At 44.0% G+C, this 134,746-nt stretch overlaps 2 protein-coding genes across 3 annotated transcripts; both read right to left on the bottom strand.

The window, feature by feature from the left end:
* Positions 1-59,087: 59,087 nt before the first annotated feature.
* Positions 59,088-106,573, bottom strand: LOC147444349 (uncharacterized). Of its 2 annotated transcripts, none has more exons than XM_086526989.1 (3): positions 106,377-106,570; positions 104,843-105,010; positions 59,088-59,656 (listed from the first exon to the last, which is right to left on the bottom strand). In XM_086526989.1, exons 1-3 carry the CDS (start codon positions 106,512-106,514, stop codon positions 59,564-59,566), a joined length of 399 nt encoding a protein of 132 aa, XP_086383115.1. In that variant the 5' UTR covers positions 106,515-106,570; the 3' UTR covers positions 59,088-59,563. The 2 variants fall into 2 exon arrangements, with proteins under 2 accessions (XP_086383115.1, XP_086383116.1); XM_086526990.1 differs by lacking the exon at positions 59,088-59,656 and adding an exon at positions 65,628-65,942 and having other exon boundaries at positions 106,377-106,573.
* A 36-nt stretch (positions 106,574-106,609) lies between these two features.
* Positions 106,610-108,277, bottom strand: LOC147444350 (uncharacterized). Its single transcript, XM_086528099.1, has 3 exons — positions 108,070-108,277; positions 107,226-107,940; positions 106,610-106,970 (listed from the first exon to the last, which is right to left on the bottom strand). The coding sequence occupies exons 1-3, from the start codon at positions 108,275-108,277 to the stop codon at positions 106,610-106,612; spliced, it is 1,284 nt and encodes a 427-aa protein (XP_086384225.1).
* Positions 108,278-134,746: the final 26,469 nt, after the last annotated feature.

Genomic DNA, 134,746 nt, shown 5'->3' on the forward strand with positions numbered 1-134,746 from the left:
ATTGGTCAAGCGCCACTCTCTCTCTCTAGAACTGAAAGGCCCAAAAGTGACTCCAAATTTCTCCTAATGCTCTCTATGCCCCGCATAAGAAGGAGCATAAGATTCATACATTACTTTCTCACGTAGTGAGCTAGTAACGCATAGTCTATTGCCATAGAGAAGATAACCATCTTGTAAAGTAAATGGTTCCTCTTTCTTCCCTAGTGCAAGAGCTGAAATCATATCTCTAAAATCGGGATCAATAGCATACTCATCTATCATAGAAGATAGATCATTGTGAGTTGCTATGGAAACCGCATTCACTCTCGGCCATCTTGAGAGTGCATCGGTTACTTGATTATGCTTTCCAGCAATGTGAGCAATATGAAAATGAAATTGCAAGAGGAAATTTTCCCACCTCATTTGTTTGTCGGAGAGCTTGTTCTGTGTCATGAAGTACTTAAGACTTTGGTGATCCATTCGTAAAATGAAAGGAGTCCCCAATAAATAGTGCTTCCATGAGTCTAAGGTTGTAGAACTGTATGGAGTTCCTTTTCATATCTTCCTAGAGCTTTCTCAATAGGGTTGAGCCTTTGACTTTCATAGGCTATGGCATGCCCTTCTTGGAGAAAAAAAGCTCCAAGGCAATCACCACAAGCGTCACATTGGACCTCAAATGTCTTTGAGAGATCCGGCAGTGTAAGCACAGGTTGAGAGATAAGATTTTCTTTAAGCTTGTCGAAAGCATTGTTCTCCTTGGTAGATCATGTATACCTAACATTTTTCTTTGTTAGGTCATGTCATGGTCTCGTGATTTGTGAGAACTTTTCTATGAAGCGTCTATAGTATGCACACATACCTATGAGAAAGAGGCTAACGTTACGTTGTTCATGAAGATTCTTAGTTCATGAAGATTCCTTGGTTAGAATAGATTAGAATAGATGATGATCTCGGGGGGTCCATCAAGTCGTTAGCTAATTCTTAGTTCATGAAGATTCCTTGGTTTAGGCCATCTGTTCATTACCTCTAACTGTGATGGATCCATTTGGATGCCATCTTGAAAGATAATGTGGCCTAATACTAAATCTCTTGTAAGAAAAATTCACTTTTCTTTCGATTAACATAAAGTTTATTCTCTCTTAGAACTTGAAATATTACCTGAAGATGTCTCTTGTGTTCGTCTAATGAATTAGAATAGATGATGACCTCGGGGGGTCCACCTCTATGTATGTAAGTATACCATGAGAGTTCAACAAGAGGGGTTTCTTAATTCAAAAATTTTGGGTAAATTTACATAAATAAATTTAAATAAGGGGTTTTTTTATTGCACTTTGGAAAAAAACCCGTAAGTTCATAAAGAAGGAGGGTTTGTTTTTATTAGTTCAAGATTCAGAGATAAGGGGTTTTTTAAATACCCTTTGAACGCACATTGTATAGATTGTTTACATATAGTGAACCCTTCGAGATGATGATATCATCAAAGAACACTCCAGTAAAGGTTCAATGAGACCTGAATAGCTTCTCCGTCAAGTGGTTGAATGTGGCTGGTGCATTGGTCAAGCCAAAATGCATGACAATATATTCATAAAGACCAAACGTAGTGCGAAATGCGGTCTTTACAATGTCTTGGTCAACTATCCTTATTTGATGATCGCCACTTTTTAGGTCAATCCTACTGAAGTAGGTGGACCCTTGTAGCTTATCAAATAGGTCTTCTACCCGTGGAACGGGAAACCTATTCTTAATAGTGATCCTATTTAGTGCTCTATAGTCGACACACATACGATATGTGCATTCTTTCTTTTGCACTAATAACTCAGTTGAGCAAAATGGCGATGAGCTAGGCCTAACCATGCCCTTCTCAACTAACTCATGCACTTGCTGCATAATCTCCTCTTGTTGAGATTGAGAAACTCTATAACGAGGTTTATTAGGCGGTGAACTTCCTGGAAGAAGTTCAATTGCATGGTCATCATTGCCTTTTTTAGGAGGTTGTTCACAAGGGATATCGTCAATTTGAAACCCCTTGAGAAAAATTGGATAACTCTAATTCCTTGTGACTGTGTATAGTTTCTTTTGCTAAAACATTAGGTTCATTTTGAGAATCTTTAACAAAAATCATGTACACGGAAATAGAGCTCTTTATTGACTTATTGAAAGCTTGCGTATGTACAATGGGTATGGTGTTACCCATTTCCTTAGCATATATGTACATATCTTTTTCCCTGAACCTAAAGTAGATTCGCCTTTCAGGGAATTTAACATTGGCAACCATGTGATCAAACCATGGTGCCCCTAGGATTACATCCTCATGCTTGAGAGGAGAGATAAAGAATTCCTCTTTGTCCACATAGCTTTGGACATGAAGCCTCAATTTATCGATTAAGGGAGTGACTGAAGCTTCTTGCCCCTTGAAAGCATTGTCTACGGCAGGTAGGACATCTCCCATCTCGTAAGCTTGTATGCCTAGCTTGGTGGCCAACTCTGGGGATATGAAATTGTGAGTATACAAGGGTCAAAGAGAATAAAATCATAATGTTCTCTTACCTTTCCCCAAGCATGGCATAGAGGAGATTCTTTGTGGTGAGTTTCCTCCTCTTGGATTTTGACCAAGGTAGCTCTAGGAGGTTTATGGCAGGTGTTCTTTTGGGGACAAGCGCGGTACACATGCCCTTGCTCGCCGCACTTGAAACAGCGGTTATCCTTGCGATAACACCACTCAATCTCTTCAGGAGAGATTTTATTTTTTCCTTTGTAAACTCCCTTCTCTTTAGCTTTGTTGCAATTTCCCTTAACATACTTTTGGACATTGTTCTTCCCCTTTGGCTCATTGGAACCTTGTTTTTCGTGGGCTTAGAATTCCTCTGAGCCTCTGTTTGGAAATTGATTCAAGAAGCCACCATAGTATGGTGTATAACTGCCGATATGGTGCATGGCCTTTGGGAGTTGACATACTCCGCCATTTCTTCAGTTAAGCCCGCACAAAATTGTTGCTTTTGCTCTCAAAAATCCACCTTTTGAAGACAGTGGCTTTGAGATGTGGGCTCAGAAACTTGTCTACATATTTGTGAATGGATTCGTAGGGAGAGAGCTTCAAGCTTTGCCATTTGGTGAGTACTTTGTCTTTGGCATCGGTGGCCAAAAACTGCTTCATAATGGAATCTCTTAAAGCTTTCCATGTTCGTGGAGCTTCATCGTTGGCCCGTAGGCTAGACCACCATTTCCTGGCAGACTTTTGAAAGTGCAGTCCTCTAAGCTACATGGAGTAGCTTAGAGGACTCCGTGAAGCCCTCATCTCCAAACGCCGCATCGAATTGTTCGATAAAGGCCAAGACTTTGTCTGTAGCACCAAAGGTGCTATTGTAGGTAAGGAAAGAGATGCTCTTCCCTCCCTCTTTGAACTTCTTGAGCTTGGACGAGCTCTTCCACATGGCATAGGATTTCCTATGGCCTCTTCTTTTTTATGGTTCAAAGGTTGCACCATCACTTTCTTCAGAAGATGAAGAATTTGAGGAAGATGGAGAAGAGGGTGACCTCTTTCTTGCCTTTTTCATGACTTGATCTTCTTTGTCTGCACCATCACTTCCATAAGAGGAAGAGGATGAAGAATATGGAGAAGAGGGTGTCCTCTTTCTCGCATTTTTCTTCTCTTGATATTTGTCATCCCTCTTTGAATTATGGTGTGGAGAAGTTTGCGATGGTCTTCTCCGCTTAGGAGGTGATGGAGAGCATTTAGCCTGCCGTCTTAGTGGAGCCACCTCCACCGAGGTGGCAGGAGACTCACTTCTTTCTCGTTCCTTTGGTGGAGGCTCATGAGTTCTCCTTTGGAAAGGAGATGCATCATCAATAAGAAAATTTTGGAGCCCTTCGTATGGATCCTCTTCTTCTTTCTGAATCGGAGAGAGGCCTCTTTTGGGAGTCTCACAAGGAGGCTTCCTAGGTACTCTTTCGTCATGGTGGGGAGCTTGGAGAATCCCATGAGCACGAAGCTGCCGTTGCACTTCACTTTGTAGGGATGGATTGCCCATGGCTTGTTGAAGCCTAGAAACAAGGTAGTTAACAAGCATAGGGTCATCATTAGTAGCCTTCTCATTAGAAAAATCAAAGTTATCAACATTAATTTAACTCTCTTTACTATTGTCAGCCATTCTAACAACTTTTAGGTGTACTTTGGCACTTCAAGCCCTAGTTGCTACTTATCTTTACCCCTTTCGAAAAAGCACTCAAGCTACTGTACCCGTGGCTCGAATACCATTAATTGCAAGGAATAGAAGAGAGGGTCAGTCAACACCAAAACAGCACCGGCTCCTGTCAAGATTTTAATAGCTCAATAGTGGTTAAGCCGTAGGCAAGCCCCGTAGGACTCCACTATTACAACCATAGCTCTCGATGGTGATGCCCCATTATATGCACGAAGGCAGGCACACTGCAAGGCTGAAAAATCCCTATTCTACTTACTCAAATGCAATTAATAGTACCAACCATTTATAGTTAGCTTGAGGACCTCCCTTCTTGAGCAAGAAAAGAGAAACCTTGTGCTCTGATACCAATGTAACATTTAATGTCCTAGTAACTTGTGTGTAGCAGAAAATAGCATTAACATAGTGAGCATTTCATTAGAATAGAGTCCTAATGAGAATAACAAGAGTGCTTGAGTGGAGAGAGCAACAAAAATCATAACGCCTACTTAGATAGCATGATCAATACTTCAAAAGAGAGAGAAATTACTCCATTGACAATAGTTGAGGACCGGATTTACATGGAGCCGGTCCCCACTCCAAAAGGCTTTGTAATATGGTTTCTCCCATCAAGAGAGATATTTTACAATACAATTCTTTGTGTTCCTTCAATACTAGCTAGTGCAATGAAGATGGAAGCTTCAAGCACTAAGCAAAACACTTATAAAACACAACATCAATTCCCTCACGGTCTCAGACCCAAGACCTCACACACCTTCGAAGATGGTGAGAGGTAGCGGGGTATGAGAGAAGACTGATCAGAGGAAGAAGGAGTAATCTTACGAGAAAGATGTACATATCCTCACATAATCACTCATATTAGCATAGCTTAGCTTAGTAATTAGCATGATAGAGGACATGAGTATGCATTGAAGCTTGGCTCTTGGTTGGATTTGCATCACAAAGCCAAGAGTTGTTGGTGTAGGCCTCCCTTCTCACAAGCTTGGAGTAGGTGATAAGCTTTCCATTAAAGCTTGAGAAGGAAAGAGAGAGTCTTCTTGCTTCACACATGGGCCAGTGTGAGTGTGTGTGCAATAATGCCTTGAGAAAATCAGCCCCCTCTCTCTCTTGGTCGACCCCTCTTGCTATTTGCTCTTCCTGACACACCATTAGTCCATGCCAGGCTTAGCCAATGAATTTTAAGAAGCATAAGCGATAGCCTTCTGGCATGTGTCCCCCTTTCCCCTTTTGTGAGTGCTTTAGGTAATTAATCAATGTAACTAAACCCTCAATGGACCCCTTTGTCTCTTGGCCAATAGGAATCACGCAAGCCATTGGGCTGCTAAATGCTCATTGGACCCCTTGGGAGACTGTCCAATAGTCTTCTAGAGAGATTAAGTCCTATTGGTTCTTTTATTAAGTGTTTTTAAATTAGTTAAATTATATTTAGTCTAGCGTAAATCTCATTGGTCCACCTCCCAGTCCATCCAATAGGATTTGAGTACACCTTGTGGGCATCTGGGTTAGGGAGTTCATATGTATCCCTCTTTCCCCTTGTGTAAAGGAAGCTTGTGAGTGTGTGAGTGTGTGTTTCTGTCTCATCCCCTGCTTCCAGGGCTCGCCCCCTCCTATGTAGGAGTTGTGAAGACTTTTTGTACACACACAAAGAATCCATTTTTAATAAGCTTTGACCCTTGGACACAACCTTTGAATTTTGGAACCTTAGCATTTTGGAAGTCTTAATGGGCTTAAACCTTAGGGTCTTTTAAGCCCATTGTTGCACATTTCTCTTTTGCAGATGGACCCCCCTTTGGATCCCTATTTTCCATCCTTTGGATCTCTACTGTGGCCAGTCTGCTAGCTTAACCAATATTCTAGCTTTTTCTCCCCTGGCACTTCCCCATATTAAATTATCAGTTTAACATGAGAAAATCATTTAGGAGAATTAGATATTAGTTATTATGAAACTTACGAGAAAGAAATATATCTCCTCACATAATCACTCATAAAAGCTTAGCATAGCTTAGTAATTAGCATGGTAGAGGAGATGAGCATGCATTGAAGCTTGGCTCTTGGTTGGATTTGCACGACAAAGCCAAGAGTTGTTGGTGTAGGCCTCCCTTCTCACAAGCTTGAAGTAGGTGATGAACTTTCTATTAAAGCTTGAGAAGGAGATAGAGAGTCTTCTTGCTTCACACATCAGGTTGTGTGAGTGTGTGTGTGTGTGTGATAATGCCTTTACCAATCATCCCCCTCTCTCATCTTGGTCGACCCCTCCTGATTCCACCCGCTGGCTTCCCATTGGACCTTTCCAAGCTTAGCCAATAGGAATTAAGAGGCATAAGTGATAGCCTTGTGACATGTGTCTCCCTTTCCCCCTTTGTGAGAGCTTTAGGTAATTAATTAATGTAACTAAACTCTCATTGGACCCCTTTGTCTTCTGGCCAAGAGGAAGCAGGCAAGCCAGTGGGCTGTTGAATGCTCATTGGACCCCTTGGGAGACTGTCCAATAGTCTTCTAGAGAGCTTAATTCCTATTGGTTCTTTTATCAAGTGTTTTTAAATTAATTAAACTAAAAGTACTCTAGCCTAATTCTCATTGGTCCACCTCTATGGCCATCCAATAGGATTTGAGTGCACCTTGGGGGCAACTGGGCCAAGGAGCTGACATCTGTCCCTTATTCCCTCTGTGTAAAGGGGCTTGCATGACTATGTGTGTGTGTTTCTCTCTCATCCCCTACTAAAAGGGCTCGCCCCCATTAATCCAGGACCACTTGAAGACTTTTTGTGCACTCACAAAGCATCCAATTCCACTAAGTTTGACCATTTGGACTTACCTTTGAATTTTGGAACCTTAGCATTTTGGAAGTCTTAATGGGCTGAACCCTAAGGTCTTTGGAGCCCATTGTTGCACATTGCTCTTTTGCAGATGGACCCCCCTTTGGATCCCTATTTTCCCTCCTTTGGATCCCTATTGTGGCATGTTTGCCAGCTTAACCAATATTCTAGTTTTTTCTCCCCTAGCACTTCCCCATATTCAATGAACAGTTTAACATAAGAAAATCATTTAGGAGAATTAGATATTAGTTATTATGACATTACCTCTCTCTTGAAATCATAGTCGTCCTCGACTATGGGGTAGAGAAGATAAAGCCCATTCATTAGTCCTTTTTCTAGCAGGTAGAGGATCCCTATCTTACCCTACGACATTGTTCCAAAATGGATGACTAATCCATTTGGCACTTGAGAGCCTAAGGCTGTTGCAAGCATGTCTACACATTAGTCCTATCAATCTTCCATAGTAGAGTGACAAGATCTACTTGGTGTTTGGGAGACGTCATCTCCACAAACTTGATTCTAAGCATGCATGTGCACAATAAAGAAAAAGAGAGTCTTATAAGACAAAAACTTTGTTCATTTTAAACATTTGTACATTTTCTTACTCTAGGGAAGCATTGACAAGGTTTCGGATCTCCTTTAATTGTATGTCTTGCATGCATTTAGCATCTTCAAACTGATAATTCTTAAACTTAATAAGATATCATCAAATAATCGTACCACCTCTTAATACCTTGTCTTCGTGTTGTAGAATGGACTCGGGCTGCAGCACCTCTTCTTGGTCCTCGATCTCCTATGGGTCTTCAATAGTTGGTTCTTGAGGTGGCTCTCCTTTGTAAGGATTTAGTAGGCTCACATGAAAATCATTGTGTATGAGCCAATGGTTGGGCAACTTGAGTTGATATGCCATCTCATTGATTGGTCTAAGAATCTGGAAGGGACCATAGTACCTTTTTGCTAACTTAGCATAGTGCTTTTGGTGTCCCGTAGGATTCTTTCCCGTCGTGTGCCTTTATCGAGCCTTGAGAAATTTAAGTAAGACCCAATCATTTTCTTTAAAGGCTTGGGCTCTTTTGTGCTTATCAGCAGCAGCCTTTTGCCTTTGTTGTGAGATAGAGATAGCATCTTTAATCTTTTGGAAAGATTCTTGTAGGTATCAGCTATACTCATCTGCAGCAGCGAAGATCTTCCTGTGTACTTTGAGTAGCAAGGGACTTTTGGATCTTCCCTCAATTACCTCAAAAGGTGCTTTTCCCGTGGAAGTATGTAGGCATACTCCACTTAGGGTAAGTATTTCTCCCATTGGGACCTTTGATCTACTTCCGTTACATAGGCTTTTAGTAGATCAAGAATTGTTAGATTAGCTATTTCACTTTGGCCATCCGTTTGGGGATTGTAGGCCAAAGAGAAGTTTAGCCTTGTCCCTAAATTCTCAAAGATACCCTTCCAAAAATTACTAGTCATTCTAGGATCTCTGTCTGACACTATGGACATTGGCAAGCCATGGTACTTGAAGATTTGTGAAATGAAGAGGGTTCCCATTAGAGGGTTTTTAATAGTTTTTTTGACAGGTATAAAATGAGCTTGTTTATTGAACCTGTCTACTATCGTCCATATTCCCGTATTCCCATGGATAGACTTAGGCAATCCAAAGATAAAATCCATGGATATGCTCTCCCATGGTGAATTAGGGATTGGCAATGGTTGAATCAATCCAGGTTGCTTCCCTCTATCAAGCTTCGCCTTTTGGCATACAACACATTTAGAAACATACTCTTGTATGTTTGCTTTCATGGTAGACCAATATATAAATATGTTTCAATCCCTTTTAGGGATTGAAACTTCGTCTTTTGGCATACAACACATTTAGAAACATACTCTTGTATGTTTGCTTTCATGGTAGACCAATATAAATATGTTTCAATCCTTTTTAGGGAAGACTGAATCCCTCTATGCCCCGCATAAGGAGGAGCATAAGATTCATACATTACTCTCTCACGTACTGAGCTAGTAATGCATAGTCTATTTCCATAGAGAAGATAACCATCTTGTAAAGTAAATGGTTCCTCTTTCTTCCCTAGTGCAAGAGTTGTAATCACATATCTAAAATTGGGATCAATAGCATACTTGTCTATCATACAAGATAGATCATTGTGAGTTGCTATGGAAACCGCATTCACTCTCAGCCGTCTTGAGAGTGCATCAACTACTTGATTATGCTTGCCAGCAGTGTGAGCAATATGAAAATGAAATTGCTAAAGGAAATTTTCCCACCTCATTTGTTTGTCGAGGAGAGATGGGCGTGCATCATGAAGTACTTAAGGCTTTGGTGATCCGTCCACCACAGAATGAAAGGAGTCCCCAATAAATAGTGCTTCCATGAGTCTAAGGAATGTAGAAATGCGAGGAATTTCTTTTCATATATGCCTAGAGCTTGCTCAACGGAGTCAAGCCTTCGACTTTCATAGGCTATGGCGTGTCCTTCTTGGAGCAAAACAGCTCCAAGGCAATCACCACAAGCGTCACATTGGACCTCAAATGGCTTTGAGAGATCTGGCAGTGTAAGCACAGGTTGAAAGATAAGCTTTTTGAAAGCATTGTTCTCCTTGGCAACCATGTATACCTAACATTTTTCTTTGTTAGGTCATGTAATGGTCCTGCTACTAGTGAGAACTTTTTTATGAAGCGTCCATAGTATGCACACATACCTATAAATCTTCTTAGTTCATGAAGATTCCTTGGTTTAAGCCATCCTTTTATTACCTCTAACTTTGATGGACCCATTTGGATGCCATCTTGAGAGATAATGTGACCTAAATACTAAATCTCTTGTAAGAAAGACTCACTTTTCTTTCGATTAACATAAAGTTTATTCTCTCTTAAAATTTGAAATATTACCTGGAGATGTTGCTTGTGTTCGTCCAGTGAATTAGAGTAGATGATGATATCATCAAAGAACACTCCAAGAAAGGTTTGGTGAGGCCTGAATAGCTTCTTCATCAAGTGGTTGAATGTGGCTGGTGCATTGGTCAAACCAAAAGGCATGACAATGTATTCATAAAAGACCAAATGTAGTACAAAATGCGGTCTTTACAATGTCTTGATCAACTATCCTTATTCGATGGTAGCCACTTTTTAGGTCAATTCTATTGAAGTAGGTCGACCCTTGTAGCTTATCAAATAGGTCTTCTACCCGTGGAACGGTAAACCTATTCTTGATAGTGATCCTATTTAGTGCTCTATAGTCGACACACATAAGATATGTGCCATATTTATTTTCCACTAATAACACAGATGAGAAAAATGGAGATGAGCTAGGCCTAACCATGCCCTTCTTAATTAACTCATTCACTTGCTGCATAATATCCTCTTGTTGAGCTTGAGAAACTCTATAAGGAGGCTTATTAGGTGGTGAACTTCCTGGAAGAAGTTCAATTGCATGGTCATCATTGCCTCGTTTAGGAGGTAGTTCACAAGGGATGTCGTTAATAAAGACATCTTGAAACCCCTTGAGAAAATTGGATAACTCTAATTCCTTGTGATTATTTATATTTTCTTTTGCTAAAGCATTCGAATCTTTAACAAAAATCATGTACACGGAAATAGAGCTCTTTATTAACTTATTGAAAGCTTGTATATGTACAATGGGTATGGTGTTACCCATTTCCTTAGCATCTATGTACATATCTTTTTCCCTGTACTTAAAGTAATTTTTCCTTTCAAGGAATTTAACATTGGAAACCATGCGATCAAACCATGGTACCCCTAGGATTACATCCTCATGCTTGAGAAGAGAGATAAAGAAGTCCTCTTTGTCCACATAGCTTTGGACATGGAGCCTCAATTTCCCGATTAAGGGAGTGATTGAAGCTTCTTGCCCCTTGAAAGCACCATCTGCGGGTAGGAAATCTCCCATCTCATAGGCTTGGATGCCTAGCTTGGTGGCCAACTCTGTGGATATGAAATTGTGAGTAGAACCATGGTCAAAGAGAATAACAACATCATCTGCTCTTACCTTTTCCCAAGCATGGCATAGAGGAGATCCTTTGTGATGAGCTTCCTCTTCTTGGATTTCGACCAAGGTAGCTCTAGGAGGCTCATGGCGGGTGTTCTTTTGGGGACAAGCGCGGTACGCGTGCCCTTGCTCGCTGCACTTGAAACAATGGTTATCCTTGAGATAATGCTCAAGCTCTTCGGCAGAGAGTTTGTTTTTGACTTTGTAAACTCCCTTCTCCTTAGCTTTGTTGTTATTGGAATTGCCCTTCGCAGACTTTTGGACATTGTCCTTCCCCTTAGGCTCATTGGAACCCTTGTTTTCCGTGGGCTTAAGATTTCTCTTAGCCCTTGTTTGGAAATTGATTCGAGAAGCCACCATAGTATGGTGTATAACCGCAGATATGGTGAGTGGCCTATGGGAGTTGACATACTCCACCATTTCTTCAGTTAAGCCCGCACAAAATTGTTGTTTTTACTCTCTAAAACCCATCTTTTTTAAGACAATGGCTTTGAGATGTAAGTCCCAAAACTTGGCTACATATTTATGAATGGATTCGTAGGGAGAGAGCTTCAAGCTTCTCCATTCGGTGAGTACTTTGTCTTTGGCATCGGTGGCCAAAAACTGCTTCATGATGGAAGCTCTTAAAGCTTTCCATGTTTGTGGAGCTTTAATGTTGGCCCGTAGGCTAGAACACCATTGCCTGGCAGACTTTTGAAAGTGCATGGCTACATGGTGTAGCTCAGAGGACTTCATGAAGCCCTCATCTCCAAACGCCGCATCGAATTGTTGGATAAAGGCCAAGACTTTGTTCGTAGCACCAAAGGTGCCATCGAAGGTAGGAAAGAGATTGGATGACCTCTTTGAGCTTCTTGAGCTTGGATGACCTCTTCCATGCGGAATAGGATTTTCTATGGCCTCTTCTTTTTTATGGTTCAAAAGTTTCACCATCGCTTTCTTCAGAAAATGAAGAATTTGAGGAAGATGGAGAAGAGGGTGACCTCTTTCTTGCCTTTTTCTTGCCTCGGATCTCTTTGTCTGCACCATCACTTTTGTCGTAAGAGGAAGAGGATGAAGAAGAGGATGACGCATTTTTCTTCTCTTGATTTTTATCAACCCTCTCTAAATTACGGTGTGGAGAAGTGTGCGATGGTCTTCTCTGCTTAGAAGGTGATGGAGAGCATTTTTCCCGCCGTTTTCGTGGAGCCATCTCCACCGAGGTGGCAAGAGACTCATTTCTTTCTCGTTCCTTCGGTGGGGGCTCTTGAGTTCTCCTTTGAGAAGGAGATGCATCATCAAGAAGAAAATTTTTGAGCCCTTCATATGGATCCTCTTCTTCTTCACAAATCGGAGAGAGGCCTCTTTTGGAAGTCTCACTAGGAGGCTTCCTAGCTACTCTCTCTTCATGGTGGGGAGCTTGGAGAATCCCATGACCACGTAGCTGCCGTTGCACTTCACTTTGGAGGGATGGATTGCCCATGGCCTGTTGAAGCCTAGAAACAAGGTATTTAACAAGCATAGGGGCATCATTAGTAGCCTGCTCATTAGCAAAATCAAATCTATCAACATTAATTTCACTCTCTTTACTATTGTCAGCCATTCTAACAACTTTTAGGTATAATAACTTTAGGTGTACTTTGGCACTTCAAGCCCTAGTTGCTACTCCTCTTTACCCCATTAGAAAAGGACTCAAGCTACTATACCCGTGGCTCGAGTATCATTAATTGCAAGGAAAAGAAGAGAGTGTCTTTCAACACCAAAACAGCACCGGCTCTTGTCAGGTTTCTAATAGCTCAATAGTGGTTAAGCCGTAGGCAAGCCCCGTAGGACTCCACTGTAAAGACCGTAGCTCTTGACAGTGATGCCCCGCTATCTGCACGAAGGCAGGCGCACTGCAAGGCTAAAAAATCTTTATTCTACTTACTCAATTGCTTGAGGATCTCCCTTCTTGAGCAAGAAAAGAGAAACCTTGTGCTCTAATACCAATGGAACATTTAATGGCCTAGTAACTTGTGTGTAGCGGAAAATAACATGAACATAGTGAGGATTTCATTAGAATAGATTCCTAATGAGCATAACAAGAGTGTTTGGGTGGAGAGAACAACAAAAAGCATAACACCTAGTTAGATAGGCATGAACAATACTTCAAAAGAGAGAGAGATTAAGCTATTGACAATAATTGAGGACAAGATTTACATGGAGCTGGTCTCCCCTCCAAAAGGCTTTGTATTATAGGTTTCCCGTATCAAGGAGACATTTTACTTGTGTTCCTTCAATAAGTAGCTAGTGCAATGAAGATGGAAGCTTCAAGCACTAAGCAAAAAATTATAAAACACAACATCAATTCCCTCACGGTCTCAGACCCAAGACCTCACACACCTTCGAAGATCGTGAGAGCTAGCGGGGGTAGATTGAGAGGGAGGAGTAGTCTTACGAGAAAGAAATATATCTCCTCACATAATCACTCATAAAATCTTAGCATAGCTTAGTAATTAGCATGGTAGAGGAGATGAGCATGCATTGAATCTTGGCTCTTGGTTGGATTTGCATCACAAAGCCAAGAGTTTTTGGTGTAGGCCTCCCTTCTCACAAGCTTGAAGTAGGTGATGAGATTTCCATTAAAGCTTGAGAAGGAGCGAGAGAGTCTGATTGCTTCACACATCAGGTTGTGTGAGTGTGTGTGTGTGTGATAATGCCTTTACAAATCAACCCCCTCTCTCATCTTGGTTGACCCCTCTTGCTACTTCCACCTGTTGGCTTCCCATTGGACCTTTCCAAGCTTAGCCAATAGTAATTAAGAGGCATAAGTGATAGCCTTGTGACATGTGTCTCCCTTTCCCCCTTTGTGAGAGATTTTGGTAATTAAATAATGCAACTAAACTCTCTTTGGACACCTTTGTCTTCTGGGCCAATAGCAAGCAGGCAAGCCATTGGGCTGTTGAATGCTCATTGGACCCCTTGGGAGATTGTCCAATAGTCTTCTAGAGAGCTTATTTCTTATTGGTTCTTTTATCAAGTGTTTTTAAATTAATTAAACTAAAAGTACTCTAGCCTAATTCTCATTGGTCCACCTCTCTGGCCATCCAATAGGATTTGAGTGCACCTTGGGGGCAACTGGGCTAGGGAGCTGACATGTGTCCCTGATTCCCTTTGTGTAAATGGGCTTGCATGAGTGTGTGTGTGTGTGTGTGTGTGTGTGTGTGTGTGTGTGTGTGTGTGTGTGTGTGTGTGTGTGTGTGTGTGTGTGTGTGTGTGTGTGTGTGTGTGTGTTTTCTCTCTCATCCCCTACTAAAAGGGGTCGCCCCCATTAATCTAGGACCACTTGAAGACTTTTTTTACACTCACAAAGCATCCAATTTATAAGTTAGGGGCAGGCCCCAATAATCTAGGACCACTTGAAGACTTTTTTTTTACACTTTATAAGTTAGGGGCAGGCCCCCAATAATTTATCTCCCAAGATTAAAAATAAGGGAGGGGGGTATCATATTTATGGGCGGGGGGTGGGGGACTAACCCGGGTTGATTACTTGTAACGATTGGTCGTAGGTGTGCATTAGAACTTAGATGACTTTTGGGGAAGTTTTTTATCAGGTCACACATCAAATTTTGCATCAAGACGATCATAGATAAGGGTTGATTTGCAACAGGTCAAGGGTTGATTTACACCAGCTTTGGATGGGTCAGAATTGGGGGACGAGTAGGTAGAGTGCAAGTTGATCGGGTACATAGTTTGGAAGTCAAACTAAGACACATTGAGGGTACATGTAGTTATCAACACAAGTGGTTCCTTAGTACGTTGTTAGTCACTATGCTACACACTCTTTGATTAGTTTTACTTAGTTAGATCATGTAAGACCTAAATTTTATATATAAGATAGGGGTATGATAGTTTTCTTCATTGATTGTCGTATAAGCGATGAAAGGGAGGTCATATTTCCTAATATGAGTCGTATATAGGGGGTTTATCAAAGTTGTCCGCTCGCAGGTGGCGTCCCGTTTTGTATATACAGGGAATCCCCCAGGATTTGGACTTACCTTTGAATTTTGGAACCCTAGCATTTTGGAAGTCTTAATGGGTTGAACCCTAAGGTCGTTGGAGCCCATTGTTGCACATTGCTCTTTTGCATATGGCCCGCCCTTTGGATCCCTACTGTAGCCGGTCTGCCAGCTTAATATTCTAGCTTTTTCTCCCCTGGCACTTCCCCATATTAAATGTGATCAGTTTAGCATGAGAAAATCATTTAGGAGAATTAGATATTAGTTATATGACAACAACTAACATAACCAATATACCACACATACACACTCACTTGGACATGAGAAGATATGGTTGTTAATGTCATACGAAAGAAAGTTAGGGGTCACTCAAGATGTTGATATGGGCATCTCTCCAAATGCAATCATTTATGCTTGCATCTTGAAGGCATGTGTCACCACTCAAGATGCTAATATGGGCAAAATAATTTAGGATAAGATTGTTATTCAAGGGATGTTGAAAAAAAATGTCGCGCTTGACAATGCCTCGATCGATATGTATACCAAACGTGGTATCCTTCAAAAAGCACAAAAGTGTTTAAGGAGCTACCTATCCCAGACCATGTCTCTTGGAATTCATTGATTACAGGATATGTTGAAAGGAGGAAAGGCCAAGAAGCTCTAGGCTCTTCAGCAGATGCAAAGTGAGGCCATCTCTCCATATGCAATCACTTACACTTGCATCTTGAAGGTGTGTGCCACCACTCAAGATGTTGATACAAGTAAACAATTAATGATGAAAGAGTGAGATCAAGAACGAGCAAGATAGACAAAGAGGGAGAGAGGGATTGCAATGACTTGACTGACATGTATACCAAATATAGTCTAATTCATAAAGCAAATAAAGTACTTGAGGACCTAAATATCCAGAATGCCTCTCTTGGAGTGTTCTAATTGCGGAATATGTCCAATATGGGTAGGGGCAGCAAGCTCTAGGCTGTTTTCATAGGATGCAAAAGTGTGGGAATCTCTCCAGATGCAATTACCAAAGACACATGCATTATAGTTCAAGGTGAACCACACTTTGATCACTAAAAGGCAAGCCCATGGATAGAGAGAGATTTCAAAAAGGGTTAGATAGAGAGAAGAACATGTGTGATTGAAAGAACCTTTCTTTGCTTTCAAACCCTAGAAATTTGAAAGGCCTCTCCGACATGCTTAGTGCCACATGATGGAAAATCAAGAAAAAAAGACTCATAGATATATATATATATATATATATATATATATATATATATATATATATATATATATATATATATATATATATATATATATATATATATATATATATATATATAGATAGATAGATAGATAGATAGCTACACACACACACACACACAGAAGAAGAAGAGAATTTTAACGTCGTAGGAAACTATCCCAAGAGACCTTAAAGATCTATCCAACGAGGAGAGTTGAACTCAAGACCTGTTATTCAAGAGGGAAATGGCATAACCAATCTACCACACTTGGGTGATAGAAAGGTTATACCATTTTCCTCTTCTTATTAGCACACACACACATCCAAGAAGAAGAGAATTTTAACGTAGTAGGAAACTATGCCAAGAGACCTTAAAGATTTATTCGACAAGGAGAGTTGAACTCAAGACCTGTTATTCAAGAGTGAAATGGCATAACCAATCTACCACACTTGGGTGATAGAAAGGTTATACCATTTCCCTCTTCTTATTAGCACACACACATACACAAGAGAGAGAGAGAGAGAGAGAGAGAGAGATCTAGAAATCTCTAATTCTTTGAGGAGGGGTAGAGGCCGGGGGGGGGGGGGGGGACAACCAGGCCTAGAAATTGAAGGGTTCATGGGGAAGGGAAATTTCCTTAGTTGCCCTTCGGAGAGGAAGGGCCATTGTAGACTTTTCCATTTGACATGCAAGGCAAATTTGCACCAACCCTTCACTCATCCCCGAATTTGTTGTCCTTTTAATAACATCACTTCTCTCAATGGAATGACATGGTTTGTAACTATAAGCTAAATCTAGCTACTCGCGTCTACTTTTGGTCTAATGAAAAGCATCATATATGACATGGGATAGACTGATTCACATAACGATTGGTACTCGGGACTTGGGAGCGACCTAGAAGACTAGATGGAATTTGGCCAATAGGTCTTTAAAAGAGATGAATGTCTACAACTTTCAACTTTGACTACCTTTACTTAAGACATTCAACAATCAATATGTAAGTTGTCAGATTTTGTTGAATCCAATGCAAATTTCCTATCAGTAATGACCTCAAAAAGATTGTAATTTAACATATTACATACCTTTGATGCTCAAATTTGTCAAAGAACAAATGCGTGAAGATTTTGCTTGTGAAAATAGCTTACATGAGCAGAGCATGAACCCCAATAAAGTTGGACCCTCGAAGAAACATAGACAACAATATCTTCATCTTCAAAAGTCCTTCCATAAGCTCTTGACTAAACCTGATTCCTGCAAGTGAAAACTACACCTACGAATCAAACAAAGACTGTGCATGCTATGGTTGAAACAAACGATGTCAGAGAATTGGGACTAAGGTGCAACGGAAATTATAGATTAACTCGAGTAATCAATCAATTGTGACACATTGATCATATTTGAGCATGACAGTTGTGAGCATGCATTAACTTAGATTCAATCACTCTCTCCTCTTCTTGATTATGTTCAGACATAGTGATGGTGCTTTGTGAATCAGAAGTTCCTTGTGAAATATAACTATTTTGTGTGAACAATCATAGCTCTTCCCCTTTGCTCAATCCTAGAAACGCCCTTTCTTCAAAAAGAAAGAGATAACCTAGATATGCTTTGATACCAATGTTAGAGAGTTGGGACTAAGGTGCAGTGGAAATTATAGATTAACTAAAGTAATCAATCAATTGTGTAACATTGAGCATATTTGAGAATGACAGTTGTTGTGAGCATGCATTAACTTAGATTCAATCACTCTCTCCTCTTCTTGATTATGTTCATACATAGTGATGGTGCTTTGTGAATCAGAAGTTCCTTGTGAAATATAAGAAGTGCAATTAGTCAATTGTATTGATTAGAAGCTCTTCTGAAGAAGAAGAATTTATTAATACAAAGTCCTTTCGAAATATAAGACCATGCAAGGTGTCATTGGTCCAAGTATAAAAAAGGCCATGTCACCAAAACTATTGTGAAACATCAAAAGTGCTTCAACTATGCCAACAAACTCTAAAAATACCACCAAGATTATGTATAATGTAAAATATTGCAAGGGAAAATCTATTGTTGCATGTTGGGGTTATCGGTTCCAAAATGTAATCATTCTTGGAGAGTGTCATGGGGCCTAAGTAAGGGCGTATGGTTGAATGGTCCACATTAAATTTTGAAGGCACTATTGTGAGATGTTTGCTAGCTGATTGTGAGACTATTGATAGGTTATATGTGTCACTTGAAATAGGCGATATTAGTGGTGACATGGAAGAGAGAAAAATATTCTTTCGGACAGTATGCAAGGTAGGATCAATAAACAATAGTAATAATGCAAAGGGTAAGTACATGGGAGAGCTAGAGCAAGGCTCGAGGGACTCACCTCTTAGACATGTAATTTACCACGTGAGTTCAAATGCAAAGGATTATATTAACAGAAAGGGTTTTCTAATTGATTTCAAATAAAAACCCGTAAATTTTTGAAGAAAAAAGGGATCATTATATTACCTTAAGCATGTAAGTAAAGGGGTTTTTTAAATACTCTTTGAACGCACTTAAATACTCCTTGAACGCAAGTTATATGAATAGTTTTATAAAAGACCCCCCCCCCCCCCCCCCCCCCCCCCCCCCCCCCCCTCCGAGCAAGGCAAGAGAAAACTTGGGTAGTCCTTGATCATCACAAGAGAGGGAAAAAGAGAGTTCTTCGACCAAAAGTTGCACCTAGAATGGGGGAATCATCCACAATAATCACATCCTTGTTAAAGTTGATTGTCCAACGATGTAAGTGTTTGTGGTTGCTAAGGTAAAGGCCACTTTGCTATAGTGCCAAAAACGAGGAAAATTATGTTTCAGCTTTCCATTGTGCCACCTTCAATCCAAAAGTGCCATTAAGGGTAAGAGCAAAAGGAAAAAATTGCCTATATAATTTTGAGTGAAATAGTGTAGAAATATTAAAGATAAACTCAATTTTTCAAAATTTCTCTTTAATAAACCCATAAAAGGAATTGTATATGGTTGCAAAAATTTTGGAGCATTTTGAGGTTTTTAATCTGGGGATTGGAATTGTTGCATCATTTTTTTTATGGTAAGCGGATTTTTTTGTTATGTTCATATTTAAGTATTGATGGAGGAGTACGTTTTCAAAAACTAGACTTTCTAGCTATACTTTGTACTTGCATAGTGCATAGGTTTTCTCTGATGCTCTAAGCAGTGCTCGAAAAAAAAACATTTTTCCAAAAACTTGGCAAACCTACTTATATGAAACAACAGACGTAAATTGACAAAATTTGAAGGTTTTTTACACTGAATTACACTAATTATTTCAAAATTTTGTAGGTTTTCTCACCTTCAAATATAAAATTTAGATGTAAATTGTAGGTGGGATTACACTAAACCTAGGTTTTTTTCGAGCACTGGCTCTAAGCCTACAAATTTTGCAGCTCCATACTCCAGGCCAACCCTTGCCTCCATTTGTACGCATTTTTACCATAAGCGTTGCTTTTCAGCAACCACAGCTATTACTTAAAAAAACCTTCTAGATGATGTTTGGAATTCTCTGGTTCTACCTTAGAAACTCATGGTTATGGCCATTTGTTGAATTTAGCTTTTATGGTAATTGGTTGAAGTTAGCTATTTTCGGAACTTCTAGAGATTTCAAGATTGTCATATATATAGTGCATAAGTGGTCGATCCTTGCATCTAACACATACCATCAAGAAATGAGAGAATACCAAAAACTCCATTTTGGTTGGTGCTTAATTTTTTCGCGCCTCTCTGTTGTCTTGAGTAGAACTTCTACTTCACCAGTGCACAAGAAGATTTAGAAATTTTCTCATCTAGGAAACAGAGTCTTTTTCCTACAATGCACAACATCATGAGCTTCTGCTCGAGAGGTACCACATACCTAGCTAGGTACAATTGGGGGCAAGGGACCACCGGCCCCCCCACCAGGCCGGCGGTCCCCTGCCCCCAATCGTACCTAGCTAGGTATGCAGTGCCTCCCTCACAGAAGCTCATGATGTTCATGTAAGTCACAATGTGGGAATTATTGTGAGAATTTGTCCAGAACTTCTTGTGAAATCTCACAAGTTTCCTTTTACTTTCTCCTATCCATATCACATTTACATGGTTATTTGATTAGTCCACATTGCACTCGAAAGTATACCAAAAAGGATTGTAGAAGAGCCTAATTGTGGCATGTCGCTTTTGTATGTGCCTTGATGAGTGAATAGATAATATGAGACTTTCGTGGGTACCCTTTAAAGGTGGTATGCCACTAAATTGATTAGACCTGCTTGTGCATCAGCCCCCGGCATAACAGACTGAGAAAATAGATATACAATTAGATGTGGTATTAGACACCAGTCTCACACTATCGAATATGGTTTTTGAAACCTCGTATATGATGCTCCTTGATGCACGGTGGGTGGCTGAAAATTGGGAGTGTTCATACACCTTGTGTGGATTTTTTATTACATTGCCTGGTGCTGGCGAATGGTACGAAAACCTGCGCGCCTGGTGAGGCTGAAAGAATCAACGAGTTTTGGCCCTCCGCGGAGATGCACATGCTTGGCTCGGAGAGCCCTCATCTGATTCTTTTTGCTAGTACATTGATGGCTTTCTTTTCCAGAATTTCACTACATTTTCGGTCTTTACTGATAGTTTTTGGAGCACCTTGTTGGCTCGCTTCTTGGGGTTGATGTATGGTTGGGGCAGCAAAAGGAAAAAATGGGTTGCTACCCCTTGAAGTACATGCTTGCGTCGAGTGCATATTTCTACTTAAGAGTCTATGCCAATATATCTATATAGATTTATATTTTGCTACATATAGATGTAGAAAAAGGTTCCCTTTTTCTAGTTTGGACTTTCCTATATACATTCATTTGTATGTAGGAAAATATTTTTTTTTACTATATAGGAATGGGATTAAAGTTCCTTGAGGAGGAAGTTGAGGCTTCATTAAGGACATTGAGGCTACAATGGAAGACTGTCCTAGCTCCTACTTGGGAGTATTACTTTTTGACATATGTATGAACCTTAGTCGAGTATGGTGACTTTTCACATCTTAAGAAGTAGAAGGTCGTTTTGGTCTTTCATGAGAGGAGGATGATTCATTTATGTAGCGTGAAGATGATTGGCGGATTTACTGTGTATCCATGGAGGACTTTTGAATGTCAGCTCTGCAGTTTGTCAAAATGTTTGTCTTCTTCTCTGTCTCATTCTGTGTGTATTCCTTGTTCTGAGTATGAATCAAATGCAGTAGTGCTCATTTGGAAATATATGGGTAGTTGAAGTAATGTTGTGCAGAAGGCATAATTCTTAGGTTTGTTAGAGTAGAAGTCAGGCTGGTCTACCAAGATTTGTGTGTAGAAACTGCTTGGCTAAGTAACCATTATACATTGGCAATCATGATGTTGATGACGGGGCATCATGGGCGAATTTACTTTTTCCTGTGGGATTGACGAGTGCCAAGAAGATTGCCAAGCAGCAGTTATGATGACGGTTAAGGTGACTAACAAGAAGGCAAGGTTTACAATAAAGAGAAGATGAACAAACTTAGAAAGAAGGCGAAGTGTTTGCAAAGTAGAAAGAAAAAGATGATCAAAATACAAGGAGAAATCTGATTTGCAGATATGGAATCTAATTTGTAGCACAAGGTAACTTTCTATATCAAGGTTTCAATAAGAATCAAAGTATCATCAACTTAAAATATTTCAATCAAATTAGGTAGCCAATTAAATGAACTTTGCGAATCCCTGTATAGCATCCGTGGCTCTCCGTTTGGAAAATTTAATGGGTCTCGGATTGGTGTGGTGCACCTTTCTTGCGGGCTGAATATGATTGTTGTATTTTAATGACGTGGTCATAATGGGAGGTAAAAAGAATAAGAAGAAGTGCGAGATTTGCATGAGTAGGAAGCATCAGGTGGATGATTGTCCATGTGTAGTTGATGAGTGCTCGAAGGGAGATGCATTTAGGAAATGGTGTATGGTTGATCTATGCACAACACTTTATAAAATAATTCATAAAGTGCATAAAGCATCAGATTGGGGAGAAATAAAGAATGCATTACAAAGGTTCGCTGATGTTTAGGATGACTTGGAGAATGCATATGAATGGTTGGATAATCATAGAGGGGACATGCGAAAGTCATGTTCAAGTAGGAAAAGCATTGGGCGGTTACAAAAAGCATGTGAGAAGTTGAGAGATACATGTGAGGATGAGCTCGAGGGGCAGTCAAGTGATGATGATGACATTTGGATTGGCATGGAGTTTGAGATTCACCAACTGGGAGTACCAAAGATGGAGGAGAAGGACGTGCAAAATGAGCTTGGCCAAGGCAGCTTCAAAGAGCCCTTAGCTACTCCTAACCTACCACTAGAGTATTTCATGCAGTGACTGTGGAATTTCTACCAAACATATCCACATAGGAGGATTTGCAGTCGAACGATGTTGAAAAATCGATACATGAACCCCATAAATAGATTTTAAAATCAAGAACCCAATGCACTGAACAAACCTTAGAGGAGTTTACATATGATGATTGTAATGGTTTGCAGATTCAAGCAAAAAGTCATTTTATTGTGTCTAATATTGCGGTTTGTCAAAAGTCATCTGATAAGGCAGAGAAAGGAGATGTAGATCAGAATTCAATTCATGCATCAAAAGTCAGTCACATGTCTAAGTTGAAGGAGGATTTGGAATTTTCAAAAGGGGAGGTTACACCAATGGAGGCAATAACTAGAGTTGAGTTCTTGGATGATAAGTTGATGGAGAAGGTTTCACGAGTAAAAGAGGATGATTCCCAAGATTTGAATCTGGGATCTAAAGTTAGTCCCAAGATTGTCAAAGTCAGTGTCAACATAGATGATAGATTTAAGGAGGATCTTAAGCAATTGTTAAAAGAGTTCATTGATGTATTTTCTTGGGATCTGGGAGTGTATAAACATCAGCAGATCAATTTAAAGGAGGTTTTTGACTACACCAAAGAGCTTTGGAACCAAGCTACAAGACTATTTCAAGATTTGGCAATACCCATTGACAAATACAAAGCATGGTTTGAGGCTACCAGAGAGCATACATTCAAGGCGAAGAATGTTAAGTTAAAGGGAAGGGTTGCTAAATTGGAAATTCAAGTGGAAGTAGTAAGGAAGGAAGGGATGATGCAGAGGACCAGTCTATTGTTTGAAGATCAGGATAAATAGGTTGAAGATGATAAAGAGTGTGGAAAGGAATGTGATGGGAAGGCATTAAAGTTGATTGTAGATGCAAATGCAAAGCAGGAGTCAGTGGAATTTCAAACTCTTATGTGGGAAGTTACAAAAGTTGTTGAGGATCCAAACTCTATTTGAAGTATATAAATCTTTGATGTTGATGAGAAATGTTCAATCTAACTTTCAAGATGTTTTCATTGTGAAGAAAGTTGGTGATCAAATTGACTACTTGGCAGATTTGGGTTCAAATTTATTTTGACAAAATTTGTTTTGATAGCATTCAACTTGGAGGATGTCAAGTGCAAATATTTGAAGGATATGAAGCAGTTTTTATAAGTCCAATTATGTCAAAACAGGTGTGGAGGATCAAATCCGATTCAAGGAGGAAGTATGAGGTGAGATTTTTGAGTGTTTTAAAAGTGTTGTCTGATTTGACAGGTGAAGTTTCTTTCATTCAACTTGACAAGGGAGTATGGTCCAATTTTTAAAATGTGGAGGAAGAATTTTTTCGATGACAAGGCAGAAGTCAGATAAGTAAAAAGTCAACAGTGTGGCAAATCGATCAAAAATCAGTGGAGGATTATGTTGCAAATGGAAAGTCAGAGGCTTTGCAAAATGTTGAAGAGGAGGATGTTTTAATGGCATTTATGTTGATTTTGTTTTACCTTTGCAAGATTATTTTCCTATCTAGTTTATGAATCAAGGGATTGAGGCTTTGCAAAATGTTGAAGAGGAGGATGTTTTGATGGCATTTATGCTGATTTTGTTGTATCTTTGCAAGATTCTTTTCCTATCTAGTTTACGGATCAAGGGATTGTGGGTCCAAGGTTAGCCTTTGGCTCAAGCCATCGAGTTGTGCCAAGTATTTAAGGGCTACTACTTGGGAGAATTACTTTTTGACTTGTGTATGAACCTTAGGTGAGTATGGTGACTTTTCACATATTAGGAAGGGAATGGGGTCTAAGGGGGCCTCTTTATTTTCCATGGGATTAAAAAGGAGATTATGGAAGGGACAAATGGGTGGATGCCATGTGGACTGTAATGGTGGATATGGCAGGGCCTAAAAGTAAGTGGTCAAACTTGTACTCTTTTATAAAATATAAAGAGAAAATATCTTATAAATTCAAAAAATTGAACTTTTCTCTAAATAGTTGAGTAAAAACCAATCCTTTCTCTCTCTAGTGGCTGTCAGTTTCTCCCCCCTCTTTCCTAAAAGGGGGTCCCTCCAAAAACGTGTTGATCATTTCCTCTCTCTCTCTCTCTCTCTCTCTCTCTCTCTCTCTCTCTCTCTACTGTATCATCTCTCATTACTCTTCACTTCACCTTGCAAGAGTTTCTTCTCTTTCCTTCCTTTCAGTTTTCCCTCCAAAAGCTCTACAGCAAAAATTTGAACCTCCTTTCCCTCCTCAAGCTTACTGCATTCTCCTCAAGCTTGTTGCATTCTCCTCAAGAAGAAGTTCTCAATTTCTCCATGAGCCTCACTAAACACCTCTACTAAATCTAAAGATCTGCAACATATCCTTCTCCTAGATCGTCCCTCTTTCTTTCCTCAATAGGTTTCCTGTTCCTTCTCAATTAAGCTCTCTAGAGAAGATCTAGTTCCCTCAAAGCTTTGCAACATTATCTTCAACATTAAGCCAACAAGCAAGTAGAGCAGTATAGCAGTAAGTGGCATCCTTCGTCTTTGTGTACCATCAAGAATCTTGCTCTTTATACAACTGAGAACATGGATGTGCAATGTCTAATCATAAGTGTTTGTCTGTAGGTTGTGCCACTATTCCTCATGGCGTCATCAGGTACTCGATGACCTAGGAGTGTCATTGACTCCATTTCATGCAGCAATGTACAAGACAACAATGGATGTTGGGTGAAAATGGAGTTCAAACGATTGATGTGGGTGACAATGCAGCCCAGCTCAAGAGGTGCACACAAGGTCTCAAGGAGACACATGGCTTCTTGAGCACACCATTATCAGGGAAGGATCATGGAGCTCAAGAAAACCCATGACGGCAAGCAACTTGCAAAGGTGCAACATGTGTATGTTGCTTCACAACTGAACCTAGAGACAGCAGTGGCTCCATCAAGGTTTTTTGCAAACTCTAATTTCACTCCTCTGCCAAGTTTTCAGATTGTATATTTTGTTTTTTTGCCGTATATATTTCTTTAATGTCTATAAGGTTTTCATTGCTTGTTCATGTTTGGAGATGTTTTCCCATCCAATTTTGTAGAGTCAGAGCCAATAGAGTCCTTCACATGAACTTTTGAGGCCATCCACGTTGACCTTGGCAAGATGCTCTATGCTGGTTGTCCATCCGTGGAGCTTGTCTCATGAGACTTTTTTTTTTATAACCATACTTATGTAACAACTAGGCAAACTAGGTATGGTAATCTTTCTCCGGTTCATCCACCAACCTTGCAGAATATGGAATGGCCTAAGCCAGATAGTGCCTTGATCACAACAACCAAAAGGAGAATCGAGGTGGATGTGCATTCAACAGTGAAGTGCACCTATGGTTCCCACAAAGCTTCCCTAACTTGGTTTATGTCCCTTCATGTGTTTGTGTTTATCTTTCGACTACAGAGTGTTCACACGACACCAACAATGTGGACTTGCAAAGGGGGAAGTATGATCAACAGCTTCCTTGCAGTTGGATGGGAGACTAAGGTGGTCAACCACCAGGGAGATACAATCAAGTTCTTTGTAGTTGCTAAGAATGTGGTGTGCACATACCATATTGCGAAGCAAAGCTTGTCAATTGTATTTCCCTATAGAAGATGGAAGTTGACGAAGGGAGAATGGGAGGCACTAGACTCTGATATTGCTGCTAGAGAATCAATGATCTACAAATATGCCTCCACGACAATGCAGTTAACGACATCTCGGTGAATAACCACTGGAATCTCAGTCACCTTCGCGAGTATCTTAATCTTAAATATACCTTGCCCAATCAATATGTTTTGATAATCAATGAAAATGTTGTTCGTTCCAGAAAAGAGAAGAGCTTTTTGTGTCAAAGCATTGGTTTTTTAGATGTATTAATATAAAAGCTTGTAACTGAAGCGATTTTTCTCCCATTAATACATATGGTGTTTTGAATCTCTTTTTCATTTTTAATTTGTTCAAGATTTTGAATGAAATGTGCAAGTTTTTTAATTTGAAGCATGAATACTTTCAATGTTGGTGTCTTTCAATGGCTTGTCCCGTGATTTTGTTTATAATTATAGTTTTAAGTTAATTTGACATTAATTTTAAGTGCTTTTAAAAAGTGACATTGAGTATAAAAGTGACTTTCTAGGTTTTAAACTTCATTTCTCACATTCACAAAACACTAGCTTTCAGCTCTCTTTCCATCTTCTTTGCGAACAGACCCATGGCAACATCTTTTGATGCACTTCTCACACAACTACAAAAGATAGGACTTGCAGATCGTGCACATGAACTAGTTAGTGTGTGTGAGAGAATGACCAACATGCATGCCACTCCTAACCTTCACGTAGAGGGATTCCAAATCTTTCTTGACTACATGATGGAGCACATGGAAGAATATGCAATAGTCTTTGAGGGATCGGACATGGCGTGGTTGCCAGTGGATTTTTCCAAACACCTCTATGATGCCAACAAAAGATTTTTCTATCGCTTGTTGAGGTTTATAAGGGGATTACTGAGCAAGACTGTAGGACAGAGGATGAGGATGACCTCATAGACTTGGGCATGGGGTGCATAGGCACCCAATTCATCTCTTGGGACATGGTTCTGGTCTTGCTTGTGCTTGAGGGCATGGAGAAGGGAAAATCAAAGGAAAAGGCCAACCAGAAACCTCCTATGACCATTGCGGAGGAATCAAAGGAAGTTATTGAAGAGGTTGATGAGCAGATTGAAGCATCTATGGCACTCGTCCTCCTACAAGATCCCAGCTCCACTAGGGAGAAAGATCAGATGATAAAGGTCTTGCTTGTGCTTGAGGGCATGGAGAAGGGAAAATCAAAGGAAAAGGCCAACCAGAAACCTCCTATGACCATTGCGGAGGAATCAAAGGAAGTTATTGAAGAGGTTGATGAGCAGATTGAAGCATCTATGGCACTCGTCCTCCTACAAGATCCCAGCTCCACTAGGGAGAAAGATCAGATGATAGAGGGAGACAAGGTGTTGGAGGAAGTTCTTGACCTCCAAATTATCACTTTACATGCAATGGTGGTGGATGGTCATCACTTTTTGTTCCTTGATGACATTGCAAAGACACTAGGACTCAAAGAAGATAAGTCACTCTCAGTGCTAGCTATCTATGCGGGCATGAAAGATCCCAGTGGAAAGCAAGAGAAGGTCAACTTTCAAATTGACTTTGAAGACCAAGGTCTCCCAACAAGCCTCTCTTTCCTCCCTAATGAAAACGAACAGAATTTGGTACAAACCGTGGCAAATACACTTATAGAAATCAAATCATGTGCCTCATTTTATGAAAGCATCTCGGAAAGTGCTTTTCATCAACACAAACCGCTGATCACTATGGGTGAAGAAGATCGCTCTAGCATTGGCCTTACAAGGAAAACTCTTGAAGAGATGGATGAAGAAATTGAGGTAAGGACTTTTTAACCTTGTCAATAGTCTATTGTACCTCATAGAAATTCTTGAAGTTTTTTAAAATGTTTTGCAGACCACATACCATGTTCATAAGTTTGCAATGTGTACTGGAGGTTCGTGCAACGTTCCTATGGGTAGAGATAGCTCCTTGTGGCACTACCTTGGCCATCTAGGGCCATCCATTCTTTGCTTGCTCACACAGAGTTCTCCAAGCATGGTTTTGCAAATCTGCTCAAGTGCAAATCATTAAGTGTCATCCTTGTTGAAGATTCCCTTACCCTTAATGCTCACAAGTGTATCTTGGTGGACAGGAAGGCGGCATTGTATGCCTTTACAAGAAAGCACCATGGGTCAATCCTCTCCCATTGTGCCTTAAGCCTAGGTCAAGGGGTGATAAACTTAGAGGATATTGTAAAAACCCTTGGTGTCAAGTCTTTCATTCACCCTATACCCACAGATAAGAAAACCAACTAGCCATGATGTAATATCCAAAGCAATATACAATAATTTTGTCATTTGTATATTTTTTTTTCACTTCATGTACTTTCTTTTTTCTATTTCACATATTGGCCAATATATTATTTTTTTTACAATGCGTTCACACTTCCTTGACCATCCAAGCACCCGTCGGACGTGGGACGCCCAACGGTGAACATTTTGCAAAATAGAGCCATTTTGGGTGCGCAAGGAGGCTGTGGGACTGCCAAATTATACGACGAAGCCCGGTAGCGCCGCATGGACCAAAAAAAGACCCTATGCATCACGGCGTGCATGGGCCAGTTTTGTCCAGGTCAAAATGGGCTCATGCATGCCATGACGCATAGGCCCTTTTTTTGGCCCGTGCGATGCCACTGGGCTTCGTCCTGGTCCAGTTGGAAAGTCTTATTGGCATATTGCAAGCTAGTGTATGATGTGAACCTCGGGCGTGCTGCTCCATGGGCTTAACTCCCACATGTCCACCAATGCCCACTTCTCACATAGGCTTATCCATTTGGATTGTTCAGATCCAGCTTGTTAAGTATGGAGCCTGATTTACCCCTTGTAATTTTTTGTATTAAAAACACACATTTGGAAGGCCCCCATTATGAGGAGAAGCCATCGTCGTGAAGAAAACTCACTCGCAAAAAAACCAAAATTTTAATGGCCAGTTTTGAGCCAAGCTCGAGACTAGCTTCGCCAGAATATTATGGCCGGACGGCAGCCAAAAAGTGGTCGAAAAAAGGCCAGTCATTTGGCCGGTTGGCCGGTGGCCGAATTCAAAAGCGGACTTGTCTTCTCAAAGGCGGCCACACATGGGCAGATTGGAGGGTCCAATTTGGACTTGTCTACACAAGGGAGGCTACACGTGGCTGTCTCTCATGAGAGAGGGAAGCCCTCTTGGCCTATAAAAGGAAGCCTCTTCTACACACAAAAACGGATTGTGAAGCATTGTGAAAGTTGATTTGAGGTGGTGACAGTGAAGCAAGGCGGGAGCTTCAAAAGGGTATAATCCCTTTGTAACTTACTTCTTATTGAAGTACTAAAGCCATTGAGTGGTTGCTTTCCCATGGACATAGCCCACATTGGGGGAACCACGTTTATCGTGTGATCTCTCTCTCTCTCTCTCTCTCTCTCTCTCTCTCTCTCTCTCTCTCTCTCTCTCTCTCTCTCTCTCTCTCTCTCTCTCCACTCTATAATCTCTCGTGTGTGAAAATTATCTCTCTCCATTAAGTACTCTACTCAATTATCTATTTAGCTACATCCTATTTCCTAACAACTAGTATCAGAGCAAGGTGTGCTCGTAGCTAAATTGTCTTAAGGAAGGGATTCCTTGAATTGAGTGGGAGTGATGGCGGAGGAAGGGACACTCAAGATCAAGAAGTTCAACGGGAAGAACTGCCAACATTGGAAGATGCAGATTGAAGACTATCTCTACAAGAAGGACCTTTATTTTCCACTAGGAGGTCTTGCAAAGAAGCCTGCAACAATGGCAGATGAAGCATAGATTGTCCTTGACTGAAAGGCATTAGAAACAATCCGGCTAAGCTTGCCGTCAATGGTGGCTTTCAATGTCTCCAAACGAAGACCACGAAGGACTTGATGACATCACCTGACGACTTCTACGAGAAACCATCGGCATCCAATAAGGTATTTATCATGAAGTTCTATTCAATCTAAAGATGGGAGACAATGGTTCAGTTGCATATGCGAGCTCTCCTTATACTATCATCTCTATCGAATAGTTGGGACAGCCTTGTGATGGTTGTAAGTAACTCTATCTCTGGCACAAATACTCTTAAGTTTGATGATGTTGTGGGTGTTCTCCTAAGAGAGGAAATGTGAACGAGAAGCACATGAGAATCATCAAGTGCTGCAATATCAGTGGAAACAAGAGGAAGGCCTAAGGAGAGATTCAAAAGCCAAAAGGGTCATGATCACTCAAGATGGAGCAAGTCACACACAAATTCAGTTCTTGAATGTTGGAACTACAGCAAGAAGGGTCACATCAAGAAGGATTGTTGGTCCAAGAAGAAGAAGGAGTCAGAGTCTCAAGAAAAAAAGCCAACATCGGAGGCCAATGTGGCAGGTAAAGTAGAGCAAGATGCTCTAATTCTCTCATTAGACAATGGGTCTAATTCTTGGATAGTAGATTCCGGGGCTTCATTCCATGTGACACCACACAAGCAACATTTCCAAGATTACATCAAAGGTAATTTTGGGTATGTATACTTGGGAGATGATGAAGCTTGTGAAATTGCTAGAAAAGGTACAGTTTGTGTCAAAATTGCTAACGGAAATAAATGGAAGCTTAAAGATGTTGAGCATGTTCCTTCTCTTCACAAGAATTTGATATCTACAGAACAATTGGACGATGAAGGTCACAACATTGCATTTGGAAACAAACGGTGGAAGATCTCAAAGGGATCTTTGGTGATTGCCAAAGGAGAAAAGGTTGGTACACTTTACTTGTGTACTGTCAGCTCGTAATCTTCACCTTGTGCAGCAACTATAGAAGTCGACAATGCGGTGTGGCACTACTGGCTTGGACATATGAGTGCCAAAGGAATGCAAATCCTTCAAACAAAGAAGCTTCTACCAGGTTTGAAAGAAGTGGACTTAGATTTCTGTGAAGATTATGTTTATGGTAAACAAAAGAGAGTAAAATTTCAAAAATCAGAAAATGAAAGAAAAAATAAAAAACTTGAGTTGGTTCATTCTGATGTTTGGGGTCCTGCAAGTACACCATCATTTGGTGGCTCATTGTACTGTGTAACATTCATAGACGATGCGACTAGGAAAACATGGGTTTATGTAATGAAGAATAAATCCGATGTGTTTTCCATATTTTAAAGGTGAAAAGCCTTTGTGGAGAATGAAGCAAGTAACAAGGTTAAATGCCTCAGATCCGACAATGGAGGTGAATATTGCAGCCAAGCTTTTGAAAGCTTTTGTGCTAGCAATGGTATTCTAAGGCATAGGACAAACCCAAGGAAACCTCAACAAAATGGGATTTTGGAAAGGATGAACAGGACAATCATGGAGCGAGCATGAAGCATGCGGCTACATGCAGGCTTATCGGTCGAGCTTTGGGCGGAAGCAGTAAAGTACGTTTGTGTATTTGATCAACCGGTCGCCCTCAACAACATTGGATAAGGGAGTTCCAGAGGAGGCATGGACAGGTAAACCGGTGAATTATGCATTCATCAAAGTGTTTGGGTGTGAGGCTTTCATGCACATAGATAGAACCCTAAGGTCAAAGCTAGATGCAAAGTCCCAAAAGTGTTTCTTCATTGGCTATGGAGAAGGTGACTTTGGGTATCGCCTATGGAATCCTGAAGATGGTAAAATCTTTAGAAATAGGGGTGTAATTTTCAATGAACAAAATATGTACGAAGATTATGTTGGGGTATAAAGCCCAATGTGGTCGCCCAGGTAAGTGGGCGGGCCGCCAGGTATGTACACATATTCTTTTGTAAAAACCTAATAAGAAATCACTATGCTCTACACATTCCATTAGAGCGAGTTCACCATATCGTCGTGCTCTTCTTCTCGCACTCTCTCTCGCGTCGCACGTCCGCTCGTACTCCTTCAATTGGTATCAGAGCTCAGATTGAGTCTCGGGGCAGCATTTGCAGGTAGCCAGAGTCACCTGCTCATATTGGAGTGAGATTCGACAACCGAACACATGGCCCCAATTACTGTGGGAGAGCCCGAACGGCTCGGTGTACTCAGAATTTCATTCTGAGGTCATCTCGGCCACCGTTCGGCTTCGACAAAGATCTGCGCAAGCCATTTTCGACTACGTGGTCTCGGCGAGTGCAGATCCGACTCTGCAATTTTGGGGTTTCAGCCTACGACTGCAAGTGCTGAGGATATCTGCACTTCCAGAGTGCTGATTTGTGGCTTACAGTTCTTGGAGGCGAGTCACATACGACACAGGCGCACCTACACACAGACTGTAGGCGACATCCACTAGTTCATCAGGTTGATATTGGTTCAGAGGTCAGTTTACAGGAGAAACTCTGCCGAATTTTTCCCAGGAAAGTAAACTACTGTGAAGCGTAGCTATGGCTGGATCACAGGACACTGCTCTTTACAATATCAAGAAGCTGGATGGAACCAATTTCCCATTATGGAAGAAGCAGATAAAACCTATAAAGCTCAAGGGGATAAAACCACAAGATATGGACGAAGATGAATGGAGCGAAATGGATGAATTGGCACTTTCTACCATTATGCTGACTTTGGCAGAAAGCGTTTACTTCAATGTAGCAGACGAGATATCGGCTTATCAAGCATGGACAAAGCTGAGTGATCTTTATGAGAAGCAGAGTGCAGCTTCACAGGTATACTGACTTAAGAAGCTTGTTGACTTGAAGATCAAAGAAGGGACACCTATGTCCAATCATCTGAATGAATTCAACACCATCTACAGTCAGTTGTCAGCTCAAGGTGTCAAGTTTGATGAACCTGTTAGAGCTATGTTCCTGTTGATCACATTGCCGGAAAGTTGGGACACTTTTCGCACAGCTTTGAGTAATTCTGCACCTCCAGATGTTTTGACCATAGCAGGTGTAGAAGGCAGTCTACTTACTGAAGAAACCAACAGAAAGACAATGGACAAAGGCAAAGGAACAGCCTTAGTTGTCAGGGGAAGGAACAAAGAAAAGTACAAAGGTGGAAAGAGGGATCAGTCTCGTAGCAAGTCCCGCAGTGCTAAAGGCAAGAGAGACATAGAATGCTACCATTGTCGCAAGAAGGGTCACATGAAAAGAGACTGCAGAGAATGGAAAGCAGAAAAAGCCAAAGAGAAAGCAGAAGACCATGGTGAGAAGGAGATGTTCAATTGAAGTTTCAGAATGGCTCTTCTTTCATGCTGAAGAATGTGAGACATGTTCCCGCAATTACAAAGAGCTTGATCAGCACAGGTTTACTTGATGATGCTGGCTACGTCACCACTTTTGGATAGAATATGTGGAAGATATCCAAGGGTTCTATGACAGTAGCACATGGAGTAAAGTCTGGAGGACTTTACATGATTTATGTATCAAATGTCTCTAAAAATGTAATCAATGTAACCGAGCAGCCGAACGTTTCTTTGTGGCATAGCCGGTTAGGACATATGTCCAAGAAGGGAATGGAAATCTCGTCTCGTTCTGGTTATTTTCCTGGCTTGTCATTTAATGATTTTGAATTCTGTGAACATTGTCTGTATGGTAAGCAAACACAGCAGCCACATAAGCATAGAAGCAGTAGAAGAGATACACATTTGGCACTTGTTGATAGTGATTTGTGTGGACCTATGCCTAACCTATCTCTAGGGGGAGCTTCTTACTTTATGACACTTATAGATGATTACTCGAGGAAAGTATGGGTTTACTTTCTCAAGCACAAGGATGAAGCGTTTAGTGTTTTCAAAACGTTTGTGACACTTGTGGAGAATCAGAGTGGCAAGAAGCTTAAATGATTACGCACTGACAATGGTGGAGAGTATGTTTCAAAGGCCTTTCAGGACTTTTGTGAGTCAAAAGGCATAAAACGTGAACTTACTGCTCCTTACAATCCTCCTCAAAATGGTGTTGCTGAGAGGATGAATAGGACCATACAAGAGAAGGTTAGAAGTATGTTGTCTAATGCACAACTGCCAAATGGGTTTTGGGCTAAAGCTGTATCAACAGCTGTTCATCTTATAAATAGATCTCCTAGCAAGGTTTTGCAGAAGGATTCAGTGGCAAAGATGGTATGGTCAGGCAAAATGCCCTCATACAAGCATCTCAGAGTCTTTCGCTGTGAGGCATATACTCATGTTCCAAAGGAATTTAGGAACAAACTTGAGCCAAAGAGTAGAAAGTGCATCTTTCTAGGCTATGGTAATTCTGGTGAGATGGGGTACAGACTTTGGGATCCCGAATCCAGAAAGGTTATCCGCAGCAATGATGTTCACTTTAATGAAGCCAAATATCATTCTAAACCAGAGAGGGTTGAGGAGATTAGAAGAGTTGTCTTCCAAGAAGATGGACCTGCACATGCAAGACAAAATGTCAGGGCTCAAGAGGAGCAAGGACAGGATAGAGTGTAGCCACAGGTTCTGGCTGAGCCTGAGCCACCTATTTTGCGTAGATCTGGACGTATCACGCGACCTCCTGATAGGTTTGTTCCATCTATGAACTATGTAATGTTGACTGATTGCAATGAGCCTTCATGTTACAAGGAAGCAGTGCAAATGAAGGACTCCGGGAATTGGAAATTGGCCATGCAGTCAGAGATGACAGATCTGCATAAAAACCAGACATCGAAGATAGTTAAATTACCACAGGGCGAAAAGGCTCTACCTTGTAAATGGGTTTACAGGTATAAGATCACCGCTCATGATAGTCAGCCAAAGTACAAAGCAAGGCTTGTTGCCAAGGGCTTTAAGCAAGAACAAGGCATTGACTTTGATGAAGTCTTCTCTCTGGTGGTCAAGATGACTACATTGAGATGCTTTCTTGCGTTGGTTGTCATATTAGATTTGGTGGTGCACCAAATGGATGTCAAGACAGCGTTCTTGCATGGTGATTTAGATGTGGAAATTTACATGCAGCAGCCAGAAGGGTTTGTTGAGAAAGGCAAGGAAGATTTGGTATGCCAGTTGTTAAAGAGTCTTTATGGCTTAAAACAATCACCGAGGGCATGGTACCATAAGTTCCACAAGTTTATGCTTTCTCAAGGCTACAAACGTAGTGAGTTCGATCACTGTCTATATACAAAGAAGGCTAAGGATGGCAGTTGGCTGATCCTTATTTTGTATGTGGATGACATGTTGATTGTTGGCAAGCACTTGGAAGAAATTTCAGCTTTGAAGTCAAAGATGGAAAAATCGTTTGACATGAAAGACATGGGTGAGGCAAGTCATATACTTGGTATGTGCATTGAGAGAGACAGATCAAAGAAGTTGATTTGGTTATCTCAAACAGAGTATATTGACAAGGTTTTGCAACGTTTCAATATGGAGAAGGGAAAGGCATTGAGTGTTCCATTGCCACCATATGTGAAACTTAGCAAACAAGATTTTCCTGTGTCTGAGGAAGAACAGGCTGAAATAGATAAGATTCCATATGCGTCTGCAGTGGGTAGTTTGATGTATGCAATGATTGCTACTCGCCCAGACATTGCATTTGCAGTGGGAGTAGTAAGTCGATACATGTCAAACCCAGGCAAGAAACATTGGGAGGCAGTGAAAGGAATATTGAGATACCTGAAAGCTACAAAGAGTATGCATATATGCTATGGGAGTCAGGAGCTAAGTGTAAAGGGTTTTACAGACTCAGATTATGCAGGTGACTTAGACAACCAAAGGTCTATGTCAGGGTATGTCTTTACATTGGCTGGTGGAGCAGTATCATGGCGTTCTAGATTACAAGATTGTGTTACTCAATCTACTACAGAGGCTGAATATGTTGCAGCATCAGAGGCATGCAAAGAATCAATTTGGCTTAATCGACTAGTAACAGATTTTGGAATCAAAGAAGAGATGCCTGTGTTATATTGTGATAGTCAAAGTGCTATACAATTGGCTCGCAATCCAGTTTATCACTCAAAGACAAAGCATGTGGATGTGAAGTATCATTTCATCAGGGAAATGCTCAAGGATAAGCAACTTCAGCTTGTCAAAGTTCACACCACAGAAAATCCTGTTGATCTACTTACAAAAGGACTTCCCTTAGAGAGCTTTGCGCATTTTCGCAAGCAGTTAGGTGTAGGGTAGTACATCACTTCTCTACATCTCTTGTATATTAGCTTGTATAGTAGCTTCTCTCACACTTAAAGTACCACATTGGACTTTAAGTGGGAGGTTGTTGGGGTATAAAGCCCAATGTGGTCACCCAGGTAAGTGGGCGGGCCGCCAGGTATGTACACATATTCTTTTGTAAAAACCTAATAAGAACTCACTATGCTCTACACATTACAGTAGAGCGAGTTCACCATATCGTCATGCTCTTCTTCTCGCACTCTCTCTCGCGTCGCACTTCCACTTGTACTCCTTCAGATTACTTGGAAAGAAAAAAAAAAAAAGAAACAGGTGATGAGTACATGGAGCTTGAGGACGATGAAGACTCAAGGAGTGAAAACGGTGACAAAATACAACAATGTCAACCAAATGAGGAGCCTCAACCTATTCTCCAAATATCTACAAGAGAAAGTAGACCTCTAGAAAAGTTTATTCCTTCCTTCAACCATCTCTTGATCGATTCTGGAGAGCCGGAATCATACAAGGAAGCTATGCAACACGAATCCAAAGAAGAATGGATAAGAGCATGCAAGTGGAGATCGACTCATTACATTGCAAATAAACATGGGAGTTGGTTGAGTTGCCTAAAGGTAAGTGGGCACTTCAGAAAAAATGGGTGTATAAGCTGAAGGAAGAAGGAGGGAAGAAAAGATACAAGTCTAGGCATGTGGTAAAAGGGTTTTCTCAAAAGAAAGGTATTCACTTCAATGAAATATTTTCTCATGTTGTAAAAATGAACTCAATTAGGCTTGAATTAAGCCTTGTGGCTTCTCATGATTTAAATCTCGAGAAAATGGATGTAAATACGGCATTCCCTCACGGTGACTTAGAGGAGGAAATTTACATGCTTCAACCAATGGGGTATGAAGTAACCGGTAAGGAGAAAATGGTTTGCAGATTAAAGAAGAGCTTGTATGGTTTAAAGCAAGCATCAATAACCTCCCACTTAAAGTCCAATGTGGTACTTTAAGTGTGAGAGAAGCTACTACACAAGCTAATATACAAGAGATGTAGAGAAGTGATGTACTACCCTACACCTAACTGCTTGCGAAAATGGGCAAAGCTCTCTGAGGGAAGTCCTTTTGTAAGTAGATCAGCAGGATTTTCTGTGGTGTGAACTTTGACAAGATGAATTTGCTTATCCTCGAGCATTTCCCTCATGAAATGATACTTCACATCCACATGCTTTGTCTTTGAGTGATAAACTGGATTGCGAGCCAATTGTATAGCACTCTAACTATCACAATATAACATAGGCATCTCTTCTTTGATTCCCAAATCTATTACTAGTCGATTAAGCCAAATTGATTCTTTGCATGCCTCTGATGCTGCAACATATTCAGCCTCTGTAGTAGACTGAGTAACACAATCTTGTAATCTAGAACGCCATGATACTGCTCCACCAGCCAATGTAAAGACATACCCTGACGTAGACCTTTGGTTGTCTAAGTCACCTGCATAATCTGAGTCTGTAAAACCCTTTACACTTAGCTCCTGACTCCCATAGCATATATGCATACTCTTTGTAGCTTTCAGGTATCTCAATATTCCTTTCACTGTCTCCCAATGTTTCTTGCCTGGGTTTGACATGTATCGACTTACTACTCCCACTGAAAATGCAATGTCTGGGCGAGTAGCAATCATTGCATACATCAAACTACCCACTGCAGACGCATATGGAATCTTCTCCATTTCAGCATGTTCTTCCTCAGACACAGGAAAATCTTGTTTGCTAAGTTTCACATATGGTGGCAATGGAACACTCAATGCCTTTCCCTTCTCCATATTGAAACGTTGCAAAACCTTGTCAATATACTCTGTTTGAGATAACCAAATCAACTTCTTTGATCTGTACCTCTCAATGCGCATACCAAGTATATGACTTGCCTCACCCATGTCTTTCATGTCAAACGATTTTGCCATCTTTGACTTCAAAGCTGAAATTTCTTCCAAGTGCTTGCCACCAAATCAACATGTCATCCACATACAAAATAAGGATCAGCCAACTGCCATCCTTAGCCTTCTTTGTATATAGACAGTGATCCAACTCACTACGTTTGTAGCCTTGAGAAAGCATAAACTTGTGGAACTTATAGTACCATGCCCTCGGTGATTGTTTTAAGCCATAAAGACTCTTTAACAACTGGCATACAAAATCTTCCTTTCCTTTCTCAACAAACCCTTCTGACTACTGCATGTAAATTTCCACATCTAAATCACCATGCAAGAACGCTGTCTTGACATCCATTTGGTGCAACACCAAATCTAAAATGGAAACCAATGCAAGAAAGCATCTCAATGTAGTCATCTTGACCACTGGAGAGAAGACTTCTTCAAATTCAATGCCTTGTTCTTGCTTAAAGCCCTTGGCAACAAGCCTTGCTTTGTACTTTGGCTGACTATCATGAGTGGTGATCTTATACCTGTAAACCCATGTACAAGGTAGAGCCTTTTTGCCCATTGGTAATTTAACTAGCTTCCATGTCTGGTTTTTATGCAGAGCTGTCATCTCTGATTGCATGGCCAATTGCCAATTCCCGGAGTCCTTCATTTGCACTGCTTCCTTGTAACATGAAGGCTCATTGCAATCAGTCAACATGACATAGTTCATAGATGGAACAAACCGATCAGGAGATCGCGTGATACGTTCAGATTTACGCAAAATAGGTGGCTCGGGCTCAGCCACAACATGTGGTTCCACTCTATCATGTCCTTGCTCTTCTTGAGCCCTGACATTTTGTCTTGCACGTGCAGGTCCATCTTCTTGGAAGACAACTCTTCTAATCTCCTCAACCCTTTCTGGTTTAGAATGATATTTAGCTTCATTAAAGTGAATATCATTGTTGGGGATAACCTTTCTAGATTCAAGATCCCAAAGTCTGTACCCCATCTCACCAGAATTACCATAGCCTAGAAAGATGCACTTTCTACTCTTTGGCTCAAGTTTGTTCCTAAATTCCTTTGGAACGTGAGTATATGCCTCACAGCCAAAGACTCTGAGATGCTTGTATGAGGGCACCTTGCCTGACCATACCATCTCTACCACTGAATCCTTCTGCAAACCTTGCTAGGAGATCTATTTATAAGATGAACAGCTGTTGATACAGCTTCAGCCCAACACCCATTTGGTAGTTGTGCATTAGACAACATACTTCTGACCTTCTCTTGTATGGTCCTATTCATCCTCTCAGCAACACCATTTTGAGGAGGATTGAAGGAGCAGTAAGTTCACGTTTTATACCTTTTGATTCACAGAAGTCCTAAAAGGCCTTTGAAACATACTCTCCACCATTGTTAGTGCGTAAGCATTTAAGCTTCTTGCCACTTTGATTCTCCACAAGTGTCACAAACGTTTTGAAAACACTAAACGCTTCATCCTTGTGCTTGAGAAAGTAAACCCATACTTTCCTCGAGTAATCATCTATAAATTTCATAAAATAAGAAGCTCCCCCTAGAGATAGGTTAGGCATAGGTCCACACAAATCACTATCAACAAGTGCCAATTGTGTATCTCTTCTACTGCTTCTATGCTTATGTGGCTGCTGTGTTTGCTTACCATACAGACAATGTTCACACAATTCAAAATCATTAAATGAAAAGCCAGGTAAATAACCAGAACGAGACAAGATTTCCATTCCCTTCTTGGACATATGTCCTAACCGGCTATGCCACAAAGAAACGTTCGGCTGCAAGGTTACATTGATTACATTTTTAGAGACATTTGATACATAAATCATGTAAAGTCCTCCAGACTTTACTCCATGTGCTACTGTCATAGAACCCTTGGATATCTTCCACATGTTCTGTCCAAAAGTGGTGACGTAGCCAGCATCATCAAGTAAACCTGTGCTGATCAAGCTCTTTGTAATTGCGGGAACATGTCTCACATTCTTCATCATGAAAGAAGAGCCATTCTGAAACTTCAATTGAACATCTCCAACACCTAAGATCTCACATGTCTGCCCATTTCCTAGCCGAACATGATCTTTAGTGGTCACATAAGAGGTAAACCACTCCTTGTTTGGAGACACATGAAGTGATGCCCCCAAGTCTATAATCTAGTCACTCAGTGCATGTCCATCAGATGTTGTAAGAAGAGCTGAGTCCATTGTATTCTTCAAGAAGTAGATGTCTCCTGACACTAGACTGTCATCCTCTACAACAGTGTTTGTCACATTTATTTCTTGAATCTTCACTGAGGACTTGTTCTTCTCACCATGGTCTTCAGCTTTCGCTTTGCCTTTTTTTGCTTTCCATTCTTTGCCTTTAGCACTGCGGGACTTGCTACGAGACTGATTCCTCTTTCCACCCTTGTCCTTTTCTTTGGTCCTTCCCCTGACAAACAAGGTTGTTCCTTTGCCTTTGTCCATTGTCTTTCTATTGGTTTCTTTAGTAAGCAGACTGCCTTCTACACCTGCTATGGTCAAACCATCTGGAGGTGCAGAATTACTCAAAGTTGTGCGAAAAGTGTCCCAACTTTCCGGCAATGTGATCAACAGGAACATAGCTCTAACAGGTTCATCAAACTTGACACCTTGAGCTGACAACTGACTGTAGATAGTGTTGAATTCATTCAGATGATTGGACATAGGTGTCCCTTCTTTCATCTTCAAGTCAACAAGCTTCTTAAGCCAGTATACCTGTGAAGCTGCACTCTGCTTCTCATAAAGATCACTCAGCTTTGTCCATGCTTCATAAGCCGACATCTTGTCTGCTACATTGAAGTAAACGCTTTCTGCCAAAGTCAGCATAATGGTAGAAAGTGCCAATTCGTCCATTTCGCTCCATTCATCTTCGTCCATATCTTCTGGTTTTATCCCCTTGAGCTTTATAGGTTTTATCTGCTTCTTTTGTACCAACACGTGCCAAATCTGCTTCTTCCACAATGGGAAATTGGTTCCATCCAGCTTCTTGATATTGTAAAGAGCAGTGTCCTGTGATCCAGCCATAGCTACGCTTCACAGTAGTTTACTTTCCGGGGAAAAATTCGGCAGAGTTTCCCCTGTAAACTGACCTCTGAACCAATATCAACCTGTCAAATGAACCAAGAAAGCTTCACATTCTGCAGAAATTTTGGCCGAGTCTCCTTTGTAAAATGACTCTGGTGTACTCAAAAGCAGACCCAAAAACATCTCAAAAAACCACTGTCTCTCTAACACTGTAAGCTGTGGGTAAACTTGTCCTGCACCTGTACTGTCTCTCACTGTCCTGTCACTGTCCTGTAAGCATAGACTACGACAATGCCTCAACGGCAGTAAAGCAAAGATGCAATCACAACTGTCTAACTCACAATCAATACATCCTAGCTGCCTATCTAAGGGTGCTCGAGGGATCGCTCCAAGACCTGTATCACCGAAAGGATCTCAACATTCGAGAATCCCCTAGCTCGATAAAATCTCACTTGACTCTCAACAAAGGCTGCAGTAAATCTGACAATACATAGACTTCCCACAAAGTCATACATCCACAAATTTCCCATTGTATGCTGTAACCGCTGCGGCAGTTATTTGCTGCATGACTCACAGCCAGCAAACCCTCAACAGACATACATCATCTCTGACAATACATCCCATGTGGAAGTACCTGCAATGTCAGGATGAAATCTAGAATATCAAGCAGCAAACACAAGCTACATGATGAACTAGTGGATGTCGCCTATAGTCTGTGTGTAGATGCGTCCATGTCGTATGTGACACGCCTCCAAGAACTGTGAGCCATCCTTCGATGTGTAGACAGCCACAAATCAGCACTTGGGGAGTGCCGATATCCTCAGCACCTGTGGTCGTAGGCCGAAACCCCAAATTTGTAGAGTCGGATCCGCACGCGCCTAGACCACGTAGTCGAAAATGGCCTACACAGAACTTTGTCGAAGCCGAACGGTGGCCGAGATGACCTCATAATGAAATTCTGAGAACAACGAGCCCTTCGGGTTTTCCCACAGGATTTGGGGCCATGTCTTTGCCTGTCGAATCTCACTCCAATCTGAGCAGGTGACTCTAGCTTCCTGCAATGCTGCCCCGAGCCTCGATCTGAGCTGATACCAGTTGAAGAAGTACGAGCGGAAGTGCGACGCGAGAGAGAGTGCAAGAAGAAGAGCACGACGATATGGTGAACTCGCTCTGTTGTAATGTGTAGAGCATAGTGAGTTCTTATTAGGTTTTTACAAAAGAATATGTGTACATACCTGGCGGCCCGCCCACTTACCTGGGCGACCACATTGGGCTATATACCCCAACACTACACATCTGAGGCTCGACACCCCCATTTACCTGTGAGTCCTGGGCTGGAGCTGAGTGTGTTGCCATGCCAGACTTTGTATCGGTTCTTTGAGATAGTCGAGTCGTATATTCTGGTCTATTGTTGTGTCTCTGTGAGCTCAGTTGTTATCTATTGTTCCTTTGTTTTCAGTCTATTTTGAGTGAGATTGTCATGCACATTGCACCGAGGAGCACCCACTGTAGAGAGCACGACACACTATCCACGCTACAAGTGCTCTCATTTTGGCGATCACGATGGGACCTCAACTCAAGTCTAACTCTTTGTTGAGGTACAAATTGTGAAGCTAGTTGGTTTTTACCTATCTTCACCTACTTTCCCTTGCACTTTGCAGCTTGCTGGTCTGGTCCTCTCTCACCCTGGTCCAGCTAGTCTGGTCCTCTCTCGCCCTGGACCAGCTCTCATCCTAGTCTAGGCCTTCCTCGTCCCTGGTCTACTCCTTCCTTGTCCCTATTCTAGTCCCTCCTCATCTCTGGTCCAACCATCCTCGTCCATGGTCCAGTCTGGTGGTCTAGTCACTTGCCCTGGTCTAGTAGAGTCTAGACTTGTGTTAAGCCAGTTAAAGGTCTTCTTGCCCAAAGCTTTGGTTGGGTTTGTGGTCGCTACATGACACATACAAGGCGGTCATTAGAGTGTCAAAGCAAACTACTGAGTCCTCTGGAGTATTACAATAGAAGACGTCAACCTTTGGTACCTAGTAAAAGTCCACCAACCTCATCACCTATACCTCCATCTGGTTCTACATCTTCCAGGTCACCTTCCCCAGTAAATCTCTCTCCCATTTTGTTACAGCAAGTTATTGAGCAACGGACTCCTGAGCAAGCGACCATGGAGGCGTTGACCAGTGTTTTGGCCAAGGTAAACATCAAGATTCCTACTTTCAAGGGACTCTCCTCATAAGATGCAGACGACCACACAAGGAGGTTTGTATCTCTTTGTAGAGGTCGTGGTCTTAATAGAGAAGATGCTTATTTGGTACTCTTTCCATCTACCTTGGATGGCTTAGCAGATAAGTGGTACAGTCAGTTTGCACAGAACCATTTTGCAACTTGGGCAGCTTTAAGACAACAGTTCTCTGTAGCATTCAGGCCAGGTGACTATCAGGAAAAGGTTTTGGATTAGTTGGCCAACATGGTGCTCCAGCCAGAGGAGAATTTTGCAGAACTCATGCCTAAAACCAAGTCTCTGGTTGCCAAGCTTCCTCAACCACCAGGTGAGTTCATGGTCAAGAAATGGGTAGAGAAGGTGCTTCCAAAGACTTCTCAGCAAAAATTGAGAGAGAATCTCTCACGTGATGCCACCTTGGAGGAGTTTGTTGCAGCTGCTACTAGGATAGAGGGGGCAAGGAAGCTGTTTACCGACTCTTTTCACGTAGAGACTGCCTCTGTACTCTTGGAGAGTCCGTCTGACCCTTTGACTTCTTTATGTAGGGAACTTGAAGCCCTAAAACTACAACGCGCTCTTCAAGAGGATAAATCAATCTCTCTTAGACAGGAGAAGCCCCCACATCATGAGGCTTTGGATCAAATCAAGAGAGAGCTAGAAGAGCTTTGATCTCAACTGGAGACTAAATCTATGATATGGTGCAGCTCCTATCGCTCTCCAGGACACCCTCCATAGGACTGTCCCCTTTGGGCTTATTGCCACTTTTGCAAAAAGTCGGGGCATGAGGACAAGGACTGCTACTACCTCAAGGGATTGCGACAACAAGTACAACAAAGTCTTGGTCCTACTCTTCAACAAGGGCCATCACCTGCATCCAACATGGTTTCTCCCTGTGGCCATCCACACCATATGCCACCTTTATTGTCAGCCCCTCCTATGCAAGGTATGCATAGCACTTTTCCCTCTCAGATATTTTATCACACCCATGCTCCCTCTCCACCTCACAGCTTCTATGCCTCCACCTCCAACTCCATGCACCAAGAGCAAGGACCACCTCGTCCTTCAACTCGTCCATTGAATCAGCCCATTTTGTGCTACAGATGCGGGGAATATGGTCATTATCAAAGAAAATGCTCTCTACCCGAAGGGTCCTCTCCTTGTCATCATTGCCCTGAAACAAAGGATCACTACAGTAAAGATTGCCCTAAACTTTGTGCATCGATGGCTGCGAACCCAAGTCAAAGCCAAAATGAGTTTACCTTTCCCATGCTGAATTTGATAGCAGTGAGACCCACTCCTCAACCACCCCCTCCGCCCATGTGGTTACCACTCAAGAGAAGTTGCAGTTTGGTAGAGGAGCCTACGGGCGTCCTCACCCAAGCCCAGAGAGCTGATCTCGGTCTTAGCATTCCAGCAAGTTCAACTCCCCCACACATTCCCACACCACTGGATACCCTGCCTTCAGCTGTTAGCAAGCCATCCCCCAGTGCCAAGAAAGAATCCAAATCTTTGCTCTTCAATATTCATGAAACAAACTTTCTTGGAAGCACTTTCTGATCTATAGAAGATCAAGGTACCAAAGAAACCACTGGTAGAACAGGAAAAGTTTACAGCAGAGACAGTCTTGAAGAACACCTTCCAACAAGTGTCCCTCTATGACATGTTGCGACTAGATGCGAGTTTTGGAAGTGAAACCCTTGCTATTATTCAGTCACTTTACCCCGAGGCCAGCCCTTGTGGAAGGCACCTCCCAGTGCGACCATCAGAGTCCTATATGATATCCAATCCCGCTGCTCCCCTCACTGATTATAGAAGCCCTTGCCTGACAGTGTCCGTTTTGGGTCGACAATTATCAGGAGTGATAGTGGATGGTGGATCTGGCATCAACCTGATGCCCAAGTTCACTATGTTAGCTCTAGTTCTACAGCCTACTCACCCTGCTCCCTTTACAGTTACATTGGTCGACCAGCGGACAGTCTACCCAGTGGGCATAGTGGACAATGTGCCTCTGCAGGTATAAGATTTCACTTTTAGTTTGGTTTTTGTTATGGTTCGTCTTCCCCAAGTTGAGGGTGGATTTCCTTTGCTCATCGGTAGACCATGGCTGCGACACACTAAAGCACTTCATGATTGGGGAACGATGATGATGTGGATACATACTCCTAGCTCCCAGATGCAACCCATTCTCCTAGAAGGAGGCGTGGATCCCATATTGCAACATAGTTCTTTGTCCCTAGCAACCAGCCCTGAATTGGAACAACCTACTCCACCTGACGGGTCAGATGAGGATCTGTTGGAGTGGTTGGATGCTACCAAAGCTCTGCCCTGTTATGGAGTCTCTATTCACTCTTTGCCTGAAGGTACACCCTCTTCCAATGTTTCCACAGTAACCAAACCCAATGAGCCACCTGAGCCAGCTCAAAGGTTGAAGGTCATAGAAGTTATTCCAGATGCGCCCTTGGTGGAAGCCTTTGAATTTGGTGAGCCTATGGAAGATCATAGAAACGAACAAAAATCTCCTCGATAGGAGTTCACCCCCCCCCCCCCCCCCCCCTCAAATATCAGCCCCATTGGTGTCTGCTTCTCCGACCAGAACAAAGCTCCCTTCACACAGCCCGTCCGACTTGATGAATTCCTTGCTCATGATAATTCTCTTGCTCATGGTTGCTGCGCTCTGTAGCATCTCCTCTTTCAGCCAGTGGACCATGGAATTCATCTACGCTGAAACACAAATTCATCCAGCTATACTTTGCATTGGAGATGTATATTTTGTATCTGTCACCTCCTCACCACCCCTCGCCCCCTACCCACCCCTCGTCCACGTGCTCTCTCACCCTCTCCCCTACCCACCCCTATACAACTCTCGCTCCCCTCATCAGCCCTCGCCCCTACCCTTTCTCCCATCTCGCCCCCTACCCACCCCCTCCCTTTGGCCTCGCCCCTACCCACCCCCTCCCTATCCTTGCCCCCATACCCACCCCCTCCCTTTGCCCTCTCCCCTACCCTTTCTCCCCCTCGCCCCTATCTTCTCCCATCTCGCCCCCTACCCACCCCTCGCCCCTGCCATACATGACCCGAAAAAATCCCCTTGCTGCTTCTCCTCACCCTCTTCCCCGGGTACTTTCACAATAGTGTGTAGGCTCTTGTCTTCAGCTTCAGGAGACACAGACCTTCTATAATTTAAAAATCAAGCGAACCTCTAGCTTTGTTTCCTTGTTCACAAGAGAAGGAGAGCGATACAAAGGGGGAGAGAAAGTTTTCTGTAATCCAATCACAGCAGACTAGCGAGCTGAATAGTCGTTGTTTCCTTGTGGCTTTCAAGCATTCACCTGGTTGTCATCCTATTGTCATTAATGCTTTTTTTTTCTGCAATCACTATGGAGCTTAACCTTAATTGCGGTGTTACTCGGACTTATGGTCGTCCCTCTTTTGGAGAAGAGTGTTCTTGAGAAAGATGCAAGGTTCATATGCAAGCATGGACCAGGTCGTTTTTCTCTCACTATGGTTATGGAGGATAAAGACGTGTTGGATCCAAACCAAGCATATCTCTTTGCTGTGGAGCCTCATTCTATTTTGCCAATTGGGATTCTTGGACTATGCAATCATACTGGGTTTTGGCCTATTTAAAAGCTTAAGGCGTTTGCAAGTAGTACAGTGTTTTAACCCCATTTTTGAGGCATGTAAGTTTATGGTTGGCCCTAAAACCTGCTTCACGAATGATGTACAGATGCAATACCTAGTGGTTTTTCTTTAATAGGTTTTAGTATTCCTCCCACCGAGACGGTGAGCGGTCTTGTGGCGGGCAACCTATAGCAGGCTACAGTGTCACTTTCATAGGACACATAGTTAGTACATTTGGTCTGGTCTAGTTCACACTAGACGGACTCTCTGGGCTGGTAGTGACAAGTAGCGGGGATACGGACAGTGGTCTAGTAGACATCGTGGCCAGGTCACCACCACCACTCAGTTTGGAGATAGACTTAGGTGGCTGACATTTATGAGTCGTTGGTGGATCTTCTAGATATATGGTCCAGCGTCGTGGTTTTGAGTAGCGAGTCTATACACACAGCACGTCTTTCACCATCCCTGCACATCTAAGCCTCGACACCCCCATTGTACCTGTGAATCCTAGGCTGGAGTTGAGTGCGCTGCCACACCAGAGACTGTATCAATTCTTTGACATAGTCGAGTCATATGTTCTGGTCTGCTATTGTGTCTCTGTGAGCTCAGTTGTTATCTATTGTTCCTTTGTTTTCAGTCTGTTTTGAGTGAGATTGTCACTCACATTGCACCGAGGAGCACCCACTGTAGAGAGCATGACACACTAACCACGCTATAGCATACAAGTGAAAATCCTGTAGGCATGTTTTTACAAAGGTGGTCAACAAGGAGAAGTTGAGCTTTTGCTCATCTTCAATCGGCATTCAAGGATAAGAAGCCAGGATGTCACAGGTTTGGTTTGGAGATCAGTTTCCAAGTGGGAGATTGTTAAGTATGGAGCCTGATTTACCCCTTGTAATTTTTTGTATTACCCTCATTATGAGGAGAAGCCATCATGCGTGAAGAAAAATCACTCGCCAAAAACCAAAATTTTCACGACCAATCTCAAGCAAAGCTCAAGACTGGCTAAAGAGAAGCCATCGTGCGTGAAGAAAAATCACTCGCCGGAAATAAAAATCACTCGCTGGAAACCAAAAATTTTAACACCCAGTCTCCCGAAATATTCCTTTTCGTCGGAATATTATGGTCGGCCGACGGCCGAAAAGTGGTCAAAAAACGATTGGTCGGTTGACCGGTTGGCCAATTGCCGGTAGTCAATGACTGGTGGCCGGTGGTCTGTGGCCGAATTCAATGGCGGGTGGCCGAATTCAAAAGCGAACTTGTCTACTTGGAAAGAAAACAAACTAAAGAAACAGGTGATGAGTACATGGAGCTCGAGGACGGTGAAGACTCAAGGAGTGCAAATGGTGACAACGTGCAACAACGTCAACCAAATGAGGAGCCTCAAAACAACCTATTCCCCGAAGATCCACAAGATCAAGTAGACCTCCAGAAAGGTTTGTTCCTTCCTTCAACCATCTCTTGATCTCAGATTCTGGAGAGCCTGAATCATACGAAGAAGCTATGCATCATGAATCCAAAGAAGAATGGATGAAGAGCATGCAAGTGGAGATGGACTCACTACATCACAACCAAACATGGGAGTTGGTTGAGTTGCCTAAAGGTAAGCAGACACTTCAAAACAAATGGGTGTACAAGCTGAAGGAAGAAGAAGGTGGGAAGAAAAGGTACAAGTCTAGTTGTGATAAAAGGGTTTTCTCAAAAGAAAGGTATTGACTTCAATGAAATATTTTCGCCTATTGTAAAAATGAACTCAATTAGGATTGACTTAAGCCTTGTGGCTGCTCATGATTTAAATCTCAAGAAAATGGATGTAAATACGGCATTCCCTCATGGTGACTTAGAGGAGGAAATTTACATGCTTCAACCAAAGGGGTATTGAAGTAACCGGTAAGGAGAAAATGGTTTGCAGATTAAAGAAGAGCTTGTATGGTTTAAAGAAAGCATCATACAATGGTACTTGAAGTTAGATCGATGGATGTTGGATCATGGATTCAAAAGGTGTACCTCATATCATTACGTCTACACGAAGAATTTGGGAGATGGGAAGTTCATCATCCTAATGTTGTATGTTGATGACATGCTCATTGCAAGTGCTAACATGCACGACATCAAAGACCTAAAAGAGGAGTTGTCTAAATCTTTTTCAATGAAAGACTTAGGTGCTGCAAAGAGGATAATTAGTATGAAAATATCAAGGGACAAGATGAAGAAGACAATAAAGCTATCTCAAGAGGATTACATCAAGAAGGTACTAGAAAGGTTTTCAATGCAAAATGCAAAAGCGGTTTCTACACCTTTGGCTGGTCACTTTAAACTAACCAAGGATATGTGTCCAAAGACACAAGAGGAGATAGCCTATATGTCTAAAGTTCCATATGTTGCAGCGGTAGGTTCTCTAATGTATGCTATGGTCTAAACAAGGCTAGATATTGCACATGCAGTGGGAGTTGTGAGTAGGTTCATGGACCACCCAGGTAAAGAGCATTGGCAAGCTGTGAAGTGGATACTTAGGTATCTAAAAGAGACAAAAACAAATGCTTTGTATTTTGGAGGAACTAATATTTATCTAGAAGGATATGTTGATGCAGATATGGCAGGTGACAAAGTATTCGAAGAAGCACTACTAGCTATGTCTTCATGGTTGGAGGCACAGCAGTAAGCTGGGCTTCAAAGCTGCAGAAAGTGGTCTCACTTTCTACCACGGAAGCAGAGTATGTCGCAATGACGGAGGCAAGCAAAGAAATTATGTGGCTTCAGAGATTCTTAGAAAAGCTTGGATTCAAACAAGACAATTGTGTCTTGTATAGTGACCGCCAAAGCACTATCCATCTTGCAAAGAACTCAGCCTTTCATTCAAGTACAAAGCACATTGAAGTGAGATATCACTTCATACGCACTCTTTTGGAAGAGGGACAGCTAAAGCTAGGAAAGGTGCATACAAGTGAAAATGCTGCAGACATGTTTACAAAGGTGGTCAACAAGGAGAAGTTGAGCTTTTTCTCATCTTCAATCGGCATTCAAGGATAAGAAGCCAGGATGGAAAGCAGTCACAGGTTTGGTTTGGAGATCAGTCTCCAAGCGGGAGATTGTTAAGTATGGAGCCTGATTTACCCCTTGTAATTTTCTTTGGTAAAAATGCACATTTGTAAGGCCCCCATTATGAGGAGAAGCCATCGTGCGTGAAGAAAAATCACTCGTCAGAAATAAAAATCACTCGCTGGAAACCAAAAACTTTAACGCCAAGTCTCAAGCCTAAGCTCGATACTGGCTTCGCCGGAATATTATGGCCGGACGGCGGTCGGAAAGTGGTCGGAAAATGATCGGTCGGTTGGCCGGTTGGCCGGTGGTCGGAAGTCAATGGCCGGTGGCCGGTGGCCGAATTCAATGACGAGTGGCCGAATTCAAAAGCGGACTTGTCTTCCCAAGGGCGGCCACACATGGGCGGATTGGAGGGTCCAATTTGGACTTATCTACACAAGGGCGGCTACACATGGCTGCCTCTTATGAGAGAGGGCAACCCTTTTGGCCTATAAAAGGAGGCCATTTCTACACACATTATATAGTGTGAAGTTGATGCAACAAGGTGGGTGTGAGGTGGTGAGAGTGAAGCAAGGCGGGAGCTCTATTAAGGGTATAATCCCTTTGTAACCTACTTTTTGTTTGAAGTACTAAAGCCATTAAGTGGCTGCTTTCCCATGGATGTACCCCACATTGGGTGAACCACGTACATTGTGTGTACTCTCTCTCTCTCTCTCTCTCTCTCTCTCTCTCTCTCTCTCTCTCTCTCTCTCTACTCTTTAATCTCTTCTGTGTGTAAATTATCTCTCTCCATTAAGTAATCTACTCAAATATCTATTTAACTACGTCATATTTCCTAACACAAACAAGAAGGGCAAGACTTTGAAATTCTTTCCCCCTAGACACAGACCCTTCTTAAAGAAACCTATCTTATCCACTTGCACACCTTCCCCACCATTCCTCTAATAGTAGGACAGTCCATGAAAAGTTGTGCGAGGTCTTTGCTAGCCCCTCGGCACCCTGAGCGCCTATTGGATGATTGGCTACAGTTTTCGTACCTTCCCGAGGAGGTTCAGAGCATCTAGCTACGAGGCATGAGGGGGCTGCAGAGCATGTGTCAGGATATTACAAAGACTATACCAATTGAGTGGCACGTCCCTTAGGAGGCAGCAGCTCCCAATTGGATGGGGGTCTTCACACGTCTAGAGTTCCTCATTGAAATTAGGGCTTTCTCGGAGTCAGTACCCCACATTTTTTTCGAGGTTCAGGGAGAAGGTCGACTTCATAGAGTTTCAATAGAGGTACCACAAGGGTTGCAGAGTGTTTTTTTCAACGGAACCAAGTTGTGGGCATCTATGGGAGGACTTGTGTCATCGATCCTGGCCCAATAGATCTTCAGTCACGACATTGGAGGCTATGGGCTTGGGAGAGTTTCCTCTGGTATGAGTGCAATGGGAGCCGAGAGAGTGGTTCTCGTGGGATCCTTTCTCTTCAGCCGATCACCCAGGGACCCCTTTTTTCCAGTACATAGCTCATTTGGGCGACACATACTAACAACACAGAGAGTGGATCGCCTTGCTACAGCACTTCACTGGCAGGACGAGGGTCTCACAACAGAGTTCTTGTTAGGCATCTAGCAGCAGTCGTGGGACAACAAGCATTCAAGGAGAGTTACTATGTTTCAATGGCTTGTATTGCACAGGGCTACAACAGTTGGGAGTTGTTTGGTACACAACGGCTTCTCGGCAACATGTGCAACTTGTGACCACCCTTTGGAGAGTTAACGTCATTGTTTGTGGGACTACCCCATGGCACAGTAGGTTTGTCTTTGGGTTCTCTGACTGATGCTAGCCCTATCCACAGTCCGACAGTACACTTGGGGTGTTGCAGCTTGGTCCATTTTCACGGGCCCTACGCTCCAATTTGAGTTGGCTTCCACCAGTAGGATGATAGTGGTACAACTACCCTTCATCTTGCCACAGAGCTCATCCCTCAGGAGTGTTGCAATGATAGAGAGTGGTTTTGGGAGCTCTTATGTGGTCTGACACTCTGGCACATCTGGAGGGCCCACTGCTTTCGCATCTTTTGAGGCTCACCCTGTTCCACCAGTAGAGACTGTTTGTGACATTTGGCTGGAGCTGATTGGATGGAGTTGATTGGCTGGAGCTGATTCATACACTCCAGGGTCAATTTGAGAGACTTTAGGGCAGCTCCAACCGCATGTAGGACTGTCGAGAGGCTTTCTTGCGACTTTGGCGCCCAGGGCCTTTGTTCACCATGTTGCAGTGTGTGCCTAGATGGCACTACCAACCATGAGTGTGGCTTTTTTCTCCTCCCATCTCGTGAACTAGCCCTCATTGTACATAATTTTTTCTCACTCGAGAGTCTCCCCTTAATTTTGATCAGAGGTGATTTGTAGCCTTCGTGCAGTTATTATTAACTAATGGAAGGATCTTTATTCTTGCAAAAAAAGGGGGTCTAGCTCGCACTCTCGGTAACTGACTACAGTTTTCGGGCCTTCACAAGGAGGTACACAGCATCCAATTATGAGGCATGAGGGGGGTGCAAAGCATGTGTCAGGATATTACAAAGGCTATACCTACTAAGTGGCATACACCTCTTGAGGCAGCAACTCCCAGATGGATAGGGGCCTTCATGCGTTTGGAGGTCCTCATTGTAGTTAGGGCTTGCTCAGAGTTAGTATCCCAAATGTTTTTTGAGGTTCAAGGTGAGGGTCATCTACACAGAGTCTCAATAGAGGCACCACAGGTTGTAAAGTGTTGTTTTTAGAGGATCCGAGTTGTGGGCATCTGTGAGAGGAGATGTGTCATAGATCTTGACACAGCAAATGTTAAGTCAAGACACTGGCGGATTTGGGCTTGGGAGAGCCACCCTCTGGTAGAGTGTAGTGGGACTCTGTTGAGTGGTTCTGGTAGGATACTTTCTCCTCAGTCAATCACCCAAGGATTCCTTTTTTCTATTACACAACTCGCTTGGGGTGACACATACTGGTAGCATAGAGCAAGGCTTTCCCAACTGCAGCACTTCACTAGCATGAGAAGGGTCTCACACCCGAGTTATTGTCTGACTTCTGGGAGCATTTGTGGGACATCAGACAGCCGAGGCAACAACAGTTGGGTTGGTGCACAACGGCTTCTTGGTAGCATGTGCAGCATGTGACCATCCATTGGAAACTCAAGATCATTGTTTGTGGGACTGCCCCTTTTGGCAGAGTAGGTTTGGCTTCAGGTTCTTCGGATGATGCTAGCCCTCTCCACAACCCGATAGTACACTTGGGGTGTTGCAGCCTGGTCCACTCTCACAAGCCTTCTGCTCCGTTTTGGGTTGGCTTCCACTAGCAGGATGATAGTGATTCAGGGGGGTCTACCTACACTTCAGCCTGCCATAGATCTCATCCCCATGTGTGGTGCAGTGATAGAGAGTGGTGGTGTTGGAAGCTCATCTACGGCCTGACACTCTGGTTCATCTGGCGGGCCCATTGCTTTTGCATCTTCAAGGCTCGCCATATCCCACCGGCAAAGGTTGTTTGTGACATTTGGATGGAGCTTGTTCATACACTCACGGGCCAGTTTGAGAGAATTCAAGGTAGCTCTGAGCGCATGCGAGAGAGTCGAGAGGCTGTCCTGTGATTCAGTGCATCCAAATCCACATATTATACATTATCACCATGTTTAGATACATTTGTAGACATAGTGTTGACCATATACTACATAACAAGCAATCTCTCTGACTCATCCACACCTCTTCTAGTACTTACTAAGTTATCTTGCTACCTTCTTTGTGGACAATCGCACCAAAGTGGTTTTGACTGGCAACATCCCCATCCATTATTTTGCACGTTATTTATGGCAAAGTTTTCACAACCTTTTAAATTCCCCTACCTCAAAAGTTTCCTCTACCGTGTATGTTCTACCTTTAATTTCCAAATATATGCTAATTTTCCATGACCTTGGCCTGCACCACATCCTCTACCTCTACCTTTTTTGTTATTGTAGTCTTCTTGCACTGACAAAACTATTGCATAAAAATGAGAGAACCATTCATGATTGCAAAACGAACTACCATTGCATTGATTTGATGATGGAATTTAGATACATATTTTATAGGCTTGTAGCCTTTGATTTGTGCACTTAATTGGAAAGCTTCAACCCTTTAATTTCAAGAGACTAGCTCTAAGTTTAGTGGTGACACTGCATACTATTATTATTGTATGAGCCTTCAGTATGCATTTTAGGATGTCTGACAATTAGACACATGCATTAGGCATAATTTTATTGCTCGCCCAATGCACATGCATTCTCTATTTACTACTACTAGTGAATGAGCCTTGAGTATGCATTTTAGGATATCTCACAATTAGATACATGCATTAGGCATAATTTTAAAATTTTATTCCTCGCCCAGTGCACATGCATTTATTATTATACATCCACTTCAGTGACCAAATAAAAAGTTGAAGGCATTGTTTTCCCACTGGGTTTTCCCCTTCACCTCGCACTTTTTCTTCACAAAGGAGAGTCTCACAATAAGACAACACATGGATGAGTCATGAAAGGGTGTTGCATGTCCCAATACTTCCAAGGCATAACTCAGTTTAGGTTGGGAATTGTCCCTTACAAAAATACTTCTTCACTAGTGGGTTCATCCCTCATTAGTCTCTTCAACATCCATTGCTTCATCAAGCCAGAAAGGATTTTAAAAATCTCAAAAAGTAGAGATGGATTTCATTAGGAAGTATTTGAGTTTCAACACATTTGCAACTACTACTACCATGGAGCAAAACATTGGCAATAACTTAGTCATCCATCCACACTATGTCTTTGAATATACAAAATGGGCATAAACATTTTTAAAAATCAAAATGCCTTGACCCAAACTTTTCTACAATATCAAATGCAAATGGCAATGCAACATAATTCAAGCTATACGCTTTCTTCTCTCTTTTATTATCCCTCTCAAGCAACCACCTTCTAATTTTGTACATGTTTTCCTTGTGCTTTACCATTTCATCTCTTACACCCTCTACAAGAAGTTTCTAGGCATCTCTTCAAATATAGGGGATTTTTATGGCGATAAGTGCACACATGTCAATTAGGTTTTTGGTCAACCCTAGTAAAAGTAGCCAAAGCTTGGTCAACCCCATTAAAAGAAGATAAGGATGGTTAAATTTAAGTTCCAAGGCCTAGAATGGCTGTTTGGAGTCTAAATCCATCACTTTGATTCCTATCAGACCTATCTTTAAAGTATTGCAAGATTGTTGTGGGAAGATCAAAGACTGAGTTACATTGTTCTATGAATGCTTTGGGAAGGTTCAGGACCTAGCCAGAGTAGCGAGTTGGCAAACTTCAATCATTAAATTTCCACTCATGTGTAAAGAGATAGAGAAGGAACCCTTGCAAGAGCACGCACACACTCAACCAAGAGAGCACACAATGAAGATGGAGGCACAAAGTTGATTCTTCTTCTTTACTACCAAGATTGAAAAATGCAACATAAATGATGTACAAGGTCAAAGTGAACTACTAGTGAGTGAGCTAACAAGATAAGTGGCTATAACTCTTGGTAGGTAGACAAAGACGGTGACATCCAGTTGTAGTATCCTAGCGATGATCCTTGTGCCCTCTATATTGTGCCAATAATAAATGTAAGAAAGAAGTCATCCAGGTGTACCATGTGTCACAACACTCTCCCTCAAGTTCAACACCATCTCTTGTACTCTAAGCATAGCTCGAAATTCCCTCAGATTCTCTGTCCCCAAAGCCTTCTCAAAGATGTGTGCAACCTGCTCATCCATCCTCACGCACCTGCAATCGAAGAACCTATCTTTGATGAAGGGATAGTCACCTCTCATCCTCAAGTGGAATACTAGGTTCTACACCAATTGTATGCTACTAAGGTTGTTGATATAGATGACAACTGGCCTTTGACCTTGTATGCCCACCCCTCCAAGTAGCATCTCCATCCATGCTACCTCACATGCTCCCACTGTCACACCTTTGTACTCAACCTCTGTAATTAAAGCAGCCTTGGGTTTCTTCTTGTTGTTGCATGTGATAACAGCACTCCTGTGTGAGAATATGCACTCACTAGTAGATCTTCAATCACATGGACTACCAACCCAATTTGCATCTGTGTATCATAGAGTTGCACCTCTATACCATCCTTATAAAAGAGTTCATGATTCAATGTAGCACTTACGTAGCGCAATGTGCATCTCACTGCATGAAAATGTGGCCTCTGGGGAAGATGCATATGTTGAGATATCAAGCTCAATTCATGGTACGCTTGGATGACTTCTCGCCTACATTATCACTGGCATGAGATAACGGACATGGAGATCCTCGTGAGTGGTACTACGATTGGACTTCACCAACATGGTCTACCTACCAAGAGTAATGGTTCATTATCTTGCTATCTCACTAACATTCCTTCGGGAAATCAAGGTATTCGAAGGCAAAGGAACTAGAATGTCTTTGTCATACTTATTCCTAACTTGCTCCCATAGTTCATCGGACATCTTGGCATCTAACTATGGAATCTCTTTCTTTGCTGATTTTAGCTCCTTTTGGAATTTGAATCCACGCTTGAAAGGTTTCCCACCTACTTCATCATTGACAGTTGACCATGAGTCCCTAGATGATGTCATGTCCTTGTGGTCCCCTCAACTATAGGATCCTTGGGAACTCTATTTTTACTTGAGTAGTCCTTGTTTGTTGGGTGTCATCACTATCTTGGATTTCTCCTTGGTCAAGCTTTAATTTTGTCTTTTTTTTTAAGACTCTTCTACCATGAATGTTACAACGGCTTATCCACCATAGCCATTGATACCAACACACATAGCCTCACGCGTATGGAAAGTGAGGCTTGGACAAGGTTAAGGGGTATGGATTTCATACGGGGAAGTGAAGGGAAACCTCGTTACAAACATATTGTGGAGAAAAATTAAGCATCCCACAAGAACTTATTTCCTATAATAGAAGCTAAGGGGGGTGGGTGTGTGTGTGTGTGTGTGTGTGTGTGTGTGTGTGTGTGTGTGTGTGTGTGTGTGTGTGTGTGTGTGTGTGTGTAAGGGGGACAATTGCTAGGGGGTAAACTTCAACCCATGATGCCAAACTCTCCTTGAATTTTGTATGTTTATGTGACCCGAAGCTTGTTTAGTGACCTCCATCCACTTGGTAGACTCGCATCCTTTGTCCACATATTAACACTTGAGTATCTCATGTATGATTTCATGAGCTTATCCTCCCCTTTGCATATATAGAAGACGAGTAGATTAAATTTATGAAATGCTATTTTCATTATGAATGGATCATAGCTTTTCCCCTAGCCACTTTGAAGTGTTAAGAGCCCAACTTCATTATACGCGATGCACACGCACAAATCACGGTGCATGAATAAGCACAACCATGTGATGGACCTATATATCAAGGTCTAAAGGTTGATGCTTTAGAGTGACACCCCCTACAATCTTAAGAAGCAAAATGTAGAGGGAATTTTGAAAGTGGAAGTGTTGTCCTTACACCCTCAACCACTCCTCATAATGCAATGCCAACTTTAACAACACCCCTAGAGTGGAGGGTGTCTACCAAACTCTACATTCTTGGAAAGCCCTCTAACTGACCATTATATCTTTTATAAGGATTTTTTCCATTTTGTCTTTTTTGAGTTTTCAAAAGCATTAGACCACCTACTCTATGGGGATGCTTTATCATTGGAAGGGCCTCTACATTTACAAGGCCCTCTAGGGCTATTGCTCCCAAGAGTAGCATAAGCCTTTTGATGCCAAACCCTTTCAAGTGCTTTAGTTTTGTGATCCACAGAGGCTCTATGGTTTGCTTGCTGGCCATTTACAATCAAAACATAAGTATGTAGACATTTTTTGATCAGCATCAAGATCATGCTAGCAAACCTAAATGTGGCTTTCACCTCTACAATCAATACTCTTGAAAGTCATCTTTTGCTATTAAAATATAAATTCTTATTCATAGGCATAACCTTAGGAAAAGTCTATTGAGTAGAGAAGACTAAGGGAAAGTTACACAGATTGTGTGCATCCCCTACACAACCTCTGTATGTGTAGAGAAGCCAGAGTCTTTTGACTACCAATGTCATAAAGCTTTTCATTTCACTCACTTTTGAAGTTTAGAAGTTTCCAAGGGTTTTTTTCATTATTTCAAAATTGTAGAGACCTAATCCTAATTGCTATTCCCTTGAAAACAATCTTATGCCATGGCATGAACGTATTAACCACTATACGAGCTTATGCCATCGCTTGCTGAATGTTGATCATTTTCAGGACTTAGACAATTCCTTTTGGTGAGAACTTTTGAAATATTGAGCTAATTCTTAATACTTCACACTATATTCCTCAAAATATAGGCACGGTTTTCCTTTTCCTCTTGCTCTCAACCAGCAATTTTTGAGTTTCAACGCTGAGACACACTTACCTGGTGTACATGACAATTAGGAAGATCAGAAGATGTGTGTAGAACTACCATAGCATGCCAACCAACTAGCAAGCGATGTTTTGAAACGGCACACTGTAGAAGCCTGAGATAATCTTCCTCTTATTTGCATCACAAATATGATCAGACCAGATTACCATGTATTCAATATTTGACATTCCTCCTAGCCAATAACAATGAAACATTCCAAAGCTGAGCATTGCTAACAGATAGTGCCACACCTTACAGCAGTGCTTTCCTACACAGAATCCACATGTTTAATGTTCAATCCACATGATTCACTCTTTGCCTCTGCCAGATGAGAAAGTGTTGCAGAGTTCCCTCGTGGAAGAAGCAAAAGCATTGATTAGGAAATAATTCTCGCCTGATAATAGCATAAGGCAGGGTAGAAAGAAGGCTGACATCAAATCAATGCTCGATTCAAGGCACGCGCGCAGAGGAGGGGGGGGGGGGGGGGGGGGGGGGGGGGGGGGGGGGGGGGGGGGGGGGGGGGGGGGGGGGGGGGGGGGGGGGGGGGGGGGGGGGGGGGGGGGGGGGGGAATGGGAAACCTACAAAATTTAGTGTCAAAACCTTCAATATATGTCTCAAATTTAGGTTTTCCCAGTTTTTGGAAAATATATATATATATATTGAGCACTGTATCAAATGAAAAGGAAAAGGGAGTTGAACTAAAAGGGGATGTAAGCTTGTTGAGCTAAATTCATGTAACATTGGGATTTACATAGACTGAGTCCACTCCAATGTACATGGCTAATAAGCATTCAATGTTCGCTTCACTGGCAGGTGTGGGCAATCGTTGTGCTGGCTGGGCGCAAGAGTGTGAGGGGCTGGCTGGGTCAAGGTCCACTCATTGGGGGCAGGCAGGTGAGTGCAATGGGTGCAGTGCAAGACCAACACCATGTTGATTTGGGGGCCTTACTCAAAGCCTCCTGCTGGGTAAAGCCTTTCTGAACATGCCACACATAAGAAGACACTCCTCTCATGCCTTACACCCAGAAGCTCACTTGTCACATACAGCATCCCAGGCCTTTTTCAAGTGGAGGCATTCGTGTAGGTGAGTTGCGCCAATAAAAGCTCTTGTTCTCGCCTCACGGTTGCTAGAGATTCGTACTCTGTAATCAATCTCTGTAAAAACAGTCGATTCTTTTATATGTCGAAAACATTTTCGCATCGTCAGCACTGAAAAGGTGGCAATTCAAAATCTCCAGAAGGGACTAGTCATTTAGAGCAATCAACAGCTGTGCAACTGACAAGATATTCAAAAGGCACATTCCTGTGAAATTGGTGTCTTTTAGGGTTACAATTTCGGGTTTAGGGCTTAGGATTCAGTCCCCATAAAGCATTTAATTCACTCATGATTGAAATTATACCACTTCTAACTCTATGTAAAGGACAATGTAAATGCAAGGACCTGTTTACACATCTATGTAAAGGGACAATGTAAAAGCGAGGACCTGTTTACTTATCTATGCTGAGCCCCTGAAAATACATGTACATGTGCCATGCATGCTGTGCAAGGATTAAGATCAGGGTCAAGACTTCAGGTCGAGCAACATGATAGATTCTTGAAGACAAAAGAGGAGATAGAAAAAAAGGAATGCCAGTAAACAGAGAGTGCTGCTACAAATAAAGGCAGGCTCGGCGCACACCAGCAGCAGAGTGCACAAAGGCTGCACAGCAACTCCGCAACTCCGCAACATACTCATGATGGGCTTCACCATGGCAGAGCTAGGGCTGTGACATCTCTCTCTCTCTCTCTCTCTCTCTCTCTCTCTCTCTCTCTCTCTGCCTCTCTGCCCCTCCCCTGCCATACCTCCTCTCGCTCCCCCAGCTGCCCACGCACTGCCCCCACCTGCCACGCCCTCGCGCTGCCCCTCCCCTGCCATACCTCCTCGCGCTCCCCCACTCGCCCAGCCACCCCCGCTGTGTCCTGCTGTCAGCAGCCCCCTTGCCCCTGCACTTTGCTGCAGCCAGCCCCACTGCACTGTTTGTGCCTTGTATTCCCCCCCCCCGCCCCCCAAATTTTCAGCAATTTTCCAGCAGCAGGGAATTTTCAGGAATTTTCAGAAATTTGCTGACAGGTCCAGCAATTTCCCAGCAGCAGGGAATTTTAAGGAATTCTCAGAAATCTGCTGACAGAATTCCAGAAATACAAAAAACCCCAGAAAATTCAGAAATTCAGATAGCAGATTTTCTTGGCAGATTTCGCAGAAATTGCAAGGACGCGCAAAATGTATGCTTGATGCGGGAGACAATGTATGCGTAATGTGGATGCATGTGCGCTTAGTGGCTTTCGTTTTCCGGGTGACGATTAAGCATGAGGAAGCTGAATGATAAAGCCAACCCCCTAGAGGATGCCATTCAAAAGTGCGAAGAGGAAATGACGGAGACCATTACCAAGATGAACCACAATCTATTGGGCACAATAAAAATGCTCAAAGGACGCGTTTTGATCCAAGAAAGCAAGATAAATGCACTGGAAGATCGGGTGACGACTCAGGATGAAGAGATTCCATCACTCAAGAAGGATCTTGCCGAAGCATGATCAAGAAACACACTGGAAGAAGGCGAACTGCAACCCTCGGTAATCGAAGAAATCAACACGATCAAGGAGCAAGTACGGGCCATCAAAGAGGGAGAAGAGCAACACAAAGAGATGATGACTTCTTGGGTAGATGTTCTTACAAAAACTCAACAGAAGGCGGATGAAGCCGAGAAATGGATCGAGGTTGCCAAGAAAGGATAAGGCAAGGAGATAACGTCCACGTCCACACCCACTATCATTAATCTGACACTAGAGGAGGAGCAAAGAAGACGTGTGCGCGCTTTACATGTGAGAATTTGCGGTCTTAAAGACAAAGACAATGTGGACGAGGAGGTAAAAGAACTCATGGCCTTGATGGGGGTTCATGATCCGACGCACACAAGAGCCTGGAGAGTGGGCAACATAAAGAAAAATGGAAGCAGTGGGGAAACCTCAAAAGAAAGGGCACTCATCCTCCGTTTTCCCTCCATGGAAGCGAAGAAGTCCTTCTTGAAGAAAAGGCCAACTCTTAAAGAGACAAGCATCTTTCTCGGGGATGATCTTACCCTCTCGCAGATCGCTCATATGCAGGAGGTAATGCCGGAGATTAGAGCGGCAAGGGGAAAAGGCAAGATTGCCTTTTACCTAGATGGAAGAGTGGTAATACTGGAGCAACGCTCCACATGACGGTGCGAGACTTATGGGACCACACTCAAAGTGGCTGCCTGGAATTGTAATGGATCTATGCGTCTTGATGTGGGTGCTTTTGAGGATAGTTTTACTGGAAGAGACATCATCTTCTACTCTGAGACACATCAGGCCCTTGGGCAATCCCTGCCTCACATCAGTGGATACAAATGGGAAACAGCTTACAGACAGGACACGCGATCAGAGCACAGAGAACGGGGCTCAGGGGGAGTGGCAGTGTTATTTAGAGAGGATCTGCAGCCATTGATACATATAGCCCGCAGGGATGAGCAGGCTAGGTACATGTGGGTGAGATTGAAAGCAGAGACAGGCAGATATCTTTACATTGCTATTTGCTACTTTCCCCAGAGTACGTCAGTTTATGCATCACCCAAAGGACAGTCCCCCTTTTCTATTTTGGATGATGAAATATGGGAGTTCTCTAGAGATGGTGACATTATCATTCTAGGGGACTTCAATGCTAGGACCGCCCAGCACCAGACAGTGTTCTATGATACTTCAGAGGAGATGCTAAGAGAGCTAGATGTTGTTGAGACGGGCTTGTCCAAACTATCACAGGATGTGGAATATACTGAGTATGGGCGACACCTGATAGACATGGGCACTGCACATGGACTGGCCATCTTGAATGGCCTACAGAGGTTTCCTGTCTGCAGGAGGTTTCACATGCTTCCCACCAGACATGGAACCAGCACAGTGGATTATGTCATGGCACAGCCGAATCTCATCTCTTGTATCCAAGATCTCAGAGTTGGGCCCAGACCGGTTGGGGTGGCAGTGGATCATGCTCTTGTGTCGATGACCATCTCCTTCCAGTTCAGTGTAGCGCACAGGCCACGGGTAGCAGCCCCTACTCGATACACCTTCACGCGGGAGACGAATTCTGTATACATAGACGGGATCTACAGACGCCTATGCACTGAAGAACCAGGGCGACCGCTGGAGGAGCTTATTACTATATTGACACAGACATTACATGATGCAGCAGCAGAGACATACCCACACGCCCAGCCTGAGCAGAGACGCCGTTCAAGGAGCATGCCTCAGAACAGCTGGTATGATGAGGAGTGCCGCCAGACTAGAGCTAGACTTCAAAGGGAGGTGCTTTTGGGGGACATCACTCACAGACACTCACAGATTGACTTCCAACGCCTGGTGCAACGGAAGAAGAGGGCATTTTTGGCTCGACTAGAGCAGGATCTGTACCAATTATTCTTGAGTCAGGACTCGCGTGAGGTGTGGCGGCTCTTTCATGAGCAGTCTCCCCCTCCCCCCCCCTGCCGTTACCTCTAGAGAGACCTGGGGTCAATATGCATCATCTTTGTACACAGTACCTGGACAGCCGCCCCTTCCCGACCCCCCTAATCCATGCCCACACACATGTGCTTTTTTCACCGCTGAGATGGTGAAGAAAGCCATTGACAGGATGAGGACTGGGAGAGCATATGATCATGATGTCTTAGTGGCTGAGCATTTCATACATGCCAAAGATCTACTAGCAGAGCTTCTAGCAGTTATGTTTAACCGTGCCATGTGTGAGGGCTTGCCTGATACTTGGAGCCTATCTTCAAGTCAGGAGACCCTATGGAGCCTAGGAATTATCGCACTATCATGATTGGACACACATTGGCACGGTTGTATGCATCCATTCTTGAGAAGCAGTTGAGTAGATGGGCAGAGGGGGAAGGAATGCGTGCAGCTGGGTAGGCAGGGTTCAAGAGAGGCTTCTCTACTCTTGACCATATCTTGACACTCAGGGCCATCATCGAGGAGGGCAGATCTCATGGGAGACGGATCTATTGTAGCTTTGTGGGCTTCCACAAAGCATTTGACATAGTACCCAGAGCTAGATTGATGTGCAGACTACAGGAGATGGGAGTACCCACAGAGCTCATTTGGGGGATCATGGCATTGTACAGATCAGTAGTAGGGCATGTACGCACCCCTGGGGGACTATCTACACCGGTTCACTCCAGTATTGGGGTGAAGCAGGGTTGCCCGCTCTCTCCTACTCTATTCGGTATGTATGTGGATGAGGTTTCTGACTACATTGAGAGCGATGGTGATAGAGGTGCACAGCTGGCAAGGACATGGATTCCACTTTTGTTATATACTAATGATATTGTGTTGATCTCCGAATCTCCGGAGGGGATCCAACGTACTCGGATGCTTTGCATAGGTGTTCCCACGAAAGTGGTTTGTCTGTCAACCTTGGTAAAACAAAGGTTATGGTGTTTAATACCACCCCACAGTGGATCAGGAGGTCAGCACTTACATTCACATATGGCCAGGAAAATGTGGAGTACATAGATGCTTACACTTACCTTGGAGTGGTTTTTAGCGAACCTGCATTCTCACTCAAGAGAGCAGCAGAGACCAAATTGACTAGAGCCCATGCAGCATTGGGTGGATTGGAGAGGATGTGTTCACAGGTTCACTTTCAGGAGCCTCGGACGAAGCTCTGGCTCTTTGACACCTTGGTGGCTTCTGCATTGCTCTATGGAGCTGAGATATGGGGACCTTCACTGAATCATCACGGGAGATCGGGTCCCACTGATGGATGGAGGAGCATGGAGAAACCTCTCGTCTCTATGATCTCGCAGCTCATTAGAGCCAAGGCATCAGTACCACGTGCCATTATCCGAGCAGAGCTAGCGCCCCCCCCCCCCCCCCCCCCCCCCCCCCCCCACTAGTGATTCAGGCGCTCACCAGATCAAATTGAGTCCTCTCGACAGTTAGCCATGCAGGGAGATACAGCATGCTGGTATGGGGAGATGACATCATGGTTTCAAGCGCATGGGTTCAGCATAGACAGGTTGCCACCCTTCCAGTACTCATTGGATGCACCATCTCTCACTCTTACACAGTCCGAGATCACCAGGCTCATCCGCCAAGACCTGACCCAGCTAGACACCAAGAGGACATGGATACAACCAGCACAGGAGCTGGGCACGAAGATGGCTTTCTACAGAGAGCATCTTCTCCAGCTTACGGAGGATGGTTTTGTGACGAGACCCAGATACATGGACACCCACTTGTCTCATGGGATACGATGTGCTATTGGCCAGTTACGCACATCTTAACACCAACTGCGGATTGAGGCTAGGAGATACAGCGGAGTACCGGCAGAGGCCAGGACATGCCCCTTGTGTGACATGGAGCCTGAGACAGAGTTGCACTACACATGTCGCTGCCCCGTCTACTACGAGATACGAGGCCGCTTCCATTGCTTGTTCAGAGAGGGTTTTGGACCACTCTCCAGAGTCAAGGGATACAAGGATCAGAGATGCCTGGGTTTGTTCTTGCCCGAGCTGCGCAGACACAGAGATAGCCTGATGAGTGGAGAGGCTAGCCAATCTCAGAGACGGATCACAAATTTCTTTAGAGCAGACACTGGACAGCCGCCGCAGGAGCTACTACCACAGGAGAGCTCACTTTCGTCTCACACCAGAGGCACACTGATCAACCGAGCGATTGAGCTGGGGAAATCCAGGCGCCCACGAGTGCGGAGGACTACACAGCATCGACGGAGGCTTCATCAGAAGATTCGGAGCACTCTGGCCAGGCATGCACGACGCCCGGTCAGACTACTGACCATGGAGGAGATTGATGAGATCCGCCAACGCCCGATGCTAGATCTCCTATGATTTAGCTATCCCAGCCAGCCAACCATTTTGCTTAGTTCACATCGACCAGTCTAGGATCCCGTAGTATTTTTTTGTTTTGTTATGTTGTTAGTTTGTTACTTTGACTTTGTGTCAGATCCACCACATTGTAACTTTTTGGTCTCATAGGTCACTTTGGCCTTTTGAAGACGTTAATATAACATTTCATTTCATTTCTCTCTCTCTCTCTCTCTCTCTCTCTCTCTCTCTCTCTCTCTCTCTCTCTCTCTCTCTCTCTCTCTCTCTCTCTCTCTCTCTCACACACACACACACACACACAGGTATTGCAGTCACGAATTTTCAGAATACAGGACCTTCACTAAACAGCAGACAGACAGTCACAGTATAATTGGATATGCAGACAATAATGTACACATGACTGTGGTTACTGTGGTGGTTAATGCAGACAAGAATGTTCACATGAATGGTCAAACATATGATGTATGCATAATGTGGAATTGATGTATGCATAATGTGGTAGTGTAAACCCCTTGAGCTCGCTTTCGTTACTTACCTGCAATAACAACAATGACGAGTGCTTTAGAAACTCAACTTAAAAGACTGATTACTGATGCAAAAAAAGAACTTGACAAAAGCCTAAACGTTGTCCAAAAGTCTCTCTTGGATCGCATTAACCGCCTAGAGGAAGAGAATGCGCATCTCAAAGTAGAGATTAAAGCCATTCAGGGATCAGAAGAACACTTGAAAAACGAAGTACAGAACTTGAAAATTGAATTAAAAAAGATTCAAGAACAGGGCCGGGAGGAAGGAGAATTCTCACCGGAGGTGATTTCAGATTTAGCAGATCTAAAGAGAGCTCATGAGAAACTCAAGCTGACGACGACTCTTGTGGTTGCAGAAACAGTGGAGAAGATTGAGGCCTCACATAAGACATGGGTAGATAGGGTAAAGAATGAAGTGAAACAAGAGGAGGAGGAGAAATAGACAATAGTGAATGGGAAAGCAAAGGTGGTTGCTATAAAAGAAATAGATCTCGTTAATGCTACACTAACGGAGGAGAGGATGCGTCAAGCCCGGAGGCTTAATGTCAGGATCACCGAATCAAGGAAGTAGAGGGTACTTCGCCAGAAGAGGCTGGCGCTGCCCTGTGTAAAACGTTGGGTTACAATGCAGATGAACCAGTCCCCATTAATAAGGTATGGAGAGCAGGCAAAGACCTCACAAGGGAACGTGCCCTTATCCTTCAGTTTGAGAATGATGCAAAGAGGATTGCTTTTCTCAAGAAGCGAGTCATCTTGAGGGATCTAAAGGATAAGACCATATATATGGATGATGACCTTACCCAGGCACAAGTAGCCCATCGTAACGACTTATGCCTAAAGTAACAGCAGGCGACCTATGGGACACATGAGCCACCAGGATCAGGCATACATATTGCAGTTTGGAACTGCAATGGAGCTTTATGGACACACCCAGGACGCTTAGAGGAAGTAATGCAAGGGCATGACATCATATTACTCACAGAGACACATCAAAGTCCAGAGCGAGGCCTACCCAGAATGGAGGGATACCAGTGGGAGTCAGCTTACAGGAGGACCACGAGACAAAGTACTGCACAAGGATCAGGAGGTATAGCCATGCTTGTCAAGAGAGAGATGCGGGGGCAAGTCCACATAGTGGCTCGGGACCCAGATGCGAGATACATGTGGGTTTGCTTACACCTATCTGCGGGACGAGTATTATACATTGCATTATGCTACTTCTCACCTAGAGGGTCAAGATATGCCACTTCTAAAGGAGAGGAGAATACTGAGAGTAGTGATAAGGAGGAGGAGGAGGAGACTATACCAATAGGCGACTCACCCTACTTGGCTCTCTCTGAGGATATTATGCACTATTCCACTATGGGTGAGGTCCTCTTGATGGGGGACTTCAACGCCAGGACCCAGAGTAGGCAGTGTGAGATGTATGATATGGAGGACCCAGAGATGATGCTTGTTATGGAGACAGAGGATACAGGCGCCACCCGGATTTCTGATGACACTGGGCCAGACAACACCAGATATGGGCACCACTTACTAGAGCTCGACGCCCGTCACCATCTCGTTATATATAACGGGATGTTACGGTGGCCTGGCTCCGGCGCATTGACATGCTTTCCATTTGGGGGGGGAGGGAGCACAGTGGATTATGTACTTGGATCCAGAGAGGCAGCACAGGCGGTGACCTCCTTCACTATACCACAGTGCCCGATTGGGGCAGATCACACATACCTATCTCTATCCTTTGCACGTTCATCATGTACACCTGCCACACCCAGAGCCACGCATCACACCACGGTCTACTTCACACATGACCTCGCTGACATATATGAGCACCATGTCTATGATGGGCTACTCCAGATGGATCCATCGGCACCCATGAGTACACTTACCGCTCAGCTCTCTTCATTGTTACACACATCCGCCATTAGCAGTTTCCCCCACCACATGCATACAGGACATACGATGAGATCTGGGACCATGCCCCAGAACCATTGGTATGATGATGAGTGTAGGGAGCTTTACAGACGTCTTCGCAGACTGCAAGCTTTGGGAGAGATCACTCAGAGAGAGGCCAGACAGTAGATGCGGTCCCTTACACGCCGCAAACGGCGAGCATACGAGGAGGCACAGTATTGGGATATGTATCATCTACTTATGAGCCGAGATGCCGCCACAACGTGGCGAAGGATTAGAGAGCCTCACTCTCCTACCCCCATAGAGGATCCGCATACATGGCACACATATGCTAAGAGTCTTTACCATGTACCTCATCAGCCTCCAATCCCCCATCCATCAGTATCCCGTCCTACCACATCGACTTTCTTTACAGAAAGTATGGTACAGAGAGCCATTAGACGTCTACAGCATGGGAGATCAACAGATCATACAGGCATGCAGAGTGAGCACCTTATATATGCAGTTGATACACTTGCACCTTTTATTGCCCGTTTGTTTAACAGGGTACTAGCAAAGGGCTTCCCAGCAGAGTGGACCATGCACACCATAGCTCCTATTCACAAAGCTGGGGACATGACAGACCCCGGGAACTACAGGACGATCATGATTGGTCATACATTGGCCAAACTATATGGGGCAGTACTAGAGGCAGTACTAGAGGCAGTACTAGAGGCAGAGCTGAGTACACTTGCAGAGAGGGAGGGACTACGCACTCCAGGGCAGGCAGGTTTCAGACGGGCTTTCTCTACTATTGATCATATCTTCACTCTCCGTTGTCTGATTGACCAGGCAAAGGCGAGGAAGAAGAGGCTATATTGCTGCTTTGTGGATTTTCGCAAAGCCTTTGACACAGTACCACGGGAGCGCCTCTTTCATCGGCTTCAGTCTTTAGGGATACCCACGGAGATGATATGGGGCATCTATGCATTGTATGAGAAAGTACTGGGTCGAGTACGTTGTCCAGGAGGTCTATCTGAGACCCTTGCTAGCACTATTGGTGTGAAGCAAGGATGCCCACTGTCTCCCACTCTCTTTGGGCTCTACATTGACGAGGTAGCTGACTTCATCATACACAGAGGAGGAGGAGGAGTTGACATCTCAGGTACACTTGTCCATGTTATGCTATATGCTGATGACGTCATTCTAGTGTCTGAGTCACAGGCGGGACTCCAGTTACACCTACAGGCTCTAGATGATTTTTGTACACAGAGAGGGCTGTCAGCGAACCTTGGGAAAACCAAGGTTATGATATTTCACACATCTGGACACATTAGACGACAGGCGATCTTCACCCTTACAGGAGGCCAGATTGAGGTGGTGGACTCATATGTATACTTGGGTATCACATTTGCTAGCACAACGGGATGCTTCTCTATGACAAGAACAGCGAGGGATAGATTGACACGAGGATATGCTGCTCTGGCCATGCTTGAGCGACAGTGTCATCAGGCACACTTTCACGAACCCCGCACAAAGGGGTGGCTTTTTGATACTTTGGTCACACCAGCATTGATGTATGCAGCGGCAGTTTGGGCACCTGGGCTCTCTACTTCTTTTTGGACACAGATTGAGAGACCGCAGATCTTGATGTTCTCACGGGTGATTCGCAGTAAACCTTCAGTACCACATGACATTATCAGAGCAGAGTTTGATGCCCCGCCCACGCTAGTAGAGGCTCTCTTCCAGGTGGTCTGCTTTATTCACAGAGTACGAGATATGGACCCTGATAGACTATCTCGCAAAGCTTTTGAGGCATCTAGACAGCTAGCGGAGGATGGTGACACAGGATCATGGTATGCACAGATGATACAGTTATTGACTCGATGTGGGTGGGACATAGACCACTTACCACCTCTTCAGTACGATCCAGATGCCCCACATATACAGCTCTCACATAGTGAGAGGAACAGAGTTATGAGACAGGACCTATTACAGCGATACACAACACGGACCTGGATCACACCCCACCAGCCCCTGCCCACGAAGATGCTATACTACAGAGACTCCTTTTTGAGCATCTCCGAGGATGGATTTATCCAGAGGCCCAGATATATGGATGTATACATGCCCCACAGTGCCCGAGTGGCGATTGGCCAGCTCAGAGTATCATTACACCAGCTTGAGATTGAGGCAGGCAGAGCGGCACGGGTCATTAGAGCAGAGAGGATCTGCAGACTATGTCAGGAGGAGGTTGAGAGCGAGGAGCATTACGTATGCAGGTGCAGAGCATACAGTGACATCAGAGACAGATACACTTCCTTGTTCAGTGGACACCCCACACTACGCCAGATCATGGAGTCACCAGACCAGCGCTGATTTGGCCAGTTCGTGACGGAGATACAACGTCATAGGGAGATGCTACTACAGGATCCTATTACAGGGAGGGAGAGACGGCAGCTCCAACTCATTGACTTCTTTCAGAGATCTACTACAGTGCATTTACCAACACAGGAGGGGGTTACCCTTCAACGAGCTGAGGACCTCCGAGCCAGACGGAGACCGAGAGCATCTGGTTACCAGACACCTGTACTACATGAGAGGGAGATTACAAAGATTCGGGCTCGGCATCAGCGCCGTATCCAGGAGCAAATCGCTCATTTACATCTACATCCGGAGATCATGCTACAGGGAATTTTTACTTCGCCATCGCCTATGTATCAGATATTACATCCACATTATGGGACTGGATGGAGCTAGCTAGTTTGCATTGCATTCTTGTACACCCCTACGCATATATTCCACATACCCTTAGTGTTAGTGCTCCATCTCCCACCCCACTCCACTCATCACTCCTATCCTACTAGTTCAGTCCTATTTTATTTTATTTCATGTTCTATTTTGTCCTTTTTCTGGTCACCCAGAGGGCATTGACAGTTGTACATCGATTTTGTCTCATAGGTCGAGTTCGGCCTCTAGTAGACGTTAATAAAGCGCTCTCTCTCTCTCTCTCTCTCTCTCTCTCTCTCTCTCTCTCTCTCTCTCTCTCTCTCTCTCTCTCTCTCTCTCTCTCTCTCTCTCTCTCTCAAAAAAAGGCTGATTTCTATTACTTGAAAACCCCTCAGAACGCCCAAATAGTGCTGATTCTGAGGGCAAGTATATCACTGAGTACAAAGTGTGCCCGAAGGCAACAATCTAGAAACTGTAAAAACTGAATACAACGAGCCATATGGCAAACTGTAGAGAACTGAAAGCCAGGGTAAAAACCTCCTAAAGAGAGTAAAAAGTGCAACGACAAGCGAAGTGTAAATCAAAAAAGTGCCCTGCTACTGTATGTCAAAAAACCTGAACCACCACAAGCCACCAGCCACCAGCCGTGAAAGGGACAAGGAACAATGCAAGAGATCGAATGTCGGGCACAGCCCACCAACTGATAGGATCAGGCAGCAATATGCAAAGGATAAATAGAAGAGAGAGAGCATTCGATGACAAAGATGAGGGAGAACAAACAATTGACATCACCAAGAGCCTACATAAGGAGGTCACAGGATGACCAACAAAGCACTGCACTATAGCTGACAAGGAGCTCTCAGCCAGGATAGAAACCGGTTCACTTGCTGAATGTGGCTCCTGAAGACCAGAGCTCGGGAGGGAACTCCAAGAAGACAGTGAAGGAGGCTCTGATGATAAGAACATGTGGAACCTTGATGAAGAAACTTGGTAGAGAGCAAGTAGAGAGCAGAGTGGTAGGCCAAAAACAGCAAATCCCAATAACCCAGTGCGGAAATTACCAAAAAGTGAGGAAGATAGGAAACAAAATAGAAAAAATCGAGGAAAACAAAGACTTCACTCACGTGCGCCCCGCCCCCCGCCCAAACACATTGACATACACACTAACTCACACTCACCCCCACCAAAAATCAGTAATGAGCACGACGCTATCCGGAAGCTTTCTGGTGAGCTGTCACAGAAATTCAGCGGGCTGTAATTCTCTGTTTTTCACTGCCGGGTGCCCAAAAGCCTGTACACGCATCCCAAGGTTCTCACGAGGCTCCCTTGGTGTTCCCTTGCAGTTTAGGTGCGAAACCCTAAACCTGCAGAAAAACACAGCAGGCTGTAATTCCCTGTTTCGGATCATTTTTAGCGGAGCGAACATGCCTACGCGTGTCCCAAGGGCCCCCGCACACAATGGGACAGTTCCCCTATGAATTGGACAAGTTTTCACGTGAGAAAACTCTCCAAACTCGCAGTTTTTCGTGATGGAACTGTGCGTACCTGTGGGGGATCAGCAATTAGCTAATCCGGTTCCTGTTCAAAAGGCTCTTGCCTTGGCAAACGCGCATAAACCCCCAGAACTGTACATATTCATCTGAGTAGCCCAACTAGTGGGGCATTACCATATGTGCCAAAGGGGAGAGAGAGATGCACGAGAGCAAGTCATCGCGCTACATGAGACAAAGGAGAAGGCAAGCTTTCCATTAAAGTTGTAGACCTGCACCCACTACTCACACACACACTGTAGGTCACTTAATGCAAAAATCAGCCTCCTCTCTCAAATTGGGCGCCCCCTCTTGCTGATGGAAGTGGAAAATCCACCTGGAACCGCCATGTGTCAATTTTGCCCCTTTTGAGTTAATTCTCTAGTTTCCACTCACTTATAAAGTTGTAAGTGACTTTCCGAGTGGCCCAGACTTCATTTGGCACACACACGCTTCCATACTCGTCAGAATTCAGTGCTAACTAGCCCGACGAGTCCCAAACTGATCCAGCTAGACTCTCGATGCGAGAAACCTGTTCGGCCGCAGCCGTTTCACACTGGCCATGCAATGTCCACTTGCACCTTTTCAAGGGTTCCGGGGAAAACAAGTAAAAGTAAAAAATAAATAAAAATATCTAGTACTTATTTACGGAAGGCAACAGGAAAAATACACCTCCTGGTGACACCTTATGCTCAACTAGGCAGGAGCCAAGCCGAACACAAGGGGTACTACGTGTTGGGGTACTGTGTCAATAACGATGACGACGACGACGAGGCTGTGGCTGAAAGCCGAAACTGCTAGCGATGTCAATGGCTATGATCTGCAACCATGACGAGGCTAGGGCTGAAATCTATCACCAAGGACGACGACGGGCTGAAATCTGGCTGTTCTGGCTGAAAAGGCTGATGATCAAGGCTGAAAACGCTGATGGAGAGGAGGCTGAAAACGCTAGCTGTTCTGGGTCTGCAAACGTTGAGCTTCTTCTTCTTTTGCCTCTCCTAGCGCCCAAAGGCATGCATATATAGGTGCATAAGGCTCGGTCGAGCAGTCCCAAATCAGCCCTCACGACCAAGCAAATAATAAGCTGAAAATGACTCATTAAAAAATACCAGGCTAAGAGGTGTTTCACATGCAACAAAACACCTACATGCTGAAATGCTATTATGTGCAAGATGTGAGAGTAAGCAGTGGAAAGAGTGTGAGCCACGCGCGCCGAAAACGCTGGAGAGAGAGAGAGACGGAGAGAGAGAGAGAGAGAGAGAGAGAGAGAGAGAGAGAGAGAGAGAGAGAGAGAGAAAACGCAAGTGCTCTGCAAATGATGCTCTCAATACACAATCTCAATTTGTATGACTACAAGACCCTGAGCATTCTATTTATAGAATCTTAGGTTGAGGTAGGGCAAAAATGTGTAACTGGTGCAAAAAACATAAAAGCCCAAAAATGGCTAAATATGTGTGCACCCAGCCAGGCTTAGAAAATGACCGGCAAGACACGTGCTAAAAGTGTCCGCCCATGCAATCTATATGATGTGCGATGGGTGGCCAACCAGGGACAATCACTAGCCGTACAAAATGGCGAAGCAACGGTGGTGTAACTCTAACACCCCCTCTCAGCACCGGATGCTGAGACAACACAGAGGAGTCGAAGGTGAGAAGCCAAAGTCCGCTAAGGTACAGCCTTCGTGAAGATGTCTACTGCATTGTCCGCTGTAGGAACATACTCCAAGTGAAGATCTCCAGCCAAAACCCGCTCCCGCACGTAGTGGTACTGCACCTCATTGTGCTTTGTCCGAGCGTGAAAGATAGGGTTCTTGGCAATAGCAATGCAACTCTCATTGTCGCACAAAAGACGAGTCGTAGCAATCTGGGGAAAACACAACTCTCCCAGTAATCTCCGTAGCCATATGGCCTCACAAGCAACATAGCAAGCTGCTTTGTACTCCGCCTCTGTAGAAGATAGAGCAACGGTGGGTTGCCGCTTACTGCTCCATGAAATGGGTCCCGAACCGAGTGTGAAAACTACTCTTGTAGTAGAGCGCCGAGTATCTGGATTTCCTGCCCAATTTGAATCGCACCAACCAAGTAAGGTGTAACCCTTGGAGCGACCATAGAACACACCATGGTCCAAGGTGCCATTGATGTACCGCAAAGTACGCTAGGCACACTGCCAATGTCGTTGACGAGGTCAGGTGTTGAAAGAACTAACGACAGAAACTGTGTACCAGATGTCTGGTCGGGAATAAGTCAGCCATACGAGGCAGCCAACAACATTCCTGTACTGCTCCAAGTCAATCCGTGGGGAAGGATCGTGAAGCGATACGTTCTCTCCGGGCTCAAGAGGAGTGCCAATCGATCTGCAGCCTGTCATCTAGAATCTCTCCAGGATAGCATTCGCATACCTCCGCTGAGAAAAGAAGATGCCGTCTGGTGTCTGAAAATTCTGGAATCCAAGAAAATAGTGAAGAAGCCCAAGATCAGCCATCACGAAACGCATCTCCATAGCTTTCATGATGAACTTGATCCTGTTGGTCCATGAGCCTATAAAAATGAGATCGTCCACATAGACAATCACTATCGCAACCAAAGAGCCATCAGAGACAACATAATAGTTGGAATCTAATGAGGTACGCTGTAACCCCAGCTTCACGAGAAACTAGTCAAGTGTGAGGTACCACTGCCGTCCAGCCTGCTTCAATCCATACAATGCTTTCCACAACTGATAGACCCAATCCTCGTTGCCTGGTATACGAAACCTAGGAGGTTGCTCCACATAAACTTCTTTATCCAAATCTCCATTCAGAAACGCACTTTTGGCATCCATCTGGAAGATAGACCAACCAAAGTTGGCTGCGAGAGCAAACACGGTGCATATGGTAGTCATGCGAGCGGTGGGAGCAAAGGTCTCGTCAAAGTCCACGCCTGGTCGCTATGTGAAACCCCGAGCAACAAGTCTCGCCTTGTGTTTGTCGAGGGAACCATTGGCCTTGTACTTTGTCTTGAAAATCCATTTCGTAGAAACCACCTTCCGCTTGTTGGACCTGGGAACCAAAGTCCAGGTTTTATCTGCTCGATAGCGTTCATCTCTCTCTGCATGGCACGCTTCCAGCAATCATGCTGGAGTGCTTCCTCCACCGAGGAAGGCTCAACTGGTGAAGCCTGAATCTGAGACATGAGGGCAAAGTTCACGAACTCTGCGGCATCATAAACTTGCTTGTCTTTGAGGCGTGCAGAACGTCGAGGCTGTCCAGGGTCTGGCGGGTCTGGTAACTTCGTGACTCCAGAGGAAGAAACCGTAGAGTAGAGGCAACCAGGAACTAACTTCTCCTTGCGAGGTGGGACCGCCTCCACCGAAGGAGAACCATCATCCATATCAGAATCGGAATCTGACATGACATGATCGGGTGAAGTAAGTGGCTGCGGTGTAGAGAGAACGGGAACAGGAACAGGAACAGGAATAGGATCAGGTGTAGGAGGTGGACGAGGAGGAGGTAGGGAAGGTATAGACGTGGATGTTGCCCCCTCTGCAGGTAAGCTAAAGAGCTCAATGAAACTCACATCACGGCTAACTGTGGTGGTCTTGGTGTCAGGATCATAAAGCCGGTATCTGTCAGACTCTCGTGAATAGCCCAGGAAGATGAGCTTCTTCGCCTTGAAGTCTAACTTCTGTCGCTTTTCCTTTGGCACATGGACAAAGGTCGGACACCCAAACACTCGAAAGTGTGAGACCAAGGGCTTGTGCCCGTAGTAAGCCTGATAAGGAGTCATGTCCTGCAAAGCATGGGTAAGAGAACGGTTCTCGATGTAAACCGCCATGTTGCACGCCTCTGCCCAGTAAACCCGAGGCAAAGAAGCATGCGCGAGCATCGCACGAGCCATCTCCATGATAGTTCAATTCTTCCGCTCAACAATTCCGTTCTCGGAAGGAGTGTAAGGAGTAGTCAGCTGGCGATGCATGCCCTCTGACTTGCACCACTGTGCAAAGTCCTCCGAGGTGAACTCACCCCCTCTGTCTGAGCGAATACATTTGACGTGCGAGTCCTCCTTTTCAACCATCGTCTTCCAATTGCAATGAAATTGAAAGCCTCCGACTTGAGCTTTCAATTTCATTGCAAGTGTACCTGCTGAAATCATCCACAAGCACAAGCAAAAACTGTGAGCCAGAAAATGAAGGAGTGGTCATCGGGCCACATAGATCAATGTGAACCAGTGCAAGTGGTGCCGAAGCAAGCCCAAGTGTACCTGCTGAAATCATCCACAAGCACAAGCAAAAACTGTGAGCCAGAAAATGAAGGAGTGGTCATCGGGCCCATAGATCAATGTGAACCGGTGCAAGTGGTGCCGAAGCTCCGTTGGATGCCTGCTTCGGAAAGGCAACCCTATGTTGCTTGCCCATTTGGCAAGCCTCGCATACGCCTAATGAGGAGCGTATCGCTGGTAACCCCTCCACCATAGAGATCCTAGCAGCTTGCTGAAGCTGTTGATAACATAGATGTCCAAATCGTGCATGCAATAGAGAAGAAGACTCCGTGGTCCTAGACAAAAGAGCAGTGAGGTGGTATAGGGAACCATCGCGCTCACCGCGTGCAAGGATAGTACCTGTCGTAGAATCAGAAATGGTGATTGTCCCACTCCCAAAGTGTATGTCAGCTCCCTGAGAGTCCAAACTCGACACAGAGAGGAAGGTGAAGGCCATGTCCGGAACATAAAGAGCCTCCACTGAACTGAACTTCGGGTCTGAGGTAGAACAAAAGAGGGTAATCTGGCCTGTGCCAGACACTGGAATCTCATGGTTGTCACCCATAGTGACGGTCTACCCGTGAGTTTCCCTGAGAGAGCTAAACCATGACTGTTGGGGAGTCATATGAGTGGTGGCTCCACTGTCAACAACCCAAGTACCTGATTGCGATGTAGCAAGAGCGTGGTCCATCGTCGCAACAAGAGCGGTCCCCGCGGTTTCGTGAGAGGCTACAACTGCAGTCGAGGCTGTCTATTTCTCCTTGTTGGCCTCGTCTCGCTGCTTCTTTCTGCATTCTGATTCTCTATGCCCTTTCTTGTGGCAATGGTAACATTCGATGTCCTTGTTCTTCTTCTTCTTCTTCTTACCTTTACCTTTCTTGTTACCTCCTTGAGCTATCAAAGCTCCTTCTGCATCAACAACACCTCCGGCTCAGAATGCGGAGTGCCCCTCAATCTGTCTAAGGGAAGGGAGAATCTCGTCCCAAGTGGGAAAAGAGGTACGTCCAAATGTGAGCAAACTCTGAAAATAGGGATCAAAGTGTGGGGGAAGCTTGAATAGTAAGAGGCCAGCCATGAGACAAGGTCCTCCCAAAGTTCCCGCATGCGACGGGTCAACCCATCAAGTGAGTTGAAATCCTTGAACTGGAGGTTGTACAACTCCCGTTCAAGTGTGATCTGTCTGGCAAACGAGGTCTCCTCAAACTGGTCAAGAATCCGTCTCCACAATGGATGTGCATGCTCCTCTTTGGAAACTTCCTTCGTGATGCGGTCCAAGAGGTTCGTCATAAGAAAGGTGTAGACTCGTATGTCCCGATCCACCCACTCGTCGATTTGGGCCCAAGTGGTGGAGGGAAGGGAAGGCTGAGTAGCCGAATGGGTGAAATCATTCAACCATTCCCAGAGTCGATGGTAGGCAATAATTGTGCGGACTCGTGTCCTCCACACAGAATAGTTGTGTAAATCCGACTTCTTCTCTTCAGCAAACTAGGTGAGGGCATAATTGTTGGATGTAGAGTTGGCAGATGCCGACGTAGTCGCAAGGGACAACAACAACAGTCCCAGAAGGGGGCCACTACGTCTTCTACGACTATGGCCACTTCCACTTCTGCTTCGGAGTCGACATGTTGCATGCTCAAAGAGAAGTCCCAAAGGTAGATCGATAAGATCGAAAGTCGTCGATGAAGGTACCGTTCCCAAGGCTGTAGCAGTCCAAGATAACCGCACGGACAACCACCCGATGGCGTCCTGACGAGCAAGGGATGGTTCAACCGCACAAGAGGTAAAAATTCAGCGTGTTGTCTGCCCAAAAAACGCTGCAAAGGGTGCTGAAAACGTTGCTATAATAGAGATTTTCAGCGTGCCTGTACGCCACCAGTCGGTGCGGGAGCGTCGCAGAGTGTCAGAGGAGAGGGTTCTCACACTTTTCAGCCGTTGAGGGGCTGAAAACAGAGAAAAACAGCAAGTAATAAGTACCGAAAATGGTGCCCATTGGGTGTAGACACCTGTCCAAGTGTAGATCTGCAAATTCCAGGCAATGTGGAAGACTCCTGGGTGTTCCTTGGCTACTCCCGTACGTGCACAAGATCAGCGTTTTGTGAAAAACGCCGCAAATCACCAAAAACGCAAACAAAAAACGAAAAAAGCAGCAAGATCTGCAAAATGCAGATCTGTCCAAAAACGCTAGGGTTTGCAAAAACGCCAGCAGATGTTGTGCCGGTTTGGTGCGATTCTGCTGCATGAGGGAAGCGGATCAAGGCTACGGATGCAAAAACGCTGTTGTTCTTGTAAAAAATGCTAGGGCTGAAAAACACTGATCAGCGTTTTTGAGATCCGCCGTGATGGAAACCGGCAGAAGTGCTAGCACTAGCCTCAAGAGGAGATATCGATGCAGATTCTCCGTTGTTGGCGACTGACACCATGTGAGAGTGAGCAGCGGAAAGAGTGAGCCACGCGCACCGAAAACGCTGAAGAGAGAGACAGAGAGAGAGAGAGAGAGAGAGAGAGAGAGAGAGAGAGAGAGAGAGAGAGAGAGAGAGAGAGAGAACGCAAGTGCTCTGCAAATGATGCTCTCAATACACAATCTCAATCTGTATGACTACAAGACCCTAAGCATTCTATTTATAGAATCTTAGGTTGAGGTAGGGCAAAATTGTGTAACTGGTGCAAAAAACATAAAAGCCCAAAAATGGCTAAAAATGTGTGCACCCAGCCAGGCTCAGAAAATGACCGACCGGACACGTGCTAAAAGTGTCCGCTCATACAATCTACATGATGTGTGATGGGTGGCCAACCCGGGACAATCACTAGCCGTACAAAATGGCGAAGCAACGATGGTGTAACTCTAACACAAGAGAGGGTATGCAACTATGACCGGCATGGACATGCATGTCTTGCTAGAGGCTCACAAAGGTGCCAGGCTAGGTCCTAAGCTAATGACTTATGCTAGACTGTAGCAGAAGCATGTCCACGTAGTGCAAGTGAAGTGCGCACGTGACATCCCCCCCCTTTAAAGGTGAGGCACAATTGCCGAACTTCTATCTTTGGATTCTTTCTGTACTTCTCATGTTAAATGCTTTTGATGCTTGTGGATGCATAATCGATGAAGAGTCCTCCAAACGGGTGGATACTGCGGATGTAGATCTGTTGCAATGTAAACACCGACCACACGAGTTACTAGGCAGGCTTACTACTGTCGCAGAATACCAGCCTTGGTGTTGACTCTGCCTTGCGAGCAAGTACTACCACTCGAACAGTCATATCGTGAAAACATTGCGGGTGAAGTTGAAAGGTAAGGGTGCTCGGAGGTAATTCCAAGGGTTTCTTGTCGACGGAAGTGGATGCACGCTACATGCGAATGCGAATGCAGAAGAGGGTTAGGGATCCTGTCTCCAACTACTTCTATAACCGCATACAAGGCAAGCAAATCTTGGTACTCAAGATCTGGGTTCTTGTGTATCTGATGTCGATCTTCCTTCAAACACATGGCAATGAAGGTGGGAGCTGGTACTGGATGCTTGATACTTAGGGTGTTGAGAGGCTAATAAGTCCCGAGTAGGGAAGTGAATCTTCTTTAAGGAAAAAAAAATGAGAGTTTCTTTGGGTTCTTGGTTCTGTTTGGGTTCGTGGTGATTCTTCTTGGGGTTCTTCTTTAGGTTTTTCCCATGAGTTCGCGAAGCCGAAGCACACACAGAGCTCTGATACCAATGTCAGATGCAACAGAAGTGTTTCATGTCACGTGCATCAACCCTATGTGCATGTGGACAAGCTATCTCAGGTCTAGGGTTCAGGTTAGCCTAGGAAGTGTTCTCGCACCTTTGTGAGCCTATGCGCAGGCCGTGCATGTCCAGGCACTTAGAGTAGTTGCATATCCTCTGATTGCACAACCCAGTACCAACCAGCATGTTCACTTTCCAGTCAGTGTACCCAATTTTGGGACAGTACATTATTTGATATTTTTATCATTTTAATTTTCCATTTTATGAGGTCGTGGGGCTGTTGGGGAGACTGCTCGACCCAGTCTTGTCTGAAGACAAAAGAGCAGCAAAAGTTCAGGCAACTTGTAGTGCATCTTCTCAGCAAGACCGGCACAGAACCTCAGCGTTTTCAGCCATCAAGACAGTTAGCGTTTTTCGACATGCCAGATCAGCCAGCGTTTTCGAATCCTAGCACTTGGCGTTTGCAGATTGCATAGCAGGCCTAGCGTTCTTGCATCTTGCCAATCCACCTAGCATTTTCAGCATTCCGCAACCCGATCCAGCTATACAGGTTAGCGTTTTCAATTTCCAGCCCTTAATCCTTGTAGATTGACCCCTTAGCTTCGCAAATCTCACCTACCCGCCGCAACAGATCCTCACCGTGTTGTCGGATCAGGCAACGTTTTCAATTTCAGCCCACTGTTTGCAGATTTCAGCATCTGCGTTTTCAGCGAATCGTCGTCACATCGTCGCCATCACTGACACGGTGTCAATATTCAGCAGCAAATCAACGTTTCCAGATTTCAGCATTTCAGTTTTCAACCTATCCTCGTCGTCACCATCATTGTCGTCGACATCGTCGGCAAGTCCATTGCATCTAGACCATTGCACCAGATTTGTGCAATCTATAGCATAGACCTCTCTCGCCATAGAGAGGGGGACCCTTGGAAGAGGTTTGAGAACTTTCTAGTGTCGTATTCCTCTCTCTCTCTCTCTCTCTCTCTCTCTCTCTCTCTCTCTCTCTCTCTCTCTCTCACTCAGCACTTTCATTCACAGTAGCATTCACTTTGTTTGTGATCATTACACTCTATGTCACGTGCACAGCTAACCCTATGTGCATGTGGACAAGCTACTACAGGTCTAGGGTTCAGGTCAGCTTAGGAAGTGTTCTGGCACCTTTGTGAGTCTGTTCGCACGCCGTGCATGTCCAGGCACTTAGAGGAGCTGCATATCCTCTGGTTGCACACAACATGATCATCAGCATTACAGTCAGTAGCCATCATGAGCATTTTACACGGCTTAGAACCCATTTTCCCTATTTTAGCCATTTTTCACTTATTATTAATAAGTGACTTTGTTGGGAAACTGGGTAGGGCAAATTTGCTAAGTTAATATAAAAGAAACCAGGCAGTCACTCAGTAGAGCAGAAGAAACAAACAGAGCATAGGCAACCTCTTGCAGCAGCAGGCCTGGCGTTTTTCAGCAAGTACCATCAGCTTTCAGCGCCAGCGTTTTCAGCAGGTCTGGACCAGCGTTTGTACCTCAATTGTACCAACGTTTTCAGCAAACAAAATCAGCCTCCTGCAGTAGCGTTTTCACACTTGTTGTACCAACGTTTTTCAGCAGTGATATTCAGTTAGAACAGCAGCGTTTTTCAAGCCAGACATATCAGCGAATTCAGCCATTGAACACAGCGTTTTCAGCCAGCCGTCATCAGTGTCGTCGTCGCCGTCATCTCCGACTTAGATCATCATTGCATCATAGCATCAGAAACTTGCATCAGCACCTTTGTACCAGATGTGTGCAATCAATAGCATAGACTTCTCGCCATCGAGAGAGGAGCCCTTGGAGGAGGGTTTAGCAACATTCTGGTGTCGTATTCTTTTCTCTCTCTCTCTCTCAGTCTCAGCACCTTCATTCACAGTGTCATTCACTTTGTTTGTGATCATTTGCACTCTCTCACTAAAGGAGCGGAAGGCTCTCCCTTCCGTAAGTAAAAGGAACTCTTGAGCACAGTTCGGAGCACTCATCTTGAGCAAAGTTCAATGTTCACTTTCGCTGCACCTTACATTGGTATCAGAGCTTTGGCAGTGTTCTGTATCACTCAAGGAAATAACTACAAGAAATTTTCTTTTTGCTTGTTGCGGTCGCACGTAACCCAAGTCCTCTTGGGCGTGTCGATTCCTAATCGTGTTTTTGAAGAGTGACAGGAAACCCAAGAAAGAGGGCTTGTCCGGCCTCCCCTCGTTCCTCTTTTCACTCATTGAGAGCAGACCGTGCACTTAGTGTCCGACCAATCGACGTGGTGGAAAAAAGCAACCTTGGTGTGAGCACAAGGCCGCTAAGGGGTGCGCCTGAAGGGAAGAGTAGAGCTTGGGTAAGAGAAAAAGCCTTCTCTAGCACAGATTGCAAGCTAAAGAAAGACCTCAAGACCTCAAGAACCCCAAGAACCACAAGAACCCAAGTTCCTCGTGAACTTAAGAACCCAAGACCTCAGTGTATAGTTATCACCCGAAGCGGAATGGATACTTTGCATAAGGGGGATGAGCATGGAGGTGGCGAAGAAGAATTATCCCCACCAGGAGGTTTTTCCGACCCTCCCCCTTCCCCATCTACACCACGGTTTGCACCAAATCCTATGGAGGCTTTGGTCAAGTTGATGATGGATATGATGCTACAACAAGAGGCGCAACACGCTAAAACCGGCCCGTAGAGCGGTAGGCTTTGGCTTTCACCCGAAATTCTTTACTTTAGACACACACAGACCCAAAATTGACGCCCCTTTCAGTATTTCTTTCTACTTTAAGAGGGTAAACTACAAAGTAGAGTCCTAGGAATTCTTTACCTGTATCCAGCTAGATACCACTTGTTTTGGCAAAATTTCGGCAACATAACAGCCCCAAAACTTGCCCAAAACCAATTCCCCTGCTGGAAATTACTTCCACTGGCATAAACCCTCTGATTTCTGCCCAAAAACAGTAAATTCAGCACGCTGTATTTGCCCTGTTTTCAGCCCTAAACAGTCCCCGAACTGTCCTCTAACAATGGGGCACTGTTCCCAATGGTTTTGGCGTCCGTATGGCTGAAAAACAGTCAAAATCCAGTGCATAACCAGTGCTGAAAACGCACCTGTACGATGAGGTTATCACCCTCACCGGTGCTTGCTTTTGGAGTAGCAGTTAGCTACTCCTGTTCCTGCTCAAAGAGGCTCTTGCCTCAGCAAAAACGCATGTAACCACACAGCTGTACACGAGTCAAATGAAGAGCCCCCTTGTGGGGCATCACATTACTACACGTAGGGAAGAGAGAGAGCAGTGTAGAGTGTGCAGGACATCACTTCTTGCACTATACTGTACATGAGAGGGAAAGCTTGCACACAATAGCTCTTAACCTGTGGCAGCACCTTGCAAATGAGCCTCCCAGATAGAAATTCAGCGCCACTTCTTGCATGAGGAAAGTCCACCAGAGAGTGCCAGTTGGCACATTTACAAGCCATTTCCCGTTTCGTGCTTGCTGCTTAAAAATCTCCCGACTGGTTGCCCAATTGACTTTGCAGCAGAGTTCTAAAATGTTCCCCTTGTCATTCCAGAGGTAATGACGCGAACAGATTTCATGGCCCAAAATAGCAGTTTCCTAATTTTTAGGAGATGCTTCCGTTGGGCTCCCATTGTTCTTCTGACCATCTATCCCCATTGGGACTGCATCCAAAGATGCAATGTGGCCCAACTGTCGGGTACTTTCCTTTGGTGACCCCACCTTGGCTTTATGCCTTTATTGAGTTTACTTCCTAGTATCCACCAACTTGCTCAGTGCGACGAGGGGACCTACATGATCTTGAACTGAGCCTAGACATCCTTTTACTATACAAATTCCAGTGCCGACCAGCTTCCCGTCTGCGGGTGAAACTACCGTTCACATTGGCCATACAATGTCCGACCATTTGCAACTTCAAAAAGAGGGTCTCAAAAATAAAACAGAAATCATTGGAAAGAAACCAACAACTAAGGTTAGCAGTTGCCACGTCCTCGTGACATACCCCCCTCTTGAAATCGCAAACGTCCTCGATTGCATGCCATAAATACACGCCACTGATGATCTTGTGTTATTAGCACTCTTTTATCATCGCATGTATCCGCAAGAAAGGTCATAACACATAGATACAAATGACTTAATGAGACCTTTATACTTTTGTCATTTCCATCTATTACACTGAATTCATATGTACATTTGATGTGCTAGCCCTATCATTGCACATGTTGGGTTGGGGCATAAGTAGGTTGTAACCCAAAGGCTTCAAGGTAAAGTTGCAATACATTTGGTGACTCTGACAGTTCATGCTCTTCCATCCACTTTGCATCCACACGCGGACAGTTCTTGAACTTCACCAAGTAGTGTCTTGCAACCTATCCTTTAACTTTTCTGTCCTTATGTGCCAAAACTTGTTCAAGTACCAGGATGTCATCAAGTTCCTCAACTTCTGGCTGATCCTCATCTGGCATACCTTCTGGAACATCACCCACGAAGGGTCTTAGAAGACTCACATGGAACGCATTATGAATCTTCCACGCATCAGACAATTTTAGTCTGTAAGCCACATCGTTGATCTTGTCAAGCACTTGAAAAGGCCCATAGTAACGCATGCTGAGCTTAGGAAACAGCCGTTCCTTGCCCTTCATCTTCTTTAACCTTGCCTTTTCGAACCTTAACAGAACCCAATCACCAGGTGATAACAGCAATTCACGACGGTGACGATCAACAGCCTTTTTCTACTTTGTCTGAGTCTTCTCCAAGGTAACTTTAATTTTCTTATACATTTCATCCATGTTCTCAACATATCAATCTGCCTCAAAGATCTTGTCCTTTGTATGCAAAATGGAAGGAACTTTTTTGCCGCCTTCAACAATCTCAAAAGGTGCCTTGCCAATCGACGAATGCACCGTATTGTTGTACGCATACTCAAGCATAGGCAAATACTGTTCCACTTGCCCTTATTATTTGACACATAGCATTTCAGCAAATCTAAGACAGAAGAATTAGCCTCTTCTGATTGTCCATCAGTTTGTGGATGAAACGAAGACGAGAACTTGAGCGTAGTGCCCATGTTCTCAAACAATCCTCTCCAAAACAAACTTGTCATGCGAGGATCACGATCACTGACAATCGATTGTGGCATACCTTGGTCCTTAAACACATTGTACATGAACAAGTGTGCCATCTGATCAGATTTTATCTTCTTCCTAACAGGGATAAAATGGGTCTGCTTGTTGAACCTGCAGATAATGGTCCATATACCATCATTCCCTCTTGGCGTTCTTGGAAGATCAAAGATAAAGTCCATAGCAATGCTTTCCCATGGCTTATCCGGAATCGGCAGTGGTTGTAACAGCCCTGGTGCCTTTTGCCTGTCAAACTTGACCTTTTGGCGTCATGCAATACCAAGATCGAAGGTGCTTAGGCCCGCCCCCGAACGCTCGCTACTGCTGCTCGCCCCCCCCCCCCCTTGCTGCCTCCCGTCCCCCGCCTGCCCTTGCGCGCATCTGCCCAGCCCCGCCCGCCCACCCGCGTGCATCAGCCAAGCCCGCCCCGCTTGCCCTTGCGCGCAGCAGCCCGCTGCCCTCACCTCGCGCTGCCCCCCAACCCGTCTGCTGCCCCCTTCTCAAGCCGCCATCCCCCCCCCCCCCCGTCTTCGTCATTCCCGAAGGTTCCTGCACTTGGCTCTACAACACTGTTTCTTCGAACAGTGCTCGGCGTGCTCGGTTGCAGAGTCTCTTCACCGTCCGCTTCTTCGCCACAGCAATAGACACAGATGGAGGCTCCAACTCCGCCACAGAGGGACTCATCCGAAGCCCCCTCGCCCGACCCCGCTGAGCCCACCATTCGACTTGCTCTATCGCCGACAGAGCAAGCGAGCCTAGCCGCTGAGGTTGAGCGTTTGTAGGCGACTTCGGTCATCTACAAAATTCTCGACACCCGTCCTAGCAGAGGAGAGCTGCGAGACCTTCTCCAGGCCCGCCTTCTTGGAGAGGTGGGCAAGATCTTGGATGTCCAGATTCTCGGACGGGGGTACTACCAAATCGAGTTCGAGACCTCCGAGATGGCTTCCAAGGTCATAGCTATGAGTCCACTGGCCATCCGAGCATCACGCGCCCACTTTCGACAGTGGCGACATGGTTTTGACCTGACTTCGGATGTGCTAGTAGAGGAGGCAGACATCCCCATCTCAGTCTGCTTTCCGGGTTTACGGAGGGAGTACCTACCACTTCTCTCTAGGATTGGCTCCGCCATCGTGACTGTCCTGGAGTCACCTCGTACGGCAGCATCAGTAGCTGCCAAGGCGGCTGGCATCCCCTCAGTTCGAGTTTTGGTCAGAGATACCCACACGCTCCCGAAGGTCATCCTTCTGCCTCGGGTGAGTGGGGGTTGGTTTAGACAGAGTGTGAGTACTCGGGTCTCTCGAACCAATGCTTCATTTGCAGAAAGATGGGCCACCTAGCAAAGGCCTGTCCACGGAGGAGGCCACGACCTGCACCTCAGCCTCAGCCCCAACCTGCCAAGGCTGGGCCGCAGCCACAGCCTGTGGCACAGCGCACAGATTCAGAGCCACCCTCCGAGCTTGGGGCTCCAGCGGAGGAGGGGTGGCAGCAAGCCCGTGGCCGTAGACGCCAGGGGCCACAGCGACAGCCTGGCACTCAGAGTGGCCCTTAGGTGCCTACTCAGCAGCAGCAGTGGGTTCCCACGAGGAACCGCTTTGGTCCTCTTGAGCAGGAGGAGCCCCCTACGCCAGCCTCCACCTCCGCTTCACCCTCGCCAGCCGTCCCCCCTTCAAAGTTCCCCTCCTCCTCCTCATCCTCCCCCCTGCCCTCTGCTCCCGTCCACTCCCCACCTCGCCCCTCTACCTCTGTCGCCCCACCCCGCTTTTCCTCCCCTCCGCCCCCCCCAGCTCCTTCTCCCCCCCCTCCTGCTCCAGTTCCACGGTCGACTCAGGAGACAGGTCCCTCGCCCACGGCTAGGAGATCTCTTGGCAACGCCTTTGCCACGAGTCGCCTAGCGAGAGAGGGTCAGCCCTTCTTGCAGCCCCCTCTGCAGATTCAGACATCTTCCCTTGCAGTTATCCCTCGTGGTCTGACGAGCAGCTTGGGAGAGGTTGTGTAAGACTTTGAGGGTCTCGGATACATGGCAGCACTCTGGCTTTGTGAGGCCTCCATAGAGTCTTGCCTTCTCTAGATCGGACCGTAGAGTGGGAGGAGTGAATCTATCGCGGATAGATCGCTTCTACACTAGTGACCACTTCAGTGACTTGGGGGGATCAGTGGGCATCTTGGCAGGGACATCCTTCTTGGACCATGCACCAGTGATGCTCACAGTGACAGACAGGCAGAGGAGTGGGAGCACGATGCTTCGCATCCCAGAGCGGGTCTTGTTGGACTCGGCACTCAGAGAGAGGGTAGAGGCTCTCTGGACAGAGGGCATGGACAGCCAGGCTCTACCTGCAGACAGAGTGGCCTTAGGCCTAGCTCAGCTTAGCCACTTTTTTCTCCAGGAGTCTCTGGCTCGACGGGCTGCAGCGAGAGAGGAGCAGCAGCGTCTCAGACGAGGCATTGCTTCACTACAGAGGATGCAGGAGCAGCATCCAGACAGTCCATGGTTGGAGGAGCAGTTACAGCAGGCTCGACAGGAGCTTGCTTGCACAGAGGAGAGGCGTCATGAGTTTGCCTTTCACCGACAGGCATCTCAGTGGACTCAGGTGGGAGACAGAGTGACAGGTGCTTTTTTTGAGACAGTGGGACCTCGGCACTCGCATGCCAAGGTCAATCAGTTGAGGAGACCCGATGGGTCAGTTGTTTGTGAGCCCGAGGATATGCGTGCAGTTGCTACTGACTTTTACCGTGAGTTACTGTCGGCTGAGCCCCAGTCAGAGCGGCAGGATGCATGCAGGGAGCAGGTTTGGGCACAGATGCCTTGTCTTGTGACTGAGGAGATGCGCCAGAGGCTAGAGATGTCTCTTCAGCTTGAGGAGCTGCACACGGCTCTTAGGGCCCTCCCTCGTGGTAGCTGTCCAGGTGAGGATGGGCTAACTCCCAGCTTCTTCTTGGAGTACTGGGACCTGCTTGGCCCAGATCTTTGCAGTGCCTTTCAGTACATTCTGCACACAGGAGTGATGCCGGATAGCATGAGTGAGGGCCTGATTTACCTCATTCCAAAGGTGGGTGGCTCCTTGGATGAGATTCGACAATGGCGCCCCATCAACATCCTCAACTCAGCCTACAAAATTCTTGCCAAGGCTATGAGTTTGAGGATTCAGCCACCCACCTTTGGAAAGTCCCAGTCAACTCTGTCGTATGCCTTCTCAAAATCGAGAAGAAGAATCATAAGGTCCTCCCCACGGAGCCGTGCCAGGACAGAAGCCTCCCAGAAAGTGAAGATGTTGTCAAGGATACTGCGTTCCTTGACAAAACCTGTCTGAGTCCCATGTATAGAGGGCACTCTACCCAGGATGGGCTTCTAAGATGCTTGGATCAGAGGGGTGTCAGCTTTGTACAGACAGGCTCACAGTCACGTGCTTTTGGCAGGAGGTAGAGGTGAGCGCTTCATGCTCACACGATCGGTCAGACAGCGTTGTCCTCTTGCCCCCTTTCTCTTTCTGTTCTATGCGGAAGCGATGAGCAGATTTTTGGTGTCACAGCAAGTTGGTCTGAGGGGCTTAGCACTCCCTATACGTGGAGATGAGCTTTTGGACGTTGAGTTTGCCGACGACTCAGCCTTGTACTTAGAGGGCCAGGAGGCCAATTTACACAGATGTGAGCAGGCTTTGGAGACCTTCTGCTGTGCATCGGGCGCACTGATCAACTGGAGAAAGACAGTGGCTTTCTCGGTCGGCAGTGCTCCTGTGCCAGATTGGATGCCAGGAGAGGGTTTCAGGTGGATTCCCCCAGGGACTGCAGTTCGGTACTTGGGTTGTCAGGTTGGTTTGGACTTGTCCCCCGAGCAACAGATTGCTCCTCTTCTCCTGTCCATCAGGAGAAAGCTGTTACATTGGAGCTCAGCACGACTTTCGCTGGCTGGTAGAGTAGTAGTTGCCAAACAGGTGTTGTTGGCGACTGTGGTACATCACTTCTTGTTGGATCTTCTCGAGTTCTTGTATCAGCCAGGTAGAGAGGCTGATCAGGAACTTCCTTTGGTTAGGTCGTGACACTCAGATTGCCCGAGCCAAGGTGGCTTGGTCGGTCATCACACTTCCTTGTTCTCAGGGAGGGCTTGGGGTCATTGATCCAGCACAGCAGAGCAGAGCCCTTCTTGGGAAGTTCGTCGTCAGAGGACTTCTTCCAGGCGAGGAGCCCTGGAAGGAGTTCTTGCTGCAGAGGCTTCATGCCAGGGTGCCTCAGCCAGGAGGCCCTTGGCAACCTTCGACCAGATGGATCTTTACAGAGTTGCGCCAAGTTGGTTTGAGCAGGAGACTGGAGGACCGCTTCGCTGTGAGTTTGCTTTGATCTTGGGAGCTCTTACGGCGTGGCCTAGAGCAGAGACAGCCGACGTGCACGGAGGAGCGCCTACGGCAGCCCCTCGTCTGGAACCCCATGGTTAGCACTCAGAGAGGCCACTTGGTTGGGAGTCGGCCTCATGTTTCTTGGGGTCCCATGGCAGCAGGTCCAACGCGCTCTCTAGGTGACTGGCTAGAGTTCACAGGTTTGTCAGAGGACGTGCAGGGTTTCTAGCTACAGGGCATGAGAGGGGTGCAGAGCATGTGTCAGGACATCTCAGAGTCAGTTCCAACTGAGTGGCTCACGCCTCTCGAGCCAGTAGCACCCCGGTGGATGGGAGCCTTCACACGACTAGAGGTTCTCATTTCAATCAAGGCCTACTCAGAGACTGTCCCAACCCTATTCTTCGAGCTTCAGGGTGGGGGACGATTACAGCGAGTTGCAGTAGAGGCCCCGCGGGTAGCAGAGTGTTGTTTCCACAGGATCCGAGTTGTGGGCATCTGTGGGAGGACTTGCGTCATAGACCCTGACCCAACAGCTCTTGAGACTGGACACTGGAGGCTATGGGCTTGGGAGTGTTGTCCACTGGCACGAGTACAGTGGGATCCTGGTGAGTGGCTATGGAGGGACCCCTTCTCTTCTGCAGACCGCCCAAGAGTCCCCTTCTTTCAGTACACTGTTCGGCTTGGACGTCATATACTTGCAGCTCCCAACACTCCTCTCTCTCCCTACACTCCAGCCTGCTACAGAGCTTACTCCACAAGAGTGGTGCAATGAGAGAGAGGAGTGTTGGGAGCTCATCAGTGGCCTGACACTTTGGTTCATCTGGTGGACCCGCTGTTTCCGCATCTTTGAGGCTCGCCCTGTGCCACCAGCAGAGACTGTTCGTGACTTTTGGCAGAGCTGATCTATACTCTCAGAGGACAGCTTGAGGGACTACACGGTAGCTCCAACATGCGGGAGCGCTGCGAGGCTTTCCTTCGACTCTGGCGCCCAGGGCCTTTCTACACCATAGTCCAAGGGGTGCTCAAATGGCACTATTGTCCACCTGTGTGGCTCTTCCCTCCTCCCATCTCTTGATTTAGCCTCATTGTATATATGCTGTTTTTTCATTGGGAGAGTCTCCCCATCATGCTTGTTGTAGCCCTCTCTTGCAAAGGTGGATGTAGCCCTATGGGCAGTTTTCATTTACTAATAGAAGGATCTTTTTCTCGGAAAAAAAAAAAAAAAAACTTGACCTTTTGGCAAATCACGCATGCTTACACAAAGGCATCCACATCTCTCCTCAAGGTAGGCCAATAGAGGAATATCTCTACCGCTTTAACTGTCACATCAATACCACGATGCCCTGCATACGGTGGGACATGACTCTCTTCCATGACCTTATGTCGCAATGGCTTGGTGACACAAAGTCTGCTATGCATCATCATAAAACCATCTCTGAGGAGGTAGTGCCCATGATGTTGCCCCTCTTGTAATTGTTCAAAGATCCTTGCAAAATCTTCATCAGTAGCATACTGTTCCTTCATGTCATCCAGCTCATGATGATTAGAAATTGACACAGCTGAAATTTGTGGCTTCCTTGATAACGCATCAGCCACAACATTCTTCTTGCCTTCCACATGCATAATCTGGAAGTGGAACATAGAAAGAATGTTTGCCCATCGCATATGCTTTTCAGATAGCTTTGATGTGTCAAGAAGTATCGCAAGGCCTGATGGTCTGTCTGGACAACAAAATTTGCACCTAAGAGGTAGTGCTTCCAGCTAGAAAGCGCATGAATCACGGCCAAGAGCTCTTTCTCATAGACTTGCATAGTCCCCTCTCGTCCTTGCAAAATTCGGCTTTCATAAGCTACTACCCGTCCATCTTGCATTAGCACTGCTCCGATGCTACTGCCATACGCGTCACACTGGACCACAAATGACTTCCTGAGATCTGACAAAACAATTACTGGATCTCAAGTCAACTTTTCCTTTCAGAGACTAAAAGCTGAAATCTCTTTTTGGGTCCATCTGAAAGTGACCTCTTTCTTTTGCAAAGCGTGAAGAGGTGATGCTATCTCTACAAAATTCCTGATAAACCTTCTATAGTAGGAACACAATCCCAAAAAGCTTTTGACATTGTGCACAATCTTCAAGTCTGGCCATGTCTTCATAGCTTCGACTTTTGCAGGATCCATTCTGACACCATCCTTTGAGACTATGTGGCCAAGAAAGTAGATCTCTTCTAGGAAGAATTCACTTTTCTTAGGATTGACAAGTAACTTGTGACTGCGCAGCTCTTCGAACACAATGGTCAAGTGACGCCTATGCTCCTCTTCATTCTTCGAATAGACTATCATGTCATCGAAGAACGTCCCAACAAACTATGGATGCGAGCGGAAAATCCAGTCCATCATTCTGTTGAACGTGGCAAGAGCATTTGTTAGCCCAAACGGCATCACTAGAAACTCATAAAGACCAAGTGTCTTTGTGAACGCAATCTTGTGCACATCCTCTGGCCTTATACGAATCTGATGGTACCCACTCTTAAGGTCTATCTTGCTGAAAATTGTAGCACCCTCTAAACGATCGAGAATAGCATCAATTCTAGGAATAGGAAACCTATTCTTGATGGTATTCTTATTCACGCACAGTAATCAATACACGTGCGCCATGAGACATCCTTTTTCTACACTAGGAGTACTGGGGAGCAAAAGGGTGAAGAACTAGGCTGAATCAGCCCCTTCTCTAATAACTCCTCAACCTGGCCCATAATCTCTTTCTGTTGCGCCGCGCTAACCCTGTAGGGAGGTCTATTTGGTGGGCTATACCCTGGCACCAAATCTATCCGATGATCCTCAGGTCTCTCTGGCGGCAATTGCGACGGTAATGAATCAGAGAAACAGTCACTAAACTCTCGCAAAAATGTTGACCTTTCTTTATCTAACACAGATAAATTTGACTGACAATTATCTCAGACATCACATGCAAAAATCAAGTACACAGAAAGATGATTCTTTATTACAGAAGTGATAGCCGAAGCAAACACAATAGAGACAGACTTCCCTTTGAGCTTTACATCCAAAACATGAGTTGTCCCTATGTTGAAGGGTGATCGTCTTTCCAAAGGCATCCAGCACGCCATGTACTCTGAACATCCACGGAATTCCAAGTAGCGCATCGCACCCTTCCAATGGCATGATATAAAATTCTTCTGTGTCTACATATGACTGAATATACAGACGCAGCTTTCCAATAATGGGAGCAACACACTCTGAGTGGCTAGGACATGCCAACCCTGCCTCTGTTGTGTACCCCATCTCTTCAGCTCTGATGCCCAGCTTCATAGCTAACTGTGGTGAGATAAAGTTTGCTTTGGCGCTTGGATCAAAGAAGATGAGTGCCGTCTGATCTCTAACTTTACCCCATGCTCTGCATAACTGGTTGGCATGAGTATTGGGCCTGTCACCCACCATATCTGGCACCAAACCTGCCGTGGGTTTAGGCTTCTTGCCTTTCTGGTCCTCTTTATCATCTGAGTCAGCTGGTCTTTTCCTTTGTGGACAGTTGGTAGCAAAGTGACCAAGCTGCTCGCATACAAAGCATTTGTTTTCAGCCATTAAGACCTTCTTTTCCTCGAGTGAGTTACGCACAAAAGGCTTTCTTTTCTGTTTCTTTGTCTGTGCTCCAGAAGTCCCAACCAAATCCTTGTCTTTGGTGGTCTTTCCTGACCCCTGTGACGCTTCAGGAGCCGTTTTGATAAAGGGCTTCTTCGCTGAATTTTTCTTTTGCTGCCCTCCTTTCTCGTTGCTCGGAAACCCATTGTCCTCTCCTTTCAACAAGGCAAGACCAGTATTAGCAACTTCCATGAGCTAGGTGAGGGTAGCCACTCTGTTCTTGGTACAGTAGTCCCGAAGCCCTTTAAGTAGCCCGCAACAATTCTTCTCTATCTGCTCTGTCAATGGCACAAATCTGTAGGAGGTCACTGAGAGTAATGCTTTACAAAACCTCCGATTGTACTCCAACAAGCTCTTGCATGTAGCCAAAGTAAGTTGGCGCCAATCTGTCATGAAGTCGGCTTCAAATTCATTTGACAGCCAAGCAGATGCAAACATTTGTTTGAAGTAGACCCAAGTGGCGAGTGCCTGTCCTTGCATTAACAATGTCGTCCACCAGGTAAGGGCATTGTCTTTCAAGAAAGTGGCAACTTTCCTGACCTTAGAGGCCTCTGTAAAATTCCCTCCTGCATAAGTTGTATCAAATTGCTGGAGGAAAGAAAGAGCCTTTGCTTTATCCTCGAAGCCGCTTTATCCTCGAAGCCATTGAAGTGTTGAACTTTACAGCTGCACCACCTTCTTTGTAAGCTTTCAGCTTTTCCAGTGTCCCCAAATTGTCATAAGGAATAGTCTGCAACATGGGCACTGTAGTAGGCATCATTGGCACATCTTGGCCATTAACATTTTGCGTCAAGGATGTCACGATTGTGACTATGTTAACAGCATTACATCTACTCCTAGTTGCAGATATGCGAAGTGCCATGCCAAGGAGGACCCCTGCGCTTGGATGGTCACACCCCTGCGCCCAAGAGACGTGCCTCTTCGCCAAAAGCCACACTCCTTCGACGACTGGTCACACCCCTTCGCTCTACGGTTGCGACTCTTTGCCCAATGGTTGCAGCTCTTCGCCGAAAGGATGTGTCTTTACGTCTAAAGTCGCGTCTCTTCACCATCAGACGTGTCTTTTCATTTATGTCTCTTCGTCTCCTATATAAGGAGCCCTTGTATCACACGTTCAATCAATCAACACAGCGTCTTTTAAGTCTTGTTTCTGAGTTCAGTTCTAGTTTCTTAAGTCTTAATCATGAGTTTAAGTACTTAATTAAGGATTAGTACCTAGAATCCTTATAGTGGTATTAGAGCAAATTTTTCCCGGGACCCGAAGGTTGTGAACCTCTCACCCTCGCCGCTACCCTCTCCCCCCCCCCCTTTTCCCGGAGTTGCATGGAAGCAGAAGAAAGGTGGTACATGCGCACACATATGCGAACATGAGGTAACTTGATTTTCTTACTTCAGTTCAATAAGATAACAGACGGAAGAACTAAGAACTATGTGTGTGTGTGCAACGTACCCGAACAACCCGCACCCCTTCGTCAAGTTACAACTCTTGGCACCCGTGTGCTCGCACCCTTTCATGTGAACGGGCACACTCCCGGCAAGCAGTGTCTCCTCGCTGGCTCGACACCCCTTCGCGATGCCCCTCTTTGCGATGCCTCCTCACCAAGCGCTGCCTTTTTACGCTGCCATCAGCCTTGCGCTGGCTGCTTGTGACGCTTCGTAGTGTTTGTTTTCACGCAAAGTACAATACCCAGCAGCGTTAAATCAAAAGGCCCTTAACTTTCGACGTTGGCTGATCAGCAACCCATTAATGGGTTAATGTGAACACCCTTCTCAGGACCCACAACCTCCTGCAAACTTTTACATTAAAAAATGGCCTACTTGGCGAGTCCTTTCACAGAGCACTGAAACGCTGGCTGAGAGTTCTGCAAATTCTAAACGCTGGCTGCTGATATTCTGAAACGCTGGCCTGAAATCTGTACCTCTTCGCTGGCTGAAAACATCCACGCTGGCAGCTTTTGTTTACGTAAGAGACTTAGCAACATTACACCATTAAAAACATAGCCCAAATTTCAATGCCAAGTGGCCGGCCAAAGTGGATTGGCCTGCCCCAATTTTTTTAAGGAGTGTGGATACACTTATACTTTTAAAAAAAAACTCCCATGAGCTTACATTAAAAAAAAAAACCTTACGCTGCCTCTCCCTTGCTCTGCTCTGTGTGCACCTTCTCTACGCAAGACATTTCGCACACATGGCCGACGCGAACCAGTACACGAAATTCCTCGATGAAATTTTGCGGGTGAATTTCTCTACTCAGAGCCGGAAGTGATAATTATTCCCAATTTCCCGACTCCAGAGCGTGAACTTATTCTAGAGGCATTTTCTGCTCACAGAGCACCTGTCTCAAAACCTGTTCCCGACCCAAAACTTGCACCTGTTCAAGTTCCTTTGAGGCATAACCATGCCGAATTCTCGGGAGGAAGTGGTCAATCTGACGATGCCCTTACTCTTATTTATCAAGGAGCAGATGGTGACACCTTCCATAAGTCTCGCATCACTTCACACTCGCTTGGATGAGATGCACACGCAAAACACTTCTCGAAGTCGTCGTGCTACTTCTCGGACTACTAATGCAGCATCTTCAACACCTTCTTCCGAAGCTTCAGTGGACGAACCAAACGAACCAGATCCAACTGAATCAATCAACACAGAGTCTTCTAAGTCTTGTTTCTGAGTTCAGTTCAAGTTTCTCAAGTTTTAATCATGAGTTTAAGTACTTAATTAAGGATTAGTACCTAAAATCCTTACAAGGGATGCCATATCTGGCTGCTGTCCAGAAAAACCAGCCATGCCAAAATGAGCTTGTGGCACCCCAAACTGACCCTAGTTGCTCTGAAAACCCTGTTGCATGCCGACGCTATCATACATGGGGTTTGGCATCATGCCTTGCATACCCCAAAACACTGTTCTTGGCATGTACGGCTGACTTCCAGGCGTATAACCAGCCATATTCTGGAGCATAGATCCATCCCCGAAATACCTAGGATGTACCGTGGGTGGTGCCTGGTAACCATTTCCCTGTCCATTCAAGACAACATGCGGGCTTTGAAAGGTGGCAGGCTGAACTGGCATAACCTGTGGAGAGGCGTTCCAACCACCTGTTCAAGGACGGGAGGAACTTGTTTTGGAGCCCCTTACTCCGCAACATGCGAGTGTTCCCTATCCTGCTGAGACGCATGAAGTACTTGGGCTTGAGCCTCAACAAGCTCTGTTCGCGGTGTAAGTTGCCTATTCTACTGTGGCACTAGTGGCGCTTGCAAGAACTCCATAAACCTTGGGTTCTGCACCAGTTGGGAAAAGACATTCACCGCAGCAACTGAGTCCTGAACGCGTCATCGTCAAGTTGCCCAGTCATAAAGCCCTCTACTGGAAGGACATTCACATTAACAGGAGGTACAGACAGACGTGACCGTGAGCTCTTGCCAATCTCGAACACCATAGGAATTTCCTGTCTGTCCTTCGAAGAGGAACCCTCTTCCATAATGCCCTTCCCTTTGTCGGCCATAGTGTAATCTTGCGTTCCTACACTCTGTGTCTTTACCCAAAACAATCAAGGCTCACTTCTTGAGGAAAAAGTGATTGATGTCCTGGCAACGGAACCTTGAAACCGGCCCGTGGGACAATAGGCTTTGGCTTTCACCTGAAATTCTTTACTTTAGACACAAACACAGAGAGAGCGTGCAAAGGTAACCTAAACCTCCGATTCTACTCCAGCAAGCTCTTGCATGTAGCCGGCTGCCGAAGTAAGTTGGTGCCAATCTGTCATGACGTCGGCTTCAAATTCATATGATAGCCAAGCAGCTGCAAACATTTGCTTGAAGTAGACCCATGTGGTGGGTGCCTGTCCTTGCATTAACAATGTCGTCCACCATGTAAGCGCATTGTCCTTCAAGAAAGTGGCAGCTTTCATGACCTTAGAGGCCTCTGTAAAATTCCCTTTTGCATAAGCTGTATCAAACTGCTGGAGGAAAGTGAGAGCCTTTGCTTTATCCTCCAAGCCGCTGAGAGTGCTAAACTTTACAACTTCACCACCTTCTTTGTAAGCTTTCGGCTTTTCCAGTGCCCCCAAATTGTCATAAGGAATAGTCTACAACATGGGCATGTAGTAGGCATCATCGGCACATCTTAGCCATTAACATTTTGGGTCAGAGGTGCCATATCTGGCTGTTGTCCAGAAAAACCAACCATGCCAAAATGACCTTGCGGCACCCCAAACTGGCCCTGGTTTCACTGAAAACCTTGTTGCATGCCGATACTACCATACATGGGGTTTGGCATCATGCCTTGCATACCCCAAAACATTGTTCCTGGCATGTACGGCTGACTTCCAGGCCCATAACCAGCCATGCTCTGGAACACAGATTCACCCCCGAAATACCCAAGATGTACCGTGGGTGGTGGAAAAACTGGGTGCATTGCCTGGTAACCAAATCCCTGTCCATTCAAGACAGCATTCGGGCTCTGAAAGGTGGCAGGCTGAACTGGCATAACCTATGGAATAGGCGTCCTAACCACCTGTTCAAGGACGGGAGGAACCTATTTTGGAGCCCCTGACTCCACAACATGCGAGTGTTCCCTATCCTGTTGAGACGCATGAAGTACTTGGGCTTGAGCCTCAACAAGCTCTGTTCGCGGTGTATGTTGCATATTTTGTTGTTGCACTGGTGGCGCTTGCAAGAACTCCATAAACCTTGGGTTCGGCACCAGCTGCGAAAACACATTCACCGCGGCAACTAACTGAGTCCTGAGCCATCATCCTCAAGTTGCCCAGTCAAAAAGCCCTGTACTACTGGAGGGACATTCACATCAACAGGAGGTACAGACTAACGTGGTCGTGAGCTCTCGCCAATCTCGAACACCATAGGGATTTCCTATCTGTCCTTTTAAGAGGAACCCTCTTCCATAATGCCCTTCCCTTTGTCGGCCATAGTGTAATCCCGCGTTCCTGTACTCTGTGTCTTTACCCAAAACAACCGAGGCTCACTCTTTAAGGAAAAAGTGATTGATGTCCCGGCAATGGAACCTTGAAACCGGCCCGTAGGGCGGTAGGCATTGGCTTTCACCCGATATTCTTTACTTTAGACACACACAGAGAGAACGTGCAAAGGAAACCTACGATGGGAATTAACACTTATGCACACACACGGCTCGGAAGCTAGAATGCTCCGAGCATACGCCGACAACCTGTAGGCCCCAAAATTGGCGCCCCTTTCGGTATTTCTTTATACTTTGACAGGGTAAATTACAAAGTAGAGTCCTAGGAATTCTTTACCTGTATCCCACTAGATACCACCTGTTTTGGCCGAATTTCGGCATCATAACAGCCCCAAAACTTGCGCAAAACCAATTCCACTGTTGGAACTCCCTTCCACTGGCATAAACCCTCTGATTTCTGCCCAAAAACAGTAAATTCAGCTAGCTGTATTTACTGGTTTTTGCCCTGTTTTCAGCCCTAAACAGTCCCCGAACAGCCCTCTAGCAGTGGGGCACTATACCCAAGGGTTTTGGCGTCCGTATGGCTGAAAAACAGTCAAAATACAGCGCATAACCAGCGTTGAATTCGCACCTGTACGGTGAGGTTATGACCCTCACCGGTGCCTGCTTTGGAGTAGCAATTAGCTACCCTTGTTCCTACTCAAAGAGGCTCTTGCCTCAGCACAAAAGCATGAAACCACACAGCTGTACATCAGACAAATGAAGAGCCTTCTTGTGGGGCATCACATAACTGCATGTAGGGGAGAGAGACCAGTGTAATGTGCAGGTCATCACTCCTAGCACCACATTGTACATAGAGTGAAAAGGAAGCACTCCATAGCTCTTAACCTGTGACAGTTTGTAAAGTGAAGCCTCCCAGCTATAAAAATCAGCGCCCATTTTTCTGCAAGTGGAAAGTGCACCATTTTGTGCCACTTGGCGCGACTACAAGCATTTTTCTGTTTCGAGGTTGCCGCCTAAAAATCTCCCGATTGGTTGCCCAGTTGACTTTGCGGCAGAGTTGTAAAATGTTCCCCTTGTCATACCGGAGGTAATGACGCGAACACATTTCATGGCCCAAAATAGCAATTCCCTAATTTTTAGGAGATGCTTCCCTTGGGCTCCCATTGGTCTTCTGACCATCTATCCCCATTGGGACCGCATCCAAAAATGCAATGTGGCCCAACTGTCGAATACTTTCCTTTGGTGATCCCACCTTGGCTTTGTGCCTTTATTGAGTTCACTTCCTAGTATCCACCAACTTGCTAAGTGCGACGGGGGGACCTACATGATCTTAAACTGAGCCTAGACATCCTCTTACTATACGAATTCCAGTGCCGACCAGCTTCCCGTCTGCGGGTGAAACTACCGTTCACATTGGCCATACAATGTCCGACCATTTGCAACTTCAAAAAGAGGGTCTCAAAAATAAAACAAAAATCATTGGAAAGAAACCAACAACTAAGGTTAGCAGTTGCCACGTCCTCGTGACATAGTTAACAGCTGCCACGTCCTCGTGACACAAGGCCTGGTGTTTTTCAACAAGTACCATCAGCTTTTAGCGCCAACGTTTTCAGCGGGTCTGCACCAGCATTTGTACCTCAGTTGTACCAGCGTTTTCAGCAAACAAAATCAGCCTCTTGCAGTAGCGTTTTCAGACCTGCTGTACCAGCGTTTTTCAGCAATGATATTCAGCCAGAACAGCAACTTTTTTCAAGCCAGACATATCAGCAAATTCAACCATTGAAGACAGCGTTTTCAACCAGCCATCATCAGCATCGCCGTCACCCTCATTGTCGCCGTCGTCTCCGACTTAGATCATCATTGCATCATAGACCAGAAACTTGCATCAGCACCTTTGTACCAGATTTGTGCAATCAATAGCATAGACTTCTCTCGCCATCAAGAGAGGGGCCCTTGGAGGAGGGTTTAACAACATTCTAGTGTCTTATTCTCTTCTCTCTCTCTCTCAGTCTCAACACCTTCATTTACAGTGTCATTCACTTTGTTTGTGATCATTTGCACTCTCTCACTTAAGGTGGGAAGGCTCTCCCTTCCATAAGTAAAAGGAACTCTTGAGCACAATTCGAAGCACTCATCTTGATCAAAGTTCAACATTCACTTCCGTTGCACCTTACAGTCTCTCTCTAAGGACGGAAGGCTCTCGAGTCTCCCTTCCGTAAGTAAAAGGAACCCTTGGGCACAGTTCGAAGCACTCATCTTGAGCAATATCAACATTCACTTCCGCTGCACCTTACATTTTAGGATTTAGCTCGCATCTAGTACTCTCTGTTAGGAAATAGCATCCTGTTAGGAAATAGGGCGTAGCTAAGTAGATGTTAGAGTAGTTTACTTAATGGAGAGATAATTTTCACACACGAGAGATTATAGAGTAGAAAGAGAGAGAGAGAGAGAGAGAGGGAGCGCACATGATATATATGGTTCACCCAATGTGGGCTACGTGCAGGAGAAAGCAGCCACTCAATGGCTTTAGTACTTCAGTCTTCAAACTAGAAGTAGGTTACAAAAGGATTATACCCTTAATGGAGCTCCCACCTTGCTTCACTCTCACCACCTCACATCACAGGCCTCCTTTTGTAGGCCAAAAGGGCTTCCCTCTCTCATGAGAGGGAGTCGTGTGTAGCCGCCCTTGTGTAGACAAGTCCAAGTTGGACTCTCACGCGCCCATGTGTGGCCGTCCTTGAAAAGACAAGTTCGCCTAGAAATCGGCCACAGGCCACCAGCCAATTGACCGGCTATTTTCCGACCACTTTCCGGCCGCCATCCGTAATATTCCGGCGAAAAGGGAATATTTTGGCAAACCCGGTCTCGAGCAAAGCTCGCGTCTGGGCGTGAATTTTTGGTTTACAGTCGAGTGATTTTTCTTAAGCACCATGGCTTCTTCTCATAATGGGGGCCTTACAAATGTGCATTTTTAAGACTAAAAGTTACAAAGGGTAAATCACGCTCTATAATTAACACGATGCACAAACACAAGGGTTACTTTACTTCACTTGAGAGGAACTGAAAGAGAGAGAGAGAGAGAGAGAGAGAGAGAGAGAGAGAGAGAGAGAGAGAGAGAGAGAGAGACGACACGGGATGTCGGGTCCCAAACCCTCAAGGGCCCCCTTGCTCTGTTGCCAGGGCAAGTACTTTCTTTAGTCTTGCACAATGCTGATAGAATCACTAAATGTTGAGATGCTGATGCTAATGGGTATTGATGCTACTAATGTTGGGTACTACTGAGGTACTAAAGGGTACTGCGGGTACTAGAGTACTGAGGTTATTGATGGGTACTAAGGGGTATTGCGGGTACTGAGGGGTTCTGTGTCAACGACGATGTCGATGACGATGACGATGACGATAAGGTATTGATGGGTTCTATGTAGACGATGATGCCGACAACGACGAGGTACTGATGGGTTCTATGTCGACGACGACGACGACGACGACGATGACGACAACGAGGTACTGATGGTATTGATGGGTTCTGTGAGTCCTTATGCTCAACTAGGCAGGAGCCAAGCCAAACACAAGGGTACTAGGTGTTGGGGTACTATGTCGACGACGATGATGATGACAACAACGATGACGACTTGACGATGTTGACGACAAGGCTGTGGCTGAACTCCGAAACTGCTAGCGATGTCAATGGCTAGGATCTGCAACCATGACGAGGCTAGGACTGAAATTTATCACCGAGGACGACGACGAGCTGAAATCTGCTGGCTGTTCTGGCTGAAAACACTGATGGAGAGGAGGCTGAAAACGCTGGTTGTTCTAGCTCTGCAAACGTAGAGCTTCTTCTTCTTCTCCCTCTTCTACCTCTCCTAGCGCCCAAAGGCATGCATATATAGGTGCATAAGGCTGGGTCGAGCAGTCCCAAATCAACCCTCACGACCAAGCAAATAATAAGCTGAAAATGACTTATTAAAAAATACCACGCTAAGAGGTGGTTCACATGCGGCAAAACACCTACATGCTGAAATGCTATTCTGTCCAAGAGAGGGTATGCAACTATGACCATCTTGGACATGCACATCCTGCCAGAGGCTCACAAAGGTGCTAGGCTAGGTCCTAAGCTAATGATTCATGCTAGACTGGTCACTGTAGCAGAAGCATGTCCACGTAGTGCAAGTGAAGCGCGCACGTGACAATTCATGTACGTGGCATTGCAAGTGTTCTCTTGTGTAAGAGGATCTTATCGGAGTCCAGCCAAATCAGAGTCAAGGTGTCCACTGGATCGGAGGCCAATTCTTGTCTTTATTGCATCTTCCGTTGCCTATTCTGACAAGTCAACCGTCCTCCATCTAGATCTCCACCCCAATCCGAATCACTCCATCCTCGAAAAATGATCTTGGAGTTCCTACCTCCAGCCACATAAAAAATACCTAATGACTGGGTCGCCTTTAAATACCGCACAATCCAAAGAGCCTACTCTATTTGTGACTTGGCGGGTCTTTGCATGAAAGAGCTGAGAAGTCCCACCAGAAAACTGACATCAAACCGGGTGTTGAGAACGCAAATAAGAGAACCGACCAGCTTCCGATACTTTGTAGCCTCTGCTACATTTGAAGGGTCATACTGTGACAACCTCTAGTTGGGATCCATAGGAGATGAGATAGGTTTGCACTCAGTCATACCAAATGTTTCCAACTCTTGGACATAGTGCTACTAACAGAGAAAGATGCCCCTCTCTATCTGCCATATCCCCGGAAGCAAGCCGAGATATGTCATCTCAAACTCCTTAGCCAAGGTCTCCATAGTACTGCGGATGTGCTCAACATGGCTACATATCACAAGATTGTCCACATAGAGGATAACAAGAGCTACCAATCCTTCCTCAGTAGGTCTGCAAAAAAACAACAAAGGAGTGACGTAGGAAGAAAGAGTCTATCTTCTGGTATCGCGCTCGAAAGGCTTGCTTCAGGCCATAGAAAGCCTTTCACAACCTACAATCCATGTCGCTGAAATCTGGATCCAAGAAGACTGAAGGTTGCTCCACATACACCTCCTCCTCTAAGTCGCCATTGAGAAAAGCCAAAACGACATCATTTGAAAAATGGGCCACTCGAAAAAAGGCAGCAAGGGCAAAAACTATCCGAATGGTCGCCATCCTCACAATCGGTGCAAAGGTCTCGTCATAGTCCACACCATGTCTCTCAAAGAAGCCCTTGGCAATGAGGTGTGCCGTGTGCTCATCCAAAGAACCATCAGATTTGTACTTGGTCTTGTAGACCCATTTGACAACAATCACCTGCTTCGCAAGCCGCGGAACCAACTCCCAAGTGTTTCTCTTGATAGAATCAAGCTCTTTACGCATAGCCAACTTCCACTTTGGTCGTGAAAGTGCCTCCTCAACTTTTAGAATTCTTTGCTCTTGATCACTAGACATTGAAGTATAGTTCACTTGTAACAAAGTCCCATATGTCTCAGCATCCAAAGTCACTGAGAACGTCACGTTGTACCGGCATCACACCAATGATCGCTCTGGTGGAAAATCTGAAGCAGCTGCATCTTGCAAAGTCTCCAATAGCCACTTTGGTAACTTAACTGACTTGCCATGCGGGGAGCTACACGTACCTTTGGCTCTACCTCTGCACTATGGTGAGAACCACTATCATCTGCAGCATCTCGAACAGGTGCATTCTCCTCCGGAGCCTGAGGGCCACGAGTAGGAGAATAGGGTTCATCAACCTCAAAAGAAACATCATCCAACCTTTACAAAGCAGAGATCCGACTTGGGCAATTGCTTGAAGGCCTTCGTAGCCGGCATTTCAAAACGCTCACGAAATCATGCTTCAAAATACTCTCCAAGCGTACTCTTGCTTGTGGCGTTTCAAAACACTATGTAGGGCTTCCTGCCAAATTCTCCCTTGCAACGTTTCAGAACGCAAGTGCGGAGCTTTTCACCAGACGCGCTAGCTGCGTTTCATAACACTCCTACCTGCAAAGCCGCCAATCCTCAAGTCTGCCAATGGCATTTCAAAACGCTGCACCCCAGTGGCGACAAATTCAAGTCACCAAAGCCCTTCTCGCCAGTGTTTTAAAACGCTCCAAAAAACGCTAAGGTGTCGAGGGTTAAAACGCCTAGCATTTTATAAAGCATGAAAGAACATTGCACACCTTCTTCTCCTCCTCGTCACACTCTCCTTGACAATCACTAAGCCTTGGGCTCTGATACCATGTCAAGTCGATGATGCGGAAGCATAGAGCTAGGGAGAGAATGCACGAGAGAAAGAAAGATAGAGCTGCTGAACCAACCAACAACGGCAATGAATTGATAATTTTACAATGGGGGCCTGGGTGCGCTTATATACTACCCAATAAAAATTGCCCTACCTAGAATCATGCCAAATAAGTAAAATAAATACCTAAAAGACAAAATATTAACTAGGATTGGGCATTCACTTGAGATGAAGTTATGCAAACAAAAAGTGTATGTAAGCTAAAGCTTTGTTTAAGAGGCCTCTCTATAATTAAATTCAAGTCGATCAATTTTTCATAAGATTTCCTACTAAATACACAGAGATTTAAACAAGAACGTGTTTGCTCCTTCATGGAAGGAAGTAGTCTGGAGTAACAGATTGCAATTATAAAAAGGCCAAAGCATTTGGCTGGTAAATCTCAGACAAGCAAGTCACACAAAAACATTTCATGAGGGATAGCAAGCATGCATTCCACAGTAACATACAAGAGTCATAAAGATACTAACATCTAGCTCTTCCTGAAGGCAAGTGATCTCTTCCCTCTGATCTTTCAGTCTTTGTGGTCGGGATGCAATCTCCAGCGCTACTGAATGTCGCAAATCAATGGCTTCTTGCTTTGCACTTTCCACCTTCTGAGCTTCCTCACCAACTTGATCAAGAATCTGCTTTGACATCTGCACAAAACCACACACATGTGATTTGACTTTCTTATTGAAAGCAGAAACATGAAATTTTCAAGATACATTCTCTATTCCTAAGCCATTAGCACATAAACCAAATGTGTGGCATCTCCTTGATTGAAAGAGACCTCCCACACAATTCCAGAATCATCAAGCCCATATCAGAAGTTTTATTTTTGGTGCTAAACACAGAAAAATGAACACATGCTAGACTTCTACAACACCTCAAAACTCACTATTACATTTCTATCAATTTTGAGGCTCGAATCTCTCACAAGTGAACTATCCATATCTACAGATAGGGATAATGTATCTGGTCACCAATTCTGGTGCTCTCATGTCATGACATCACACATTGTATGAAGATATCAGATTCACATGCCACATGGGCACTAGATTCAAGCAAAAAATGTGAGTCACTATACATGATGCACAACTATACGAGGACAAATGAGCCTTAAGTTCAACTCTAAAAGATATAGTCACAAGTTAAGAAAGCTCCCCACAAGCCACATATAGAACTACAAAACAAGAAAAAAGAAACAAGGTTTTTGCAAGCTTCAAAAAAGGTATGTTCTTTGATAAATACCTGGAATCAGAGTGCTTCAGTCAGTGAAATGGCAGATTTTGACCATATGCCTCCAGACATTACAACACCGTGACAAGAAAAGATAGATTCCTTTAAAAAGCTGCTCAGAACTTTTCTATCCACCAAGATTATGGATATGCATCTATCATATGGGCTAAGATGTAATATGGGCTACATATGCACCTCCTCACGTCAGTTAGAAATAGAGACTAGCAGATACAGTGGAGTGCCATCTGAGCAGTGTACATGCCATATATATGCCATATTAGCACCACAGGCGGAGGAGCACTATATACGATTGCTATGAGATCTGAGGGTGTTTTCACTGCCTAGGGGTTTAGATCTTCTTTCCAAAGTTATCTATTATACAGCCCAGAGATGTCTCATTTTGTATTTGTTCAGTTTAGAATTATTTCCAGTGTACAATCCATGTTCCATCAGTCTAAAACAATGATTGTATCATACCTTACTGCTGTTACGGATTCCCTCCCCAATTTTCTCTTGCACAACGTCCCCAAGAGACCATAGAGACCATAACTAAGAGGCATTAACCATTCAGAAGATGATTCAAATTTGAAGAGTACCACTTGATAGCATAGCAATTGACAGATAGATGATTCTGCGTTAAAAAGTTGTGGCAGGTGGAAACAATGAATGGTGTTACGCAGAAACTTCTAAGTTATCCCAATCTTGATTAACAGGCTCGCCTAAACCATGCCTCCGGTTTGAATACAATCAAGGACAGATTGTACAGCCTCTCTCAAAATGCACCTGATGAAAATGAAGGATCTTTGTGCGAAAGGAGGCACAAGCCTGCGCAATTTCACGGCTTCTAAAAAATTCAGAGGGATTGAGCAGGCGAATGCGGCCGTTGTCGTCCACTACAACACGAGAGCTCTGGGCTTCCATAGCTGCTGTGCAGACAACCGGTTTCTTTAAAAGTTTAAATTGCTCCCGTAGTGAGTTCAAAATTTATTAAATTGAACACATATGTTACAAAAGCTCTAACTTGAAGATGATGATGAATCTAATTCCTCTAAAGCCTCATTTCCAAAAAATTCTTGGACATTTTTTCGTGCCTGCTCTTTGTACATTGTCTTTGCAATACTGTTTCGCCTCTCGGAGCCTACTCCAAGGTCATTGGAACCTCCTTCGTCGCTCCCTTGAGCACGCTCCATAGCCTCCTCTACTCCGACATCTCGTGTTGCCATAAGCTCCATCATGGAAGTAGCACCTGCTCTTCGATCCTGTATTGCACGCCCAACGTGACCCGCCAATTCTGCTTCTGCCTCCCACACCCACTCCATATCAAAAGATTCTCCATGGTACAAAGGTTGTGAAGCACAAGACAAGCTGCTACAAGATCTGGCACATAGCATAGATTCATGTCACATCTTTTTAACAAAATTCTAAACCTTGCCTTCAACATTCCAAACGCTCTTTCAACTGGCATCCTTATACTAGATTGAATGAAATTCCAGTAGTACTTGAGGCGTGACACTTTGAAAGCTGGAGACATTTTCATACACTTCGAAAGCACAAAAATAAAATATGAAAGCTTTGACAAATTACAACCAAACAGTGAAAAAACATAGAAGCTGTCAAAAAACTAGTTGTCACCCCCCCTTGAGATGCTCCAAGAGAAGTTTCCCTGTACCGGCCATCTCGGCCAAGGACTCCTCGTACTTCGGAGCGACTTTACGGGTACAGGACAGAGTGGGTTGAGTCTTCTCTTGATTTGGAGAGGGGTTTTCTTCTAAGGTGTCACCATTTGTTGGGTTAACATCCTCCATTGTGGATGAAGAAGCGTGGCTAACAGGAGTAACAGTGGCTCTGGCGTGGTAGTATTCATCCACTAAGTCGAACCATTTGCATATATGCCTCCTATCATTACCAGAAATTGAGTTATGGGCTTTGTCCTGACGGTATTGTTGCAATACTGCTTGCCACTTTTTGCGACAACTTTCACTATCTTTATCAAAGTCAGGGTAAGTGGTGGCTAGTTTAGTAGCCACCTTCGCCCATAAATTGATCCCTTGCTTCCCGGGATTATTGAACTCCTCATTCATGCCCCCCCGGATATGAATGAGTTGGTCCACCCACCAATCTTTCCACTTGCTTTTCTTGTTGTCGCCATCGTCATCGTCTCCCAAGCCGATGGTGCTCTTCTTCTTCGAGGCTTTGGGCTTCTTTGTTGCGGTTTGATTTTGTAACACAACCTCTTCATTGGTGGCTTCTTTCCTCTTCGTCGGTTTGGCACGGCTTGCCTTGGGTTGAGAAGCTCGCATGGCATTAGGGGTAGGGTTGGGTGATGGAGTGGACGCCACATGATCGGGGGCGGCATCCATATTGGAGTTAGGACTAGTGACACTCAAAGGGGGTGAGGGATGAGAAGGATGTGTAGCCATAGGAGAATGTCGATTATGGGCATTTAGAGTAGGAGAGGGATGAGGTGGTGGAATTTAAGATCCATAATTTGGAGGTCTAAACATAAAGGGAGAATTAGGAGAGATGGAGGGAGAATTCATCATGGCTTGGTAGCCATGAGGTGGCATATGGAAAGAAGGGTGGGGAAATGGGTAGAAAGTGGATTGAGAAAATGGAGGTTGAGAGAGAATAGGGTCGTCGTCTTCCCGTTGGGAGTCAAAAAATTGATTTGGGTTGGAATCCATGGTACCTACAACGCAAAAAAAAAAAAAACAATGTTAAAGACATACACACAAACTTGAAATCAATGCATGAAAGTGCGAATCGTAGAACTCATAGCGACCTTGATGAATTGATTTGCACCGTCGTCGCCCTCTTAACGCTTCAACCCTACAAGAACGCCATTTAAAAACAGTTAGTACATCATAGAGCATAAAAAATAAACCCTCAAATGTAAATGAGCATGGCCTTGAGCTTGCTTGAGGAGGCCCTCAAATAAAAGGAAGAGGCTTGCTTGAAGAGGCCCTCAAATAAAAAGAAGAAGCTTACTGTGTGCATGCACTTCAAATGTGAAAGAACATGATCCCTCCTTGAACCCTGTGTTGATGTGACAGAGCTTGAAAGGCTTTAAAATTTGCCATTTTATAGAAGTGGAAGGGGGGGGGGGGGGGGGGGGGGGTGTTTGTTTTGTGAAAGTTGCACACTTTTGAACGTTTTTATATTTTTTAGGGAAGGGGTGAGGGGAGTGACTATTTTGAGAAAAGAAAAGCTTTTGGTGAACGTTGACAGGGGCCCTCTTTCCTACGTGGAGGGTGGAAGCTTCATGGGCAAGGGGGGGGGGGGGGGGGGGGGGGGGGGGGGGGGGGGGTCGTCGTCGGAAGAGAAGGAAGCTGGACCTTCCGTGCGCTGGCAACCAAAGGCGATCACTGCCGCCGCCCACTGTGAACGGCTAAGCTGACACGGCGTCCACCAATTGGCTGCGCTGAAACATTTGCCCTGTGCCGCCGCGCAGTCTGAATCCAGCCTATATCTATATCTATACTATATATTAAGGAGACTAATTTTCCAGTGCCATGTGTCAAAGTTTGCTGCATCCGGTGAGTTCCGGTTTATATGAGTGATGGGGAGAGGGGGAGAGAGAGAGAGGTCGCCGAAGGCGGCCGGTCGTACTAGTATGTTATATGGGGCCTTCCACATAAGAAAATGCGTTCTATACACCTTCCACAATGTGATGTAGATCTTTTTCTTTTTTGAGGAAAGTAAAAAATTTTAATTACTGAAGTGAAAAGAAAGATATCACGGGGTGAGCCTCACAGAAGGTTCTAAGACATAATCGAGTCTCTCATTCTGAATCTTGAGGCACAGGAAGAATTTCTCACCATTTCTGCCATCTAGTGGCCTCCTAAAGACCAGAGAGGACCTTTGAACCACCCTTTAGATTTTTATTTTGGAGAGAGATACCTACAACTTGAAATTACAATGCACACACCCAGCCCCCATTATGGTGGAGGCAGCCCAACCATGTCTCCGCCCCTAAGGGCTAGAACATGTCTTCAATCAATCAAGGGGTGTTGAACCCACCACCTTTGAACTCATAGGCTATGAATGTTCCAACTGAGCTAGCACTCGTTGACACCACCCTTAAGATTTTAGAAGGCCTTCCAAATGAGTAGTGACCAGCTAGTGCAAGTCAATTATACCTTTCCACCTACAATCACAAGTTTACTTTTTGTCCTTATTAAATGGTTGGCCCACCATCAACTTGCTAGAGGCTAACATATGGGACTACTCAACTTTTCAATAGAGGGCCTTTCAATTCAGACAGCCCTCCATTTTGGAAGGCCTATGTGAAGGCCATCTTATATATATAGGGCGGGTGGGAACTAGGATAAGATGAATGAGCATCATAGATCTCAAGCAAGTAATCTCCGAAAAAAAAAACTTTTAGGTCTCCGAGATTACTTTGCCCTCCCTCCCATCGCCTATGGGATTGACCCCACAACCCATGCACTCAGATCCATGTGCCCTAACAACATCGCCCACACACACCTTCATGAACTATAGGCGCCCTCCTCAACTTTTGATGTGCAAAAGTGTCATGAGGTGAAAGTAATATCGAGTACCTGAGATGACTTTTGCAACAATATCTACGGTGCCCAATTGATGTTGGGGCCCTAGATTTATAAGGGCCTTCATCCCATCTCCCATGCACTCGACCTTATTGTTGGAACATCATGCTATGTCGTTCTGCTCTCATTGACACGCATGCCAAGAGCTGGAAGTACGGAGTGCAAGAGGAAAAGGGCCATATATGCTTTAGACTTGCACTCAACCTTAACATTTCAATTTAGAGGTTGTTGGAGCATCATGTTGTTTCATTCATGCTCTTATTGATATGCATGCTAGAAGTGAGCATTCCATATAGAACTCAATACACATTGTAATAATTGGGCACTTACACACACGTTGCCCAAACTTGGGTTGTACGTATGTGCACGTATATGGATGCCAACCGGTAGAGGATGAGAGGTTGCATAAATTCAGGAGTTGACAAGTCCCTGGCAACCGAAACCTATCCAAGGAGGCACACCCATCTCAAAATAGGACGGGGGCACGTGCTTTTAGAGTGTAAAGAGCCTAACAACATCTTGGATTGGCAGCTCATCAACGACATGAATTTTGACAAATGCACTTTGCATACACACTCTCTAACATGCTCCCTAAGTATGTGTTCTTCTCAAGTATTCAATTGCCTTAAATGTGAAAATGTATCCTAGTGGCTTCTTGTTGTGAGAGAGAGAGAGAGAGAGAGAGAGAGAGAGAGAGAGAGAGAGAGAGAGAGAGAGAGAGAGAGAGAGAGAATGTGTGAGGGAGAGAGAGACCAAACAAAAACAAAGGTCCTTACCTTGATATTACTATGTCTTCTAGAGGTTGCCTCCTTTTTTGAAGAAGAAATCTTTGCAATTCCAAAGTACTTAAGATTTAAAAGATTGAACTCTAAGCTAATATATCCTCTTTTATATGTTATATCATTGTCCTTGTAAAAGGTGGGAACCAACTCTAGGAATACCTTATATACTGGATGAGTTACCAAGTAGAGTTACGGGCAGTTACTAGACCCTGTGTGATTGTGCGACCAGTTAGACCCTCGTGCAGGCCCAGTGCGGGTACCTGTAAATAGGACCCATTAATCCCATTTTGGGGGTCGATGGATTGGAACCCTTATATCTCTTGTAACTCTAGTCACTGGACATTTTTTAGATCTTTTGAGCACTAATTGTTGTACCACTTGTACTTCTCAACTTTGTACTTTTGAACCAATTTATGAATCTGAATCGACATTTCTACTTGCCTTACTTCATTTCATCTGAAGTCTTTAACTCTAGTTCAATTATCTGTCTAAATTCTTAATGTAGTCTTCTAAAGTATTCTTTTCATCTAATCTGACTTGACATATGGCATCTGACTCTCAAATTCAAACCCTGGAATAGCTATCAAGTGACCAACTCATTCCATGTTGGTGATCAAGATGGTGAGTTAAAGCTCTTGACGGGAACCAATCTCCTACTTAGAATTCACAATCAATCAGCTATTTGCAATGCCTCCATGTTGTATAGTGCGAAGAAGGAGAGAGACTAGAGTGTTTGTTGAGGATCAAGACCATATCAGCACAGTAGCTGAGGAATCATAGCAGGGCTTTTATGAATAACCACACTCCCAGAATGATGAAACTTATGCCAATTCAAGGAGAAGAGGGGGTGGGGAGCATCGAGCCTCTCAACACTCGGCACATTCTAGAAGACAACATTCAGAGAGAGCTGAGAGATGCTCTCATTCACATGGATCTTAGCATTCATATGGGAAAGACAAAGAAAAAGTTCATACTGACGTGAGTGATGTCAATAGGCATAGTAAACGAACAGGATCACACACAAAATGTGGTCAAGGAAGGGAGACTAACACAATAACAGATTCTGATGACAACTACAATGGGAGATGGGAAGCAGACACAGACCATCATGATAAGCACAAATTGTTAGGGTTCAAGCCAACTGGTTGGGAACCCATCATACTAATTGTACCAACCTTATCATATTCATTGGTTATATAAAACAATAAGGGAGTAGTGAGGAATGGTTAATCCTCATGTTGAGCTCCACCAAATCTTTGTGTCTTCTCTTCATCTCCCTCGCACTTTGCATGCACCGTACACTCCACAAATGGTATCAAATCTACGGTGGTGTCTTCCTTCCCCTCACATACACGAGCTTCAAAACAAGCTAAGGCTTACAGCCTTAGGTGGAGGACACAACAAATATTGTACTCTATGTAGAGCTTTTGCAAATTGTTCAAAAGCTTGAACATTCTGCAAAAGGAGGTTCAGAGCTTGAATTCAGCACACAGTAGTGAAGTGGAGATCTCATAGCACGAGAGAGAGAGAGAGAGAGAGAGAGAGAGAGAGAGAGAGAGATGAAATTTGCATCCATGCGTGCTGTTTCAGGCCAATATTCGGTTTTGGTTGTTGCTGCTACTTCTTTGGTTTCAGGCCAATATTCGGTTTTGGTTGTTGCTGCTACTTCTTTGTCGTGCCGAGAGTATTTCCACCAGGCGTCCCAGGGTTTAATCCCCCTTTCAAAGCCATTTACACTATTAGAATCTTCATTTGAGTAGCATAGCAGAAGGTAGTTTTTAGACGATGTTTTTGACATCGAATACACACACACACTCCGATTTTTTGGCTTTAGTGACTCCGGCATCTTTGAGCGGGCAAGACACTTCCGTCCGATGGTGGAAGTCAACATTGACACGCAATTTTCTCAACATCGATGACTCGTTTTTTGAGCTTGCGACATCGATTTCTCCTCTAACATCGATGTGCATAGGTGAGGTGCCTCTTCCATAGAGGAGTGACACCCAACATCGACGTCAGCATCGGCATCGTCTTGGCATTGATATCGACATCGACATCAACATCAACATCAACATCGACATTGACACATTGTTTTTCATGTCATCATAAGAGAGAGAAGTCTTGACATTTACTGCTTGGCTTCTTAGTGCTCTGTTTTGCATAGATTTTTTGATGTATGTCTCTTGTGGTTGAGTTATGTGATGCTTAGCCATTGATAGCTCACAGGTTATCAATTTTATCAATCTACAGACTCACACGTCTACACAACTATAGGTTTATAGGTTTCCTTGGTAGATTTTTCTATTGTTCTCACACGTCTCACACGTCTACACAGCTGTAGTTTTATGGGTTTCCTTGGTAGATTTTTCTACTACGGGTATATTGTTCTCACACTTGATAGGTGTTGGTTACGGCATGTATGACATATGTGGTTTGATTTTCCTAGCCTAGTTGGCTACAGTTGACAAGTTTTGTCAGTGAAAGATTCCAGTTTCAGTGGGAGATTTTTGACCAGTGAATTTTTATGCGTATGGATATGTGTGATTTGAATTTTGTGTGCGCTTGTGCTCTATTGAGAGTAGCTTTTACCCCCCACCGAGAGAGCTCACTTGAGTCCAAATTTTGCTTGCATCTTAGTGGTGCCTGTTTGAGTGCGTGTCCTACGATCTTGCAGTGACAATTTTACATTTCTTGCATATACATTGTATGCGGATATTTCCATTGTACCTCATTGTGGAGCCAATTTTGGCTTATTTTGGGAGTCTTGGATGTTTCTAAGACTCGATATGGAAGAGCCCTTTCTAAGACTATTGCTAGTCATGTTTGCATAGCCTTTTGTGACTGTCATTGCGTGAGGTCTTTTGAAGCTGAGCACTCGGGGCTGGGTTACCCAATGTGAGGTGGATTAGGTTGTTTGGAGATCCCCATTTGTGGACTCACCATAGGACATGTATGGACGAGTATAGATGCTTTGGTGCCAAGTTGGCAATTTTTTGAGCAGTATATGTCAGTTTATGCCCAGAGAGCACTCTTGATACTTTATGTGTCGATTTTGTCTTGATTTGGCTTGAGATTTTGATCTCTGTACAGAGGATACTTTGCTAAATTTTTCTCATAAGTCCTCTAGTTTGCTTATAACACTCTTTGCATTGGCATTGTAGTGGGTTTTTTGTTGAGTTTCTAGTTGAGATTTTCATCTCTGAACAGAGGAGACTCTATTGAAATTTTCACGAAAAATTACTCTCTTGCAGTTAGCTCTTGTCAGTATGGCTGAATCTTTTGAGAAAGAAGATTACTACAGTAAGGAACTTGATGGCTCAAATTTCACTATATGGAAGCAGACAATACTTAATGTGCTAATCAACAAAGGACTTGTGATGCCATTGAAAGAGCACAGTGAGGCTCGGTACACTAATGATCAGTAGAAGGAGCTTGATGGTCATGCCATGGCAGCTATTAGGTTTCACTTTGGTGAGTCTATATTCTTCACGATTATGGATAAGACCAATGCTAAAGAATTGTGGGAGTATTTATGCTCAGTATGGCATGGTAAGAATGCATCAAACAAAGTGTTTTTGATGAAGAAGCTTATGTGTCTTGATATGAAAGAAGTTAGCAGTGTCAGTTCACACCTAAACGAGTTTAACAATGTGTTTACTTAGTTGACATAAAAGGGGCTTAATTTCGATGATGAAATGAAAGCCCGTTATCTTGCTATGTTGTTTGCTTGCATCATGGGATACATTTAACACTACCATTAGTAACTCCGTCCCTAAGGGCAAGCTTGTTTTCAATGATGTTACCAGTGCTTTGCTCACGTAAGAGATTTGACGCCAATCTCTTAACACTAGTGGGCATGGTGATGCATATATGGCAAGGGGAAGTAGGCATAGGAGCAATCAAAGTCAAAGAGGTCGTAGTCGCTCTTGCGGTCGTTCTTAGGATCGCAAGAATGTATGTAGCAAGATTCGTGGACATGACGTGAGGAACATTGAATGATACCATTGTCACAAGAAAGGACACATAAAAAAGGATTGTCGTTTGTTGCAAAGAGATAAGCATAAAGCCATTGTCATAAGTTTTGCACCTCCTAAGAGTAGTGTGAATATAGAGGAGCTCAATGTCATTCAATCTCCACATGTTGATGTTGCTCCTGACCTACCGCAACCATCATATGTACTAGTCTTTACTTCTGATTTGAGTCCAAAGGCATTGTTAGCTCTTGAAAAATGCTATGCGCAAAATTGGATTATTGAATCAAGTGCCAGTTTTCATGTTACTCCTCACAAGGAGTGATTCTCTAGTTATGTGTCCAACATGGTTCAATTAAGCTAGGCAATTCTCATCGACTTGAGATATGTGGCATTGGAGATGTGAATTTATGTATGTGCAATGATATTGAGTACACACTACGAAGTGTTAAACAAGTGCCAAAGCTAACTAAGAGCTTGCTTTCAGTAGGAAAACTTGATAATCTTGGATACACTACAATGTTTGGCAATGGTTCGTGAATTATAAGAAAAGGCAACCTGGTCATGCTCAAAGGCCACAGGTCTTGCTCATTATATTCCTTGTATGTCTCTTTTGTGAAAGAAAATTCTATCTATGTAGCGGAGCTGCCTTATGCTGAGTTGTGGCATAGTCGGCTTGGTCATATGAGTCAGAATGGAATGAAATAGCTAACAGTGTTTTGGCTATATCCGTGTTAAACTATTCTAATTTTAGTTTGTGTGAGTATTGCATGTATAAAAAACAGACTAGGCTTACCTCATCGCCATTGGATAGGAAGTTAGGAAATCCTCTAGATTGGTTCATAGTGATCTATGCAAGCCTATGCCACATAAGTCTCTAGGGGGGCATTATATTTCCCGACTTTCATAGATGACTTTACTCAAAAGGTGTGGAAAGCTGGACCCCAACTCACACAAATACATCTTCATTGGCCACGGTGCAAATGGAGAGATGGGTTATTGCATTTGGCACCTGAAATCTTAGAGAGTTATTTGTAGCTTGCATGTGATCTTTAATGAATCAAAGATGCACAAATAGCCCATGAAAGAGGTTGAGTATCGCAAAGTGAGATTCAAGGAGGTAGCCTCAAGTCCAATTATGCAAACAACTTAGTCCACTAGCGATGTACCTAATGCTAGTAGTGCTCCTCATATCAGAGTCCACTAGTCAGGCAGTGATGAGATCTACATGTATATCTTGTGCGCGTGAGTGGTTTCAACCAGGACTAGACTATCTATTGGTCAATGACTACAAAGAGTCTACTTACTACCAAGAGATGGAAGATAGCATGAAGAGGGAGGACGTAATGCAATCTGAGTACAACTTGATTGTGGCTAATGAAACTTGGGAATTGATAGAGTTGTTAGAGGGTAAACAAACCTTGCCTTGAAAATGGGTGTACAAGAAGAAGTACACAACATAGGATTCCTAGCCTAAGTACAAGGCTAGATTGGTTGATAAAGGTTTCAAGCGAAAGAAAGGTGTCCATTTTTTGATGAAATCATTTCTCCACTAGTCAAGATGCCTACATCGCATCTTGTGCTTGGACTAGTAGCCACAGAAGACATGGAATTGGTCCAAATGGATATGAATATGGAATATCTTCATGGGGATCTATATGAGGATGTCTACATGAAACAACCAGAGGGCTTTGAAGTCAAACCTGAGAAGCCTATGAGGACAGAACTAGTGTGTAGATTGTGTAAGGCGTTGTATGGATTAAAACAATGCTCAAGGAAGTGGTACATGAAGTTTTACAAGTACATGCAGTCCCAAGGGTATGAAAGGAGCCATGAAGACCACTACTTGCATACCCAAAAGTTGAATGATGGTTCACTTATCCTCTTGATACTTTATGTCAATGATATGCTCATTGCCGAGAAGTCTAAAGATAATATTTCGATCATGAAGAAGTCACTTAGCATGCAATTCTCTATGAAGGATTTGGGAGATGCAATTCACTTTCTTGGTATGCGGATCAAGAGGGAGTAAAAACGTGGAAGACTGGAGTTGTCTCAGGAAATGTATATTCACAGGGTCTTGGGGGGGAAGCTACATTGAGTACCCCAATGCAGGCTATGAAAACTTAGCAAGAATGATGCTCCCAAGTCTGATGCTTAGAAAGTGGAAATGGACAAGGTACCATATTCTTCAATAGTTGTAGTCTTATGTACACCATGGTAACCATGAGACTAGACATTGCTTTTGCAGTGAGAGTGGTTAGTAGATTTATGGAAAATCCTGGCAAAAAGTGTTGGGAAGTAGTGAAGCACATCTTGAGATATCTAAAAGGTACGATAGACAAGTGCTTACACTTTGGGAATAGTGATGCATTCATTCTAGGTTACATGGATTTGGATTGTGTGGGTTGTGTGGATAGTCAAAGATCCAAGTTTGGCTATGTTTCCTATTTACTGGAGTAGCCGCATCATGGAGATCATGTCTCCAAGAATGTACGGCATCTTCCACCACAAAGGTAGAGTCTGTGGTAGTCTATGATGCTAGCAAGGAAGTTGTGTGGTTAGCTCACCTAGTGGAAGATCTTGGCATTACTCAAACTCCAGTGTTGCATTGTGATAGTCAAAGTGCAATCACATTAGCAAAGAACCCCATGTTTCACTCCAAGTCAAAACACATAGAAGTATGTTACCATGTGATACGTGACATATTGGCTAGCAAGCTTACATGTATAGAAAAGGTCCAACTATACTACCCACCCTTTTACATACAGGTACCAACAAAAAAGGGAGTGGCGTGTGTAATGGAAATGGCCTATGAACTTTGAGAATAGCAGAATTAGGAGAATTAAAGAGAGCATTTTTGTGAGACTACTTTGAGAACATAGAGGGTGAACTTAATTAGCGGTAGCAACATAACCATTATACTTAATTAACTTGGCATGAACAATACTTTTTCAAGAGAGAGAGAGAGAGAGAGAGAGAGAGAGAGAGAGAGAGAGAGAGAGAGAGAGTTAGAGAACTTGACAACAGTTGAGGACCGGATTTATGTGGAGTCAGTCGCCTCTCCAATAGGATTTTGCAATTATAGATTCTCCCATAAAGAGAGACTTGGTATAATACAATCTTTGTGTTCCTTGTGACCTTGGTGATGCTATGAAGATGGAAAGCTTCATGCATCACGAGCATAACATAAACTCTGTAAAAGCATTAAACATCCCCGGCCTCGGTCCCAAGGCCTCAAACACCTTCGAAGGTGGAGAGAGCTAGCAAGGAATGACGGTAGGGAAGAGGAAGAAGAAACATTCATAGGAGAAAGAAATGGTTCCTCACTTATCATCACTCTTCTTGCTAACATACGTAATAGCATAGTAATGAAGATGGAGAAGATGGCAAGCTTAAGCATTGAAGCATGGCTCTTGGTTGGATTTGCATTCCATAGCCAAAGAGTGTTGGTGTAGACTCTCAACTTCTCAACAAGCTTGGAGAAGGAGATGGAGTTCTTGCACTTTCACCAAGTGAGAATGTGTGAAAAATGAGTGTGTGAGAGAGTGTATACCCCCAAGCACACCCCTTGCTTGCTTTGGTCGACCCCTCCTTGTAGCTCAAGTTTGAAGCTCATTGGATCACATGCACAATGCATTTCAAGCAACATGGGTAGTCCTCCTTGCCTCTTTGATAGAGATAACTTGAAAATATCTAGATATTTGTTGAATTAAACTAGAATCTCATTGGACCCCTCTTTAGCCAAGCCAATAGGATTCAAGCACACCATGTGGCTAAGCATAGGGAGAGCTTGACACGTGTCCATGTGTCCCTTGAGAAAGGGGGTGCCCTTTGGGTGAGTGGGAGGTTAAGTCAAAGATTCCCCTAACTTTGGGACTTTCCCCCTCCTTCGTAGGGTCTCTTTTTTACTCAAGCACCTTACCCCCCATGCATAGGAAGCTTCTCAAGCACCTTCCTCATCAAGCATGAGAAGCACCTTAGTCAGCAAGCACGACAAGCACCTTAAGCACCTTAGTCACCAAGCATAACAAGCACTTCAAGCTTGGGCCGGGTTCCCACCTCAAGCACAACCCTAGCTTGCCTAAGGTATAAGGACTTTTAACACTAACCTTTGGTGGTCTTTAATGAAGCTAACCCCCCTAAGGTCTTTTAAGCTCCATTAGGTGCACGTTTCTCTTTGATAGACTACCTCCTTTTGGACCCCTATTGAGATGTAACCATCTCTCCTCTTGGTCCCCTACTCAGATAAGTATAGAAACACTTATTACACGTTGCTCTTTGGTAGATCGTCTCCTTTTGGACCCCTATTGAGATGCAACCATTTCTCCTTTTGGTTCCCTATTAAGATAGGTCTAGAAGCACGTATCTATATCCTAACTCTTGTTTCCCTTTTATCTTCCCATATTAAATGATCAGTTTAATATGAGAAAATCAGTTGGTAAAGTTAGATATTATATTTTATGACATGTGTATTAGTTTGTTGATGGAGCATGATCCCACAGGATAAAATTCGAAACTCCATAGCCCGCTCTAGAAGTAGAATTAGTGATAGTGTTGGGTTTCAAGTCCTTTTAATGTTTGTTCTAACTCGTGAGAAACTACCATATCAAAGCACTGATATACACCACTCGTTTAGATGTGCAAACTTTGGCACAGTCCCTAGTGGGTGGCCTTATTAGGCTCATATGATGGAAATATGACTCTTTGTTTATGTTATGGTAAGTTGTGGGTATGTCTGTTGGTTTCCTACTAAAGTATGTGTGAATGAGTGCATATATAATCTCACATCTGATAATGTACTCCCAAGGTTGTTCTTGCTTACTCTAACATGGAATTTGCATGGGCTTGCAGTCACGGTAAATGGTTTTATTATACATTAGCAAGGGCATACATCTTTTAGAGTATGCATGATGTATTACTTGGTTTCATTTGCTCTTTTACTAAGGGTTTTAGAGTTATTCGGTTACATGAATATACATGGATTGCAAGATTGGGTGGAGATGGTTTAGTTTTTAACATACAAGCTTGACACTCGTCGTAGGGTAACTGCAAACAAGGTTGGCTATAAGGTATGGTTCTGGTATATACAGTTAACTACAAAAAAACCAACGAGGGGCTGAAATTCCAACATGGGTAAAAGTATGGTTGATAATATGGTTTGATTATTATTGCAAAAGAATAAAGGGAAAGTGCATTGCATGTACCAAAACTCACTTGCTTGCTTGTTTAATTTGATTCCCAATTTGATTGTTGAAGTCTTGGCAAGCAATGCACATGGGATTGGAGGCTCATTTTGATACATTGGCACTGGTTCAGAATTTGAGATGCTGAATTGATTGACCTGATAAATTGACTTTTGGTTTTGGATTTCACCATGACGAGTGATATTGCTGGTTTTTTCAGCTTATAGTCTTTGTGCTATTGGTGGATACATGGCTTCACTTATGCCACCTGTTTGGTAGTTACTCAGCTTAAAAAGAAGACATGGGATCTGCAAAACTCAATGGGAAGTGTGGGTTGGGTAAGGTGGTGTAGCCTTAACGGTTTCATGTCGTCATCACATGACTAAGGACAGCCTATTGGAGTGGTCTCTGAGCCAACATACAAACGATACCATTTCACTTATAAGGGTAAGGTCTCTGAGTTAGGTGTGGCTTGTCATATGTAACTAGGGTTAAAAAACCTTAAATGCTACAAGGTTGTTACTTACAATGGAGTAACCAGTATTTGATTTTACCTTTAGGAGGGAATTAAACTTCATTAGCCTAATATAGGGCTGAATATCATGTTAGTCTAGCTCTGTTTTGTTTTCACCTGCTCTAAACGAGGGTAGGATTTGAACTTCAATTAGAATTATAGGATTACAAGGTTTCTGTACACAAGCCATCTACACTATTGTGATGGTTTTTTGAACGATGCGACTACTCAACAAACAATACTGATCCTAGCTAAACTAAATGTCTATTGACTCCCAGGAAGTATCAAAAATAGGCCGATTGCTGTATATGATCCACTTAAGAGGGCTCAAATCTTGGCAAAAATTAGAGAAGCAAGGGCTAGCTATGTGGCCTTCTTTGTGTCAAAGAACGTGGCAAAGAATAAGAAACAACTCTCCCTTAAAAGGGCTTGCAAGGATAAGGCAATTTAATTATAAGGACATTTAGCAGAGGATTGCCTCATTTGTAAATCCTTTGCTTTTTTCATAATGCTGTAGCAAAATTTGCAATAAAGTGTTGAGGTTGTGGGAATTACCACCTAAATTGGTAGCTTTGAATTCATAAAATTTCTTTTTTGTTCTAGATAGCATTCACCAAAAAAATTGAGCCTTTGTGACATGGATATCAACTACGATGCCATGCATCATCTGCATACAGAACCAATGCTAATTGAATGTTGTGTTGTTTCTATGGGTGCAGGTGAGGGCTACTCTCTTTGGTTCAACATTTTGGTTGCTATCGTCACTAAAAGAAAGGATGCAAGTCTAAGGTTTTGAGAACAATTTTGTACTTATCTAGGATGGTGACTTATACCAACCTAACATTCTTTGTTTGTACAAAATTTTCTATCTAAGTTTATTTTGTATAGAGAACCTTTTTTAAGTCTTGTTCTTTGGACATGTAAATATTTGTTTATGGATATTTATGTAGATAACAAAGACATACACGTCCTAAATGTAATACAAGGGAAGTATTAGTGGTGACCATCGAAGCAAGCCTAAAATAGAGAGATTGGAATGGCCTAGCTTAGGGAAGAATGATGAACCTACTCATATCCACAAGACCCAAACCTAGGCTAATAGAGATAGCCTAGCTTTAAGGTATAATACCACGTGTAAAGTAAATCAATTAATGGGGGTAGAATAGGCTTGCATTCATGATGATGATGAAATAATCATGTGTAGCCACACTAAGCACAATTAGAAGGCTCAATGCACAAAGATAAAAAGCACAAATTTCATTGATTATCGATCTAGAGTGCAAGTACATAATAGTGAGCCATTATATAGGCTTCTAGATGACATTATAGATGATGGAAGGAATCAGCCCAAATATTTTCTTGGTCATTCATGCTTGTCCATGGGTGTGTGTACCATGTGGAGTCAATGCAATCATTAACTAAAAAGTGGTAGGTAAGTCTAGTGGACATATATAATGAATCTAGACAAAGTGAAGTAAGGGGAGAACCCCATGGTGTGGGCTTAGGCACAAAACCTAATAGGGATGTTCCAAAGAAATTTTCCATTGGTGGTGCGAAAGCCCGACTCTTCCTCTCACTTCTTGCAAGCCCGACTAGAAGATGAGCCTAGAAGACAATGTAAAAGTTATAGTGCACAAGAAAGACAGGCATTGACGTACAACCGATGGAAAAATTGCACAATGTAGTAATTGATCATGTAGAAAATGGTGTAGCCAGGACTTGCAAGGCATGGCTATGGAAAATCTTGGATGCAATATTCGAGTTTTGTGAACTGAACACATGGACCAATAATGACTATGAGAATTTCCAAGAGGCTTTGGAGACCTTCCAAAAGACTTTGATCATTGTGTGGACAAATCAACATATCTCTGGTGATGTAATTGGTTTGTTATATGAGAATGTATTGATTTATAAAGGTGTTTTTTGATCATGTTTGTGCTAACTTCTGTGAGTCACAAACATATAATGTGATTGCTTTCCATGTAGCACAGTACATATAATCACATGCCTTGGTTTGCAAGGCAATATGGTAGCTTGGTATGGAGAAAACCTACTACCAAGCTTGTAAAGATTATTTTAGCCACACCCAACATGGAGGTGTTGCCAACAAACCCAATAGCTTAAAGGAGCTACGTCAATGGATGTATAAAAAATGTATGCACATTTCACAACAAAAGGGACAAGTAAAAGACAGTCAAATTGGCCATGCAATGAGATTAGCCAAAAAACAATGAAGGAAGGGAGGTATCTTTTGCAGCAAGAAGACATGCAGATTGGTGGCTACAAAAGGAATGCATGGAAAGGGTTTTGGACAACACCATTACAAGTTGTGTTGTAACTCTTGGTGATAGAAAAATTCAAACACAAAACTCGATGTATCTAGAATACTTGATGTAATTTCAAGTCTCTCCTTGATATGAATGATTTTTGCAACAAAGAAGCACAACACGATAGTACTTTGCAAGATATTAGAAAAAAGTCAATCTGAATTTGTTGCATAAAATAAATACATTGGATGTTTTCTAGTCATCCAAAAATGTTACAAGGTACCTTGGCCTCTTGGAATTGTTTAAAGGGCCCTCTTCCTCTTTCCATGGTCTCTTCAAACAACATATCTTGTCATTAGTATCTATCACGAGTACATTGAGGTTTGGCAATGGAGTCTCAAATTTTGCTTCAACCTAGGGGGCCTCTTCTATACGTTGAAGTACTGGTTGTTTGTATAAGTAGACCATGATTTTGATAGTGTGGAAGCTAGCATAAGTCTGTGATTCCACATGCCAGACCATACAAAACATGTGTCAAAAAGTAGTGACTGAATAGATCATAGATGCCAGGGCCAACACAAAACATTGAAACTAGTGCTTGCTTCTCTAGTAGAATGACCTTGTCTACATTCCATCTAACAATCGTGCCTCCTAGATATCTCAAAAGTTTCTTCAATGTCATAAGAGAAAGCTCAACCTTGTGTGTCAATGGAAAACAAGAAAACTCAGATAACTCAAACTATCTAAGACTGTCCAAGGGAGGTATTCTTTCCCAGGTCTCCCTTGGCTTGATTCCCTCCTCTTGTTGATGAAGGAAAATCTGGTAAAGAAAATCGAAGAGGTTATTCTTTGTGAGGGTTCAAGACAACTGTCGATGCATCCATCTTACTGACTGTACTAAACTTATCTCTATTCATGGGTAATATCGATCAATAAAGAGTAGTGAGGGACTCCAATCCTCATTGAGAGATCCACCCAAAACTCTCTTTGTTCTCCTTTCTCGCACACCACGCCAAGCACGCACGCATCTATGCATGCACTCTTCACAAGTTGTATCAGAGCCGATTGGTTGCCAACGAGAGAGATTCATCATCTCGTGAGTGCTTTGTGCACTATTTAGAGCTGATTTGTAGCTGTTCTTGAGTGCTTATATAGGAGAGTATTCAGTTAGACTATTATCCTTTGATTGCACACACATTGGAAAGCATTGGTGTGTGCTTACAACAAGATTTAGAGCAGGAAATTTGCAGCCATGTATGGGATTGTGGATCCGAGATATTCAACTTATATTTAACTCGTTGAGGAGCTGATTTTGCTAATACTGGGACCATTTTACTGTGGTTATTCAACCATGTTACCATATACATGTGGTAGTGATGTGTGTGAACACACTAGGACCGTCGGGGCATTTTTTTCCTCTTTAGGAGGTTTTTTCCCCCGTGCATTGTATATACGCCCATCACTCTAGGGATATCTATCTTTCCATTGCACACTAAATAACACACTCTCTATAGTGTGCCTTGAGCTTCCTTCGTCTTCTCCAAGCTGTGTGTGTTTCTCTGCAACCCTAATTCCAACAATTGGTATCAGAGCAGGTCACGTCCTTCCGGGCTTAGTCACCAGCCGCTCCAGCACCCGCCTGCTCACCTTCTCCGATTTTAGTGAGCTTTGGCGAGCATTCGCAGGTCGACAAAAATTTTGGGAAAGCTCGAGGAGCTAGGTCTGCTCAGAATTTTGATTTGGGCTCATTTCGGCCTCCGTTTCCACTACAGGCAGTACTGCACAGGCTATTTCGTCATTTTGTGCAGAATTTCTATCAGTGTCGTTTTCAGCATAACAGGTGCCTTATAGTCTTCTATGGTTTGTGCTATATAGCACAAGTTGTTCCCGCTCCGTTTCTCCTATTTTCGGGCAGTTTTCACATCAGGTGCAACATTTACCATGGCTGACAACAACAACACAGATGTGTTTAAGATGTTTGCTGCTGAGGACAGGTTGGATGTGGACAACTACCCTATGTGGGCTTATATGATGCAACATGTTCTTGTGTCAAAGGGTGTCTGGAACATTGTGCAGGGCATTGATGTACGTCCTGGTTCTGAGGATGTAGGCGATGTTGAGGATGTTGCAGGTCTTGCTGCAAGGATTGCAGCTGTTAGAGTTGTTTTGCCTACGGCAGAACAAGCTCGTTGGGATGTTAAGGATGCGCAGGCTCATGCATTGATTGCATTGTCTATGAAGCGCACCATTGTTCCTCACATCCGTTCTGCAAAATCTGCAAAACAGGCTTGGGATATTCTAGCAGGTCTTTATGCAAGCCACAATGAGGCTAAAATTGCTTTGCTGCGTAAAGAGCTAGAGTCGAAGATTATGCATGAGGAAGATGATATGGACACTTTCCTTGCTAGTGTCAAGGATATCAATGAGCAGCTTATTTCTGCAGGTGAAGTCATTTCAGACAGTTCCCTTGTGCAGACGGTTCTTGATGCCTTACCAGATTCCTACCAGACATTTGCTAGTACTTGGAGACTGATGACCCAAGGAAATCTTGTCAAGTTTGATGCATTATGCACATTGCTGTTGCAAGAGTCACTTTCTAGAAAAAACAGGACTAGACGTGCAGTTGAACAGGCCTTTATTGCTTCTCAAAGAAAGGGTGGTAGCAGTAATGCAGCCACGTCTTATGGTTCTTCTGCGAGTGGCAAAAATTATGTTCCTAATGCTTCTACTGGCAGTACTTCGTCTGGTAATTCTGGTGATAAGGGAAAAAAGAAGATGCGTTGCCATTATTGTAAAGCCAATGATCACTTGATCAACTCGTGTCCTAAGTTGAAGGCCAAAGAGGCTAAGAAGAAAGAGGGTGGTTCCACTGCAAATGCTGGTTCCACTACAAATGCAGCCATTGTTGAGTCTTCTGTGAAAGGAGACTGTGTTGCTGATGTTGATGCAGAATGGGCTTTTAGCGCAGAGTGCACTTACAATCCTGCTGTCCATGATGCATGCTTGTCAGTTGCTGCAGATTCACATGTGTGGTATTTCGATAGTGGTGCTACAAAGCACATTACCTCACATCGTGAATTGTTTACCTCTCTCGAGTCTGTCCCTCATGGGAATTCAATCACTTGTGCCAAACAATGCCTCTTATCCAGTTCAGGGAGTTGGAAAGATTGTGCTTACAGCTGCTAATGGCAATTCTTTCACACTTATTGATGCACTTTATGTACCTGGGATCAAGAAGAATCTCTTATCTGTATCCGCACTTACTAGACTTGGACTTGTAGTCAAATTTGTGGATGACAGATGTACAGTTCATGATCTCAGTTTTGGTGATGAAATTGTTGCATCTGAGCTTTTGTGCCGTGGGCTGTATAAGCTCACTTTGTATGACAAGTGTGGACAAAACTTTGCAAATGCTGTTGTAGATTCAAGGGCTATTTCAGATGCAAAATTTTGGCATGCACGTTTTGGTCATCTGAATTTTGCCAATTTGCTTCGTTTGCAGAAATCTGACATGGTTGCTTCTTTGCCACCTCTTGAAGCACCTGTCAAACATGTTTGTGAAGGTTGTATTTTGGGTAAGATGCAGCGTTCTAAGTTTCCAAAGGATGGTTCAGCTCGGGCCACATGCAGGTTGCAGCTTGTGCATAGTGATGTTTGTGGGCCCATGCAAACTCCGTCCTTGGGCAATTACCTGTACTTTGTGACTTTCATTGATGATTACTCCAGGCATGCATGGGTATTTCCACTTAAAGAGAAGTCTGAAGTTTTTATGTGCTTCAAACAATTTCTGGCTATGCCTGAAAATGTCTCGAAATGTACTATGGGCACCCTCCGTTCCGATCGAGGGGGGGAGTATATGTCTCATGAATTTAATGCATTTCTGGCTAGTCGTGGGATAAAACACCAATGTACAGTGCCTTATACACCTCAGCAAAATGGTGTTGCTGAGAGGAAAAACAGGTCACTTACGAAAATGGCACGATGTATGGTCAAAAGTCAAGCTTTACCGCATTCTTTTTGGCTTGAGGCCATTATGTGTGCCACTTATGTACTTAACAGGTGTCCTACAAAAGGTTTGCAGTCTATTACTCCATATGAAGCATGGCATGATAGAAAGCCTTCTATTGAGCACATGCGTGTTTTTGGTTGTTTGGCATATGCTTTGGTGCCACAAGTGCAGCGCAGAAAATTGGATGATAAGGCTGTCAAATGTATTTTTGTTGGTTATAGTGCTGAAAGCAAAGGTCACAGGTTGTATCATCCGCAAACAAAACGTATTCTGGTTTCACGGGATGTAGTGTTTGTGGAAGATTCTGTTCAGCCCTTGCTGTCATGTACTAGAGATGGTAATGTAAGCTCACATGACATTTATGACACTTTGTTGCCTCTTTTCAGTGGTGGAAATACGAATGTAAGTTCCAATGAGGCAAATGTACAGCCTATGGGGGTTTCTGAAAATGTCGTAGATCAGCCTATTACTGATGCAGATGTACATGATGTACTTGATGAGGAAAGGGCTGAAAATGAGCAGGCTAGAGGTATGCCAAAATGGCTGGTGCACACTTTGCGTGACAGTAAATTGGATGCACCTTTTTCTAGTCGTACTCGTTCAGGCTCTCGCCATGCATCTTATGCATCAGATTGTTATGCTTTGGCTATGTCTAGTTTACATGATGTTGAGGAGCCTCTGTCTTTTGATGAAGCACAGAATTCAGAAAATTGGATGGCTGCCATGCAATCTGAATATGATGCACTTATAGAAAATGACACATGGACTTTATGTGATTTGCCTCCTGGCAAAAAGGCCATTGGTACGAAGTGGGTTTACAAGTTGAAATGCAAGCCGGATGGTGAGATTGATCACCATAAGGCTCGACTTGTTGCAAAGGGTTATGCACAACAAAAAGGCCTAGATTATGAAGAGACTTTTGCTCCCACTTGTCGTATGACTACTGTGCGTTTTCTATGTGCATTGGCAGCTCATTTTGGTTGGGATGTACATCAATCAGACATTGTTACTGCTTTCTTGAATGGTGACATATTTGAGGAAGTTTATGTAACGCAGCCTCGCGGTTTTGTCATAAAAGGACAAAAGGACAAAGTGTGCAAATGTAACAAGGCTTTGTATGGGTTGAAGCAATCTCCTCGTGCTTGGTATGAGAAAGCTGACACTCATTTGGTCAAACAAGGCTTTCGTAACAGTCCAACAGAAAGCACATTGTATGTAAAGCGTGAGGGTGATGTATTTCTCATAGTGGTTCTTTATGTTGATGATTTGCTGATCACTGGACCAAATGAGAGACATATTGCTGAATTTAAGGCTGATTTGAATGCTACTTTCAAGATGAAAGATTTGGGGCTGTTGCATCATTATTTGGGCATACAGTTTAAGCAGTGTGATGGTGGTATTGCCTTGTGTCAGAAAAGTTACATAGAGACATTGCTATGTAAGTTTGGACTTGAGGATTGCAAACCTATTGCCACTCCCATGGAAACAGGTTTGAAGTTGAGTCTACATGATGTTGGCGATCCTGCTGATGTCACTCTTCACCAAACTGTTGTTGGTTGCCTCATTTATGTATGCAACACGAGGCCGGATATTTAGTTTGCAGTCTCACAGGTCAACAGATTTATGCATAGCCCAGGGTCTAAGCATTGGAAGGCTGTCAAGAGGATTTCCCGCTACCTTAGTGGCACTTTACATCTTGGCTTGTTTTATCCCAAGGGGGGATCATTGCCGCCAGACTTACATGCTTTTTCGGACTCAGATTGGGCTGGTTGTTTTGACACGCGAGTGTCCACAAGTGGTTTTTGTTTCATGCTTGGAAGTTCATGTATATCATGGTTGAGCAAGAAGCAACCTACTGTGGCCAGTTCGAGTTGTGAGGCTGAGTACATGGCAGCCTTCACAGCTACGGTTGAGTGTGTATGCCTCAGACGCCTTATGGATGATTTGGGTGTTGGATAGGACACTGCCAACACTATCTACACTGACAGTCAGAGCGCATTGGCAGTTGCGAGGAACCCAGTTTTTCATGCTCGCACAAAGCACATTGAGGTGCATTACCACTATGTCAGGGAGAGGCTCTCAGCAGGAGAGATCAGCTTGGCTTATGTGCCAACACAGGACAACCTTGCAGATCTTTTCACAAAGGCATTGTCTCGTGAGAAGCTTGAAGCTTTCCGCAAAGCTTTGGGCTTACTCCCCTTTGTGGACTGATCCTGTCCTCAGGGCATGGCACTTCCCTTTACTCATGTGCCAGCTCTCGTTCACCGCATCACTCCAGGGGGGATTGGTTACCATATACATGTGGTAGTGATGTGTGTGAACACACTAGGACCGCCGGGGCATTTTTTCCCTCTTTAGGAGGTTTTTTCCCCCGTGCATTGTATATACGCCCATCACTCTAGGGCTATCTATCTTTCCATTGCACACTAAGTAACACACTCTCTATAGTGTGCCTTGAGCTTCCTTCATCTTCTCCAAGCTGTGTGTGTTTCTCTGCAACCCTAATTCCAACAAACCCACAGTGTGGCAATTTAGTAGAAACAGATTCTCATATGTGTATTTTTTGGCCATAATTTCCTCATATGGACTCAAATCTGCACAACCCAAGAGTCATTTTCAAGATTTGGCACGTTTTGTGGGATGCAACGGTAGTTTCCATTTGACATAATTTTTATCACATTTTCTACAGCAACGTGCACATAATCAAATACGCACATACACTTCAATTTTCGGCTTTGATGACTCCGACATCTTTCAACAGGTGAGACATTCCCGTCTGGCAGCAGAAGTTGGAATTGACATCCAATTTTCTCGGCATTGATACATACCATTTTCTTGGCTTGTGGCATCGGCTTTTCCTTCAACATCAACATGTACAAGTGAGTGCCTCTTTCATAGAGGAGTGACACCTAGCATCGACACTAGATTTGGCATTGACACCTCACACACACCGTCTTGACATCGACACAATGTTTTTCATGGCATCGTTAGAGGAGTAGTCTTGAAAGTTACTGATTGGATTCTTAGTGCTGTGTTTTGCATAGTTTTTGTGTTGTATACCCATTGTGGTTTGGTTATGTGATGCTTAGTCATTGATGGCTCACATGTTATCAATTTTCATCAGTTTGACAGACTCACGTGTCTACATAGCTACAAGTTTTATAGGTTTTCTATGGTAGGCTTCCCATTGTGAGTCTATTGTTCTTACACTTGACAATTGCCAATTATCATATGCATGGCATCTGTGGTTTGATTTTGCCTAGCCTATTTGGTTATAGTTGACAAGTTTTGTCAGTGATAGATTATGTGTGACTAGCACCTTGGTTGTGCTTGAGATTTATTAAGAGCAGTTTTTACTCCCTACAGGGAGCTCACTTCAGTCTTCAGTCCACATTTTGATTGCATCTCAGTGGCACTTGTTTGAGTGCATGTCTTGCGGTTTTGTATGACAGTTTCATGTTTTGAAAGTATGTTATGCTGTGGATACTGCCATTGTGCCTTGTTGTGGAGCCAATTTTGGCTTGTTTTGACAATCTCGAGCGTTTTCAAGACTCAATTTGGAAGATCCCTTTCTGAGGCTGTGGATGGTCACATTTGCATAGCCTTTTGTGAAGGTCATTGCGTGAGTTTTTTTGAAGCTCATTGGAAGCTGGGCTACCCACTGTGAGGTGGATTAAGTTGTTGGAGATCCCCATTTGTGACCTTGCCATAAGACATGGATGGTTTCTTTGAGCAGTATATGCAAGTTGTGTTCATGTTCGCTCGAGATTTTAATCTTTATACAAAGGAGACTCTGTTTGATTTTTCTTGCAAGTTCTCTAGTTTGCTTTAGCACTCTTTTGCATTGACATTGTAGTGATTTTGCTAAGTTTCTAGTTGAGATTTTGATCTATGAACAGAGGAGACTCTGTTGAAATTTTTGCAAAAAAATTATCATAAGTTCTTAGTGTTACTCTCTTGTAGTTAGCTCTTGTGTGTATGGATGGATCTTTTGAGAAATAAAATTCATATATTAAGAAATTTGATGGCACAAATTTCACTATATGGAAGCAAAGCATGCTTGATGTCTCAGTAAACAAAGGACTTGCAACACCATTGAAAGAGTGGAAAGAGGGTTTGTACATTGATGATCAATGGGAGGAGCTTAATGCTCATGCCATGGAAACTATTAGGCTGCATCTTGATGAGTCTATATTTTTCACAATTATGGACAAGACCAATGCTTAAGAGTTGTGGGAGCCTTTATGCTCAGCATGGAATGTCAAGAGTGTATCGAACAGTGTTTTTGATGAAGAAGCTTATGTGTCTTAACATGAAAGACGGTAGTAGTGTCAGCTCAAAGTTGAACGAGTTTAACAACGTATTTTCTCATTAACATCAAAGGGGCTTAATTTTAATGATGAAATGAAAGACATTTTCTTGCTATGTATTTGCTTGCATCATGGGATAAGTTAAGTACTGCCATTAGTAACTTTGTCTCTAAGGGCAAGCTTGTTTTAAGTGATGTTACTACCGCTTTGCTCACATAAGAGATTCAAAGTCAATTCTCTTGACACTTGACACTAGTGATCATGGTGGCATATATAGATAGTGGAAGTAGCTAGAAAAATAATCAAAGGCAGAGAATGTGTGTAGCAAGAGTCATGGCATGATACAAGGAACATTGAATGCTACCATTGTCACAAGAAAGGACACATGAAAAAAGATAATGGCTTGTTGCAAAGAGAGAAGGGAACATCCATTGTCATAAGTCCTCCACCTCCTAAGAGTAGTGTGAAGATAGAGGAGCTTAATGTTGTTGAATCTCTACATGTTGATGTTGTTTTTTATGTGCCGTACTTGTCAGATGTAATAGTCTTCCCTTCTGATTTGAGTACAGAGGCAATGTTAGCTCTTGACAAATGCTATGCATAGAATTGGATTATTGACTCAAGTGCTAGTTTTCATATTAGTCCTCACAAAGAGTGTTTCTCCGATTATGCTTCCATGCAAGGTTCATCTAAGCTAGATTATTCTCATCAGCATCAGAGAGGTGGCATTGGAGATGTGAAATTTTGTATGTGCAACAGTCTTGAGTTCATGCTGCGAGGTGTTAGACATGTGCCAAAGCTAACTAAGAGCTTGGTTTTAGCAGGATGGCTTGATGATCTTGGATACACCACAATGTTTGGAAATGGTTCTTGGATGATCAAAAAAGTGTAGCCTGGTCATTCTCAAATTCCAAAATTCTGGCTCATTATATTCGTTGTATGTCTCTTTGTGAAAGAGAACTCTATGTAGCCAATCTACCTTCTATTGAGTTGTGGCATAGCCGGCTTGGTCATGTGAGTTAGAAGCAAATGAAACAACTACAACAACTTACTATATCTCTATGTTAAAATATTTTTATCTTAGTTTGTGTGAGCATTTCATATATGGGAAATAGACTATGCGTACCACTTTGCCATTAAATGGGAAGTTACGAAATCCTTTAGATTTGGCTCATAATGATTTATGCGGACCTATGATCCATAAGTCTCTAGGGGGGGATTTTGTTTATTGACTTTCATAGATGACTCTACTCAAAAGGTATGGGTTTGCCTCTTGAAAGGAAAGATAGTTTTTGCTACGTTTCAAAAATTCCTTGCAATGGTCAAGAACTAGTTGGGCAAGAAGTTAAAGGCTTTGTGCATTGACAATGGGGGAGAGTAAGTCTCCAATGAGTTAAAGAATTTCTATAGCAAAAGAGGAATTTGGTGAAAGTTTATGATGCCTCACACCTACTCATAATGGAGTAGCTGAGCATGAACATGAACAAGACTATTCAGGAGAGGGTCATTTCCATGCTATCTATGGAAATTTACCTCAAGAGTTTTGAGAGAGGTTATAAAAATGGTGGGTATAATCAATAGGTCACATAGTAAACTATGTGGATAGGCAAAAGGTCTAATTATGACCGATTATATGTGTTTGGATGTGAGGCCTTCTCACATGTGCCTAAAGAGCATAGAAAGAAGCTGGACCCCATGTCACACAAATGCATCTTCATTGGCTATGGTGCAAATGGAGAGATGGGTTATTGTCTTTGGCACCCGAAATCTTTGAGAGTTATTTGCAGCTCATAAGTGATCTTTAATGAATCAAAGATTTTAGGACATAGCCTCAAGTCCACTTACACAAACAAGTTAGTCTACTAGCAATGTACCTACCACTAGTAATGCTCCAAAGAGAGATAATGATGCTCCTAAGAGAGCAAAGTCTAGTCGTCAGACAGTGAGGAGATCTATACGTGTATCTCATACCCCTGAGCGGTTTCAACCATGATTAGACTATCTATTGGTCATTGACTAGCGGAGAGCCTACTTGCTACCAAGAAACTATTGAGATGAAAGATAGAATGAAGTGGGTGTAGGGTTTAGTGCTTAGTAAAGACTGGAGTCAAGGACCTGCCTAGTGCTACACCTTATGAGCAAAGAAAGCTGTGAGTGAAAAACAAAAGAGTATTCCGTTCTTGGATTTTTTCCATGCTTGGAAATGGCTATTTCACCATACATTTCCTTGTAGTTTTTGTATTGTTAAATTCATTTATGGTTGTGCACTATTTCAGTTTAGAGAAGTAGGCCAAGTAACAAATTCCACCATCAATTAGGGCCAAAAGGATCACGGTAAAAAGTGTCCAAAACCTTATTTTGGTGCTGAAGACCATAACTTTGAAAAGTTGTAAAATTGATGATCAGAGCTTCAAAGCTGAACTAAATTCAACAAAATTTGGTAAAAGGGGATATACAAGCTTGCAGGAGACAAACTTTGCAAATCTATTCCAGTTTGCCTGTCCAACATGGATCGTGATCCATGTACCTTCCAAGCCAAGTGACCAGAAATTATTTTCTCTGCTTAGAACTGACTCTCAGACATCAGAATCTTAAGTTTGGCCAGAAATAGGGTGCTAAAAGAACATCCAAATCAAGAAACTGGGTTAAGCAGAGCAAAATTGTGAAAAGTGAGAAAATTTGGGGAAACTGAACTTCTATTTGTCCAAATTCAAAAAAGGGTGAGAATCGGGTTCAACTAAAAGGAGGAAACCAGCAGGACAAAACCTCATGACCAGATGTTGCCAAACATGGATCGTGATCCATGTACCTAGTAAACATTTGTAAGGGAAATTTGACCAGTGTACTCTTGAGAACTAAGGGAACAAATTTTCCAAAAGGACCCATAGCAAGAAGGTCAAAAAGTTTGATCAAAATATCAAAAAAAGACTTGTTTACAAAAAATCGCACAGCAAACACAAAATCTTGCTTTTGACCTAGAAAAAGTGGGTCAAATCCAAAAAGATTTGGGAAAGAGCATCACCACACCCTCTATCACAAACTCATCGAAGCTCATGCCAAAGTCCTTCCAAACATGGATCGTGATCCATGTACCTTTATGAATTTTTGAGCTGATATTTGATAGGTAGAAAGCGATAACATTTGAAGTACTTTCTCCTAAACCACTCTCATAAAAAAAGGTCAAAAGGTGGGCCAAAAGGGCATAAAACACATCAAGGGGGAAACCACTGAAACAAATTCTAAAATTGGCTTTTGGTTGATCTAAAAAACTCCAAATCACACAAAAACCATATAGCTAGCATCAGGAGACCAAGGACATGCTATGTGCCAAGTTTTAGTACCTTCTGAGACATAGGTACGTGGATCACGATCCATGTTCCTTTGTCACATATTGATACCAAAATTGCACCAAAGCTAGAGGACATCAAAGGGAGTCTAGTGGTCTTTTCAAAACTGAATTTGGATACCAAAAACCAAATTAAAAGCCCAAAACTGCCAAGTACTTTAGTAAAGTGTCAGAATTGACATAATTTTCAATCCAGAGGT

The sequence above is a fragment of the Adiantum capillus-veneris genome, chromosome 13 (assembly GCF_014529385.1).
Source record: "Adiantum capillus-veneris isolate H3 chromosome 13, ASM1452938v2, whole genome shotgun sequence".
NCBI classification, from domain to species: Eukaryota; Viridiplantae; Streptophyta; class Polypodiopsida; order Polypodiales; family Pteridaceae; genus Adiantum; species Adiantum capillus-veneris.

Excerpts from the sequence above, each read along its gene's own strand:
- LOC147444350 (XM_086528099.1), bottom strand. The coding sequence starts at position 108,277 with ATGGATTCCAACCCAAATCAATTTTTTGACTCCCAACGGGAAGACGAC. Across the intron at positions 107,941-108,069 it reads ACCTCCAAATTATGGATCTT|CCGATCATGTGGCGTCCACT; the intron begins AAATTCCACCAC and ends TGGATGCCGCCC. Across the intron at positions 106,971-107,225 it reads TTGGAGCATCTCAAGGGGGG|ATCTTGTAGCAGCTTGTCTT; the intron begins GTGACAACTAGT and ends GCTATGTGCCAG.
- LOC147444349 (XM_086526990.1), bottom strand. The coding sequence starts at position 106,514 with ATGGAAGCCCAGAGCTCTCGTGTTGTAGTGGACGACAACGGCCGCATT. Across the intron at positions 105,011-106,376 it reads AGATCCTTCATTTTCATCAG|ATGTCAAAGCAGATTCTTGA; the intron begins GTGCATTTTGAG and ends GGTTTTGTGCAG. Across the intron at positions 65,943-104,842 it reads GCCTTCAGGAAGAGCTAGAT|GTAAGTAACGAAAGCGAGCT; the intron begins GTTAGTATCTTT and ends TTGTTATTGCAG.